Source organism: Lemur catta, chromosome 25 (assembly GCF_020740605.2).
Source record: "Lemur catta isolate mLemCat1 chromosome 25, mLemCat1.pri, whole genome shotgun sequence".
NCBI classification, from domain to species: domain Eukaryota; kingdom Metazoa; phylum Chordata; class Mammalia; order Primates; family Lemuridae; genus Lemur; species Lemur catta.
The window spans coordinates 2,877,990-3,006,181 of record NC_059152.1 but is presented as its reverse complement, the minus strand read 5'-3'; the positions used below and the strand labels follow the sequence as shown (position 1 = coordinate 3,006,181).

At 39.5% G+C, this 128,192-nt stretch overlaps 3 protein-coding genes across 5 annotated transcripts in view; 1 reads left to right on the top strand and 2 right to left on the bottom strand.

Annotated features, from left to right (window-relative positions):
• SCCPDH (saccharopine dehydrogenase (putative)) overlaps positions 1-4,096 on the top strand; it is a 21,488-nt gene extending 17,392 nt beyond the window's left edge. The window contains exons 10-12 of the mRNA XM_045537171.1: positions 851-962; positions 2,317-2,398; positions 3,438-4,096. Coding sequence (XP_045393127.1) covers positions 851-962; positions 2,317-2,398; positions 3,438-3,543 — 300 coding nt within the window. The 3' untranslated portion in view covers positions 3,544-4,096. The remainder of the gene's footprint in view (positions 1-850; positions 963-2,316; positions 2,399-3,437) is intronic.
• Positions 4,097-6,786: 2,690 nt separating this feature from the next.
• LOC123627416 (kinesin-like protein KIF28P) lies at positions 6,787-43,968 on the bottom strand. Its single transcript, XM_045536953.1, has 23 exons — positions 43,094-43,968; positions 41,188-41,382; positions 36,366-36,569; positions 32,633-32,668; positions 31,555-31,779; positions 29,725-29,879; positions 28,954-29,065; positions 26,426-26,493; positions 24,388-24,488; positions 22,683-22,804; positions 21,017-21,107; positions 19,600-19,654; positions 18,006-18,129; positions 17,729-17,873; positions 16,282-16,400; positions 15,639-15,746; positions 11,632-11,906; positions 10,022-10,156; positions 9,156-9,322; positions 8,803-8,909; positions 8,437-8,584; positions 7,959-8,149; positions 6,787-6,939 (listed from the first exon to the last, which is right to left on the bottom strand). Exons 1-23 carry the CDS (start codon positions 43,175-43,177, stop codon positions 6,787-6,789), a joined length of 3,120 nt encoding a protein of 1,039 aa, XP_045392909.1. The 5' UTR covers positions 43,178-43,968.
• A 97-nt stretch (positions 43,969-44,065) lies between these two features.
• AHCTF1 (AT-hook containing transcription factor 1) lies at positions 44,066-113,385 on the bottom strand. 3 transcript variants are annotated; one of them, XM_045537152.1, is made up of 36 exons: positions 113,296-113,385; positions 105,784-105,911; positions 104,323-104,576; positions 100,705-100,885; positions 96,054-96,261; positions 94,208-94,324; positions 90,080-90,164; positions 88,502-88,652; positions 86,307-86,439; positions 86,035-86,216; positions 85,540-85,601; positions 84,536-84,664; positions 82,112-82,202; positions 80,991-81,080; positions 79,210-79,350; positions 78,396-78,500; positions 77,419-77,512; positions 75,536-75,659; positions 75,306-75,362; positions 74,278-74,424; positions 72,604-72,791; positions 72,104-72,248; positions 71,895-72,026; positions 71,046-71,196; positions 68,390-68,540; positions 67,729-67,836; positions 64,126-64,318; positions 62,230-62,433; positions 61,152-61,569; positions 59,495-59,615; positions 57,525-57,622; positions 54,826-55,034; positions 51,348-53,181; positions 46,841-46,974; positions 45,527-45,609; positions 44,066-44,530 (listed from the first exon to the last, which is right to left on the bottom strand). In XM_045537152.1, the coding sequence occupies exons 2-36, from the start codon at positions 105,902-105,904 to the stop codon at positions 44,338-44,340; spliced, it is 6,834 nt and encodes a 2,277-aa protein (XP_045393108.1). In that variant the 5' UTR covers positions 105,905-105,911; positions 113,296-113,385; the 3' UTR covers positions 44,066-44,337. The 3 variants fall into 3 exon arrangements, with proteins under 3 accessions (XP_045393108.1, XP_045393109.1, XP_045393107.1); XM_045537153.1 differs by lacking the exon at positions 113,296-113,385 and adding an exon at positions 112,828-112,898; XM_045537151.1 differs by lacking the exon at positions 113,296-113,385 and having other exon boundaries at positions 105,784-105,971.
• Between the last annotated feature and the right edge of the window lie 14,807 nt (positions 113,386-128,192).

Genomic DNA, 128,192 nt, shown 5'->3' with positions numbered 1-128,192 from the left:
GTCTCGTACTGTTATGTATTTCTCTCCCCCACTAAATTATATTAATAAGCACTGGGAAAGACAGGGACAATATATTTATGTCTCATACTTATGTCTCTTAAATGAATATGAGACACATACTCATTTAAAGTATAAAATGAGAAAATACACAGTTTGGACCAAGGACATTTTCTGGAAAAAAATCCATTTTACAAAAATTCTATCTATATTAAGGGAAGCAATCTTGGAGTGTCTGCATCATCGTTGTATAATTAGCACCCCAGGTTATATTTACTTAATCTGTTGAAAGTCTGAAGAAGCACAGCCCTATCTGGCAATGCTGTGATGAATAACTCTTTGTCGATACTTAATAAAAATTTGATGATCATGATTAAATTCTTTGTTACCTTATTACTAAATTTAGTGATTATGAAAGATGCTAAAATAAGTCCTCTAGAATTTAACTTCTTGAATTGAATTTTTATATCTCTAAGTAGGAACAATTATGTATCTGTGCCCCAGGCCCATATTTCTGTTACTTGCTGGCTATTTTTGTCTTGTCACATAAAACAAATATCTAAAACCAGATTTCCATATTCCAACCCACACCCCAATAAAAACTACCTTCAAGAATCATTATCTCTTCCCTGTTTCTCACTACCTCTCTCCCCTACATCACACCAGTCATCAAAACTTATAGCTTCAGAGAATTAATTTTTCCTCCATGTTTAAAGGATAAGATATTCTGGGAAAACATCAGTGTTCTTAATCTACTGAAAGTGTCTCATATGAAGTAGAATAGTAGGTTTTATTATGTTCCAGGAGGAAATGACATATTTATTAAATAAGCCCTTTGCTTTCTCTTTCATAGATGGATGCCGCCTCATTTACGGTCACGTTCTTCGGTCAAGGATATAGCCAAGGCCTTAGTACTGATAAGAACAAACCAAATATCAGAATTTGTACTCAGGTGAAAGGACCAGGTATTCACATATGACTTAAGAATGCTTGGGAGTTTTACGTTGTCTTAAGCTATAAAGTCAGATGCTATTACAATATATTCTTTTTGAAGCTTGATTTTTTAGAAATACATTTGCACAAATTATTTAAGTAATTTAAAATTATTCTGTCAAAGGAAGGATTGAAATCATTTATATAATCCAATTTTATTAGCGCATTCTTCCCTCTGGTTTTCTTTATCAGTATAATGCAATAATTCAGAATGGCAAATTTTAATTAGTATTAGTAAGAAAAGGGGCTGGTTGATACTTACCTATTTCAGACTCATACACAAGCAGTATAATTGTAACATCAGTCAAATCTGTGATCTGCATCAGGTTTCTTGGGAGTCTCTGAACACTCTGACATTGTTTAGAAAATGGGTGTACACACATGCATTTTTCAGGAGAGGGTAATGGCTTTTGATAGATGGTTAAAAGGATACATTGCCCAAACAAGTTTAAGAGCTCTTACTATAAATTTTAGAGAACTATACAGAGACAGGCCCACTTGAGAATTACAGTAAAATTGTAAGATAAATTATAGTCATCTCTGATAGGTCACAGGGAGTTTAATCTTGCCTTTTTTTTTTTTTTTTTCAAATTCCCACCTGACTTTTAAAGATACATTGACTATATTTTTATTATTTGACAGGAATATAAATGTTAAGGTCCTACTTGGTTATAGACTTTTTAAAAGTTACTAATGTTTATAGTCACTTGTTTTTCTTTAATAAATTGAGAGGTTTTTTAAGTATGTGAGTGCAGATAGGGATCAGCTTAGTGTATTAATAGAGAAACAAAAAACCTACAATCATTAGCTTCAGTTATTATCAAGAAGCTGCCTACAGTATTCAGTACAGTAACATGTTGTACAGGTAAAAAAAAGAAATTTATAAAAAGAAATAAATTTTAAAAATTAAAAAAAAATAAAAAAGGCAGCAGTGCAGTGTGGTGGGTAAGAGGATGCACTCTGGAGACAGCTGCCTGGATGGGATTCTGGCTCAGCCACTGCCTGACTTTGTGAGTTTAGACAAGTCAGTCACTTAAGCTTTCTATGCTTCAGTTTTCTCATCGATAAAATAGAGATAAAAATATTATACTAACCTCAATAATTGTTAAGAAAATTGAATTTAATAGACTTAAAGCACTTAGTATGGTACCTGACACTTAATAAGTACTGTATAAATATTGCTGTTTTTGTTATTAAGTGACCAGAGTATCTATTGAAAAAATTCTATATGTCTAGAGTTAGATATGAAATCTACCATTTGATTTTTGGGTGTTGTTGAAAGCACACTTCATGAATACTTTTTCCTTGATCACCTGTTTCCTGCAGAGGCTAGCTATGTGGCTACACCCATAGCTATGGTTCAGGCAGCCATGACGCTTCTAAATGATGTCTCGGATCTTCCTAAGGGGTAAGTTTGGTTCTCTTCTAATTAGAAGACATCTTTTTTATCTATGTTACATTTTAGCTGATCTTGATTTGATTTTCAGGTTTTGAGACTGCTTGTAAGTTTCTAGGTCAGCTCCTTTGATCTAAAGATACAGGTAAATTAAAACTGTGAGGACAGTTTCTTACCAGCCTTTGGGAACAACTGTGGAGGTAAATGAGGGGAGACAGAAAAGTTTGGGAGCCATGTTAAGTTAGCTCCAGTTCTTTAGAAAAATAGCTCAAGTCCAGAATCAGCCAATCAAAACAAGTCCCTGTTGTTAAATAGTATTAACAGGAGCTGCTCATCAGTGCTGAACTATACCAGCTGGTAGTGGGAGCCTGGACTGACACCAAGCGTAAATTGAATCACGGGATTCTGGCTATGTGATCATCAAACGTACTCTTATTGGAACATTTAGCTGTTGCCCTAAAACTAGGCCAACTTTACAAATGAAGATATCCCTGCACCGGGGAAGTAAATCAGGCATAACCTAAAATAATATGTAACAAAAATAAAATTTGTATATAGTAAAACATAATTAAATTTTTTCAAATACTTATGTACCCTTTGAAAATATTTAACATTTTACAAATGTTAGCTATTGTGTTTAAAAAGCTTTTCATCCAGTTTAAGTCCTGTTTACACTTTAATAATAATTGATTACCTAAATTTATCCTATTCAGGTCTTTTTTTAATCCTCCTGAGTCTGAGGACTGTCTTCATAAACAGCAGCAGTTACGCAGGTTGATGACGCTCAGTGTGCTCCTTGAACACACGGTAGCATGGAAACAGTCTGAGCAGGAGCTGAGCCAACCTAGATGGGATTGGTTGTGGTACTACTTTCTCCTGAATGACAGCTACTTGCTCATTTGGCTGATTTTAGGAATGGAGCCCAAAGTAGCCATGATAGTATCAAGACTCATGTTTTCGTGAGTTCTGCGGTGATTTGGTAGCTAGTACTGCAGAACAGAGGGCTGGAGAGGACCTGTGTGAACTGTTTTCTCTTGTTACTGTTTTACAGGGGTGGGGTCTTCACGCCTGGAGCAGCTTTCTCCAAAACAAAGTTGATTGACAGACTCAACAAACATGGCATTGAATTTAGTGTCATTAGCAGCTCTGAAGTCTAAATATTTGAAGAATTAACTGAAGTCATAAAGTGCATGAATTAACAGCTTCTGTATTTGATATCTGAAATTCTTCTATAAGCCTGTCTGACTATATATGGAAAAGATTGTCAAATATAAAATATCTACACATTAAAAGCAGGAAATTATACTACCTTATCCTAAATTTCACATCTCAGCTGATTTTGTGATTTTATTGCTTGTAAGAGAGAACTAATATTTGACTTACTTTTCCACCGAAATGTTCCTGGGAAATTTTTATGAACGAGCTGGCAGGTCTGATGGGGGAGGCAGTGTCCCTGTCTTTGTTGTTAACAGCTTTCCTCGGTGAAGGTGCCCGGACTGGCATTCATTTAGGACAGTAACTGCTGCTTTCCTTGCCAGGGTATGAATGGGATCTCACCTTCTGGTGAGTTTGTCTACGTATTGTGTGAGCCTTTGCTAAATGAAACAGCACTTTTTGCTATTTTAGCCTAGTTTTTCACCCATCTACCCTGACTGATTTTGGACTGTTACCTGAGTTGTATAGTTGTGTAATAAAGAGTTGTCAGTTGAATGGTGGTTTTGTGTTTAGACCTGCCTAGGTATTTGTGTCGTGGTAGAAATGTGCTGCTTAAGTGGTGTGACCTGTTTGCTACAAATAATTGGGCTTGTCATTCTTTCTTTCCCTGGTTCTATACCTGTGATTAGTTTTAAGGATAGAGTTTGTAAGATTCTATTGATTTTTCATTGCCTACACAGAATTTTTCTCTAATTTACTTTTTGTATTTTAAATAGGTTTTCCACAGAAGCCCTAAAATAAAGCAAAGGACTTTTCCTTTTGTAATAAGCACATAATAAACATAGTGTTCGTGTTGTTCATTACCTAAAGAAGACACCCCTTTATGGAATTTCTACTTAAAGATGAGAAGCATAACATATTTAAGAATATTATTTGTGTTGGGAGACCATTCTGCGCTGCCTGTACAGGAGAAGGAGAGTATCTAACTTGAAGAGGGAGATTCCTGGTGGTAGTACCGCCCTCCCTAACTTTGCCTACTCTGCCGTGGCCTGGTCATCACAAGACAGGGATTTTAGTCTCAGCTCTGCCCTAACTTGTGGGACATTAGAAAAGGTTTTATCAGCTCTAAAATTAGAAAGCTGTACAGGAGGCCAGGCATGGTGGCTCATGCCTATAATCCTAGCACTCTGGGAGGCTGAGGCAGGAGGATTGCTTGAACTCAGGAGTTTGAGACCCTATCTCTACTAAAAATAGAAAAAAAAATTAGCCAGGTGTTGTGGCGCATGCCTGTAGTCCTAGCTACTCGGGAGGCTGAGGCAAGAGGATCACTTGAGCCCAGGAGTTCGAGGTTGCTGTGAGCCACTGCACTGTACTCAGGGTGACAGAGTAAAACTCTGTCTCCAAAAAAGAAAAGCTGTATAGGAGCAATAGATGCCAGAACTGGCTGCCTATCAGAATCTCAAAACAACAGTAGGTTCCGAACTACCTCCAGCAGTTTGTATTCGGGAGGTCTGTGGCCAGTGACTAGGAGTCTGTGTTTGAGATCTGCATTTGGGAACCACTGGATGCAGTTTCATGTTCTGTGTTCTTTCCGGCTTTGCAGTGTATGCTCAAGCTTGACACTCATCTATGAAGGTAGCAGTGTGACCCCATCCTCCAGCTTGAAGTACAAGTGGGTCTCATCCTGATTTTCCTTTTAATCCCCTAAGGTTCCACCTGTTCTCATTTGCCGAAAGTCTATGACTCATCTCAGGTGAGTAAACTGCACATTGTCCAAGAACTCTGAGGCTCAGTCCGAGAGGTAGAAGCCATCCCTATTTTCGGTGGCCAGACAGACCTGGAAAGTCTGCTCAGCCTCGGTTGTTACTGTGTCTCACGGATGGAGGCTCTCCAGGATTCTCTGATGCCTTTGCTGACCCTGCTCTGGCTGTTACCACATGGTGCTCCAGACTTGGGCTCCAGCATGACAGAGTTTTTGTGGTTGACGTGTGTGTACAGTCAGGACCTGAGCTGCAGGCAAGACCCAAATCTCACACCCTGATAAGCTAAAATTGCCAGATTCCCTGGCCTTCCCAGAGACTTTTTTGGAGCCCTTGTCAGCCTCTCCTGCCAGTAGAGGTTCAGTGTCATCCCATTTGATCTCCCTGAACTTCATATTTTAAGGAGCAATGTTTGGGGTTGTCACATCTTATTTCCTGCTTGTTGATTTCTTAGGCAAATCAGCTCAGCTTCTCCCAGGGACAGTCTGGCACAGGCCATCGCAGTGATGTCTGTAGGCTCTAATGTCAGCCTCTCTGCTTACAGTGGCCCGGACAAGTCATTCAACCTTTAAAGCCTCACAGTGGGGCAATAATGGTGCCATACTCACAGAATTATTGTGAGAATTAAATGAGCTGAACTGTTTACATTTAGATTAGTACCTGGCAGGTGGTGCCGTTATCATTACTATTGTTATTAGAAGTCTCTCTTTAGCCACAAAAAGTTTCTTTACAGCCCCTCCCAGAGCACTCAGTCCTTAGCTAAGACCCATTAGTCAATTTGTGGAATCAAGATTGGCTTCAAAATAGACTAACTCCTGGCAGATTTTCTCACTAACAATTGTAATCCCTGCACTGAAAAAAATCCCATAGTACAGGCGCTAATGCTGCTCAGCAAATTGAACGTACAGTATTTCAAATAAACCTATGAAAAAAGAAAGTAAGTAGAGGTAGAATTCAAACTTGTTCAGAACAAGAATACAAAATGAGGGGCATGAAGTCACCGTCATTGCTAGGTCTGACAGGAATAAGTTTATCAGAAGAGCTTCATTTGAAATTTTGAACCGTTTACCGTTAAAACATTAATGGCAAATGCTTATCAATCAATTCTGTGTACCAGGCACTGTTCTGAGTGCTTTATATTTGTTAACCATCTGTAAATACTGTTATCATTTCCCAGATAACAAATGGGGAAAGAGCAGCTTAGGGGAAGTCAGTTGCCCCAAATCACACAATTGATAAGTGATGGATTTAACCAGAATATAACCCTAGGCAGTCAGATTGCAGAGCTCAAAGTGCTAACCATTCACTTCAGATACCTCCTACCTCACCTTCACCCTGGATATGGATTCATTCTTACATGATTTAAAATCAAATTGAAGGAGAGTTTTGCTTAAAAATGGTAGAATAGGTTAAGCCCATTAGCTACACAAATAATCTTCACAACTCAAAGCTAAATGTTTTCAGTCTTCATTTGGTGTATCCTTACTATTTGATGTGCAGTAAATATTCTCTCTTCTTTTTTACTATAAGAGCAACATCATTTTTCAGTTTCCACAAGCTGGATTCAAGTAGGTCCCCAAAATCCTTAAACATCTGTGACTGTTGGTGTACAAATGGTCGAAGCATTTGATCATCTTCCTAAAAAATAAATGATAGTAGTAGATAGACCTCATGTCATTAGAGTAAAAAATCTTGCATGTATATGAGCAGAGTGCCCAGTAAGTTTTCCCTCTGGGCTAGAAAACTGCATTTGAAAGTTGCTAGCAGAGGCAGTAAGTCACATAGGACAACTTTGTTTCTGGAAGGCTGCCTGAATGCCTCTTTAGTTATTGCCAATAAGGAAAACTGGTGAGATAATCCAAATATTTCAGATTGGAATGTTATATAGTCTTCTAATATATATAGTCTTCTAATACTGGAGAGGTTCTGAGGTCTGCAAAGGAATCATGGGGTGTGGGGATTCCCTCCGCCGCATTGGTAGGGTTTTGCTGTTGCATCCCTGCCCCAAGGGAGCAGGTCCCTCTGAGAAGGGATTTGAGATGGCTTTGGGCCAGAGTGCCAGTGACAAATGGTGGAGGAGGTGGTGACAGTGTTGAGAATGGTGACAGCAGAGAGCAGATAGTGTGACATGGCATTTAGGGTCTCGCTATGTTGCCCAGGCTGGTCTTGAACTCCTGGGCTCAAGTGATGCTCCTGCCTCAACCTCCCAAAGTGCTGGGATTACAGGCATGAGCTACCATCCATCACCCAGCCCTCCAATCCTTATACTTTGTATTTCTTGCCTTACTGCACTGGCTATTACCTAAAGGACAGAAATGAAGACAGCTGGCATCCAATAATCTCCTAACGTGATGAGTTATGTTTGGTTTTATAATGATAAATCAAATTTGCATTTCTGGGATATTCTGTATATTGTATTAAAGTGAATGGATATCAATGCTGCAGTGGCCGTGGCTGCCTGGGACCGGCCAGATGTGCACTAAAATGAAAAGGCCCGAGCAGAGATGGTCGAGAGGGCAGTGGACTCCCACTTCTAAGGCTTCAGCTTGCTCTTCTGCTTAAACACATACGTCTCTAAGCTTAGGAAATGCACTGATATAAATATCTAAATTTAATGGAAAGATACTCCTTTTGCTCCCAGGATTCTGGTTACTTACGGGAGGTTTATACTGTCTCAGTGTGAGAAACTGTGCTCTTGCTGTGTTCATGCCTTGGTAGAACACCTTAAGGGCCTTGGCAAATTGTCTGTCGCAGCTGGCTTGCTGAGTGCACATCGGATTCATCTCCGTGGCTGGTGGCAGTCGTGCTGTCATCCCAGTTGTCTTCAGGGTACTGGAAGGCTTATGGGCTGAAGTGAAAAGAAAAGGTAACATTTATTTATTCATCTATTTCTTTATCCAGGCATCTCTGTTTATTTATTTAGGTGGCATTCTACTATATCAGCATTTATCAGGTACCACTTTGGACCCATCCAAAGAAATCTCAACTGGGCAGAAGAAAAAAAAATGTCCTACATTTTTTTGTTGATGATACAAGATATGAATTAACTCATTGTTTCTTAGAAAGACAAATACACATCCCAAATGTAGGAATTTGGGGATAAGCTAAACAACCAGGACTTGAGCGATCTCTCACCTTGTTGACCAGAACCAATTTTTGCAAGTGATTCTTTGAGAAACACGTTTTCCTTTCTTAGGGCTCTGTTAATGTTTCTGAGCAGTTCTGTCTCCTGCTCTAACTTGTGCAGCTTCAGATAAAGTTCTGATATCTGGTTTGATGTAGTCTACAAAAAACACATCCCGTTAAGCCTTTTGCTGGGTTATCTTTGAGACTGGCAATATTTACTACCATGTGAAAACAAAATTTAAGCCCCTCAGGGTACACAGGAGTATATCAAGAAAACTTTTGTTAGGGGGAAGGAACATTAATAATCCTCAGTCAGGTTTCTTCTGAGATTTTCTGGTCACCTGTGATACCCATTTTAATGTCACAAGAACACACCTGGCTTGTATCCTTCACGGTGGGAATCTTCCTGGTGTCCACCATGATGTGACCTTCACCTGTGACCGTGAGGTCTGGCTGAGAGCAGCTCAGCTCGGCGCAGCCGTCTGTAGTATGGGAGGGACACCATCAAGGAAAGAAAGGTCTCAGTTGTCCCGCCCCAGTGTTGTGTGAGGAGATGTTAAACCGTGTCATCACCTGCTGGGCTAGAAGGCAGGGGACAAGATGGCTCTTGCCCACTGCTGTCAGGGCCCTGGCCACCTCCTTCCTCTACCTGTCCCGCAGCCCCACCTGTACTGACGTTATATCTGATTGAAGAATGTACCGTGCGAAAGAATAAGTAAACAAGGTACCTTGAAGGCCCCATAAATCAACAATGAGAGCATTTGTCTGCAAATAATTCAGAAACTCCTGAGATGCATTTAAGGCTGTGAACTGGATAGTCTCTTCAATTTGGGGGTTCACAATTTTCCATACAGGTTTGGTATATATAGTGTTCGGAAGGTCATAGATTCTGTACCTGAGAAAAGGGCATAAAACAGTTTAAAACCAGAAAAGGATCAGATGAGCCAAAGATTTGCAGCACATGGATCGATTACATAAAAGATGACCTATAATTGATTCTACTGATTGCCACCTCTGTCGTCTCAGTTATTCAACACGGGTAGCATCACTGCATGGATAGCAGTAAATGTCTAACAAAAAGGGGGAAAGACCTTGGTAAATTCTTTCTCCATAGATAATCTAAAATTGCTGATTTTCCGTGTGAGGTGGTTGGTTGGTTTTTGTCCTTCAGTCTCCCCTCTCTTATTATTGCTTTATCTTTTAATGTCCTTTTAGCCTAATTAGTTTAAGCATAGCTGGCACTTCTGCCACGTCATAATACTGTCCTTTTGTTTCCAACTAAAACAAAAACTATTTCACTTAGATAAGACAGTTTTGCTGGATATTCTTTCTGATAATTAAAATGTCTTGAGTCTACTGCTTCAATGACATAAAAAGTTCAGTCCACGCTGACCCCACAGCCCAGTGACCTGGAGAGATGTGTGGCTTCCCTAGTAAATAGATGGGGGGAAATAGGCATTTTGGAGTTGAACAGAGAAACTTAAGAACATTTCCTGATGAACTAATTCTTAAAACTCGAGGGAAGACTGGACTGCCTCCCACCAGGGCTGCAGGGCAGGGGTGTGCAGAGCCGCTCTGCGGGGCAGGCTGGTACCCTATCTGAATGCCCCGCCTTGCTCCTTCCTTTAGCCACTTGACGCCAAGGCACTGGACAATGCGAATCTGGAAATCCATCCTCTCGCCCAGCATCTCCAGAGGGTCAATAACCATGTCCTCTTCCCCGTGTGCTCTGCAAACAGAAGAGGAGAACATTGACCTCCGGTTAGACTGGGTCCAAGCGAGTTAGGATTGTGATGTCAAGGGAGTTAGATAGAATCCTTTAGAGATGGCTAATTTCACTGAAGGAAGGACAGGTAGTACAACCAGCTGTGGAATTCACTCATTCAGGAGACACTTAACCTGAGAGCCCTGTCTACACTGGCACCTCAAGGTAAGATCTGGACCCTCTCAAGGAGCTCACAGCCTGGTGGAAAAGAATAGAAATAGCTCCACGTGATAAGTGCATGCGGATGTGGATACTAAACTCTCATGGAAGATGTTGACAGGTCCCCAGTGGGACAGAGGGGACAGCCAGGTGGCTGCCCAGATGCAGCCTCTCAAGTTGTCACTTTCCTTTGTGAATTATTTACAATCCAGAGTCAATCCCAGGCCTGCAAGCTCAGAAACGGATTTGGACAGCTTTCTAATAGGGGAACTCTCACATCAACCAAGCTCACACAGTCTGAAACTTAGAACTACACTGCTGCTTTATTAATCTGCAATGGGAGATATAACGTCAGGCAGCCTTAAAGCCCCCGGCAGCCAAATGACCAGCAAGTTGCTTAGAGGCCCAGTAAGGACAGTGAGTTGCCGGGCAGCTTGTTCTCTTGGTCACAGAAGCTTGGCCCTTCTCTTACTCCCTCTGGAGTTGGTTTCCTCTTTGGAAACACAAAAGGGTCACATTGGGAGCCTAGGAGGGCCCTGGCACCCAGACCAGGCCCCCTGCCAGCCTTTTCGCTTAGGATTGCTAAAAGACTTTAGCTTTTGTAAAAACTGCCCATGGCCTGAAGAGGAAAAACAGATGAGCTATCCTGAGAGGAGGCAAAAGGTGATGAGGCAGACTTGAGACAGGACTGATGGCTCAGAACAAAGCCTGTGCCCACAGAAAGGTCAGTGACAGCACAGAATGAGGCCAGACATCTCTGTCCCTCCCTTGAGAAAAGGCACAAAGAAATGGCCAGGCCTGTACAAAGGATGGAGAAGGGGTGAGCTGGAAAATCAGTGTTCTACTCCTGGCTCGTAGGAAAAGCATCATGCTTGTGACCAGGAGGGGCCTGGGGTGGGAAGCCCCTACAACGCCCTGGGCTTCTCTCCTCTGAGGCTTCATCGTTTGGAACTAACCTAGCTCTTTTGGCTCTTGTTCAAGGCTCTTTATACTGCACCTGCCTCTTTGTGGGATGTCCTCCTCATTCCTTGGGTCCCCCAGGGCAGTGCTGAGCTGTCTCGAATGCCGTTGGGCATTTCGGGTCAGCTGATTTGGCTTTCATGGCAAAAAATCAGATTTGATGAGGCCAAATCATGAATGAATGAGCTCATTAATTGGTCTTACGAATGACCACTTCAGGGCACCAAGTTGACCACCCCGTCCAGGGAACTCAGGCTTGCTCTGGATTTCCTATGTGTGACAGACCCAGAGCTGGGCAAGGGGGAGAAGGAGACACCCACCGTCCTGTCGGGGAGCAGGGGATGATGGAGACATGCAGCACGGCCTCCTCCAGCCCCTCACAGTCCAGAAACGCCACTTGCTCCTCAAGCTTCATGCAGTAGGCAAGTGGCTGGAGCCAGATGTGAGCTGAGCCCAAGTGGACGACCTCGACAGGATCCCAGAACGGGTCGTCATCTTGAGCCACGTGGCTGTCTTCGCCATCTAGAAAGCGCTGGTAAAGTTCCTCCATTAGGAATTTCCTATTGATAAACTTGGCTTTTGACCAAATCCACACCTGGAAACACAGAGAGGGCCACCAATGTTTGATTTCATCTGCTGCTCTAACAGTTTGATTCTTCCCAGCATGCTCCGTCTGTGGGTTTTGGGTACCCACAACCACACACCACTCTCACCAAACTTAGCTGGGGTCCTTCAAGAGCCCCATATTCATTCCTGGACCTGCTACTTCAGCACTGCTCGAGTTTCTTGAGCCAGAAATGACGTAGAGGAGATGATGCAGGAGTTAGAAACAGACCTTCCCAGGGGAAATGAAGGTTTGAAGCTTGCGGTATGCAGAATGGCCGTCAAAGATGTCCACGTCCTAATCCCCAAAATCTGTGAATATGTTACCTCACATGGCAAAGGGGAATTAAGGTTGCAGGTGGAATTAAATTTGCTCATCAGCTGACCTTAAAATGGGGAGAGTAGCCTGGGTTATCCAGGGGGGGCCCGATGTCATTACAAGGGCCTTAAATGTGAAAGAGGGAGGCAGAAGAAAGAAAGAGATGTGACGATGGAAGAAGGGTCAGAGAGGAGACAGGCGGCTGGCTTCGGGGATGACGGAAGGTGGCCTCTAGCAGCTGGAAAGGGCAAGGAAACAGATTGTCTTCTTGAGCCTCCAGAAAGCAGAACCGCTGTGTCGACACCTTGCTTTTAGCCCAGTGAGACCCATGTTGGATTTCCCACCTACAGAACTATAAGGTAGTAAGTTTGTGCCATTTAATAAGTGTGGTGATTTGTTACGGCAGCGATAGAAGACAGTACAGGGGCCATCGCCCTGGAGGAAAGCTGAGAAGCGGCTCCCCCACGATGATCAGACTGTGTGCATGTGCGGGAGACACTCCTCACAGCCCTGCCGGGCAGACACGGGGGCGCTCTCAGCTCCGCTTCGCAGAGACCCAAAGAGGTCCCGTTCCTTGTCCAGGGGCTCACTCCCAGCGGGCAGCAAACCTAGGACAAGAGCCTGCCGCTGTCTGCCTCTGTACTGGGCAAGCACGGGGCCTCTGTCAACACTGGCTGCCAGGAAGGGCCAAAACCTCAAGCTGCAGCATGAGAGTTTCCAGTTAGATAGAAAACTTCTTGACCATAAATGTCATAGCCTAAATGGTTACCAGCTAAAACTAGCAATTGCTTTTCTGGGTAACTTGGAAAACAAAAACCAACAGGTAAGTCATTCTCTCTCTGTGTTACGCATCTTCATAAAAAGGACATTCTCAAAACTCTAAAAACGGATGTCATTCTGTTTCTGTTGGCTTCGAGTAAAGTGAAGAAACGCAGTAGTCCTCTGCCAGAGGCGGTGTAACGGTTAACCGTGAACGTGGCCGTGGCACATACCGTGGTAGCACAGAACAAGAGGAATTCTAGCTGTCGTGGCTTTTCTTAAAGACCGAGGCTAGGCGTAGTGCCTGCAATCCCAGTGATTTAGGGGACTGCGGCAGGAGGGTCACTTGAGCCCAGGAGTTTGAGACCAGCCTGGGCATCACAGCAAGAACCCATCTCTAAAAAAACAAACGAAAACATTAGCCGGGCGTGGTGGCGCACGCCTGTTACCCCAGCTACTCGGGAGGCCGGGGCGGGAGGCTCGCTTGAGCCCAGGAGTTCGAGATTACACTGAGCTGTGATCACGCCACCGCACTCCAGCCTGGGTGACAGAGTGAGACACTGTCTCTAAAGAAGAGGGATAAAAAAAAAGACTTGAGGGAACTAAGATAATGGGAATCAAGATAACGAAATGAGTTCACTGTGGGTATCAGGCCACAGGCCCAGGGTGAGTTAAACTTGGATGCCGTCCTTGATCTGAGGGGGACACAAGCCAGTGAGGCTCAGGGACAGGCTGGGACACCTGTGCTGCGGGGACCCGTCCCAGGCGGGCCCTGCAAGCTGCCGGCGCTTCCAGTTCGGACGAGCCCGCCTGAGCCTCCCGGGCCTGGCTCGCTCCTGCACCTGTCCCCGACGTGACCAGCAGGTGCACAGGACTGCACGGGACGCCTGTCCCCCAGGGCTGCGGCAGCTCCCACGGTCCACGTGGCCGGGGGTGGAGGACGTCTACAAAATCAGCCGCCACACGGGCACCTGTCGCGTCCATACCCGGACCCGCTGCCGCCCTCTCATGCAGGCACGCGCTCACCCGCACGCCTCCCTCGCGTCCGCACACGACGCTGCGAGAAGCCACCAGAAGCTACTGCCGGCCGTCCAGAGGCCTCCTGAGGAGGGTGGGGCTCCGTCTGAGGAAAGGTCGCTGGGACTGAGCTTACTTTTTAAATGTATAAATGGGCAACCTTGAAGACGACAGACTGGTAAGACTCATCTCTCCGTGAGAAAAAAGAAAAATAGAAAAACACACCGTAAAACGGTCATATAATCCCCTCAGGAGAGAACCGCGTGCGGCTCACAGAGCGTTCCTGTCAGAGGGTACCGGGGCCCTGACAGCGCCTCAGCGCCCCCACGGCGCACACTCGACGACGAACGCGAAGGCGCCGCCTTGCGTCCTGTTGCCCGTCACGGCAGGTCGGTGCTAACTTCTGGCACTTTCTCGGGACGTGTGTGAGGCAGTGCGCGCGCGTTCCGGTAACCCTCCTGCGAGCAACACCATAAAAGGCTGACTAAAATGTTCCTCAAATCACCTTATAATAAAAAAATAAGACGGAATAACACGGAAAAAATTTTTCTAAATTACAAACTTTCTTAAACCAAGGCCTGGCGAGACGACGGGAAACTGCCGAACCACAATCTGAGGGAAAGCCGGGCGCGGGGGCGGCCGTGGCACGTGGCGCTCTGCCCCGCGGGCGCTGCCGGGACGAAAGGGGACGCACAGACGCACCGAGGGCCACCCCGCACCCCGCGCCTCCCCGGACGACTCCCCGGGGTCGCAGCACGCCGAGAGCCGGGGCTGCGCGGCGCGTGTGAGGCGACCCGGCTCCGGACGCCTCGGGGGCAGGAGCAGGTCTGGGGGCCGAACCTCGCTCGGGCTCCCTCCCCGGCGCCCACGGCGGGGTGTGGACCGGGCGGGCCACACAGGCGTTCGCAGCCTAACACGGGCTTCTCCCTGTTATACGCCACACTTTTCTTAAGTTTTAAAAACTGGTCTAGACTGAGAACATTCTGGCAACTTTCAGGCAAAGGGTAGAACAGGGAAGCCGCGAGGCGCCCGGGCCGCCGAGCCCCGAGCCCCGAGCCCACCGGGCCGCGAGCCGCAGCGCCCCCCGGCGGCCGGCGGAAGTTGGGCCTCGGCCGGAGCCGGAAGCCGAGGGTGACGTGCACGAGGGATGCGACAAGACAGGCCACCGATTTCCGTTTCCTCCTCTGAAGGCGGACGGAGGGGAAGCAGGGCCTTAAGTCCCTGGAAGGGACCTTCATGACAGCGAGCGAGGTCAGATGTGGGAGCTGGAGAAACGCCCTTCCCGGGCTTTGTCGCCGCTTCAGAGCGGCAGCGCTGTCCTATACGCATGCGCACACCGCACGTGGACGCCGCCACCGGGCGGATAACCCGCAGGGTCCCTCCCGGTGCGGAGGCCTCGAGTCGCGCCAAACACCAGTGGCAAAGGGGCCGCGCAGGCCATGGCGCCGTGTGGGAGGGACCCGGGGGAAGCGACACTGCGGAGGGTCCCCTCTCCTGCAGTGCGTCCCCCGGAGCCCCCGCGGGGACTCGCGCCGCGTGCAGCCCCTCCTGGGGGTCCAGAGGCCGCAGCTGCTAAAAATAACCCGTGTCCCCAGGAAAGCGCCTCGGAGACGCCCCGTGGAGCCCCACCTGCTGAGTCCTCCAGTCGGTCACCTTCACCATGACCTCTTTTTGCAGCTCACACCCCCTGGAGTCTGAGGACGCTAAGTTCTTCACCTTCAATTCCATTTTAAGTCCCTGGTGAAGGAAACACTTCTCACGACATAGCCCTACATTTATCAGCCCACGCCTCCTTTGCATTTCTCCTCCATCCTCCCATCACCCAGGCTTTCTGTCAGATGACAGGCCAACTCTTGCCCCTTGGATTTCCCACCGTGGGAAATGACAGCACCAGAATGTCTCCATTGTAGCCCGGAACTAACACGTGTCCTACGAGGTTCCTACCGACTGGGCGCCCGTGTTGCAGGGAGCTGAGCCCAGCCCAGGCCTCCATGGTGTAGCAGCCATCATGGTGCCTGGACCTGGGGCGGCCCCAGGACAAGCTGGGGTGGGGTGGCGTGGCTGTGGCCAGCAAGCACTGGCCTGGGGTCCCGGTGGCCCTGGTGGGCCAGCGGTGGGAGGAACGGTGCTCGGGCTGGCTGGGTGGGCCAGGCATCAGTCTAGGCCTGTTACCAGCTTGCTGTGGGATCTTGGGAAAGGACCTCACCCCTCCATGCCACGCTGTCCTTTCTGTACCTGCCACTGTACCCTTTTCTGCCTCTAGATAAACTACCTTCTTCAGCTCTTCACTCATTTGATTCGCTTCTGCAACCAGGGGCATCAGTTTGATGTAGTCCTGGAACACGGCCAGGACGCCAGGGTCTGCCTGGCCCTCTCCACTGTTGGTGGCGCCTGGAGACAATCAGAATGGAAGTGAAAGTCAGTCACGTGTGCTGCCATGAAGACATGTGTATGCTCCTTCATTCCTTCATCAGATGTCTACATTTTAAAATTGCAAGCATGTAATTAAATAAGTGGCTTGAGGGAAAGATACTTCCTGGCTTCTCCTTAAGTGTTTGCTCCTCTCAACCCTGGAACCGTGCGCATCACGCTCCCTGCCTCTGGTTCCTGTTCCTGGTTTCAGAGTCCTCGAGCCAAGGTGGCTCCAAGCTGTCCAGGCAAGGCAAGATCTGCTTGGCCAGAAGGACGGGCTGGGGGCGTATCCCGAAGCCGCCGCTGGCTCAGCAAGCTGCCTGTTCTTACTTCTAGCGTATCTGGTGGGGCTCAGAGGAGGGATCATGGAGATCCGGAGAGGACCAGTCCCCCTCGCAGACCCAGGCTGGCACCGCCTCTTGTCAGGAACTCTCAACTCCTTAGGAACCCCTGGTGCCCTTGGCCCCAAAGTCTGACCCCAAACCGCCCACACAGCTGCTGCCTTGTTGTGGACCCAAGTCTTCACCAGGACTTGAGCCAGGGTCTGGGGTCTTCACTAGGATCTGGCCCCACTGCTGTGAGTTAGTGAATGAACAGATGGGGTCGCCGCGTTTGGTGCTACAGAGTCTAGGTGGTTTGTCTTTGGTCAAGAACTGCAGCAGATGAAGAGCAAGAAGGTGAATTTCAAGTCAATCTATCTTGCTAAAATTCTGAGAAACACACTTTGGCCAAGGGAAAAGGATGTATCTCACTGCTCTCTCTGCACCTGCGGTTTCATTAAGGCCAGTTCAGGTGGGGTCCACATGCCGAGCAAGGCGGGGATGCCCCCCCAGGAAGCCAGGGCGTGGAGAACTCCCCTGGTTCTGGGGGAGACCCCCCTGGCGAGGGCAGGTGCTCAAGAGCTTCTGAAAGCTCTTGCCTACGAGGAGTCCTGGATTATTGCTGGGGTGGAAAGTGGGTTGAGGGGAGAAGGGGGCGACCTTTGACTCAGACACCTGGGGCCATTAGTTACCCGGGGCAGGGCCTGGATTTTGCTCCTCGCCTGACCCCCCACCCAGAGCAGGTTCCCAGTTGGGGCCACAGGCTCTTCAAACCACCTTCACCATCATGTGTGCAGGAAGCCGTTTAATGAGTTAAGTCTTTGATGTACTCACTATATTTGTATGGAAACCATATTTTGACTATCTAAACATGGTACTTTGACACCGTGAAAGAGGATTTTCTTAAGGAAAGCGGAGAGCACACAGGAGAGGCTGTTACTTTCAGACGAGCCCAGGAAGGTGCCGGAATCGGCCGGGGCCACTCACCGAGCTTGTCGACGTTCACTCCCTCCGCGGCCGCCCTCTCCAGCTGGAAGAAATCGTAGTCAAACCTGCTCAAGTCCTCACCGCCTCGCTCTGAAGGAAACCCCACGTAGAGGTAGGCACTGTTGGATCCCAAAATAATGCGGTCCTGGGGGAGGCATCAGTGTGACCAGAGGACAGAGAGATCAGTGGAGGCTGCTGGACACGTACCTCACGTGACCCTCCCTTCCTGTCTCTGGGGTGGGACCTGGGAAATCCTGGGCCCGGCAGGGGAGCTCACCAAATGCTGCAGCTTTGTCCTGGTCGCAATGGGCACCCCGTTAACGACCACCTTGCATTTGCTGTGTGGAGCGACCGTCACTTTACCATCCGAATTTGTGAAGGAAGCATGTTTGTCTGAAATTCTAAGAAGACAAGAGTTTGTCTAAGTCACCCAATGCATTACGATCTTAGTGACCAACTCAGGTTGCTGTTTCTCATTTGCACGAGAAGACGGATCGCTGCTGCAGAACGGCAGGAGGCATCTGCCGGGGGCCACCCACGTGCTGTGGCTCTCGGAGAGGAGACAGCAGCGGGTGCAGAAGTGACCTGCCCTTAAGGAGCACAGGGAATTGGGAGACGGCAAAGCCACTGTTTTCTCACTAGAACTAACGCCCGCTGGGTTGGCCACAGCTGCAGACGCAGACACCGTAGCTGGAGTCCTCAAAAGGCCAGTGGGACAGGAAGATGACAACGAAGATGCTTCAGAAGAGACACCTGGGAGGTGGCTCCATAACGAGCTTTGCACACTACAGGTGAGTTTAGGTGTCTTTCTGGGTCTTTATCTACACACATCCAGGCTTTATGTGTTGCAAGATTTGGAGCTGGCTGTCAGAGGTGTCAGGTTGTCTGCCACCCAGGTGTCATCTGTGTGCCCTGAATGCCCAGCCTCCTGTTTTAGAATATTCCTATACTCCTTGGCCATCATGGAAGGTTCTGGATGTTGAGACCCATGTTCATCCATATCCTTTATTTTCATGGGACCCTCATATCCTTTGTTTGCCTGGGACCCAGGGATCCTGGGGGAAAGGTTTTGGCCTCAGCTCATCATTGCAGTTCAGCCATTTATAGACCCGTGTGTTGGGCTAAGGAAGGGGTCTGGAAGGGGAGATGAGGGGAATTGCCAGGAGGACGTCCAGAAGAGGCTGGCAGTGCCAACCGGCCCCTCGGTCAGCATGTCCCCCACCCCGTGTGCTTTGGCTCAAGAGGACTGGTCTTTCTGAAAGGGCCGATCACACCTGCTGGCTGGAGACCCGAGATGAGAGGCCACAGAGCTGGGGGACAGCTCTGGTTATATGAAACCTGCGTAGAGTTTCATAAGGGCTCCTGCAGGGGACTCCTGGGGAGCCCTTGGGGGGGATGTCACCCCCAAAGTCTAAGCTTTCTGTTAGTCCATTTGGCGAGGGCTCCAAGCACCGAGACCTGAGGATCCATTTGTCTTTGGAGATGAGACCATGAAGGGCAGGGGCCCCTCCGGGTGGGCTTGTCCTTTCAATTCTCTTCAGTTCCTGGCCAGATCTGCTCGTATCTGTTAGCCAAGAATTATCTACAGAATCTAGAAACTGACCTCCCCTTTCTCTCGAGGTTACAGCCAAGGAAACAAATCAAGCTCAGCTCAGTGGGCTTCAGCCAGAGGATCGAAGCCCTCCCACAGCTCTGGGCTTAGCCCTGGCGCGGGTGGCGGGGGACGGTCTGGGAAGTTCTCCGCTCTGGCTTGTCCGGCAGGCCCTGTGGCCCGGCCTGCCCACGGCCAGGTGACTTTTGCGAATCTCCTCTGGATTCAGTGGTCACAAATCTCTAATGCTGGACAAAGATGACCATTCATAGAAACTTACCCCAAACCTTGAATAGTGATGGCATTGGAGGCGGCCTGACCAATGTCACACGAACCTGAAAAGAATTAGGATAACTTATTCTCAAAAAGTTTCAGGATTTGACCTTAATAAGTTAACATGTCTGATGTTTGGGAAGTGACATTGTGTCTCCCATGGATCATGTGAAGGGAGTTTCCAACTGGGACTTTTATTTTTAGAGACAGAGTCTTGCTCTGTCACCCAGGCTGGAGTCCAGTGGCCTAATGACAACTCCCTGCATCCTGGGTTCAAGCAATCCTCCTGGCTCAATCTCCTGAGTGGCTGGAACTACCGGTGTGCACCACCATGGCCAACTAATTAAAAAATTTTTTTGCTTAGAAATGGGGTCTTGCTATGTTGCCAGGCTGGTCTTGACCTCCTAGGCTCAAGTGATTCTCCCATCTTAGCCTCCCAAAGTGCTGGGATGACAGGTGTGAGCCACTGCACCCAGCCCCACCTGGGATTTCCAGTCTTAATGGTACTTGGACCCGAGCTTGCTTTATGGATAATTTGTTTTACTTTCTGCTTTTCTGTGCATGGGATTCCTAACTTTTAAAAATTCTACCTTCCTCATAGGCATTCTGGAGGTAGAAACCATCGGGCCTGGACATCAGGGGACATGCTGAAGACTGGCCACAGGACAGGTTGTGTGTCCGGTGTGCGAACCCACGGAGTTCAGAGCACGTCACTGCCGGCCCCTGGGCGCCTCCCCACCCCCACTGCCATCCAGCAAGAGCCCTCGCCTGTCCCGGGGGTGCATAGCGGCTTCGGAGGGGAAAGCCAGGGGCTCCCGCCACGCTGGCTGCTGTGTCCCAGCACGTTCGATGTTCCTTTAGGTCAAGAAGACATTTCAAGGGCTCATTCGTGCCTTAGAAACCACTAAACAATAATGTGCTACTAAGAACCGTGCCTGGAAAATGAATAAACAAAGCGTGGTGTGGCCATGCAAGGGGGTATTTTTTAGCCTGAAGAAGGAAGGACATTCTGGCACATCTGCCACATGGATGAACCTTGAACGCTTCACGCTACGTGACATAAGTCAGACACGGAAAGACAAATGCTGTATGTTTCACTTCCATGAAGTCCCCAGAGCCATCGCATTCATAGCGACAGAAAGTAGAGCCGTGGTTGTGAGAGGCTGGGGGAGGGGAGGTGGGCGGTTAGTGTTAAGGGGGGCAGAGTTTCAGTCTGGGGAGATGAGAAAGTTCCGGAGATGGAAGGTGTGGATGGTTGCACGACAGTGTGAATGTACTAACACTGGCACTGAGCCCTGCACTCAAAAATGGTTAAAACGGTGAATTTTGTTATGCATATTTTACCACGATAAAAAAATTAAAAGAAACAGGCCCACGGGGCAGGAAGCGTGAGCAGGACCAGGGCCAGTCAGGGGGGCGAGTACCAGGTGGAATGAAGTACTTGAGCACCCCAGTGAGCTGCGGGTCCTCGTTGACGTTGAGGAGGTGAGGAAGGGTCTTCACCATCTGCCGCTCCTGCGGGAGAGATGGGGACGTTCCCGTCACCAGACAGGGCCACCAAGGAGCGGAGCAGTGCTCCCTTCTACCTGCTGCTCAGCACAGCCAGGTCTCTGTGCCCTCGTCACATGACTGGAGCGTCACTGACAGTGGGGTGGCGTCCTCGGGCAGGCCGGGGGGACCTCTGGCCGGGACTGTTCCAGGGCACTGCCAGTCTCCAGCCCTGTCCTCCCCAGCTGTCCCCTGTCCTCCCCAGCTGTCCGCCTGCCCCACTGTGGTCCCCCCACCCCCGTGGCCCCGCCCCAGGTCTTCATTAAAGGTCTCGTCCTCCCCGTGTCCTGCTGGCCAAGCTACTCGAGGGTCAGATGCTGATGGCTTATGTTGCATTAACCCTCTCCTGGTCACCTCAACGTGTCTCATTCTTTAACGCAAAGATTGGTTGGGACTGTGCTTATAGAGAATGGACGGTCACACAAAACTGGAATACATTATTGCAGGCATGAGAAAACTTAAATCTTGAAATCCTTTTTTATTTTGGAGACAGGGTGTTGCTCTGTTGCCCAGGTTAGAATTCAGTGGTGTCATCGTAGCTCACTGCAACCTCAGACTCCTAGGCTCAAGCGATCCTCCTGCCTCAGCCCCTTGAGTAGCTGGGACCACAGGCATGTGCCACCACACTTGGGTAATTTTTGTTTTTTTTGTTTTTTATGGTAGAAATGGGATCTCAATCTTGCCCAGGCTGGTCTCAAACTCCTGGCCTCGAGAGATCCTTCTGCCTCGGTCTCCCAAAGTGCTGGGATTACAGGTGTGAGCCACTGTGCCTGGCCTTGAAATCCTTTCTAATAAAGAGCAGAGAGGACAAAAATCCTAAATCCTGTCTTTCTGCACTGTGACCCTACTGGACCCTTGCAGCTGAGAGTCGCAAACCCAGGACCCCTTAGAGACGATGTGACTTAATAGCACTTCTAGCTGCATCCCGTCATACCCACACCCTTAGAACCTCCACCCCTCGTGCCACCGGCCAGCCGTCCTGAAGCCCCTGAACCACCCAGCTCCACCCCCACTGCCCGAGGCTGCACGAGCCTTCCAGGATCCCAAACTCCCGGGAACTGCAGGTCTGCACCCCACTGGGATCCGCCCAGGGCCTGTGGTTGTGGGGGGTAAGGGTGAGGAGGGGCTGGGGTGTGGCGAGGGGAGGTAGAGAGAGCCCCCTCATCCCCAAATTCTCATCCCAGCCCACGTGTGACCTGATATTGGCAGTGAGTGCCAGGATAGATACTGTCCCCACAGTCCCCAGGAGATAACTCAGGCCCCTCCCATACTCCCCGAACTCTAATTACCAACAGCCTTGACTTCCGCCCACGGTCTCCCTCATCAATCTGCACGGAGGCCTCTCTGCCTCCCTTTCACACCCTGCCATTCTCTCCCCCAGCCCTGCCAATAACATTATTGCAAGTCCTTTGTCACATGTCACATATTACACATTCACCGAAACAACCGCATCCCGATCCGGGACGGGGCAGCAGTGTGATCAGGTGTGGAGGAAGGTGCCCTGCCCGGGCGGTCGCCCCAGGTGCAGGGAGCTGAGCTCACCTGGGCCGCGGCCTCGTACTGCTGCTCCCACGCTGCCCAGGCCTGCTGCAGCAGGTGTGCCCAGGGCACCTGAGTGGCACGAGTCCCGAGCTGCTGTTCTGCCGGGAGCCAGGCTGGCTGCTCTGGAAGGAGGGAGGATTTAAGCAACAGGGCTGCAGCCTCAAAGGTCGGGCGCAGAGCGACCGCAGCGAGTCTCGTCTTGGTTCTCAGTGGAAAGGTGGGACTCCCAGCAGGAGCGGGACGTGGAGGTGCACTTACGTGTGGAGGAGACATCTTTCGGTGAGTCGCACAGAAAGCAGCATCACCTGCTAATTCATGAGACGCTATAGCACGAGAAGCTCCGTTACAGGGGGAGGCATGAAGCTCAGTGGTGTGTTTTTTATTTTTTCAAGGTGTGTGAGAGTGTTTCGATTTATACCATCATTGCAGGCCATTCCCACAAGGCCAGGGGATTCGGGAAGAATCGTGGATTCCTCTAGCGTTTTCGCGTTGTTTGTGTCTGTGCTCATGAACAGTGGGAATTAGATGCTATGTGTAAGTGAACGTCACGCGTGTGGCACTTTTTGGTGTGAGAGATTTGTGACAACCGGGGTCATGTCTGGGCCAGTCGCGTGCTGACTCTAGGAAGTGCTTTGTTGGGGCTGAAGCGTCAGCGGGGCCGTCCTTGTCCTTCTGGGTGGGCTGGGGTGCAGGAAGTGCTGCTGTCACCTGAGAGCCCCCCAGAGCCAGGGCCACCAGCCTAGGGTGAGTCATCTAATGATTTTCTTATATGTTACAATGTAATAATAATAGAAATAACGTGCACAGTAAATGTAATGCGCTTGAATCTTCCTGAAACCATCCTCGCCCGCCCCCACCCCACCCCCGGTCCGTGGAAAAACTGTCTTCCGTGAAAATGGTCTCTGGTGCCAAAAGGGTTGAGGACCGCTGCCCTAGCACGAGGGCGCCCGCTGGGGCAGGGAATTGGTGCCAAGGGCAGGGCGGGAACTGCTGCTGGACCTTTCGATGTCGCTGTCTTGACACTGAACACTCTTCCCGATTTCACTTCGACAGTTTTGTATTTTCCCTTTCTCGTCAATCCCATTTTAAATCATTAATGGAAATAAAACGGGATGTATCTTTATGCTGCCAGAGTGAAACCTGAGAGGCCTTAGCTGAAAGCCGTGGCTCGTGGTCAGCGAGCATTGGAGTCACCTGGGCCACGTCCATGACTGAGGCCCCAGGTGCTGATTCGTTGGGTCTGGGTGGAGCCCAGTCACCAGGTGACTCCAATGCACGGGTGGTGGAGTTGGGCTCACAGTCCCAGCGCCACTCAGCTGCATGACGCCCTCAGCAGGGCAAACATCAGATGGCATCGTCCAAATCCAGCAGGAAAAATTAATCCTGGTAGAAATGGCGTCCTCAAAATAAAAATGGCAATAAAAAATGAGACTGAACGATCTTTTTAAAAGGACAGGGCCAATATTTCTTCACTGCAAGCGAGTCTACATTTATCTCAAAATTTTGTTTTTTTTTATTTAAAGGACGGGGCCAGGTATCCTGAACAAAGCCCCAGCCATGCACCCCCCCCACCCCCGACCCCCACCTGCCCTGGGCTCCCGTCACTGACCCAGCCCCTCCCCCGGCCCAGCCTGGGCTTTGGCCAGATCAGACCCTTCTCCCTGCTCCAGCCTTGGACTCAGCACTGACTCCTGACTCGGTTTACCTGCCATTCCAGAGTCTCTGCATCTGAGCTTGTTCTCTGCCCTCCACTGTCTCAGCAGCGTCCAGGTGTTGACCACGGCTCTGTTCCGGATCTTTTTAGCCCTTTGAGGTGCAGAGACGGACACGCTGTCAGGCCTGGCCCCGTGCAGTTGGAGCAGCAGCAACGGGGCACGCCCAGATCCCAAACAGCCCGGGGGGGGGCCTTTCACCGCCCCATGGGGGACTCGCACCCACCACGCCCGGTTCCACTAAACCACTAAGACCAAAGTGACTTCAGCAACCTGCACAGTTCAGATAAATGGGTGCCGCTCAGCCAGGGGCAGTACTCCATCTCTGATGTGCCCTGGGGCCTGATGACACTCAGCCAGTCGGGCTGACTTTGGTTCATTCAGGCATCTGTGCGGTCGCTGCCATTGCAATAGCTCAAATCCTGGTGCCGGCAGTGACTGCCCCACCCTGTGCACCAGGCTGGGAGGGTCTAGAGATTGTCTAGGTCGCTCCTGGGGTCACCAGAGGAAACACAGGAACCTCCCAATGTGGCACAGGACATACTCACCCTAAAACATCACTTGTTTTTTACCTGAAATTCAGACTAACTGAGCACCTTGCCTTTTTATTTGCTAAATCTGGTTACCTTACTCCTTCCACTTTACGTAGGGGACATTGACTCACAGTCTACAAGCCTGGCCCGTGGCATCATTTTTTCTCTTTCCTACACATCTCATGGTTTCTCTTGTGGAAAAACCACTAGCCACAGGTTTGCATCTGGCAAGCAGGGAGAAAACAAACATTCTAGATACTGCTAAAGGTAAAATACGCCCTAAAGATCTTAGCCTGTGTCACGGATGTTGGAGGAAAATGTCAAATGATACGAAATGATCCTGAAGCCATGCAGTGAGGAATGAGAAGGGAAGTATCTGTCACAGGCATACGAGGGCTCCCTCGCTGGGGACAGGGCCGAGGGGAGGGCGGAAGGGGACGCAGTTACGTCATAGCCATGGCTTCCAAGCACCTCCGTCTGCCAGGCAGAGCTTTGCCAAGGCTGTGAATGAGGATCCCTGTTCGGTTAACGAGGTGACAGCGTTAGAGGTGCAGTGTCTTGCCCAGGGTCACGCAGTTTCTAGGGCCACACTCTGCCTGGCTAGCGAGTCCACAGATCTGACAAGTGGCACATCACGGCTGGCAAGTAAGTTTCATTTCACGTGCCAACTCCAGCTCCCAGAACGCAGCGCTGAGAATCCAAGCTCCCATCTGGGCCCAGTGGGACAGCGGCGGTGATTCTGTCTGGGAAGTGGGAGTGGAGGCCGCAGCATGTGGGACAATCCAACCCGGGGCCAGAGACTGTCCCCCGACCCACTCCTTTCTTAAAAGGTCGGGAGCAGCAGGCCGGGAATGAGCTCCAGGGACCTGCCTGGAGAAGCAGGAAGGTGGCTCGGCGACAGCCTCCTGCCAGGGCCGGCTGCAGGCGGGCTCCTTTCCCGGCCGGGTGGACAGGAAGGAAACTGGCGGTGACAGCCCCGCCCTGGTGAAGGGATACCTATGACACTCGGGCCACCCCGCAGAGTCTGTTGGACAGTCTGCTGGACAGGCCCCGGGGAAACTAGACAAGCCACAAACGGAGCGCTGGTGTGACACGACTCGCAGGGCTGGCAAGCGGCTCTGACCCGAGGAGTGGCCTCTCAGGTAGCTCAGCTTCATTCACTGTTAGCACAAAAGTCCCCCACCTGGCACTGCGCTGTACCTGTGCCCCGCGTGACAAAAGGAGAAATCTGCGAATAGCCTTGCTGTTTGGCAGGAAAGCACAGGCAGATGGATAAGCGACCCTGGCAAGATTGGCCTCGACGCCTCTCCTGTCCATTTGAGCCCATGGCCCCGCTGCCCTGTGGGTCTGAGTGACAGGGTCACATTCGACACTTTGAGGTCCCCGTTCTCTCTCCCTTTCTCCCAAAATGCCAAACCCTCAGGTGTGAGAGCACTGGAAGAGTCTGCCAGACCTAGAACTTAGAACCGCTATGGATGATAAATATTCATAAACTTACCTCTCGGCGTATCTTAATGTTGATAAAGTCTCCTCGTAGCAGATGTCAGCTGGACTTATGGCGGCGATCTGCAAAAACACCCCTTTCAAATTATGTGAATTACGTAGGGGTCTATGGTTGTAATTAAACAGCTAATGTTCATAGAGCAGCCTCACATCTTAAACAGTCACGGTATCGTTCAAACTTTACAACTTAGAAAACTAGGCTTAGAGAAGAGGAATATGCCCAAGTTGACCCAGATAATAACCTACAGAGCTGGGGCTTGAACCCAGCCCTGCCTAACTCTAATACCTGTGCTGCCACCCTCAGCGTGACCCGCCCTCGGGATTATGTCCTCAGCAGGTTTTTGCAGGGACAGGAATGACAGCAGAGTGTTAGCATCGCAGAGACCAGTGTGACTTGCTCGTTCCCAGGCGGCCACTCGTGTGGCTTCAAGTCTGCCTACTGGCTTTGGACCAGTTGCTCCAGAACCCAGAAAGCAAACTTTTCAAATCAGAAACAGACTTTTGGATGACTTGGAGGTGGGCAGGGTCCCTGAGGGTGATGGGGGAGGTGACGTGGCAACTGCCCATACAAAACCCGTGGACCAGGAGGCTCAGGGGCCAGGACATTGATAGCTTAGGGAATAATTATGTGTAGTTTAGATTTTCAGCTTTTAAAGCTCGTTTGTTTATGTCGCCTCATTTAATCATCACAGAAATATTTTCAAGTGGATATTGTCTTTAGAAATGAAGAAAATGAGGTTTTAAGGTATCTGTGCTGAACCTGGGATTGGCCCATAGAGACTGTAGCACGTGGCTGTCGGCCTGGAGGAGTCTCTGTTCCATTTGTTTTCTGAGCTGGTTGATAACCTCCTTCCTCTTACCCTCCGTGTCTGTTTTTGTTAACACGCTGTGGTGCCTTCAGTCGGCCCCTGTCAAGTCTTACAGATCTGGGTGTCACCCTGTGATCTCGGGTGACTGCACACGTCTGCTAGGACCCCTTAGATTGCTCTGTGCAGTGTGCAATCCAGAGGGCATCTTTTGCCTCCTTTTATTCCGGGTTCTTGGGGGATGTTCCATTGAGGCCCACAGGTAACTGACAACCAGAGAACTTTAAAATGAAGTATTTAAAAATAGGCAAGATTAAATGATTAAGAGCAAGGATGTGTTTTGCTGTGAATTTGGGAGAGAGGTGCACGTGACAGGGCCCTGCAGGGGGCATTGCCCTCCTACCCAGGACAGTAGACTGGAGGCCAGGCCAGGGCTGGGGGCAGAGTTCGCCCAGTTTTGTCCCTTCCTGCGCTCAGTTAGAGCTGAAGTGCAGAGAGTCCTGATCTTTTTTTTTTTTTTTTTTTTTTTTTTTTTTTTTTTTTTGAGACAGAGTCTCACTTTGTTGCCCAGGCTAGAGTGAGTGCCGTGGCATCAGCCTAGCTCACAGCAACCTCAGACTCCTGGGCTTAAGCGATCCTACTGCCTCAGCCTCCCGAGTAGCTGGGACTACAGGCATGAGCCACCATGCCCGGCTAATTTTTTTTTTGTATATATATTTTTAGTTGGCCAGATAATTTCTTTCTATTTTTGGTAGAGACGGGGTCTCACTCTTGCTCAGGCTGGTCTCGAACTCCTGACCTCGAGCGATCCACCCGCCTCGGCCTCCCAGAGCTAGGATTACAGGCGTGAGCCACCGCGCCCGGCCGAGAGTCCTGATCTTAACACAGCTGGTGTTGCACCCACTTGGCAAACATTTAAAATAAGAGTCCAAGGTCTTTGCCAAGAGGACATGATTCGGCTGCTCTCCAGGTTGAACGTCTGCCTGCACCTGACACAGTCCCACCGATTTCCTGCCTCACCATGGTGTGACTGCTGATTTATAATGAGGTGACATTGTGAGTGTTATTTTTCAAATGGTACTAGTTTTTTCTTTTTCTTTTCTTTTCTTTTCTTTTTTTTTTTGAGACAGAGTCTCACTGTGTTGCCCAGGCTAGAGTGCCGTGGTGTCAGCCTAGCTCACAGCAACCTCAGACTCCTGGGCTCAAGCGATCCTCCTGCCTCAGCCTCCTGAGTAGCTGGGACTACAGGCATGTGGCACCATGCCCGGATAATTTTTTCTGTATATTTTTAGTTGTCCAGTTAATTTCTTTCTATTTTTTAGTAGAGACAGGGTCTCGCTCTTGCTCAGGCTGGTCTTGGACTCCTGACCTTGAGCGATCCTCTCGCCTCGGCCTCCCAGAGTGCTAGGATGACAGGCGTGAGCCACCGCGGCTGGCCTGGTACTAGTTTTTTTCTGATAATAAAAGTAATATATGTTCCTTGCAGAGAATCTGAAAACTACAGAAAAGAATAAATAAAAAATTAGAAATATAGAAACGTTATTTGAACATTTGAACAGAAAGAGCACCAGGAATCAGGAGATAATACGTAAGAATGTGTTATGTCCAAGCAAAGCGCTGTATTATGGGTGTATTGAGAATAATTGTAATCATAACAACAATAACAGTGATACTAATAGCTAGGCCGGTCTGAAATGTTGTAAGAAAGTCATTTTACCAGGGCGGTTCTGCTGTTCCCACCCAGAGCTGACTGGAGCAGCTTGGTCAGGACAGAATCTCTGTAGGGAACGTGCAGGACTCTCTTCCCCATGGCTGCGTCAGCCAAAGCGCTGGAGGAAAAAGAAAATATGAAACAACAAATTAAAAGAATGTATCAGGGCCAGGCACGGTGGCTCATGCCTGTAATCCTAGCACTCTGGGAGGCCGAGGCGGGAGGATCGTTTGAGCTCAGGAGTTCGACACCAGCCTGAGCAAGAGCAAGACCCCATCTCTACTAAAAATAGAAAGAAATTATATGAACATCTAAAAAGATATACAGAAAAAATTAGCCAGGCATGGTGGCACATGCCTGTAGTCCCAGCTACTCGGGAGGCTGAGGCAGGAGGCTAGCTTGAGCCCATGAGTTTGAGGTTTCTGTGTGCTAGGCTGATGCCACAGCACTCAGTCTAGCCCGGGCAACAGAGTGAGACTCTGTCTCAACAACAAAAAAAAAAAAAAGGGAGGAAGGAGGAGGAGGAGGTGGGTAGAGAGAACATAAAATTCAAGGTGGTGGTTAGGTGAAGACAGGTGAGCAATATCCACTAGTTCTTGGGTTGGGTGGTGGTTTTATTAGTGTTAATTAAAAAACTAATTAATTAGTTTAAAATATATAGTAGGGCCAGGCATGAGCCAAGGATGGCACGGACCATAAACTAAAGGTTATAATTAATCCAATTGTTTACACTGAGGTCACTTTTATGGCACAAATACCTGACTGTGGATTATTTACCTGATAACGTTTCCCAAATTGGTCAAACTTAAGTTAACTCGTGATCCTTCCCTCAATCTGTCTCCTTCGGATCCTGACGATTTCTGCCTTTCACTTCCTGCTAGGTCCACCAAATTAATACTGGATTGTTTGGTGAGGTCTCTGTCTGGGAAAACCTGCAGAAAACACCGCAGGTCACTCTGTGCGATTAGGGAGGTGGCAGGCTGCACGTCAAGTCACTCTAGTTTGCTCGTTTCAATGGTTCTTCTAATTATATTTCAGTCTCAGAAAAGACAATAACGTCTACAGTGTAAAATACCATCCTCTTTACAATGACGTTTTGCAACAATGTATTGCCAGACCCATCAAGCTTCCCCTTCCCGATTCTGCAAAGCTCTTTTTCAGTGAAATAAGAAATACCAGTTATTGCTCCTGTATTTCTGTGGCCAATCAACTTTTTAAATATAAAATACTGTGAAATCTGCAAAATAAGTAACTGTTCAGGATTGTGTGGTCCTATAGTGGAAAGAACATGAGTCTTAGAATCTTATGGATTCCCCTGCTGGCTACACGACTATGAGCAAATGACTTTAGAGAGTTTCAGCTTTCTCTGTTGTACATGGTGATAGGAACACATTGCTGAGATGTGATGAAGGTTAAAGATAAAAGATGTAATGATTCTAACACATGCCTGGCACACAGTATAAGGTGTTAACATTACCGCTGACCCCAGTAAATGGAGCATGGTACTAAATCTCTTCACTCCAGCTGATTTCCTCTCTGCCCCTAAAATGTCAAGTTAAAAAAATAGAAGGGCAAACCATATATAACGTTTCCGAATTTTACTAACAATGTAAAGCCAAGTGAATGGCACTTAAAAGTTTAAAAAGTTCTTTAAAATGCAGCATCTTAAAAAAAAATAAGATGAAATGCAGTGTCTTAGTCAAGCCTCCTTTTACAGATGAGGAAGCTGAGACTCAGATAAAGTTATTTCCCAAAGTTTTAGACCTGGCGAACCAAGGCATCAGACTTAAACCGGGTCCGATGTTTTCCCACTATTCTTGATTGGAGTGGGATCATTTTCATTGATTACTATTCTATTACTAGTTATATGACTTAGGGGACAGAGGCAGTAAGATCACAGCTAACTATAACATTACTCAGGACTTGGGAACAAGCATTAGCATTTCTAGATCATACTGGTGATGTTGTATAGATCACTCTCTGGTATCCACCAAAGAGCATGGAGGAAAAACTGTGTTCTAGTTGATCAAAGATTCTAGTTAGTGGAATTTTACCTGGATTACTGGTTTCAAAGAATTTATCTTGGTACTTCCAAGTGTCAAAAAGGTATTTCAGTATCTGGTGGTCCCCTGGGCTCACGGATCTGAAAGGTGGTCACCATCTTGGTGATACTCAGACCTGCTACTGATCTAATTCTCCGTGAGAAACCATGGAGTCACTCTCACACCTTCACAGTTTGCTCCTTGATCAATGTGGGGTCCACATCCACTCCTCAGAGCATGGAATTTGAGGGAGAAGAGCCGTTAGTCCTGTGGGCACTTTGGGGACATGGTAGCCCATACTGCCACTCTACCATTAGCAATGGGCTCATTCGGCCAGGTGGGGCATGGATGTTGAGGTGGGAAGGGGGGCAGGAAAAGTACAGGTACTTCACTTTTTCTTGCGTCTGACCCTATAAGCTATGGTTGGAAGAGCCACCCGAATCCATAGGTCAAGTCTGCAAGGATTCCATAATCCCCACCAGCCCATTATGCCATTATGCAGAAGGAACCTTCTGCAGACTAGCCTGTCGGGAGGTCAGGACGGTGGCATTCACCTGAACCTCACCTGCTTGAACTGGATGGTGATGACCACATGGGACCGGCTGCTGCTGGCGTTCATGTTGGTGGAAGCTGTGGTCCTTATTTTTGTCCCTTGTTCCATCAGCCTTTCAATTTGCGCGTAGTTCTCGCAAGGCACTGACGTCAGACCTTCCACGTAAAAGCCCAGCTGCTGGTCTTCCCTTACTTTGAGCCCACCGGGTTTTTTGGTTCTAGACAGCAAGTCTCTTATCTGTGGAAAAAGGAGTAAATACTGTAAACTTCAGGAAGGCAGGGAATTTTCTTAACCTCATTGCTGTATCTCTGCCTACGATATGGCAGGTGTTCAATAACTATTGGATGAATGAATAAATAGTACATTTCTGTAGGGACTTCATAATTTAGCTAAGTAAGAAGTAAGGAAACGGCAAGAAAAAAGATAGAGAATCCTGGTGTAATTATTGACAGAAGCATATTTAAACATTTTTTAAACTTATTTTTAGAAACGCAGTTTTGTTGTTTTCAGGTATGTACCTAGAGCTCTCCAACAAGACTGAATTCCCCATGGGTGTGGTCCTGTCTTTTTGCCGTAGATTCTAATGCTGACACATGGCGTCTGATGAATGCTTGTTGAGTGCGCATTGTGACCAGCACTAGGCTAACAAATAATGTTTAACACACTGCGTGTTGGAGCCTGGGGAAACTGCTTTTGTACCATGATAAAACATTTGAGTAGTATCCACAGTCGTCTGCCTACAGATAGGTGCCTCTAAAGCTTTCATGCTTGAACACATTGTTCTCTTATTAACAAATATTCTCCTGGCCATCTTGTTAACTCTTATTTCATTAGCAACTCTTTTGTGGATAATATGAAAATAAACCATCCTAGCTTCTTTCTGAATTATCACAAATTTTGTATTGCAAAATAATGAAGTGGCCAAAGCATAGAGTGTGGAGATAGAGGGACGTAAGACGAAGCTGGAGAGGTAGGCAGGGCTGATGGCCAAGGCCAGGGCAAAGTAGGGGAGGTGAATGGGAGTCCGTGATGTTTATTAAGCTGCAGAGTCACTCAGCTTTGTGTGTCAGAAAAATATAATCTCTGTTACCTGTTCATTGTAAATTTCCAGCATACTGAATGTAACCTGTACAGAGAAGAGCACAAAGTGAATATTCTCTTTAAACAGTCACCTTTGAACAAACAGTGATATGGAAACAACAGAAATGTCAATAAAGGGAAAAGCTAATATTAAATATAGTAAAGCTCTATTTTAACGTGCAATTTGAGGTTCTCAAATAATTTTAATAATGTGGGGGAAGTTCTTAATATAAATTAGATACAAAAAGTGTGTGTGTGTTTTAGTCTTGATGGGCAACAGATAAAGGTGATTCTTTAATGCTCATACTCCAATCTGAACATATGTAGAAGAAAAGAGTGGTCTTTACTGTGCTTTTGGAATATTGCTAGCCAAGCTAGCACCTCCTACGCAGGATTGGGGGGATCTGAATGGCTTTATTCTGCATAAAAGGCTTTAAGATACTACGTTTTGCCACCCTCCACCCATAAAAAAGCTGGCTTTTCTGTGATGAGTCTTGCCAGTTGAGCCTTGAGCCTAGAATTTCCCACTAGTTTCAGAGTGTTGTCCCGTGTTCAAAAATGAACAGACAAGGATTAGCAGACAAGGAAGGCCTGCAATATAAATGAGAGATCAAAACAAACAAGTAGAAAAAAGGAACTCAACTCAGACAAAACTGACCATGCAGAGAGTAAAAGAAAACATTTTTAAAAGCCCTATAATTAATAGCCCCAGAGAGAGAAATAATTATATCTATTTAAAAACAGGTTGCCATTAAAAAGGAACGAAGAATAAGTTTTTGTAAATCAAATTTATCAATGATGGCCAAAATAAAAATGTAGAAGAGTTATAAAATACAGTTGAGAGAATCCTCTAAAATGCAGAATAAAAAGAACAAGAAATAGAAACTAGGTGGTAAAAGATAATAAAATTAAAACATATTTGCATAAGAGGTTCAAAATCCAATTAGTAGACGTTCTAGAAAGGGAAAGCAGATAAAACAGAGGGAAGAAAATTATAAAAGAAATAATTAAAGTTTCCCAGAATGGAGAAAAGACTCATATTAAGATACATCAGAACATCAGGGATAAGAGAAGATCCCAAAAGCTGTGAGTGGGAAACTGACCATCCAAAAAGATCACATGCAAAGAACCGGGAAGCAGAATGGCAGTTGACTTCTCAGCTGCGACATTGAAACTTAAAAGATAATGGAATAATGTCTTCAATATTCTCAGAGGTCTAGAGTTTTATTCTGAGTAAATGTCAGTTGAGTGTGGAGGTAGGAAAAGATGTTTTCAGCTGTGCAAAGGACGCAAAAAATGCATCCTTGATGTACCTTTTCTGAGGAGGTTGCAGCAAAATAAGAGAGTAAACCAAGAAAGAGGAAAACGTTGGATGTAGGAGCCAGGGGAGCCTTCAAAGAAGGTTGCAGTAAAGTTCCAGAACGACGGTTTTGTAGTAGAGCTGGAGAAGCACCGCTCCAACTGTGGCAGGAGAATAGAAGACTGAAGGAGACCCCAAAAAAATAATGGAACCAAAAGGCTTGAGTATATGGAAAAATAATGTCCATAGGCATGTGACAGTGATTTGGAGCATTTAGAAAGATTCATAGAAAAGTAAATGTAATATAAAAAGACAATTAAAAATTCCGAGGAAAAAGTGTAGAAGGGAAATATGAACTAATCGTTGGATCAGCAGTGAACTATATATTTGTACAACTGAAATGCTAGTAACTATTGATTCAGCCAAGTTTTATAATGTGCATGATCCTAAATGCAGGGTGTATGTAGGAGAAAAAACATCGTTGTTGGGGGTGTTAGTGTGGCAGAGTGAAATTCTCTTCTACCATGGTGGAAAGATAGCAGATAATGTCCGAAATTGCTTTTTAAGACGAGAAAAACAAACATTATTTTAAAATATGGAGACAGATACCAGGGCAAACAGCTAACTAGTCGAGGATGGTAACTGTGGGCCGTCACAGGGAGGGGGAGGAGGATGTTCCAGAGACTGGTGGTTTCCATTATAAGCCTTTTTCTGTGCTATTTGAAGGTTTTTTTTTTTTTTTGAAAACAGCTTTATTGAGATGTAATTCACATACAGAATAGTTCGGCCATTTAAAGTGGTTTTGAGTATATTCACAGAGCTGTACAGCCATCCCCATACAGCCCCTACATCCTAAATCCAGAACATTCCATCCCCCCTCCAAAAATACACATTGGCAGTCATTCCCTCTTCTCTGCCTTCTCCCTTCTTCCTTGCCCCCCAGGCCGGGAAGCTCGAAGCAACCACTAATCTGCTTTCTGCCTCTATAGATTTGCCTATCCTGGAAATTTCATATAAGTGGGATCATACAACATTGTGTGTATGCTGGGCGGAGATTCTTTCTTTTTTATTCTTTTTTAGAAATGAGATCTAGCTTTGTCGCCTAGGCTAGAGTACAGTGGTACAATCACAGCTTACTGTAACCTCCAATTTGTGGGCTCAAGCAATCCTCCTGCCTTAGCCTCCCCAGTAGCGGGATTACAGGCATGGGCCACTGCACCCACCTCTAGCTTCTTTCACTTGGTGTAGTGGGTTCAAAGCTTATCCGTGTTGTAGCATGTGTCAGAATTTCATTCCTTTTTAAGGCTGAATAGTAGTCCATTGTATGGATATACCACATTTTTTCATCAGTTCGTGGATACTTGGGTTATTTCCACTTTTTGGCTATTGCGAACACACTGCCACGGAATATTCATGTACAAGTTTTTGTGTGGACCCATGCTTGCCTTTCTCTTGAGTATTTGAGTTTTCAGTCTATGCTTGTGTCCGGGTGTGGTGGCTCACGCCTGCAGTCCCCGCTTTGGGGGCCTGAGGAGGGAAAATCACTTGAGCCCAGGAGTTCGAGGCTGCAGTGGGCTGTGATCACACCAGGGCTCTCCAGCCTGGGTGACAGAGTGAGACCCTGTCTCTAAAAAAATAAATTAAAAAAACTATACTTGTATTCCTTTGAAAATACTTTAATTAAAAAATTAGAACTATTTTAATTGAAAATTAGAATGTTGATGGTATATAGATGATGAGACTGAATAAATCCTATTCTCTAACTTGAACACATTACCTTTAAAATCTGAAAAACAATTAAGATAAAAAATGCGCTGTTGAATTTTCATAACACCAGTTTAAACTATTCTGCCATTTGAGAAAGCAGAAACCTAGACTGTGCTTATAGGTATTTGTTGACATTTTGCTGTCATGTTTTAAAGCTAATTATGTTGTTACACTGTGTCTTGAAAATGTCACCAACCTTCAGCAAATTTATAATTGTCTTGGGCCTTCTATGCTAGGGCAAGTAAGAAGCTATCCCCTATATAAGAAAAAAGTAAGAAACAAAGTAACATTCTTTATTTAGAAATAAAAACAAATTAAGATGAGAACACACCCACAACCTTGGTAGAAGAGGGCAGCAGAGAAGACCATGAACTTGAGTCAGCTAAAGTTTTGTTTTATAAACCTCAATAATGATCCCTCGTGAGAGTTGGCAATTAAAATGTCTGCTTCCATGATACCTGCAGTGCTTGTAAAAATATTTCCTTGGATTTGTCTCCACAGAACCAGAGAAATTCAACATCTTATTTAGCTACGACATGATCTTGTAATCATACGAACATTTTGGTATGGAAAACTAACATTCTCCTAAAATAGAGTTGCTAATAACTTCCATTTGGAGAAGGGGTCCCGAATGAAAAAGTACGGCTCCTCCAAGAAGGGACTCGAGAGCACATACCTGGTATTCTTGATGTTTCTCCTGCTTCTCGATTGCTTGAAAGAGCTCCTCGCACACATTTGGAATAATGCCCTTGTTGGCACCAAACCCAATCATGGAATAGCTTTTCCCAGAGCCAGTTTGGCCATAGGCCAGGAGAGTAGCGTTATAGCCTTGCCAAGCGCTGTCCAGAATGCCCCTGCCAAGGTCATGGAAAACATCTCTCTGGAAAGAAGATCCGCAGGTGTCACGTTCGGCCCAGGCCAGTGGCATGTACAGTTACGCTTCCTGACTTTTCTCAGAACTCTTAAAATCTAATGTCCTGGTTTCGGTAAGTTCCACCTTCCTATCACAAGTTTGAAACACAACTCAGCTGCTCGCTTAGAAACAGTTGGGGAAACTGGAAAGCAAAAATGGGTTTGTCAGTGTGGAAAATACTGACCCTTTACATGCATGGATCCTATTACCAGATATATTTTGAACTGGCTAGTATCCATCCATAATGAATTTGTGTATTATACAGCCCTGCCAAAAACATGGGTTAGGTCTTTAAAATTACGCACCTAGACAAAAAAGTTATTGGCACCAAGGTACAGAGACCAAAGTGCTCTCTACTTCTTTATTCCTTAAACCAAATATAAAAGCATCACAAAATCCCCACACTAAGTTTAGCTAGTGAGGGCTGGTGAGCTCTCTTCCTTTTGTCATGAGACCTAGTGGTTCTGAAGCGTTTCTTCAACACACACAGACACATAGAATCGCACCCCCCCCTCTTTTTTTTTTTAAAGTGGAAGAAAGAGATGCTCATGCCCATAGTTGCTTGAAAGAGAGGGCACGTGACCCGGCTCCTTTTATTATCCAGGGCCATGGCCAAGTTTCAGTTTCACTGATTGTTCACTATTGTTTTAGTGTTGTACATTTCATTAGTTACTTTTTCTTTTTCTTATTTTTTTTAATTGTTTCAGCATATTGTGGGAGTACAAAAGTTTAGGTTATGTATGTTGCCCTTACTCCCCCCCCCATTTTTCTTTTTTCTTCTTCTGCTTGTTTTGTATTCCATTGGCTCTTGTTTTTCTAAATTCTTAGGTAGAAGCTTAGAATATTGATTTGAGATTGTTCTTCTCTGATAAAAACTTTAATGCTATAAAATTTCCTCTAAGCCCGATTTTAGGTGCATCCCACACAGATTTTGATAGGTCTTTGGATTTTCGTTCAGTTCAAAATATTTTCTAATTTCCCTTAGGGTTTCTTCCTTGACCAATGGATTATTTAGAAGTCTGTTATTTTCCAAATACTTGTGAATTTTCTAAGTATCTTTGTTATTCCTTTCTAGTTTAATTCCATTGTGGTCAGAGAACATACTTTGTACGACCTCAGTCATTTTATATTTATTGAGACGAGTTTTATGATCTGGAATATGATATGATCTATTGTGATGAAAGTTCCACGTCTGCCTGAAAAGGACATGCAGTGTCAGGGTCGGGTGTGGAATGGTGGGTGTGTTCTGTGATAGGACCGTCAATTAGGTTGATAGTGTTTGTTCTGGTCTTCTATAATCTTACTGATTGTTATTTATTTGTTTTATCAACTACTGAGATAGGAGTGTTAAAATCACTAAACACAATTACAGATTTGTCTAATTCTCTTGCCATTTCTATCAGTTTTTGCTACGTGTTCTTTAAAATTCAGTTATTAGGTGCATACCCATTTAGGCTGATTATGTCTTAACGAAGTGATACCTTTACCGTCATGTAATGTTCCTTGTGCTGAGGCCTACTCCATGTGGTGTGAATATAGCTTCTCTGGTTTCCTATTTCTTAGTATGCACAAGATATCTATTTATTTATTTTTAAAACTTTTTTTTGGTAGACAGAGATAGTTGGATCCTGGTTTTCTTTTTTCCTATCTAATCTGATAATCTTTGCCTTTTAATGGGCATGTTCAGACTATTTATATTTAATGTAATAATTGATATGGTTGGCATTAAATCTACTATGTTGCTATGTGTATTCTACTTATTCCATGTCCTCTTTGTTTCTTTTCCTGCTCTTTTCCTGCCATGCTGGGGATTGAGAATGTTTCCTAATTCCACTTCCTTACAATTGACTCATTAGTTAGCTATATTTATTTTGTTGATTTATTTATTTTTGACTGCTGTGGGGCAGCAGTTCTTTAAGTGCATTCCAGGGTTCCTGAGATACTTTCAGGGGGGTTGTAAAGTGAGCATTACTTTTGTGATAATATTAATGTTTGTCTTTTTCACTCTCACTCTCTCACGAGTAGAGCTGGCCAGGGGCTACATGACGTGTGATTTTCTAAGAGATTATACGCAGGGCAGAGAATCCAGCTGTCGTTTATGAAGCCAGACAAGACAGAGATTTGGAAATATGTTAAACAATGCCATTCTCTTCAGTATTGGATAACAAAATCATTTTTTTCATAAAAATGTTACATTATGTATGTTAACTAGTAATGGACATTTAATATGCTTTGATTAATATATATTTAAAATCCCTCAGTGTACTGGTATCCCAGGGACTGCAGTAACAAAGTACCACAAATTGTGTGGCTTAGAACAACAGAAATTTATTCTCTCAATTGGTGTTGGGAGAGTTGGTTCCTCCTGGAGGCTCTCAGGGAAAATCTGTTCCATGTCTCTCTCGTGGCTTGTGGCAGCTGTTGGCATTGCTGGACTTCGCAACTGCATCACTCCGATCTCTGCCTTCACGTGGGGCTCTGCTTACATGTCTCTGTCACTTAGTTCTGCGTTGACGGACACCAGTCATATTGGCTTAAAGGCCTATCGCATGCCAGGATGTTCTCACTTTTATTAATTACATGTGCAAGGACACTCTGCAAATAAGGTCACGTTGTGAGGTTCTGGGAAGGACATGAATTTGGGGGAACAATATTTGACCCAATACACTCTGTTTTAATTCCTAACACAGTGAATAATGATAGATATAACCTATATAACCCTCTTTTGGGGCCCTCAAGCATTTAAAAATTTTATAAAGAAGGCTTGGACCAAAAAGGTTGAGAACCTATGTTTTAGGGTTACAGTGTAGCTCTTTCATTTAAAAGATTTATCTTCATCTGGGAGGCTGAGGCGGGTGGGTCGCTCAAGGTCAGGAGTTCGAGACCAGCCTGAGCAAGAGCGAGACCCCCGTCTCTACTAAAAAAAGTAGAAAGAAATTATCTGGCCAACTAAAATATATATAGAAAAAATTAGCCGGGCATGGTGGCGCATGCCTGTAGTCTCAGCTACTTGGGAGGCTGAGGCAGGAGGATCGCTTAAGCCCAGGAGTTTGAGGTTGCTGTGAGCTAGGCGGATGCCACGGCACTCACTCTAGCCAGGGCAACAAAGCAACACTGTGTCTCAAAAAAAAAAAAAAAAAAATTTATCTTCAAATGATATCACTTTTCATATAGTATAAAATTTTAATTTTTTTCTACAATCCACACACCATGAAATAGTGTTTAAGACTTTAAAACAATGTACTTCCTTCACTGCTCTTTTTTTGGTGTTATTTCTATATGTTATAAACCCTAAAACACATTATTTTTGCTTTGACAATCAATGACATTTTAAAGAGATTCAAAATTAGAAAAATATCATTGGTTTGGTTTGGAATTCTAGGTTGAGAATTTCTTTCAGTTTTTACAGATATCTCTCCATTGTCTTACGGTTTGCATTGTTCCAACAGTATATGTGCTGCTGTCCTTGTTGTTCCTCAGTCTTTTCTCTTTTGTTGTTTTTAAGATTTTTCAGTTTATCACTGGCCTACAGCTAATTTGTTTCCTTTTAATAGAATTAGGGCATACGAGTTGAATTCTGTTACATGATATATTATATAGTGGTGAAGTCTGGGCTTTTGTACCCATCACCTGCATAGTGTAGATTGTACCCCATAGGTGACTTTTTACCCCTCCCCCCCACTGCCTTCCTCTGCTTTGAGTCTCCAATGTAGCAATTTAATTAAAATGGGACTTACTGTGATTTTCCTCATCTTTATCCATTACATTACTCTTTACTTAGGACTCATTATGCTGCTTGGATCTGTGCGTTTCTAGTTTCTACCAAATTTGGAAAAATTTTAGCCATCATTTATTTCTTCGTGTATTTTATGCCCCTCCTTACTCTTTCTGTGACTTAATTACATGTATGCTTGAGATTGTGCCACAGGTCACTGAGGCTCTGTTCGTAACCTCCCCCAGCTTTTTCTGACTGTTTCTCTTTTCTCCCTACTTGTCGTTCAACACTCAGCCTAAGCACCATAGCCTTTATAAAAGCACTCCCCAAATACCCTCTGTCCAGACTGAAGTATCTGTCTCACCTTTGTACCTTATTGTATCCCACACGTATTCTTATCATAGAACATGTGACATTTGAATGAGCTTATTTGCTTGTTTTCTCAAACCAAATTGAAAGCAACTTTAAGGCAGAACAGCGCATGGCATATGATAAATGTTCAGTAAAACAGAAGTTCTCAAATGCTAGGTGCCTAACAAGATTTGCTTATTATGCTTAGCGCAAAGAGGCCAAAAAAAAAAAAAAAAAAAAAAAAAAAACGGACTTGACTGCCCTTCTTTTTTAAAGTACGTCAATACATTGGCGAGTCAACTGATTTGAGTGTCCAAAAATTACTTAACAGCTGCATTTTTTTGGACCTTGTGTTCAGCATGAAAAAGGAATAAATGTAAAGTCAAACTCATATTGAAGCATATATTTATCCTTGCATAAAAAATTATTGTATCATTATACTATGAACATGTCATCAAACAAAAACAAAACCAAACCCCCAAAAATCTGGCATTGAAATTGTGTTTTGAAACAGTTTACCTGGCCTGCAAATTTACTACTAGGATCAGCGGAAATAAGGACACCATCTTTATCCTTTTGAAATCCACTGTGAGACCAGTATGCCAGGTCAAATGTAAACGTCTTCACATGCTCTGGGTTCTTAGGGTCCTGAATAGTGGTGGTAGTTCTGGAATGCATGGAAATCACACATTTGCTCCCAGAATTCTTCTCTCTCTATGGTCAAATTACAAATTCGGAGTCAATCATTACAGTTTTTCTTTGTTACTCGAGTTGTCTTGCATGTCTTTACATGTAAGAAATTAAGCCAGGAACAGTTTGTTCTGTAATTGTCGTTTCTCTCAGCAGCTGTTACAACAAGTTGTTCCTACACTCCTCAGAATGTGTGAAAGCCTTGTCTCTAGTCATTAATTTTCTGAGAATATCTGGCTCTCTAACACACAGCTATGCTATTAGCAGTAACTACAGCAGTGGAGAGAACTGACTTGCAGCATAACTATCCTATTCTCCAGTGAAACTAGTGAAAAATTATCAATGAGAATAAAAACAACCATTTAAAAGCTCGGCAAATGGACCCAAGGGCAAATATCAAGGGAAGAAACATCTATGTAAGAAAATACACCAGCATTTGGTCCTAAAAGGAAGAGCCCGTGGTATTTGAAGCAAGACTATTCCCTTTCTATCCACTGCCAGGCGCTGTGGCCCATTCAAGGGCAGTTGGCCATTGCATTTTGCTCTGTCCCGCATGTCCTTATCCAAATTTTACTGATCGCTTACAGTCATCTCAAACGCTTCTATCTAGATCTAGGAAGCCTTCAAGATCTATCCGGGCAGAATTAATTATACCTGATCTTTCTCTGGGTATATTATTTACCTTACAGCTATGACGGTAACTAGCTTACTCAATAGAAGATTATTTAGTAAACTGAATTGTGCAAGACACTGTATGCTGGCCGGGCGCGGTGGCTCACGCCTGTAATCCTAGCTCTGGGAGGCTGAGGCGGGTGGATCGCTCGAGGTCAGGAGTTCGAGACCAGCCTGAGCAAGAGTGAGACCCCGTCTCTACTAAAAAAATAGAAAGAAATTATCTGGCCAACTAAAAATATATATACAAAAAAATTAGCCGGGCATGGTGGTTCATGCCTGTAGTCCCAGCTACTCGGGAGGCTGAGGCAGTAGGATCGCTTAAGCCCAGGAGTTTGAGGTTGCTGTGAGCTAGGCTGATGCCACGGCACTCACTCTAGCCCGGGTAACAAAGTGAGACTCTGTCTCAAAAAAAAAAAAAAAAAAAAAAAAAAAAAAGACACTGTATGCTGCCAGAGAACGAAGGCTTTTCTGCTGTGTTCTCAGTATCTAGTGCAGTGTCTGCAGTAGACGGTTAAGAGTTTGCACTGTTCAGAATGACCTTAAAATTTAACCAATGCATCGATAAAGTTACACAGCTGCTAACAAGGTCCAAGAATGAGTACAATTCATGTGTTATCCTAAAATGTTGTAGCAACACATTTTAATGAGCAGTGGTTTTCTTTAAAGCTATATAAATAATTTATACATAAGTACATACATTCACTTAAAATATATAAAGTTCATTTAAAGCTGTCAACTTGTTTGCTTATGAGCTGCTTTTATGGGGGAAAATACATCTATTAAGAACAGGCACCACATATCTGTATGCACCAAATTGCATCGGTTCAAAAAATTATTAACGTGACAGTACATTTCTCATCAATTTTTTTATTGTGCTACTTGTGCAAAGGAATGAAATTGTTCACTAAATTATGTTTAGAGCTTTAAATTATTCATGTAACAAGTTCATATAAATAAGTTTAATATTCCATAAATGACAAGCAGCTTAAATACAAGTTCGATAACTATCATTAAAAAATCAAAGTCCAATTCAACAAGGCAACGTGACATCATCACTAACCTGACTAAAAGGCCGCACTCGCACTGCTACCTTCACACCGTCGATACTTGGCATAGGCATTTTCATCACTTTCCCGTTATCCATATTGTTATTTAGTAGAAAAATAATGCAGAAAAAGCCCACTGCTTATACTTCACATTAAAACATTAAAAGCTTAGCCAACAGAAGCAGCTTGATTCTAGATGATCAATTATTGAGGGTCCATTCATTACACACTATCAATTACCTGTTATAAATTATTTTACAACACTTATTTATTGATGAACGTTACAGCCCACATCAAGTAGCATCACTTAATTGCGCAGTTGTACTGCAGAGAACAGGGTGTTTTTGTTTTTCTTTTGCCACATCTACTCACACTCTCCCCATCCTCAATAATCTGTGCCTGAGGTCCTGTGATTGCTTGTCAGTTTTAAAACCTGAATATTAAGGTATCTCTGTGATTCAGTAGCAAGCTCTTTCAAGCAATGTTATAATAAAATTTGTACAGATTCCCATCCTATGAATATTAAGCACACACAAGGTGCACTGAATAGCCATAAAACAGATTTATTTAACATTTCCCTTCCTTCTAAAACCCATTTATGAGGTTGCTAGTGAGCAGTGAACCGGTCAATCTAACCTGGATAATTAGTCTCTGAATAATTAAGAGACTTTAGAGATAAATCCCCTTTAAGATTGCTGAACAAGAAATGCCAACGTTATAGTTAACCGATGCATTACTTCAAAAATTACTCATTTGAGGTAGATTACACAAAATTTGTGAAACTACATGTCAATAATTCAATTTCAACATAGCAACAGCTCAAAACAAAAAAATACATTTTATGATTAGAAATCTTAATCACAGAATGAAAGTGCATAAATTATAAAATGGCAATTTTAGAGAAAGAAAATGGGATCAATGCCTACCAGCATATAAAAACCATTAAAACAGAAATCCCCTTTCAAAAATCTAACAGACACAAACTATTGTGGAGTATACACTTTATTTAACATTGCAATAATAAGCCATATTTACATATTATATAAATGTATGAAGTCTTAATATAAAATAGAAAAAACTGCCTGCACTAAAAGAATCACACTCCATATGGAGTTACTTTACTTATTTAAGACCTCCTGTTTACAAAAATTTACAATAATTTATATAAATTATTTTCTTCCAAATTCAATGACTTTTAATAATCCACACTATTCTGATGACTTTACAAATAGGGGTACATTAAAAACTTTAAAAACAATTACAGCATTTTTCTGCGCAAAACTTGCTTTGGAAAGGAAGACAGTTTCTTTCTGTTCCTTCCAAGAGCCTTTCCTGTTACTTCTGCAGTTTTTCTTGGTTTGCTCTTCACGGCCTCAACTGGGCTTGCCAAGGGAGAAATCAGTTTAATTTCTATCGGAGGAGGTGACCAAGAACTTTCTTTTTCTATGTTTCTGAAAAAAAGATATAATCAAGTAAGAACAAACACATTATAAAATATAACTGACTTCCCCACATTTTCCAAGAAACCTTAGGCATTACCTGGCTTAATGCTTTGATTTTATAAAAGAGGTAATGGTTTCGAGAGAAGTCAAGCTTTAAGTCATATAAGCTAATGAGAGGCAGAGTTAAGGTTTCACTTAAGGGAATTTGTCCTTATTGATTTGGATATTTAAAAACAATAATCGTTGAATTTTCCTTTAAGTGTTTTGTGTGTATTACTCTTGTTGGACTATAAGGATGGGTCGAGCACTAGCAGGCAATCCAGGGCACGAGAGCTCAGCAGGCTCAGGCTGCATATCAGAAATGGCAATTCTCAAAAACCAGCAATTATCAAATACGTATAATTTCACAAACATGAGTTTTCCAAATATATGCAAAGCCAATTTATATGTAAACAGTGATATTAATTATGGTCAATAGTGTCTTTAAAATAAGGTAACAAGGATTCACTTGTACTTTTATTAAATTCAACCATGCCTAAGCGCACAGCATGAACAAAAAATATTGTGTAACAAATATATCTGAAATGGAGTAATTTTCCCATGGATACAGTTTTATTACTGCATAGTAATTTATTACTGCATATAGTAAAATAACAGCAAGATTTCTAAGTATTTTTTTTTTATGACTAGTTACCTATCTTTACCAATAAAATGGTGAACCATCCCACTTCCCCCCCCCACCCACTGCAAGATGAGAAAGATGCGCTGGATAGGGTAAACTGCCCCCACCCAACCACCCTTCTTTAAAAAGGATGAATGGGCTTTCATGCTGTATGGAGAAATCCACCTTCAGCAGTAAAATCTAACAGTGTGCCCTGCCAGTGCTTGTAAATGTCCCTAAGAATTACCCTTTTCTGATGAGCTTAATTTCCCTTTTAAAAGTAAGTCTTCTCAAATCTAATTTTGAGGAACAGACGGATAAAAACTATATAGAAAAGGTCATACCTGCTTGCTTCTTTTGTTTTTGCAGTCCTCATTCTTTTTGCTTTTTGCTTTCCCTCAGTTTCTACTGCTTTAGAATCATCTTCCTATGGGTTAAAATTTTAAAAAGATGTATCTTAAGTAATTAAACATTTAAGTCTAAACTTAAAGGCTCTATCCTGAGTCAAGGAAGACAATAGCCAAACACTGCTAATGAATTCAAACTAAGTCTGAAATTGACTCCTTTTCTTATATTTTTTAGTAAAAACCTTAGTCATGTTGGACTGCTCTTGATTCCTCATTTTTACAATTCGGCTGATCGCCAAATCGTAGTCAGTTTTATTTTTGAATGTTTCCACTGTCCACCGCCCTTCTGTTCTCAGTGTCCGTGTGCAGACGCCACTCGGCGGGGGGGGGGGACCTGAAGCCTTCTGATTTTAAGATTGTTCTTTTTTATGCCCCAAAGGAGGCAAGAAAAGCTTGATCTTTCTCTGCTGCACCCCTTTTAATAAAAGGACTTGTGCTGTAAAATTTGGATTCAGTCAGGACCTAGAAGGCCACAGGTCCCACACCCCTGTGACTTTGTGAACATCCCCCTCCACCCACCATTGCTGTGCTTCCGGGCCTTTGCATCTGGTGTTTTCTCTGCCAGGAATGCCTGTCTCCTCTACCTTCTGCCTATGGCAGTATTTGGGTGTAAATAATTCTTATCATGATGTGAAACAATCATTGGTTTTTGTTCAATTAAACTATTAGTGCCTAAAAGACAAGGAATTTGCCTGAATTATTTTTGTGCAAGCCTTTGTCCTTGCACAGTAATTGACTCATGGCAGATAATTCAATACACGTTTATGAATTAATGTTTATAAATACAAGGGACTCATAACCCCTGACCTGTTCTTATTTTAGGGTTATGTGCAATTAGGGGACAGAATCTGAAATACAGTCTTTCCAAGGGTGTTCTGTGAACAACACCCAGAGGTTCGAGGACCTACATCTCAAATAAACTCATCCAGGTAATTCTGATGGGTACTGGAATTTAAAACTCTTCCCTTAACAGATAATTTAAACTGTAACTGCCAGTAATATGTCATCAGTAACATACCACAGATCTTTCTGAAAGATAGGGTCATTCAAAGGTGTAGCCAAGATAATTTTGAGCTTTTGGTATAAAGGGTTATCTTTAAAGAAATTTATTTAGGAAATACTTGCTTGAAAAAGTAAATAGGATTTAAAATTATTAAAAATTTAGATAAAATTGATTTTATTTAGCAAAACATTTGTTGAAATAAAAAGCATGTTTTAACAAACATACAAATAAAATCACGCATTCCTTACCAGTTCATCCACAAGCTTGGATGTACTAGATGTTTTTTTCCGCCTGGTCCTCAAAGCAGGAGGTGAGGAGACAAACTGAGAACATGGATCTGAAACGAATTCTTTCAGCTGTGCAGGAGTCTCTATTTTTTTAGCTAAAGTTGACAAAAACAAAACAAAATGCTGTACCAATATATTTATATACATATCAAAACAAAAACTCGGAACAAATGATGTACTTTAGAAAGATGCAAACATCCCCAAACATGGAAACCATTAGTATCCCAACCTAATTATCCACGTTAGGACAGAAATGAGAGGAAAAATCCCAGCATCATTTGGGTAAACCAAATGTTCAGGAATATTTAATCTTTCAAACTAAAATGTGCTACAATATAAAGACAGACCTTGAAAGTAAGTACAAAACTGTATTAGTCCATTAGTTTTAATCCTTACTGTTCTTCATTCTGCAGAGAGAAGAGCATTAATCCCTTATGTCATATAACCTGAGTTAGTCTGCAGCATAATTCCTACTATCCCAGAGACAATGTTTTTATTTACAAAGTAAATTTTTATTTTCAAAGAAGAGACTCAACCCTTCTTTCCACCCAGGTCATTCTGAGCTACTTATTCCAGTCAAGCGGAACAACAGAAAAATTCATTTTACAAAAGGGAAAAGTAAACATAGAAAGTAATAATATAGAAAAAAGGCTGATAGGAAGATATTCCGTAAATAAATAAAAATGGTTTAATTAAGAATTGGCTTAAAATATGCAATTAATGCTGGGTGGTGGCTCATGCCTGTAATCCTACCACGTGTTGGAGGATTGCTTGAGGCCTGCAGTTTGAGACCAGCCTGGGCAACATAAGGAGACCCTGTCTCTACAAAAAATGAAGGAAGGAAAAAAAAAAAAAAAAAAAAGGCTGGGTGTGGTGGTATGCACACGTAGTCCCAGCTACTTGGCAGGCTGGGAAGACTGCTGGGGCCCAGGAGTTCAAGGCTACAGTGGGCAACGATTATACCACTGTACTCTAGCCTGGGTGACAGAGCAAGACCTTGTCTCTAAAAAATGAAAAAATAAAAATAAATAGATTAAATTGCAGGTATGTGACTTAACTAGCTGTGAGACCAAAGGTGAGTTACTTAAATCTCTCAGTTCAATAAATAGGATTAGTAATGGCACCCATCTGAAAGTGCTTTATAGATGTTTGCAACCACTATTATTTCAATAATTTAGAAACCTTTGAAAGAAAATTCTCAAATTGTAGTTCAATGTTATTTCACCTATCAAAATAGTCAAGAGTCCTATCAAATGTCAAATTCTGCTTTTAAAGCACATGATTCCTAACAAAAGAAAAAAAAATAGGGGTGAGGTCAGAAATACAAGTCACCTCTGCTCCCAACTTGTAAATGGCAGAAAAAGCAATGACTATTGATAGTAATGGTCCCCACCATTTTGGTGTTAAAAAAAATGCACAAAACTATATTCTATGAAAATACATTTCATACCTCTTTCTAGGCTACCCAGAGGAACAGCTTCTTTGGCTTTTCATAGAGCAGTTCATAATCTTCACCTAAGCTTTTCCCCTCCATTTCAAAGGGATAAAGAAGGAATATACTATCATATGCAAAAATGTTTAGCCTCTACCATTTCTTCCATATGCTTCTATTACAGCACAGATGAGACTTACTCCTCACCCATCCCTCTAAGTTTCCTGAGGGTAAGTTTTGATGGCCAGTGTGGGTTAAGGATCATGGAGTTCAAAAGGCCTAGGTTAAAACCCAGTACTGGGCTGATAAATCGCTCTCTGGAAAAAGCAGCTCTGTTTTATAGCATTTGCCGATTTCTGAGTTCTAAATGTTCCTATTGTGGCCAAACTCAAACCTTGGCTGGCTCACAAGATTCTTGAATATTTAACAATTGGCTCTTAACAGCTAGCAGGAGTTGGCTCCATGACAACACTCACTACGACCTGGGTGATGTGAGTGCTCAGCCTCACTTACCTTCAATTGCCTCAATATGGAAAGAAGGAAGTAATAATACCTACACGTCACTGGGTTGTATAATAGTAGGAATCAAATTTATTGACTATATCTGGCATAACTTCAGACATATAGCAAGGCTCTCGTTCATAAATATTTGCTGTTGTATAATAGAAATTGGACAAAATTCCATGAAGTGTAAAGCTTCACGTTCATTTAGTGAGTAAAATACAACTAAATAAAATTCTAAGATACCTGTTTCTTTGACAGGTTTCAATAAAATAGAAAACCACCTTTAGCCTTCCAATCACATAACAGTATTTCTGAATCCACTCTTCTCTGTACCTCCCATCCCTACCTAAAGAAGTTCCAAAAATACAATTTAAATAGGCACAAAGTACAGAAAGTATTCAGAGTATAGAAACCACAATCTAAGGGCAAAGGAAGAAAGAAAACTGCATCCTGTCGTGGTAACTGCTATTAAAGTACTGGGTACCACACTGACAAGAACCCCGTGAGGTGCCATCACCACCTTCATTCTAAGGATGAGGAAACCAGGCTCGGAAAAGCTAAATGATTCCTGCCCAGCAGTTAAGTGGAAGGAACGAGATACGATTCCCAAGTTTCTTATCAGCCCCAGTCCCGTCATCTAATACTAGAGAAGGTGCCTATTTCTAATACCAGAAAAACCTGAAAACCAGTCAAATATCTAACAGGACAATGTTTAAGCAACCTGTGGCACATTATCGAGATGAAATGCTACACGTGGACTCTATCAATATGAAAAAATAACAGAAACAAGAACTACAAAATCATTACACTTATGTTTTGAAGAATAAGGGTATCTGAAAATGCTCATGAAGTGGGAGAAAAATGTAGGATATATACATAAACCACAGGGTATTGTTTTTTATTAAAAAAAAAACTACATACATGACTAGAAGGATATGCAAGAAAATGTGAATAGCGATTAGTGGTTCCTAGATGGCTAGATTATATATTTCTGTTTTCTAAGGCAAGTATTTTTTTAATAAAAATTGTACATAAATGACAACTATGTTAAGATGACAAAGATCAGAATTACTGAGCTATATGCTGTATCAAAATAACCCTCAATTTTTGTGTTTACTACACTTCTCCAGGTACTAAAGAAAGTATAAAAGTTATGTTAATGATATTCTTCTTCTGTCACTCACTGCTGTGTTTTTCATTTTAACTTTAATATAGCAGCTTAATAAAGGTAACATAAAAAAGTTAGCTAAAATCTCACATATTTTGTCATTTCATTATCCTCCATGCGAAATACAGGTGTTAACTTTGCTAACAACATGAAGAGACTGAATTAGACAATACTACCAAAATCAAAGACCTAATAAAAAAATTCTTGTCGGGAGGATCTCGTACAACTATAAATCATTTTTAGGACAAGTGAAAATTGTACAGGGAGGGTTGCTTTTCTGCACTTAGGCTGCAGCAATGTAACAAAAGATTCCATAAGCAGGATATTTTAAGCGGTTTCGGCATAGTGAATGCTAATAGAAAACGTCACAGATTTTTCAACAGCTTCTCTTTCTTTTGGCTTATGTCAAGTCAGGAAGCAACTATATAGGGGGTTCACTAATGCATTAAAAATTCATGACAGTTTTTAAAAGTTTAAATAAACAAAATAACAAAGTCCTTTATTTACAAGGCCCTGAATTGCTTTGCTGAAATTCAAATTTTAAACTGTAACTTATCTTTACAAAGAGTTTCTCTAATGGGATGTATTCAGCTATACCAGTGTCTTAACCTTTTTTTCATTATTGACTTTTTAGACATTTTTAAAGCACTCCCCCATTGCAATTGTTTTTTCCCATGAAATTTTACTGTCACAGATACACTGTTACCTGTGTACTATATGTATATATGTGCTTTACATTGATACATAAAAAGAGTAAGATATTTTCACCTTTTGGGAGAGAGATCACTCCCATTGGGAAGGTATAATTTATACCAACAAAACAATACAATCATTAGCCCATCAGTGACAATGAGGGATGAGGACATGCAGTCGTGCCAGTTTGTGGGCAATGGTGAATGTGGATTTAAATAATTTCTGTATCCTAATCAATAAAAAGCCACTGATGTTTCCGTCTAAAACAATTTGGGGTTGTGGAAGTCACTAGGGTGTGAGCCAAACAGTAGTAGTACTTAGGAGATTAAAAATGCCGATTCTATTTGGGGAGAAATCAAAATTAAAAGTCACTTACGATACAAAGGCAGAAGAGAAACTGTACTATTTAAAAAAATAAAATCCATATCAAGTGAATTATAGAATTTACAAAGTCATATTGAACCATATTAGATTCTTAAATCTCAAACTTTGAAACATGAAATCTTTAATTTTACTACTAAAAGACCAAGTTTAGTTTTCTGGGATTTTGTTTTGGAGGGGAAAAATCCCCTGTAATTACAAATCATTTTTAGGACAAATAATCAATTAGTGCTTTCAAACAATTAAATTTTAGCTAGACTCTGAATGAGATAGAAGAGAAGGAAAAGTACCTTTTTCTTTCCTTGGAATTTTTGAGACAGGAGGAGAAAGTAGAAATGGCTCATTTGTTGGCTCGGAAAGGTCTGGCAACATGATGGCCTTGCTAGATCTAGTCCTTGTGCTACGGGATGACTTACTAAAAGCAGGTGTAGCAAGCAAACTTTCTCCTTGGTAATTTGGTTCTTCGGGTGTCACTTCACCTACGCGTTCTTCTGATACCGGGTGTAATGAATGTTTTTGGCTTTGATTTTCAGTCCGTTTTGTAAGCTTTTTCTTAGAACTCCTCACCACAGCAAGTTCCTCATTTGGCACTAAAACAGATTTTTCTAAAGCTGGTTTTCCAACATCAATATTCTTACTTTTAGCTGGGGTGTTTCTTGTAGATCTCCTCTGGATGCTGAGAGCTTCTCTCTTCTTAGGACTTCTCTCTCCCTTAACAGCCTCAGATCCTACATCTTCAGATGGATTTATTTTTCTTGGTCTACCACGTTTCTTAGGCGTGGCAGGTGTACCAAATTCTGCTTGAAGAGTTAACTGGGATGAATCAAGTTTGCAGTCTTTCGTCACATCTGATGGGCTAACCTCTCTCTTTCTGCCCCTACTCCTACATTGAATAGGCAGTTGCTGGTCACTGGATTTTGCATCTTGTTTATATCCTTTATTTTCAGATGCATCTAAATTAGCACTTCTCAGTTTTCTGATGGTTCTGCTAGGACTTGCTACTTTACTAACTTTCAGATCATTTATAATATCAATGCTTTCCTCATTTTCTACAGATTTTTTAATTCTTTTAGGAGTCTTTTTTGTAACAGATGAGAGCTTAACTTCTTTTTTAAAAGAAGTTTCTTCAGTTGTTGGTTCCAACTGCTGAGATGATTTTAACTTTTTAAATTCTCTACCTGTAGTGACCTGTAATTCTTGTTCCACAGAATTAATACTTTCTAACGTATCTTGATTAATTTCTCTCTTTCTTCGTCCTCTTCTAGGAGTAATAGAATTTTGAGGTATTTGCTGGTTCTGAGATACTCCTTCAACATCAGGGCAGGGGCTCTCGGAAGCCTCAGAAACTTTTGTTTTCCTACTTTTCTTCGTAACCGATAGCCGCAGCATCTTAGGAGTAGCAACATCTGCTGACTCTTCCTGTTGTGCTGATTTGATACTCAGATTCTGGACACGCCGTCCTCTTGTGCGAGTTCTGGAAGAAACCATGTCATCCACCTGGCTGACATTCATTGTCATTGTATTTGTTTCTTGAACAGTTTTAGGTGTAGATCTGACTACCTTGGTGGAACTCATTACCTTTTGGCTAATTAAAGGTATATTTTCATGAATGGTCTGTTCCATTGTATCTGAAGTAATCTCTTTACTTCTTGTGTCTTTAATTACATCTAATAAATTTTCCGCAATTGCTACTTTAATTGGTTCAGGCACATACGGTAAAGTCTCTACCTTTTGGGACTCTTGGTCACTGGTTGTGATAGATGGCAAATTTGCAACATGTCCATGATTATCATTTTCCCCACAGGACACAAGTTTTTCCTCAGTTGCTGTGTTAACTGCTTTAGGTAACACATCAGATGATGCAGAATCACCTGGCTCAACTTCTCCTTCTTCACCTTCCAATATCAAGGTAAAGTTGCTCTGAGCCACAAAAAGTTCCCCATCCACTTCAGCAATGTCACATTCAGCAGAGTCTTTATTTTCAGGCAAGTCACAAAACTGTTGCTCAATAGTATCAAGATTACATTGAAGCTTAAGAGTTCCTGAGGGATATAATTCATTAAATGAAAGATTCCTAGCCTCTTCTCCTGAATCTTGAGCTTCAAGCTTTTCAAGTCCAATCACCTAAAAATAAAGAGACTGGTTAAAGAATTTTAATATATATTTTAACAAATCACATAGGTTTTTAATGACCATCTCACCCTTGGTGTGTGCATTTTTAAACATAAACTACATTTAATATGGCATATACTTATGGGTTTACGTTATAAAATATTCACTTAGGCAATCAGACTTTCCCATTCAGTCAAAATAATTAGATAGAAAAAGATTTTGAGATTATGACTAAAATTAAACTAGAAATTCCACATTTCCCTGGCTAAAAAGACAATCTTAACAAAATCTTAAAAATTATTATGATGCTAATAGTTGTGAGAAGCATTAAGGACTTATTCTATTCTCACCCAAGAAAAAAAATTAACCGGAGAAAAAGAAACAACCCCCATACTGTGTTGTAATGTTAATCCCCAAATTACCTAACTATCCACACTTTTCTAAACAGCATGATCCCCAGAAGGTTGAAGAACAAGTCACCTACATAAGCTCCCTTGGGCTAGACTCAATCCTCTTCCCTTTGCTGGGGCTGCATAAACCATGAAATTCCTAAGGCTTTCAAGTTCAGTACCTCTCCTGCAAGGGTTTGGTGGAAGAAGGAATGGTCCTTGCATTTACCTTTTGGTAAGGGAAGGGGAGAAAAAGGAGGAGGTAGAAAGTAACAGAGAGATCTCCTGACCAAGAAGGTAGAACATTACCACCCACCTAGACAATGACATTTTCCCACTCCCCAAACATTTAGTGAGATGACAGATTGGAAATAACCTAGACATGAGGATTCCCACTTACACCACACCCACAATTTTTATTAGCTTCCCAAGTGAAGAAATAGGAACTTTATCCATCTATTTCGCAGTGAGAATACTCATTAAGATGAATATGGATAACTATGACATTTTTATGAGTTAAGAAACTTCCCAAATTCTATACAATCAGATTTCTATAAATAATTGCAAGAGTTGTTTTTTCATTTTAAATTTATTTATCATATAAAAGTTGCCTGTTGATAATAAGCTATTTGATGAAATTTTTTAAAAAGTCACATTAAGTACTAAAAAAAATTAAATCCTTTCTAGAGTGTATAGAAGTTCAATACTAGCCAGTTCAATATCTTTCTCCCATGAGGACACATGGGGGAAAGTCCTGTTTAACTGTATCCACATATTTAACATACACTCTGAAGAGTCTAAATGTTACACTTGTCTCTGGAGTGGTCATTATCTGTTTTCATATGACTAAAACCACCCTTTCATTTGAGTGAGATTGTAAGCAAAAATTAAACAGTTAAAACTATGGCTTTGCTCACACAGCCTTTTGGCTTTCATAAAAACTAATTTCTTTCCTTTCCTTTTCTGAGATGGGGCTATTGCTATATTGCCCAGCCTGGTCTCAAACTCTGGGCTGAAGCAATCTTGCCGCCTCGGCCTCCCCAGCAGGGGGGACTAAAGGTGCGTGCCACGACACCTGTCATGAAACCCACTGCTTAAAGATGTGTTCTTTTACATTTCACAAAATATTTATACGCTTGTTTTTTGAGTCTAGATTTTTATAAAGAGGTTTTTATATAGCAGTCAAATAATACATCAGCTTTGAACTATCATCTTGACTAAACCAAAACTAAAGACTGACAAAGAAGTAAAAAATTAATTTTTTTACATGAATTTCTCGAGTATCAGGAGGACTGTCAGAAATTGGAGGCTTTTCTTCTGGTAAGTCAACACTTTCTTTTAGTACATCGACTTCTATTTCATGATCTTCTTTTAAGTTCAGTGCTAGTTCCTGGTCAAGCCTGTGTTCTGAGATAATAGGACCTTCGGAGATAGTGAGCCCAGAGCTTCCACTACCGCCAAGGACATCGGCCATAGCTGAAAGAAAAATGAGAGTTAATCTTTTACGTTTTAAACTGAAAAATAGACCTATATACAATTAAAGAAGCAAACAGGAAGGAAAAGGCTACATTGCACTTGAGACTATTATCTTAATAAACTGTCATGTTGCCAGAATGTCTTAAAGGGAAAAAAAGCCTGTGAAGATTTACATACTAATCCTCTTTTCTTCAGTACCCTTTCAGTTTAAACAATACATACTTGTTTTCTGCAAAGGTAAGACACAGAAGATAAATTTCACATTGACAACATTGGTTTTTCTCAATTGGGATATAAATCCTGCCCTTATCATGACACTTACATGATAACAAACTGCTTTAAGGAGGTTCAGATTTTGTTCATCCGAAAATTTTATTTACCTAGTGACTATTAGACAACCAATCGGCTATCCTTGTTGAGCCATTATAGAATTACATAACGGCCAGGCAATCTGGGATTTGATTTGATGAAAAAGAATGGATATCTCTCTTCTGGAAGAAAGTACAGAAATGGGTGAAAATGTACTCTATCACTTAAAAAAAAAAAAGTTCTTTTTCTTCCTCTTTGCCAACGTTTTATATGTTATTTAGCAATCGCATTTGGGTTTAGAGTCTGTAAATGACACAAAATACTTCAAGGGGAGAAAAAGGACTAATAATCAAAAATCTTTTAGTATTTACCAAAAATTGATTTTAAAAAGGTTAAAAAAAACCAAACTATGAAAGAATATTTTCAAACTTTTAGCAGATAATGGGGCTATTATCCCTAACATGCAAACACTAGTAAGATGAAAAATGTTTTCCATCTGTCAGTCTGGCAAAGAGGAATGGGAAAACAGGTATTTTACCTTCTACTCATCAGTCACGAAAGTAAGTATACAACCTTTACTGGACAAAACAACAAAATATTAAAAATTTGTGCATACTCTTTGACCCAGCAAGCTCATGTGGCTATCCAACAGAAATACCGACACAGAATGAACAAAGACACAAGACTATTCACTGCAGAAATGAAATAGCAAAACAAAAATGGTGAGGAGCCCCTATGTTCACCAGTAAGCAACCAGGTAAGCAAACCACACAACATCCACACTATGCAATACTGTTAGAGCCATTAAAAACAGCAGGATCAATCTATATTACTGACATGGAAAAATATCTTAAGAAAGCTGCTTTTTTGATGATAAATGTACTAATAATGTAATCATAGTTATTTATAATAGCTAGTATTTATTAACCTTTAAGTGCCAAGCACTACTCTAAACACTTTACATGCAACTGGCTTAATCCTGACTACTGTATGAAATGATACTATTAATATTCCTATTGAAAACTACCAATATTTTACAGACAAAAAACAGACGTATAGCTCATAGTCTTATAGTAAGTGCAGAACTGTTACAAACCCTTTAGCCACTAAATTATCTCCTCCTTGACTCCTCTAGTGGAAGTCTTAGAATGGTTTTTGTGGACATATTTTTCTTTGTAACATGAAAGAAGAACACAGTAAATTACCAGTCTATAGCCAGACTGCATACCTGCTACTTGATCTTCCTAGACTCAGATATCTATATGGGCAACTTTCATTTTTACTCTGTGTTATTCACAGATGAGGGAAAATATGCACAGAAAAAAAATTCAGCAAAAAGATACTTTAAACTGTTAATTATGGATCCTAAAACGGGTAACCAGGTTTTTACTTTACATGTTAGACAATTCTCTCTGGATTATCTTATATTACGCTGCTAATCAGGGGGCAAAAACAGGTCTGCTCAAGCTTACTCGAAGCCCGGTTCATAATGTGACAGGCAGAACTGTTGAGAGCCTGGGCTCTAGAGTTGGTAACTATGTCATAGTGTAGTGTTGTGAGGATTAAATGAGTTAATATACGTGAAATGCACCGACCAGTTCCAGACATACACATTCAAGGCTTCTGTTGCCCCTAAACCCAACTGTAAGCTCACTAAAGAAAATGGATCTTCCTCATCTCTTTATAGCCAGGGTCCAAGCAATAGCACTCAAAAAAAAGTCCATTCGATAAAAAAAATTAAATGAATGCCATATATTTATTAATTTCCCTGAAGTAAATTCAGTCATCTGTGATTATTTTCTAACAAAAAGCCAACCTTGCTTGGTCTTATCACAAACACAGAATAAAAATGTAGATATCTGAGTCTAGGAAGATCAAGTAGCAGGTATGCAGTCTGGCTATAGACTGGTAATTTACTGTGTTCTTCTTTCATGTTACAAAGAAAAATATGTCCACAAAAACCATTCTAAGACTTCCACTATAAGAGCCACAGAATGCCTTATAGGCAATCCACTGTTTTATAGCTGATACATCACAGAACGCTTTTATGCCAGGAAAGCTGACCAGAGAGGAAGGACTGAGGGAAAAAAAAAAACCTGAATAGATTTTTTTCTAAGAACAGAATACTTTTTACTCAAAACACTAAAATGCAATAATCCTTAAAGTCAAAATAATACATACATTTATTGTTATCTGCTCTAACTGCAGAGGTGCAGGTTTCAACAGGTATTAATCCTTCATCCAAAACTGGTTCCTTAGACTTCAGGGTGAGAATTTTCCTTCAGAAATAGAAATACATGCTTTAGTGTATAAGAAGATCCATCTCCTCTAACCTGCTTTAGTCCTACTGCCTTACCTATCTGTCATTTTGTTGATGAAAACTGAGGGTGAGAGAAACAGTATTATCCAAGCTCATTTTGAACACTATAAAATTTACAAGTGAATTTAGAAACAAATAATGCGGTACTTGTTTTTCCTATTCTCTAATATTTTACTTTTTTGGCAACAGTGACATGGCCTTCAAGTACAAATGAAATGATAATCTGTGGCCACAGTCTTCAAATAAGTCTGCCAAGTATTACAGAACATTTCCTATGTACTCAGTAGAAGGAGGTTCAGCATTTTGTTGCTAACTGGAAACAGTATGACTCAGAATGGGAAACCAATGGGACCTGTGTTAATCCATGTGATGAAAATAAATTCTAGAATATGCTGACAGGGGTCCTTTACTATTCTGAGCTAGCCTTTCCCCAAAACCCCACTAAAGCATGCTGATTTTAAAATAGGACAGATAATACTATAAAGTAAATTCAAGGAAAAGCAGGTAATTGGAATATACACACATTTATATTAGATTTTTCTAAAGATTTATCTTGGTCATACTGTTTATAGTAAGGGTAATAGAACCAATGATAAATCTGCACAAAATATCAAATAAACTTACATTTACAAAGGAACTAGTTTGCCAAGATAGTGAATATTGACCTAGATTCTCACTGGTTACCACCAAGTTTCGTCTCACGTGATTGCTGCAATCACCCATCAAACCCATCATAATAAATAACATTAATTTTCATTAAAATTCAAAAACACTAGAACAAGAAAATAATTGGTAATCCTTTCATATTAGTTTCTCCCACATCTTCCATGAAGGACTGGCAAAAATTCCAGCTAATCTGGATTTCTCTTCTTAGAAGTAAAGCATGTGATTAATTTCAAAAGGTGACTGTTATACAGACACTGAATTTTGTGGGTGGTTTGTGAAGTCACTTTCATTATTTATAAAGTAATGAACCACTCAAAATGTCCTAAGTTGTTTTATGTGGGTTAATTTCACTAAATTACCCTTACAAAATTGAAGCTGTCACTTTTTGTGTCTTCTACAACAGTGCTACTCCAAGTGCTTATATGCAAATCTGTGTCCAGTGTTGCAATGAGACAAGGAGCTTTTTTGCCAGGTCAATCAATTACTTCACACTTCATTAATCACACTGATTAGCTCAGCTGACTTCCACTAAAGGAAGCAGTACACAGATTTATATTCCAATGCAAGCTGCTTATCTTGTTGCAGACCATAAACTGTTTGAAGCAGTCACCACTTAACTAGACAATGCTTTGAATAGCACTGCCCTACTATGCCTTTCCTGGTACAAAGTGTCCGTGAAATTATTTGGGAGCATAATACTTCAATTACTCACTAAAAAAGAAATAAAAACTTAGCTAGAGTCTCGTATGGAAAAAATGGTAGGGCATAAAATTATCTCTGAGTCATCTTCCTTATGTTCCACTTTGATCCTATAGAGTCCTGTGCCTGACATCCTGAAACCACTGGCAGGGAGAGGGCACGGAGGAATGCATAGCTGTGAGTGAAACTTTTGCTCTTTAACAAAAACAGAATCACCAAAGAATACTAAGAGTTCTGCTTCGACTCATCATGTCTCTGTATACTCCAGAAATATCTAGAAGCACTATAAGATTTCATGGTAACTAACAAATGACACACAATTGTACAACTAAACTTCTTTTAAAACAGACATTACCAAAATGGAAATGTCAAAGATTTAAATAAGATCTAATATGTATAGAATATTTTACTGCTGGTTCACAATTCTAAGCTTTAAAAGTGCCTGAATTTTTCTCCATAAACTTACCCTTCATGGGTAGATGGTTCGCAAGCAGCTTCAAGTCCTTGACTAGGGCTTAAGTGATTTACTTCTGAAAATGCATCCTCTGCCACTGAGAGATCCTTTGTCTCTGCATCTTCTAAAGTGCCTATAAACCATACAGATAAGAATATTACTTATGCTAAATGTTCAGTAATTACTAGTGGTCTTGGACTATTATTTTTTAAAAAGTTGTTGGGTCTGTTTTTTTTCTCTTTTAGTTTTACTCCCATGTTACCAGACCACCGGTACTTCAAATTTCTAATTCTCTGTGCCTAAATCAAGAGCCCCGCCCCCCCCCCCCAGCCTCCCACTTCTTACTTTTGGCTTAACAGGCATTTAAATATGCAAGTGTTTTACATGTATTAACTCACTGCTCAACATCCAACCAGGCACATGAGAAAAGTGAAGCATAAACATACACTGCTGTCACAAAGTTTGCTGCTTTACTTAGTAAGTAGCTAAGCTAGGATTCAAATTTAGCCTGTTTCACACTAGAGTTAGTGTTATATTCCCCCTCACAAAAACAATAAAGATTACTACTTGAGACTGCCTAACACTGTAAGAATAATCAGTGAAGACACTGCTATGAACATTATCACTTAAATATTTAAGTAGAACATGGCTCATCAAAAGAGCAATGTAAACTTCTAGACATATGCTAATTAGGATTGTCTTAAAGTTCTTAGAACAATTAATAATGCTTATGTTTACTAAGTAAAGATACCACAGTACAAATTTCACTGGACTCGCATCTTAAGATAACTTAGTTCAGCCTAGGCAGAAAATATTTCCCAAAAGAAACTACTTATGACACAGATTTTTATTTTAAGTATGTGGTTTTACAGATTTAAAGTTAGGAGTTACTTTAAATAAACTTGTTAGAACTGTGTGAGGTATAAGAAACATAAAAACAAGCTTAGGTTTCTGATTCATCAATTCTAGACCAAGTCTCTCTTTTTCCTGGTGTTCCTCTGGCCCCTCCTATGCCTCCCAGCATGGCATTAACCAAACTGCATCATTCATTACAAATGCTTGTTTGTCAACAGAGTCCACCACTCTCTACGTGACACATGGACAGTTATGCACATTCATTAAGGACTCAAAAAAAATTTTTTTGATAAGTAATTGAATATAAAGACAATAAATTCATGGGTCTTTGGACATTTATTTTGATGGTCCAGTGACTGTTTTGGAGGGGGGGATGGAGAATAGAATGAAATTCCTCATTTCTGAGAATTCTAGAAAGTTGGGGCAGCTGGATAAATAAAAATTGCAGTAATAATGTAGCCTGTAAAGTTAATGTTGTTATTTCTCATACCTATGAGAAGGCATTTCAAGTCAGACTATAGGGCATCTTATGTTTCCTTCCTTTAACACTGCTGCTGTTTTCCAAATTTCATGGCCAAATAAAGAAAATACACATAAGGTCTCCTCCTATCAAATCTTATACTTACTTATGAAATAATGTAAGCCATATTTATAAGCTAAAAGAATAGATTTGTGCATTAGGTCTAGGACCTAGCACACTGTGAGCATAAAATAATTTAATCCTGATGTTTTTCTCATGGTAGAAAAAATTCTATTACAAATTTTATTGGGGAATATCAATAGCAATCTTGACTATTTGGAAATGAGTTCTTACCCATTTGTTTCTCCAGGTCTGAAGGAGTTACTTTTGACTCAAACATATCTTTCTGACTGTCCTTTTCAGTTTGTTCAGTTAAATTCGTAATTAGTTCAGAAGAAGAGCTTGTTGGCTTAGAGGCCATGAAAACACCATTTTCAAAGTCTTCTGGTGATGGTGCATCCTGATACTCTAAGGTAGTTTCGTCTGATCTGGCTGAAGTATTGCTGTTTTCTTTGCTCGTGTCCAGTGTGTCCAAACTTTGTGAGGGTTCATCCTGTGACCTCACATGCATTTCTTGATGGTCGTCCTCAGGGCTATGCAGGGAAAAAGATGTGGCCTTATCTTTGCTCTTCAGCCATTCAGTTTCTATTGCAGCTTCACATTTTTGAAAAGGTGCAGTAACAAACACTTTTGTTTTGTTGTCATCTGCAGCCTGTAATGTAAGATTTTGAAAAGAAAAAAAATTAGTAAGTATCAGTCTAGTTCAAAGCCACCCATCCCAATCATACCCACCCTTTCCATGCCCTGTATTTCTCCAAACTCTTCTTAATCAAAATTCACTTATTCCAAATCTGTCCTCTTCAGATACATAAATAGAAGGTGGTTAAGGGTTATTTATTAGGTAGTAATGGCTCCCTAATTGGTAATATATTGGAATTTTCAGAAGACTAAAACATAGCATAGGCTAGTCACCAAATGGGTTCCTCTTAACCTACAGTGGAGCTCTGAAGACACACCCTCCTACATAGACAGCCAGTTAGCAACTTAATAAGAGAAGCAACACAGTATGAGGAAAAAACAGACTCAGAATTAAGAGGTCTGGATTCTAGGCCTCTTTCTGCTACCAAATAGTTGACTACAGGCAACTTATTGGTGCTTCTGAGCCCTGTTTTTTTTAACCTGTAAAATGGTGAGTTTCCCTTAGCCAGTGCCCTAATATTTCTTTCAGGACTTATCTTTCTTGATTTCATGACTATCTGCATGATTGTGTACAAATATCTACGGTGATATTATTTAAATTGATTAAATTAACTTTGTGCTCATGGAAGCTAATATATTATTAGTCTTTTTTCCCAGTTATTAGCAAACTTACTCCAGCAGTCCACTTTGTGTTCATGTCTTCTTCCATGAATGAAATTCTAGTTTCTTTAAGTCGTAAAGGAGGAGTAAGAGACCTTCCAGGTGATAAAGAGGGCGACGCTAAAGGTGTCGTTCGAAGACCAGACCTTAGGATGGACTGAGGAGTGAACTCAGCAAATCCGGAAGAAGTAACTGACATGGCCAAAGTTTTAGCTTTCTATGACAAAGAGCAAAGAGAACTACATTAGTGTCCGTAAAAGGCAATTCTATAAGAACAGACGGGGTCATTGGAGTCACAATAGTGGTTCTCACCTCCAATAAACACGTGAATAGAAGTTTTTATTCCAGATAACTGAAAAGAAAATATAAAATTCTACCAGAGCTTTCTACACCAAAGGCTACAAAACATAAAATCGTATTCATAATCTAAAGGCCTTGGTTCTTTCCAATTTAAACTCAGCTAAAAAATTGCCAATTAGTAAGATAAATTATTTAATGCTTATAAAATCTTAGTTAAAACAGATATGTGAGGAACAGAATGTAGATTAATTCATTATAGGAACCTAATCTAAATTAATAAGACTGACTTCAGTGTTTTTAGAAAAAAACAGAATTTTGTCACTTGAATCCAATAATAACCAAATTACTTATTAGAATCCTCTTAAGATTTAGTATAGTTAATAAAAATAATTTGAAAATAGCATGTAAATTATTTAGTAGAAATAATTCCTTCACACATCCTCTAAAGGCCTAGTAAACAGATTACTGAATCCCATTAGATTACTGACTTCTACTAGACATTTTACAAGATTACACTGATACTTTTTCTAGACTATTTTGGCAGCATTTATTCCTCAATTTCATTCTATATGAAGCTAGTTGTAGAGAATTCAAAATGTGATTGTTTTTTCATAGATTAAAAAAAAGAAATACTGAAGTTTGAGGAACTTAATAATCCTGTCAACCTATTTTAGGAACAGCATTTATTGAGGGATCTTTTATTTAACTTGGAAAACAAGGATTCCCTGGCTTCAATATAAATGCTGGAGACCCAGGAAAAAAATTTTAAGTTAAAGAAAAAAATGAAGAAAACTTCTGGGGTTCAATCCACAATATTGGACAAGGAGCTAGGGGAATAACATGTATTAATAAAAACACTTTGAAAATGAGAAGGTAGGACAGGCATAGTGGCTTACGCCTGTAATCCCAGCACTTTGGGAGGCCAAGCTAGGAGGATCGCTTGACGCCAGGAGTTCAAGACCACCCTGTACAACACAGCAAGACCCCCATTTCTGCAAAAACAAACACACACCATAAATACATATATCACTGACTGACTGACTGAATGAAAAGGTGTAAGATCACTGCTACCAGTCGTCACAAGTTTAGTTTTGTGGTTTCTCAGCAAATAACTTACAGGGGAGTGGGCGTGAAAAGGCAATTTAAAGGCAGATAAACTAACAGTAGGAAGGAATACAGTTTATAGTTTCATCACAGGGGTCAAAAAATTTAAATAAAAATAAACCTAAGAACTAAAAGGTGTTTGACAGAAGGAAGACATAACAGCATAATGGTATCAGCAATGGAGTTTATGTAAAAATAAAAAACAAACCCAAGAACTTGAAAACATTTTACAAAGGACAAAGACCTATTCATAATTACTATATAGAGCCTTGTACTATATCCAAGACAGCGACATGGTTGTTAACTTTAACCAGGAAAGGGTAAATTTAATCCATTATGAAAATACAGTAAGTATTTGCAAATATCTATAAAAAGTAAAAATTAAATAAAAAAAATTAAAGTATTGATTACGCAAAGATATCAGTTATAAGTAACTTATTTTCTCCTTGCCACTTGAAAAAGAAGTCCCTAGCTTCATTACGAATGCCTGATATGCAATACTAACCTTAACTACAAGAGGAGTTTCAAGTAAATGTAATTCTGAAGTCCTGGAGTTTTGACGTGATTGTTTTAATTGTGAACCTGCAGGCAATGAATTGGATTCTAGACACAAAGGAGAACTTGTAGGGGGGAGTTGCTGAATAACTCCGAAACACTGGGAAGGCTGAGCGACAGGATGAACAACCAAATTCAGCAGTCTGTAACCAGAATATACATATGAATAGAAAAATCCTGGTAACTTATTATTGAATTATACTACAAAATAAAAGAATTTAGTATCCCATTTAGTTATTCTATTCAGACTTCTACATTCACTGGTAAATATGGTATAACCACATGAAAATATAAATTTAGTCAAGTATAGTAATGTAATCCAAACTGCCACCATTAGTGCAAAAAATCAGATAATTATTAATTCAGTAGCAAAAGAAAATTAGAAATTACAGATAATAAATTTAAAAAAGAGTTCTAGTCATCCTTACTCCCTTTTATCAATATTTACTGAGTTCTCACTATGTGCCAGGCATTTATTTTCAAATGAAGATGCTAATGATTGAAAAATACTAAAGAAAACATGGCAAGCTTCCCTAGCAATCCATTTACTAAAATTCACTTTCATCAACGCATAAAATATCCTTTTACCTACATGTGATATACATAATGAATATTGGTTTATTTGACCTTTATGGTTCCAACTGCAACAAAGACCAGACTAACAAAAAGAGTTATTTTTTTTTTCAACTTAATGAGTTTGTTGACAAAATGGAATCTCAAGATTCTACTAAGTGGTTTTCCACAATATCCTGGTCCCAGTTCATATGAAATGATAAAACTGACCTCACTGATGACTTGTATTAAGTAAGCATGCATAGTCCAAATAATCTTTAAGACTTAATTTACAGGTAAATAATTTAAGTGAAATTTCCTGGTTACAATTTCTAGTGGATCATTTGCACAAGTCACTTCTTTTTCAATTTCCTAATAAACAGTCTATTTTATGGTTATATTTTCTAGTGATAAAAATAATACCTTTTTATTTCCCCCAAATGCCAATGTTGCTCAGCTGAGAATAACCAGAAAAGTGCAGCACGCTTTGGAACTCAGAAATAAAAACTGCAGTTGCTGTGCCTTCCTTGTCATTCTATCCCTTGTTCAGTCAAGGTTTTTGTTATTAGGGGTGGCAGACCAACAGAGATCATAGTTGCTTTAAGACCCAACCTATTACCCAGTGGGTAATATTTACAGGAAGCATTTTCTCTTCTCTTTTTTTTTTTTTTTTTTTTTTTGCGACAGTCTCACTTGTCAGCCGAGCTCACAGCAACCTCAAACTCCTGGGCTCAAGCAATCCTCCTGCCTCAGCCTCCGAATAGCTTGGACTACAGGCAGCACCACCACGCCCAGATCATTTTTTTTTTTTTTTTCTGTTTTTAGTTGCCCAGCTAATTTCTTTCTATTTTTAGCACAGACGGGGTCTCACTCTTGCTCAGGCTGGTCTCAAACTCCTGATCTCAAGCGATCCTCCCGCCTCAGCATCCCATAGTGGGAGGCATGAACCACCTCACCCAACAAACAAGCATTTTCTTATACAGAGTTTTCCCATTTGTTATTCTGTACCAAGCACAGCTTTAAGATTTCCATTAAACAAAGAATATTCATTCACGCTGCTAGACATTTCTATTTTCTGTTCCAACTCTTCCTTTTTTTTCTTAACTCATTTGAACTCAAATTCTGTACTTATAAACGGTTTGCTCACTTTTACACTGAGCTGTCCCACGTGGTATTTTGTTCATTGCTTTGTACTGTGTTAATTTACGTCTAAGGTGCCTATTTGTGAATGACTGCTTCTCAGAAGCAGGGCCTGTGCAACAAATGGAACCTACTGAGTCAAACCAAAATTCTTATACTAACAAGACTTAATTTAGGATCACTTAATTATACTTAAAAATTTATACTATAAAAAGTATCAAGAAAAAAATTTTAAAAGATATTTTTGAAAGGAAATGTTACATATTACACTAGGTTTTAGGATTTCCTCAACAACTTTTAGGACCATGATATAAATAAGAAAGGTATTTTATATGACACACAAAAACAAAACATAAATTAGCACTTAACTTTTACTATATGCAGTACCCACAGATTTTATCTATTCTACTCTTTCATTAAAAGATATATTAGTCAGAACTCATTATATTTACTTACTACCCAGTAATGCAAACCAAAAATTAAAAAATACAGAATTAGGAAAAGAAATTATACTTATAGAAGATAAATATTCATATCTCAATGGGCTCTCTTCCACCTGAGTTAATACTGGATACAAAAGGTCCTCAGGCTGAGTGCAGTGGCTCATGCCTGTAATCCCAGCACTTTGGGAGGCCCAACCAAGTAGGAGGATCACTTGAGCCCAGGAGTTCTGAGATCAGCCCAGGCAACAAAGAAAGACCTCATCTCTACAAAAAATTAAAAAAGCAGGTGGGCATGGTGGTGCATGACTATAGTCCTAGATATTTAGGAGGCTGAGCCAGGAGGATTGGTAGAGACCAGCAGTTTGAGGTTGCAGTGAGCTACCACATGCGACTGCACTCTATAGCCGGGTGTGTCACCTTCTCGACAAACACAAAGCATTCTCCTGATACTTCTTTAGGCCCTGAGGCCATTACTGAAAGGTCTTAAAAGCTTTATTACTGCTCCCCTGCTAAACCTCACATCTATTAAAGTATAAAAGGACCAAGAAAAAGAGACTTGAGGAAAACAATGAGAACTACCAGTAGAAAAAAAAGAATGTCAGTAGTAATTATTTTTATTTAAAATATCTTCTTACCATTTTATGAGACTAAAGGGAAACAATCTAACTAAATCTAATCCAAAAAATTGGAAAATCTTTTCAAGCTTTGAAATTATGTCCATCATTACACAATTTATAAACATCTTTGGCCTCAACTGTTTGTATGAACTTTTCTCGATTATTTTATTCTTTGTATCAAAAAGTCAGATTAATTTTATTCCCACAAAATGTAATTTTGCCTTTGATAAAACTTAATACAAAATTTGGAATGATCATAGGCCTATTAAGGACAAAGAATCAATACATCAAGAGACACTTTGTTCTTTGCTACTGATACTCTAATACTTAAATTTCATCTTAGGTACAAAACTACTCTTCTAACAGCATAGGTGAGATGTAAAAGTATTACTGCATCTGAAGCTACAAAGACTGAAATTTCAGTAGGCTGCATTGAACAGAAGAAAGCTTTAATATGAGCCAACCAAGATTAATTAGTAATTAATTATAAAAACAATCTTCAGAGATCAACTAATAAGGAGATAATGTTAAAGTCAATGGTTTATTTTGCTCATGGTTTTAATAAAACAAACTTTACTCCTTTTCACTGAGCATTCTGAAATTATTAAGCAGAAATTTTAAGTATCCTACTGATGTAAAATTTCCTAAAATTACTATATTGCCCAAATTATAATAAAAAGCATTAAAAGATTCATTTAAGAATTTAAAATAGTATCTCTAGAATTTTAAAGACAATTAAAAATTACAGTTGTAATTATTATCTAACACTGTGTCATTAAGAATACTTTAATAAACTCTTACCTAGAAATTTTTTGTGATGCTTTCGAAACTGGTGTCCCAAAAAATGCCTCAGATAGTCCTGGATCTGGGAGCGAATACATTATACGAGATGGCTCTTCTATTTTAGGACTACAAAGAAAATAAAAATTTGATTTTGATTATATATCCATCACAAGGAGCACTGATAAAAATGCCACAAGATGTATTAGATGGGAGAGGAAGGGGTTTTCATTTTTCACTTTGTATATTTCTGCATTATTTACACATCACAATGAACATATGTCACTTTTAAATGTAAAGATAAAAAGACACTCTACTTACAAGAAATGTAGCCAACAAAAAGAGTTTTTTTCCAGCCTGGGCAACAGCGAGACCCTGTCTATACAAAAAATTTAATAAGGCTAGCCAGGTGTCATGGCACACACCTATAGTCCCAGCTGTTTTGAAGGGTGAGGCAGGAAGATCGCCTGAGCCCAGGAGGTTGAGGTTTCAGTGAGCTATCATTGTGCCATTGCACTCTAGCTGGGGTGACAGAGCAAAACCCTGTCTCAAACAAAAAAAAGTTTTTCCTTTTTACATATTTACATACACTAATAAACTAAGTCAATTGTTTATGAATACTGCTGATATCCAAAGAAAATTATTAAGTAGAATGACCAGAAAAGGTGTAAGAAAAACATACCTATCATAAAGTGAGATTCTATTGTTAGGCTCATTGTTTGCCCAAACTTCTCCAATTTTAGATAACACATTATAGATGAAAGCAGATCTTGATAATACAGTTCCTCTTACAGCTTGCTTTGGAACTGCTGACAATGGTTTGGGTCTAGAAACTGTAAAATGAAGAATGTGGGATTTAATTGCATTTCTAATAAACAGAATTTTAATAAAAGAATATGAAAGAATGGTTAGAAAACACAGATCACATGGTGTTCAAATTATATTTAGTTTAGATACAGCACAAAGAAATATAACAATTTAGACTTTTAGGAAATGATAAAACAGTACAACTGTGACAAATCTGAGTACAGGCATGCCTCATTTGATTGGGCTTTGCTTTATTGTGTTTTTTGTTTGTTTGACAAATTGAAGGCCTGTGGCAACCTTGCAGTGAGCAAGTCTATCAGCACCATCTTTCCAATAGCATGTGCTCACTTTGTACCTGTGTCACCTTTTGGTAAGTCTCATAGTATTTCAAACTTTTTCATTATTATTGTATCTGTTATGGTGACCTGTGATGCTACTACTGTAATTGTTTTGGAGCACCATGAACCACGTCCACATAAGATGGAAACTTAATTGATAAATGTGTGTTTTCTGACTACTCCCCCGATTGGCTGTTCCGCTGTCCCCTGCCCTCTCCTCAGGCTTCCCTACTGACCTGAGTCAAAGCAATATTGAAATAAGGCCAATTAATAACTGTACAATGGCCTCTAAGTGTTCAAGTAAAAGGAAGATTTGTACATCTCACTTTAAATCAAAAGCTAGAAATGATTAAGCTTAGTGAGTAAGGTGTATCAAAAATCAAGACAGTCCAAAAGCTAGGCCAGACGGTTAGCCAGGTTGTAAATGCAAAGGAAAAGAAAGATCCTGAAGGAAATGAAAAGTGCTACTCCACTGAATACATGAATGATGAGAAAACAGCCTTACTGCTGACATAGAAAAAGTTTAGTGGTCTGGATAGAAGATCAAATCAGCCACAATATTCCCTTAAGCCAAAGCCTAATCCAGAGCAAGAACTTAATCCTCTTCAATTCTATGAAGGCTGAGAGAGGTGAAGAAGGTGCAGAAGAAAAGATGGAAGTAGACACAGGTTGGCTCATGAGGCTTAAGGAAAGAAGTGGTCTCCATAACATAAAAGTACCAGGTGAAGGAGCAAGTGCTGATGTAGAAACTGCAGCAAGTTATCCAGAAAGTCTAGCTAATATGACTGATCAAGGTGGCTACACTAAACAGATTTTTGACAGAGATCAAACAGCCTTGTATTGGAATGAGATGCCATCTTTCACAGCTAGAGAGAAGTCAATGCCTGGCTTCAAAGGACAGGCTGACTCTCTTATTTGGGGCTAATGTAGTTTGTGACTTTTAAATTGAAGCAAGTGCTTATTCACTATTCTGAAACTCCTAGGGCCCTGACAAATTATGCTAAACCTACTCTGCCTTTCCTCTGTCAATGAAACAACAAAGCCTGGATGACAGCACAACTGTTTAAAACATGGCTTACTGAATATTTTAAGCCCATTGTTGAAACCTACTGCTCAGAAAAAAAGATTTCCTTCAAAAAATATTAATGCTCACTGACAATGCACCTAAGTCACCCAAGAGCTCTGATGGAGATGTACAGGAGATGAATCTTGTTTTCATGCCTGCTGACACAGCATCCATTCTGTAGCCCATGGATCAAGAAGTAATTTCAACTTTCAAGGCTTATCATTTAAGAAATACATTTCATAAGGCCATAGCTGCCATACATAGTGATTCCTCTGACGGATCTGGGCAAAAGAGATTGCCTTCTGGAAAGGCATTCTGGATGCCATTAAGAACATTTGTGAGTCGTGGGAAGGGTCAAAATACCAACAGTAACATGAGTTTGGAATAAGACACCCTTATGGATGACTGAGGTTTTGATACTTCAGTGTAGGAAGTAACTGCAGATGCGGTGGAAACAGAAGTGGAGCCTGAAAACTTGAACGGATAAGAAGTTGCTAGTTACGGATGAATAAAGAAAGTTGGTTTTTAAGATGCAATCTATTCCTGGGGAAGATGTTATGAACATTATTGAAATGACAACAAACGATTTAGAATATTACATAAACATATTTCATAAAGCAGCAACAGAGTCTGAGAGGACTGACTCCAATTTTGAAAGAAGCTGTATATGCTACAGAGACATATTTCGTGAAATGAAGAGTTAATCAACGTGGCAAACGTCACTGTTAATTGCAACGGCTACTACAACCTTCAGTAACAGTGAGCAGCCATCAATATCGAGGCAAGATGACGAATCACTGAAGGCTCAAATGATCGTTAGCATTCTTTAGCAATAAAGAATTTTTAAAGTATTTTTTTAAAGAAGGGTATTGCACACTTAATAGACTACAATATAGTATAAACATAACTTTTATATGCACTGGGACAGCAAAAAATCAGAAGACTTGCTTTATTGTGACATTCACTTCATTGTGGTGGTCTGGAAATGAACTCACAATATCTCCAAGGGATCCCTGTATATATCAGCAAAAGTGAGCTACATTTAAGACAATGGTGGTTTCAGAAAAGTAATCATTCAGTATCTTTTCTAGGCTAGTAGTTTATGATGTCCTTCAATGAAATCTTACCTTCTCGAAAAACTGATGATATTTTAAGATGGTAAGGCTTAGCCCGTTCAATGGCTAATTTTCGGTGGACTCTAGGAAGGATTTTTCCATATTGGTCTAATATAGAATTTCGAGCCATTGATCTCTCCCGCAAACGAGGATCACGATCATTCTATTGAACATAACATAATTTGTAAAAATTTAATCTTCAAAATGTTAGGTGCTATAGTTAGATATTTACCATTTAAGGTAAAATTATAAATATCCAAAAACATCTTCCTCCTATCTACATACCCATTTTTCCAATCCAAGGACTACATCCAAATACCTAATTGCTTTATCAATCTTTTACCCATCAATAAATTCCAAATCTCTGCTACCATGCCTTGATTCTTTACAGCTAATATAAACAATGGATATCATTTACTAAGCATCCACATGTGTGAGGCAACATGCTACTTCACATACACCCCTGCGTTCATTCTCATAATGAGATATTAACCATTTTACAGGTGGGGAGACCAATGCTCAGAGTATGTCCCAAGCACACAGAGCAACTTAAGAATCTGACCCTTGATGTCCGATGCTCTTTGTACTATTTAACTCTTACTGCTGTTTTCCCTGAGTGAAATGGTTAGTCTGGCAAGATTACAGGCAGACATCAGAATATAAATGGCATATATAAAAGAATTAGATAAGTAATAATACCGTTCCCAATTCTGTTACAAAGATTGAGTAGAGGATTCTCCAAGTTCAAGGTAATGTAAGACACAGTGGTTACCAAACTGCAAGCTGTTACATAATAAACCAAAAAAGTCTGCAGTTTTCCTTATTCTCTTGTCCCCCACAAATAAACAACTTGAATCATACCATAAGATTAATCTTCAGAGTTTGGTTCAGCTTCAAAGCAGGGACATAACTGGCACGCTGCAAATGATGAACTAAAAGGAATTCATGATTCTGAACACTGGCACTGGACTGCAAAAACTTCACTAAACATTCCTAAAAACAACAATATAGATTTAGAAACTATTGATTTATCCTGAATTTCTGACAACTTTACATTGGTAAGTAATTACCTGCTCAGTGTCTGTAAATGGTAACTTCAGTAAATCCTCCATTAAGCCCATTTCCTGACAGACTTCATATGTGTACTTTAGTAACTCCTCTATATTCAACCGATTAGAATGTTGCCGCAATAAACTCCAAGCCTCAATCATGCACCTGAAATCATTATCAAAGTTTAGTTTTAGAAAAGATATTCAAATGTTTACAAGTAATCTACCTATAGAATCTCAAGGATACTTTATACATGTAATTTAAAAGTACTTGAAACGCTTATTGAATACTAACTGCTGCGTAACGAATCTTGTTAATAATGTCAATAAGACATCTTTAAAGAATTTTATGCTGCTCTTTAAGTGTAACATAATAATATGTAAGTATTAAGCGGATCCTCACACTCCAAACCAGTATTGTTCAAAGGTCAACCAACCGCATATTGCTACTGTCTATTTCGTCAATTCCATTTTATTAACATATATGATTAACAGTATATACTTTCAAAGGACATACTTACCTATTAAAAAGCAAAACACTGAGGTGAAGAATAACATCATTACTACTGGACACTGTTGGCTTCATTGTCTGAATATATCTGAGGGCTTGTCTGTGCTCGCCCTGACTCATGAAGGCCTGAATAATCTTTGAATGTTGCCATGACACAGGTTTTGCAGTAGCTGGATGACACAGAAGATCCAAACCACTCTGCAAAAATGACATGAAAAGTGCTAAATATAAATATAATCCTTTGCATTTAGACATAGTAGCTACACCTTTAAAAAGACAGGTGAAGTTTAGGCACAGTGGCTCATGCCTGTAACTCCAGCATTTTGGGAGGCTGAAGCAGGAGGATTGTCTGAGGCCAGGAGTTGGAGACCAGCCTGGGAAACATAGTGAGACCCCTGCCTCTATAAAAAATAAGAAAAATTAGTTGTGTGTGGTGGCATGTGCCTGTAATCCCAGCTAAGAGGATCACTTGAGCCTAGGGACTCAAGGCTTGCAGTGGGCTACCACAACAAGAGCGAGACTCTATCTTTGGGGGTAGGGAGTGGTGGGAGGCAATACTGAAAACCACAAAAATCCAGATAAAACCAATTTAAATGTAAGCTGAAAGGATCTACTTTTATCTATGGTATATAGCTGGCTCTCTGTATCAACAGGTTCTGTATTCAGATTCAACCAACTGCAGATGGGTAAATATTTAAAAAATAAAAATTAAAAATGACACAACAATGAAATATAATAAAAAAATACAGTATAACAACTATTACATGGCTTTTAAATTGTATTAGGAGTAATCTAGAGATGATTTCAAGTACAGCTATCCCTCAGTATCCATAAAGGACTGGCTTTCAGAACCTCCCATGGATACTAAAATGCATGGATACTCAAGTCTGTGATATAAAATGGCACAGTATTTGCAAATAACACACATATATCCTTCCATATACTTTAAATCATCTCTAGCTAACTTAAAATACCCAATAAAACGTAAATACCATGTAAATAGTTGTTATACTGTAATGTTTAGAGAATAATGATAGGAAAAAATCTGCACCTGTTCAGTACGGATGTAATTCTTTCCCCTCATGTCTGATCTGTGGTTGGTTGAATCCATGGATGCAGAACCATGGATACGGAGGGCCGAACACACACAGGAGGACGTGCATAGGGTATGTACAAATACTGTGCCATTTTACATAAGGAACTTGAGCATCCATAGATTTTGGTATGATTTGGGATCTGAATCCAATCCCCTGCAGATACCAAGGGATGACTATATTTTATTTTAAATAATAAAAGCTTTATCAAAAGCCTCATACCTTTGAGACCTAGTTATGTTATTATATAAAATCTTTCCATTACCAATTTCATACATCAATGCCAAATTCTGCCTTCTATGGTTCACCTAATATAACAATCACCCTATTTGGAGTATTCATGATTGTTTACTTGTTCATTTCCTTTTTCAGACAGTGAAGAACCTGGGGTTCTGAACCATTTGTTATCTTTGTATTCTTGCTGCCTATGATAGTTTGGTGAAGGTACTAATTAAACTGAGTCCTTCTTAAATTACCTCTAGAAGTAGATTATATCCTATCTTTAGTAACAACTTAACCTAGCTATGTATATTTTCTAAAATTCTATTAATTTACAAAAGCTTACACTCTAGGTGAACTAACAGACTTACCTCATAGTCATTATGATCTATCAGCCAAAACCCTTGAATAAGTTTAACCTGGCCCCAAGAAATGGCAAAAGCGGTTGGAAAAGATTCAATGGAAGAATCTGTTTTGTTTGGAAAGGAATACATAATATCAAGTAGCAAATAAATGGTCTTTAAAAAAGAGGATTAAGGATCATAAACAACAATTTAAAAAATCCTACATATATATTTAGAATAAGTTACAACAGAATGTAGCATTAAAAAAGGCTTGAAAGACTTTAGTGTTCAGAAAGCCATCATGGATATCCAGCATAGTTTTACTAATGTAGGCACAGCCAGCTCCACACCAACTTTATTCATTCCCCATATTACCACCACCACAAAGAAGACGAAATAAGGCATACTTTCTTTATGAACCTAGCAGCTTAGCAAATTTAAGAAACAAAGCTATAAGCAAAATTCAAGTTATCCAACAAAATCTGGCAGCTTAAGAAACACATCATCTATCTTATAAATTATGAATGGAACTATTCATTTTTAGAATAGGAAACTAACATTACAGCAAAAATATTATCACAAAGACTAGAGAATTCAAACAATGCCTAAGGTAATACAAAGCTAACTCATGGTGCATTCATTTTCAACATGTAGGTTGACCCACTGAGAATGACCATTTGCCAGCAATATTTTAGAGCAGTTGTTTGCAACTTTTTGAGTGTCTCCGATAGATTCAAGAATCTGATAAAAGCCAAGAACCCTATGCCTACAAAAACAAACATAAAACAAAGTTTTGCTTTTAGGTTGGTTAATCATAGTTTATATAGACACAAAACTTTATATTCTGGAGTATTATATTTTATATAAATATAGTTTTAGTTTAATCACAGGCCACCAGAACCCAATCAACAGATCCTGGGTCAAGAACTCTTCTTTTAAAACAAACTTCAACCTTAAAATTAAGATTGGATTAGATACGTGAGATTTCTACTATTCTGAAATTTTATGATTTTGATAATATATATGTATTTGATGAAATTTTATTTAAAGGATACAAGAGAATGCTTGCTTGTTTCAGAGATGTTGTCTAATAGGTATATGTCAAGTAGTGCCTATAAAAGGAAAAGACAAAAACTTCAGTGTATTTTACATAGTCATTCATTCGTTCATGTTCTTTGTTTTCCCAAGCCTGTGCCACATGTGAAAAATACAGCTAAGCATGTCTCCTCCCACCCCAACTTCGTAAACTCTTTCTTTAAGTGACAGCACGTCACTGCAAACCTACATGTAGACTAGGAGGAGGATATTTTCCTGTGCCTCCTTCATCCCGTTTCCACAGCTTCTCAACTCGATCTCCAAACAGAGAAACCATTCCATCAATCATCAAGCAATCAGGGTTCCACTTCCCTCTGCAATAAGGGAAAAATAAAGAATTATTTAATATTAGTGTTAATTACTATGAAAACAAGTACTAGACTCTTAAAATACTCCCAACCACCAAAGACGGAAGACAGTTGACAATTAGACCCCATTTAGCATCATGAGAACTCCAGACATCAAGGACAGTTATTCAGATAAACCCTGAAGTTGCCTCAAGTTCAGTCATCAGCAAGCCAGAAAGTCAAGGTCAGGTCTCAGGGCAGAATGTGGTTTAGCCAGCCCAATGCCTGAGACTATTCTGTTTTTCACCACCTCCAGCAAATTACCATAGAGTATGGCAGCCCAGTGTAGCATAAATACTGTAGTCCAAAGTCACAGAGATACAATTTCTGTTTCATCACTTGGGCTAATCTCAGTGATTCCTTTTTTTTTTTTTTGAGACAGTCTCACTTTGTCGCCGGGGCTAGAGTGAGTGCTGTGGCATCAGCCTAGCTCACAGCAACCTCAAACTCCTGGGCTCAAACGATCCTCCTGCCTCAGCCTCCCGAGTAGCTGGAACTACAGGCATGCGCCACCATGCCCGGCTAATTTTTTCTATATAGATTTTTAGCTGTCCAAATCATTTCTTTCTATTTTTGGTAGAGACGGGGTCTCACTCTTGCTCAGGCTGGTCTCGAACTCCTGACCTCGAGCAATCCACCCGCCTCGGCCTCCCAGAGTGCTAGGATTACAGGCGTGAGCCACCACGCCCGGCCTCAGTGATTCCTTCATTCAAAAACTATTATTGAGTACCTACAATGTGACAAGCACATACAGTTCCTGTCTATCTCCTTACTTAATATTATTAAAAGCAGTTACTACTTACTGAGGTTTTCCTGAGGCAGGCATTATTGGAGGTGCCCTGTACATACTATTTTATTTTTACACTGACTGTATAATTTATATAACAAATAGGAATAGAAAGTATAACAAACCTGCCCAAGGACATACACTTAGGAAATAACAGATCTAGGATATCAAAATGTGCCTAATCAATCTCCCAAATTCCTGTTTACTATCCTAGTTATCATAAAACACTGGTTTCCAAAATTTGCTATGCATTAGAATTACAGGTGGCACAGCCTCTGAAGTACTGATTCCCAGGTGACTCTGATGTAAGAAACCTGGAATCAAGGTCTGTGACTCATTGTTTTAAATGTCTGCTGCTCTACAATTTTGTCATTACAACTTGAGGAAAAAGGCTATTTAACTATAGAAGTAGGGGCCAAGGATCTAAATACTACTCTTTGTTCTTCTATTACTTTCACTTCATTTCAAAGGAACCAATCAGGCTATTTTTTCTTTTTAAAGAGAGAAATAAAATAAGAACAACAACAAAAGGAATGGGGCTGAAGTGTTGAAAAGTTATATGTAATGGAATGAATGTAAAATAACTTTGGTGATGTATTTATGCTTTTTTGATGAACAGTAGCTTCTAGTCTTTTTCTCAATAAGAATTCTCAGAAGAAATACGCTTAAGTTACAGACTCTCCCCTAATAAATCACTCATAGTAAACAGCTTTATTCAGGAAATAACGCACACCTACACCCAAGTTCTAAAATAAAGGTGTAGTAGGTCAAGGCAAATAATACAACTAAAATAGTAATGCTAGTAACAAATTCTGATACTTCACTGAGAATTCCACCCATTTAATCATTTTGTAACATGATGAATTCTGTTCTGAGAAAGTTTGACTTCTTACAGAAATAATCTCTAAAATGTGTTTTGAAGGTTTGGATGTACTATACCTTGACAAACGCTCACACTTCTGTCGACGACTGGTGTAGTAGTTCTGAATTACAGGATAGCTGTAGCATAACCTTGACAACTGCATAGCATCATCTAGATTGTTTAAGAGTAGGAAAAGCAGCTAGTAACATTTCCAAAATATCTTAAGAATACTTAAGATTACACACATTGATATTTTACTGTAATTTTCTAATGCCATTTAATCTGCAGGCTTGCTAAACTGAAGTAACAAAAATACTACACATCCTTTTATTTACAGATGCACAAGTGAGAAAACAGTCTCTCACAAAAGTCTTTAACAACAAGGATGCTGGCTTAAAACCCTAGAAACTATTCCAAATAATTTTATTTCATAGGCACAAATGATTTGAAAGCAAGCACTGTTCACTATTTGTTCAAATCAAAATCTATGAGAATTATGAAAAAATAAGATCAACAACAATTTGTGCAGTGGCAAAAGCAGCTCTAAATAAAATTGAATGTGCTTCCCGGAAACGTAAGAAGTTGAAGGATTTAGAAGTGTGTTCTTAACAAATATAGAAGTCAATATCAAGAATTCTCTGATTCTTGGTGCTCGAATTATTAGATAAAAGGAGTGCTTAATTGATGACAAATAATATTAGTAACTGTAATAAAAAGACTCTTAACAAGAAAGAGATCAGCAAATTGGGTTATAAAAACCACAGTTCCATGATCTATAATGATATTGCTGAACTCACTTCAGAAACCATGTTTGCTCAAATTTGCTTTCCTGCTAAATGTTACTCAATCCAACAAACATGTATGCAATACCTGTGTAACAGGCACTGGGTGAGGCACTGAAGACACAAAGTAAGGAAGAACATAAGAAAAGAAGGCAGGCATGGAAGAAACCATAAGTGTGTGGAAAAAAAGAAACCTAAAGCATCAGAACACAACAAAAAAATTATATTTGAGAATGTTTCAATTAATATTATAAATTAAGTAAATACTATACCTAAGCCTTCTGGTAGAAGTCCAGAATGAGAGAACCAAAGAACCACTTGTGCATATTGACAGATGAGCTGGGTAATGGTATACTTATTGTTTAAGTCCATCAGTCCTGTAAAGAGTTAACATCAATTGTTTAACTATTAATTTTTCGACTACAAATGAAAAATCAAGATTCTCAACAGTTTTCAAAAACTAATTCCTTGGTGACTTTTATATTTCTTTAAAAAATTTAGCTTGTATCTATTTTATTTTGGTCCAAAATGTGAACCAACCCTCCAAAATGCTAAAATAAAATAAATCACTAACTAAAGTACGTACACATTTTAGGTAAATATGCTTCCATTTTAGCTACACTTTCATTTAGCCAATTTCAGAAGTCAAATTTACACATCAATACAAACTAGTATAATATCATTAATACAGGTTATTCAAACCAAGCCTTTAAATGAAATTGGCTTTTGTTTTGTTGAAATTGTAAAACAGAAAGAAAAAATTATAATGACTTCTTTGAATAAAAATATATACACAATTTAACAATTTGAAATTTCTGCTGGAAGTACACAAATCTTAATCATTAACTCTGTTTAACTCTAGAATTTCTCAAACTTATTTAAGCATGGGTTCATGGCAAATCCAACATTCTGTAGCTTTCCATTAAAAACAAACAAACAAACAAACAAACAAACAAACAACTCTAGCATTTGAGATAATGTCCTCTTTACATAATGACCCATCTAGGACACAGGAACTTTATTCCTTTCATTAAGGCAAAAGTAAAATTTAATAAAACACCCATTTGTATAAAACAAAGAACACACCTCTCTCAGTTATCTCTTGGGCCTCTGCTGTAAAACAGCTTAAGACTGTATTGAGGTTGCTAAGAAGCAAGTAGCACTGCTGGATAGACTGTATAGTTTGTGGATCAATGAAACGACATGAACCATCAAATAACGGTGTACCTTTCAGAAATAAAATAAAAGATCAGTTTCCACATTGCAAACCTGAAATAAATTAGAATCACAAATGTAAAATTTCTCAAATTCCATTACTCAAAAGAATTATTCCATACATTATGACATTTACAAAGACAAGTTAAAAATGGCAAATACCCTCAATAAACCTGAAAAGTGCTTTCAGTATAAAACTAGCAAGAGTCAAGCGTGAAAATTTGAACTCAGTCTAGATCTAGAGCCTATCCTCATAACCGCTACACATCAAAAGACAGAGATTTACTTTAATGAATGATTTAATTAATATATTAATACTTAATGTATAATTGGTCTAGAAAAAATTGTTAATTCTAAAATCCGTCTTTAAATCAAATTCTAATTTGCTTTACTCCTAAAACGTTTAAAACATTTATTTTTGCTCTGTATTTTAATTATTCTTAGAGATTTAAAAAAACATTCCATTAACTAGCAACAAAGCTCAAGGCAGCTACCAAGTTCAACTCTGAAATACCACATCATGCTCAAAACATACTAACAGTCATACAATTTATGAACTGAGCTGAATTAACTTTCTTTTTTAACATATATAATCAGCTCCCACTAACATTTTTCTTAAAAAATAATTTTTAAAACATTTTTATCCTGATCCTGAATTATCATCTTCTAGACTTCAACTGTACTAAGCGATTACTGAAATATTTAAAATAAATTATTTCACATTTAGTTTCATAAATACTATAGGCCTAAAAATGCTATAACTCCATGTCTTCCTATCAAATTCTGTTGGTGTAAAAATCTGCTAAGAATAACTTAAGCGTTAAAAGCTATTTATAGTCAAATGTCTTCAAAAGTCCATTTGTTCATTCATTATGACAAAAGAAATAACTAAAACACATACACCTAAATAAGCTTAAATTTTACAGTATCATTTACAGTATCATCGTGTATCTCGAATTAACAGTACTATTAACATCATTTTTGGATTAACTGGACATATTGGGTTAGTATAATATTCACCACACCTCAAAAATCGAAGTGTACAACAGATTAACAAGAAAGTCAAGAAGAAAAAGGATTTGCCATGACGATAATAACATCTGTTGGTGGAAGACAGGGTGATGTATTTTTACCCTGCCATTCAACTTCATCATTTCAATCAATATTTTATTTTATTTTAATTTTTTGTAGAGATAGGGTCTCACTATATTCCCCAGGCTGGTCTTGAACTTGGTTTGCCAAAGTGCTAGGATTACAGGTGTGAGCCACCGCGCTCACCTTCTATCAGTATTTTAAACAGAAAGTTAGTAAGTAGAAGAGCTTCTGAGGTTTACTAGCACATTGCCCTTACTATGTCATCAGCACATTTTGCAGATTAAACTCATAAAACCAAAAGATAAGGCTTAATTCTAAAACCTCCTATTTTGGGTATATCAGCATGTTGCCAGTTTTAACAATCTATTGCAAAATCTTGGTCAAAAATTACTTTTGTCACTTTCATGTAAAAAGAAGTAGTTTTCTTCTGAGACTTCTTCAAATTTTTAGAGTTTACAGCTTCAAAATGATTAAAAATTACTGTGTATTTAAAACATAAACCAAGTTTAGTTTTTCAATATTAAATTATGCCTTAAATCTAGACTTATAATACTTACATAGTCTGTCAAATTCCTCTTTTGTGAGAACCACTTTATTCCATGTCCATTCAAGAACAAAGCGCAAATTGGCAGCAGAATTTGGTTGTTCTTATTTGTTAATACAAAAGAAAAAATGATTATTAACTACAAACAGAAGACTAGCAACTTTTCAGTAAAGAAACATAGCAGACAGCACCGATGCCAACAGAACAAAGTTAACATCAATATTTAATGGAGACAAACTGATGTATCCTTCTCAACACATCAAGGACCGTATCACTTTAGGTAGTACTGCTATCAAAAATGTAAAACCTGGATCTAATCATGAGGAAAGAGCAGTAATACAAATTCAAAAGCAGTGTGCAAAATAACATGCCTATATTATTTAGAAATAAAAAAGTCAATTTCTTGAAAGATAAAAGTTTAGAAATTGTACAAGATTAAGAAAGATTAAAAAGACAATACAAAGCACAATTCTGAATTCTCCTCAAAAAAATGCTAGAAAGGATATTACTGGGACAATTGGCAAGATTTCAATAAAGTCTTTAGGTTAGATAACAGCATGTATCAGTGTTAACTTTCTTGATTTTTTTATGATTACCAAGTGGTTTTGTAAGTGAATGTCCTTATTCTTAGAAGAAAACAATCCTGAAATACTTATGGGTAAGGAAGTCTGATGTCTTATTCTCAACTGGTGCACAACAAAACGTAACGTGTGTAATGAGCGAGAGTGATCCACACAGCAATGTGGATAAATTCCTGGGCAATTTTGCTAACTAAAAAAAGTTAATTCCAAAAGGTTACATACCGTATGATTTCATTTATAAACATATTTAAAATGATAAAATTATAGAAATAGTAGTTGCCAGAGGTTAGGGATGGGGGGGTAGGTATGGCTATAAAAGGGCAACATGAGGGACCCCGCTGTGATATTATACTGAAGGCTTGTCAGACTGTACCACTGGGGGAAAATATGGAGAAGAGCACACAGCATCTCTCTGTATTATGCCTTAAAACTACATGTAAATCTACAAATACCTCAAAATAAAAAGTTTTGCTAAAAACACCCAACCAACAGTGAATTGATAATTTTCAATATGCAAAACAAACATTTTAATTGTTAAAAATCAGAATCTTACCTTCTGTTATCCACCTTTTGATACAACCAGTCAAAAGTCCCAGGGAACTTGTCTGAATTGCTGCTGACAATATAGCTTCTAACTGTTCCTCCTAAACCATGCATTAAAAAATTGAGAGAAATGTAAAGAAAGAGGATATGAAATTACAGGCAGCAAGTTCTAATTCAGAATAAAAAATATTAAAGACTAAAAATCATTATGACCATTAGGATGGCTATAATCAATAAGACAGATAATAACAAGCAAGCATTGGTGAAAACGTGGAAAAACTGCACCCTTCATACACCACTGTTTGGAATATAAAATGCTACAGCCACTTGGCAAAACATTCTGGCAGTTTCTCTACATGTTAAACACAGAGTTACCATATGACCCTGCAATTCCACACCCAAATACATATCCGAGAAAAATGAAAATACCATGTCCACATAAAAACTTTGCATGAAGGTTCACAGAAGCATTATTCATAATAGCCAAAATGTAGAGACAACCCAAATGCCCACCAACTGTACACAAACAAAACATGGTATAGGCATACAAAAGAATATTACAAAGCCATAAAATGGGATGAAGTACTGACATTTGCTATAATAGACGAACCTTTAAAACATTATGGTAAATGAAAGAAGCCAGTCACATAAGACTACATATTATTTGATTTTATTTATATGAAATTTCTAGACTAGATCAGTCTGTAACGACAGAAAGTAGGTAAGTGGTTTTCTATCCTCCCGCCTCAGCCTCCTGAGTAGCTGGGACTACAGGCACACACCACCACACCTATGTAATTTTTCTATCTTTAGTAGAGATGAGGTCTCACTCTTACTCAGGCTGGTGTCAAACTCCTCACCTCAAGCTATCCTCCCACCATGGCCTCCCAGAGTGCTAAGATTGCAGGTGTGAAGCACCACACCCAGCCAAGATACAAATTATTAATCTGTTACTGACTCACTTCACATATGAGCAGACAAAGTCCACCAAACATTTGCAGGTAGCCAGCAGCAGCAAAAAGACCAAAATAATATAAGAAAAATGACTCCAGAGAAAAGAGACATAATGCCGAAAACAAAATAAAACTGTAAACATATATAGAAGACATTTCATCCATAAAAACAATAATGAAACTCTATGAAAAGAGAATCATCAAATAAGAGGTCAATTTTTAAAAAATCTAATGGAAAAAAGGGAAGATGATAATAAAGAAATGTCACAGATGTAGAACCACAGGCAAGAAATAAACAGCTGGAAAGAAAAGATAAGCTATTAGAAGATCAACTCTAGTTAGACAACACTTGCCTAATGAGGTTCCATGAAAAGAAAAATCAAAATGAGGGGAAGTACAATAAATAAAAGGAGGGGAGGAAAGGGAAGGGAAAAAAAACTCCTGATGTTAATAGTATTCAATGTTCCTCTTTACTTCCATGAAATTAAGTATTAAATTCCAACTGTGAGTGCTGAACTATCAGCAACATTTACATTTCACCTGATATTTAAAAGTATTACTAGCAACTCATTATATTATGTATCTATAATTATATAAATAACCTAAACACTACCTTGGGGAGAAACAGTTACTAAAACTTTCCCTTTCTCCATGGGAAAATGACCTGGGTTTTACTTTCTTCTAACACATTTAGGTAGCAAATATTGAGTTAAAATAAAGATGAATTTAGCTGTATCAATAGGCAACTCTGCTTTTTCTAAGAATGTCTCCTGATTGGGACTAGTAGAACCATGAATGGACATCAACTTCCATTAGGAAGTTAAGATTGTTGGCTTCCATGACTGAGTCTAACTCCTGTAACTGACCATGTCTTCAATTGAAGGCACTTGGAATGTTACTAATAAGCTTTCACAAGACACCTGTTTCTACAGAACAATCACAATCAAACTACATCCCACAGAGGGCATGTTAAAACATAGATTGTTGGGCTCTACCCCCAGAGTTTCTGATTTAGTAGCTCTAGGGTAGGAACCAAGACCTTGCACTTCTAACAAGTTCCCAGGTGAAGCTGATGCCAGGGACCACACTTTGTTGCTCTAAACCACAAAATTCACCTAAGCCAAGAGGGTTTCCACTAATGTGGTCTCATTCTCTTGCACCTGTGCTATTCTCTCTGAGGGCCTGAAAATGGCCCCTATACGGCAATAAGGACTTCTGTTCATGACATGCCTACTGTAGTCATGATGTATTTCCTGTCCCATACCCTTCTAAGTGAACCTGCTGCCAAGTTAAGACCTACTGGGTCTTAGGAGTATGAATCTTAAGCCAAACCCAAGGCCACAGCTACCGATCATCCAGAGTGGGTGTTACACTACTTCACCTACATTTACAGAAATTATCTAATAGATTTTTTTATATAATAGAAAGCTAATAATATGTGATCCAACAGAAAGAAACAACATAGTTAAAAATCATCTCACTTGACTTAAACTGGAAGGCTGAATATCAATAAGTCTTGGTGAGAGAAGGCCAGCTATGAGACATCGATTATAACCATCAGGAATGACTTCATTGAGAGATGGCCCTGATTTCTTTAAAAAAGTCAACGTCTGTAATAGATAAATTAATAAGACATCAAACAATATTCAATTCAAACCATCAAATTTAAGAATTAACAAATTACACTTTAAATCTGAACAAAACTAAGACACCAAATGGAAATTATGAAAGACTACATTTTCTTGCAAGGAAAAGGGATTGGTTCTTGTACTAACCAATGCCTACTAGTTATGAATGACAATACTATTAATAAGGGTATTTTAGGTAGCATGTTTTTATGAATGGTAACCCTGTTGTGTTCTCTAAAGCTGACAGACTTGGTAACATCTTGACAAACTTGATACACACACACACACACACATACAAAAACCTCCTGCAACTGATTGATTCCTCTTTGTCTAATGTAAAAGAGATTTGACGTGAAGTATAAATATGGCATTCATCCACATCTGACTGATTACCAATTAAAAGGTCTGCCACGTCATCTTCCCCTAGAAAAGTATTTTTCAACATACTTTTTTTCTTTTTTCCTGTGCCAAGCAATGTGCCGCTGTGCTAGGTACCTTCTTTGTATTACCTAATTTCTTCATAGGCTTTCTGAGGAGACTTAAGAGGCAGGATAAACAAGATTGTGATAAATCACTAACCTACTTCACTCTTTTCCTTGGGGTTCAAGTAGCTAAAATCCATATAAAGCTATTAAAAAAAACCCACTATCCCAATGCCTCTTCTGGCACGTTTCATTAGTAACTGATGCTACTAGCTGCCAATCTCATGAACCTAGCAGAAGCTACCATTTAAGATGAAACAATTATCTATATAATTAACACTAAATAAAGTTTAGATCCATGAATCAACTGTATTCCAAAATCTATGTTCAGTTCAATAAAGAAATATTCAGTCCACATTGCTACTTGTTACCTACCTCCTTCTGAAAGCCAGTACAAGTTATGTGAACAACTCCTGAGTTTAACAAACAACTGGCATCTAAAAAAAAGATTTAAAAAATTCACTTACATATAATGCTTAAAATGGTATTAATGCAACAAAATTTATCCAAATAATAGACCGCAAGGCAAATTATCCAATTATTACATATAATAAATTTTAAAATAAACCTTTCCATGTATTTTCATTCTTAGAATAGATAATAAACCTTATTATTAAAATAGAAATGTACTAATTGTGAAATAGTATCCTTTCTAGCGAATTCAAAATAGTGATAATTTCTTTATAAAACATAAATATTAAATTTCTCAGGTACATATATCAAATTAATTTCCTAAGTTATCTATATGTCAATTAACAAGAGCTAGATAGGAACAGATAACAGGAAATGTATAAACTATACACAAATATACACATCTACACACTTCTGCACAATATTTTTCTCAAAAGATAATGTTAAGGAAATACATACCAAAATTATAAGTGCTTGGGTTAAAATACTGCTCAGGAGGTGGATATGAAGGAGGAACTCCTCGACTTAAACTTCTCTCGTGTATTAATATATCTAAGATGTAATGTGGAGAAGTCCCATTTACAACAGAATCCAGGGACCACAGAGCAAAATAAGAGCAATTATGTAGATATTCTCCAGATCTAAAAGAAAATTTAAAATGATACTAAGTTTTGATTAGCAACACATACAAATACCAAAAAGAGAGAAAGAAGAAAAAAGAAGAATCATACCTTAATGAATCTGGCATTTGTGCATGATACCAACGATTTATGTCAAAAAGTCCCAAATATATTGAAGGCTTTCCCTGTCCATATATATTCACTTGCCAGGTAAACACTGAAACACTAGTATCAGGAGACAGAGCTAGGAAAAAAAAAAAAGATATAAGAAGATATACAAAATGGCCAATAAACATATGAAAAAATGCTCAGCATCACAAATCACCAGGGAAACGCCAATTAAAACCACAATGAGATGCCATCTTACTCCAATTAGAATGGTCATTATTAAAAGGTTAAAAACCAATAGATGTGGTGAAAAAGGAGCTTATACAATGTTGGTAGGAATGTAAATTAGCATTAATGCAACCTCTATGGAGATCAGTATGGAGATTTCTCAAAGAACTAATAGTAGATCTACCAATCCATCCTGCAATCCCACTAGTGGGTATCTAGCCAAAGGGAAAGAAATCATTATATCAAAAAGATACCACCATTCCTATGTTTGTCGCAGCACAATTCACAATCGCAAACATGGAATTAACCCAAGTGCTCATCAACCAATAGAGCAGATAAAGAAAATGTGGTATGTATATTCAGCAATAAGAAAGAATTAAAAAATGTCTTTTGCAGCACCTTGGATAGAACTGGAGGCCATTATCCAATGTATAGTAACTCAGGAACAGAAAAATAAATGTCACATGTTCTCACTTATAAGTGGGAGCTAAACTATGGCTACGCAAGGACACACAGAGCAGTATAATGGACATTGGAGATTCTAAAGGGGGAGGATGAGAGTGAGGTAAGGGATAAAAAACTACCTATAGCGTACAATGTACACTAGAGTGAGGTGATGGGTACACTAAAAGCCCAGACTTCACCACGATACAACATACACATGTAATAGAATTCAATTTGTACCCCATAAATCTATTACAATTTTTAAAAAGAAAGGAAACCTATTTCTATCATTTGTATGAAAGAAGAGATTCATTCACTTGTACCTTGAACACTTCTCTATCTTAAGACATTATTAAAAAGTAATTATCAAAAAAGTTTTAATCCTGGCTTGTTTTTAGTTAACGCCTGAGCAACTCTGACGTATTGGAGGCAGGAAGTAGGAAATGAATTAAATGAAGAGTCTTCCAAGGATGGTACATAACTAGTACTACACAAGTTAATTTACTACCTAAAATGGATGCCTTTGGGCGTTTAAGGCTTAATTCTTTAGACGAATTTCAGCTGGGAAGGACTGATCTAGTTATAAGGTAAAGGAAAAAAAAAAAGACAAGTAACTTGGATTGTAGGTGTGGAATGGAAAACAGGAACAGATTAAGAGATATCAAGAGGTAAAGACAGTAAAAATCTGAGACACTACTAATTGGAAATAGAAAAGGGAAGATTGTGAATGGGGAATAAAAAGAGAGCTCATGACAAGTTCTGTTTTTGACATGTTTAACTGGATCACAACCACAGATGTGGGAACTAGAACAGAGAACATTTCTGGGCTAGATAAGAAATTCTTATGAATTAATTCATAAGAAAGAATTCCAACAAGAACACAAATACAAACAGGGCCCTGGTGAGCATTCCCAGAACTGAGTGAGCCTACCATGTTATCTCATTTAATCCTCACAGCCAGCCTCTGCAAAAGGTATAACTGTATTATTCCACTTACAGAGGGGAAACTGCACTCCGAAATATTAAATAATTTGTCAAAGGTCACAACTAGTGACAGGGCTGGAGTTTGAATCAATGCTGGATCCAAAAATCTATGCAACTTTTACTATGCTAGGATGTTTTATCAGGAAGAAGGGATGACAGTAATGGAGACAGAAAAAAATTCAAGGCAACCAAGGCATTTTTTGCCATATATGCTCAAAAAATACACAAAGGGAAACATTATTCAAAGACTAGTCATACTAGTTAAGACTAGGGACCATCTTTCTTTGTCTGTTTTGAGAGCTATATTAAAGTAAAAGGGTCATTCATTACCCTAATTTATTCAGTTCTTGAGTTCTATATAGCAATCTGAACGGCAAGAATACAAGTATCTCATACAGACCTAAATAAATTCCTTAATTAGTTTTCTAATTTTTTTTTAACTGCCAGGAGTATGAACTCTAGAAACCAACACCTATCATGAACCGTAAGATAAATCTTAAATCAAGCTTTCACAAGACATAATTAGAGTACTTTTAACCAACCTTCATTCATGCCTTCCTCCCTGTCACCATGAGATCGAAATTTCTCTATACTCTGGCACCCCAACAATTTGGTATTACTAGTCTGTCCCCTCAGAGGAAACATGCCATCCGTCAGGTCCAGTGTGTACCTTTCTTCACAGTACTCTAACCCCTGTAACACAAAATGTACGCAAACCTTAATGGGGTTCAAAGCAAAAGGTCATTTTAAAACTAAATATCTGGAGCAGGTACCATCAGTAAAAAATAAAAATAAAAAATATAAAAATTAAATGTTCTCCAAATTTAAAGATTTTTTCACACATTATGATGAAAATATAGATTGAAGAGAAAAAAACCACTGAAAAAGGCTGTAAAATGTTACATACTATAAAGCACAAATTAAGAAGCCAGGTTTAGTCTTTCAAAAATAATTACCAACAAACCTTCTCAAGTTGTTATCAAACACAGGACCCCTCATGTGCAACAGGCTGGAATATAATCTGGAATAACCATCAAATTTATATATGCATACACCAAATTTATATATGCATACACCACAGGCCAACAAACCTATTCCTGTGTTCTTACTGAAATTCTTTCTTTCTTTTTTTTTTTTTTTTTTTTGAGACAGAGTCTCACTTTGTTGCCCGGGCTAGAGTGAGTGCCGCGGCGTCAGCCTAGCTCACAGCAACCTCAAACTCCTGGGCTTAAGTGATCGTACTGCCTCAGCCTCCCAAGTAGCTGGGACTACAGGCATGCGCCACCATGCCCGGCTAATTTTTTCTGTATATATTTTTAGTTGACCAGATAATTTGTTTCTATTTTTTAGTAGAGACGGGGTCTCGTTCTTGCTTAGGCTGGTCTTGAACTCCTGACCTAAAGCGATCCACCCGCCTCGGCCTCCCAGAGTGCTAGGATTACAGGCGTGAGCCACCGCGCCTGGCCTGAAATTCTTGTTCTAGAATAGTTCTTAAACTTTTTTTTGCTTATTGATCCCTTTAAGAATTTGACAAAAGGCTATGAGACTTTCCCCAGAAAAATGCATGATCACAAAAATGTCATACATAATTCAGGGACTTTACGTATTGCCCGAAACCCATGAATATACTGCTCAAACACTGGATTAAGAAAACCTGTTTTTGGAGACAGGTATGTGAGATTTGGCAAATACAGCTATTAGCAGCACCCCTACTGCTTCCTTAGGAATTCAGGAAAAAAGGCAGTCATCTGAAGTCGAGATGCATATACCCTCTTATAATGTCTCCCCACGGCTGACTGTTCAATATATTAGATCAACAAAGCGGGACAGTTTTTCCTTGGTATCAATTCAGCCACAAGCTTGAGTCTAGTTCACTCCCCTCACTGGAGGAAAATGTTACCTGGAGAAGAGTGCTACCTTGGTAAAATAGTTAAAACAGACTTCTATCACATATTCTGATCTCGAAATTAGAAGATCTCTAATGTACAATAATACTTCTACTATATTATGAATACAGTATTAACTTGAATGTAAGAATAGCTTTTCCATTACCTGAAAAACATTTAAAATTAGGAAATAATGAAAAACAAAATGGTAACATAAACCCATAATGCAATTACCTCATATAAGATTTGTCCTGATGCCAAACACTTTCTATCACCAAAGGCCAGCTGAAGTAGATGCAAACTCAAAACATCCCCTTCACTGAAAGAAATGGAAATTAACTGAGGAAATACACTGTCATATTAATACATTAAACATCTATTACTGTCTAAAACTAAGATCATTGTGAAGAATTTAGATTTGGTTGTTTTCTTTTTCTTTCTTTTTTTTTTGGAAAAAAAGTCTCACTGTGTCACCAGGGCTAGAGTGCCATGGCGTCAGCCTAGCTCACAGCAACCTCAAACTCCTGAGCTCAAGGGATCCTCCAGCCTCCTGAGTAGCTGGGTCCACAGGTATGCACCACCATACCTGGCTAATTTTTTCTATTTTTAGTAGAGACAGGGTCTCGGCTCTTGTTCAGGCTAGCTCTGAAATCCGGAGCTCAAGCAATCCTCCTGCCTCAGCCTCCCAGAGTGCTAGGATCACAGGAGTGAGACACCACGCCCAGTCGGTTGTTTTCATAAAATATAATCCTTTTACACAATAACTGATTTTTACTTTTCACTGGATCTAATTAACTAAACTGATGCCATTTACATACTCTAGGTGATATCTTATGTGGCAGAGACTGTAACTGTTTACTCAATATTCTTTCTCAAATAGGTATGTTTTAGTTAGACACATGGCTGCCTAAAATATCCACTACATTTCCCAGTTTCCTTTGCAGCTAGGTGCAGTAGCCCTGTGGCCAAGTTCTGGCCAATGGGACATAAACAGAATTATCCCATGCCAACTACAGAGAACCTTGCTTAATTGGCAACATGTCCTTTGTTCCTTCTTTCTGGTCTCTTTCTCCATCTTGCTACTCTACTTAAAATGAAGATGTCCCCTAGACCATGAGGATGGGAGCTATATAATAAAGGCACAAAGCAAAGGTATCAAATCAACCCCTACTACTCAAGTAGACAGTACGCAAGTGTTAACAGCACAGATTTCAGAGCCACATCATATGAATTTGAATTTTTATTACTAGTTGATTCTTATTAAAATATTTCTTTTACTTGGCTTCTAGCATACCATACACTCTCCTAATGTTCCTCATACCAGGGTATCTATTCCTTAGTCCTTTGCTGGCTACCTTGCCCTCTTTATTCTCAATATCCAAGTATCTCTAAGTATTAGAGGATTCCAAGGCTCAATTCACAGATCTTTTCTTTTCTGTATTTCTTATTCCCTCTAGGCCATTGGTTCTCAACCCTGGTTGTTTATTATTAGAATCACCAGAGGAGCTTTGAAAAGATACTAACGCTTAATTAGGCCTTATCACCACAAATCGATTTAACTGGCATGAGATAGCCAGACGAATTCAAACACTTTCTTTATTCTGGCCTACATATTACCATGTGTAAATGAGTTCTATTTTCTGGCCTCATCTACAATTACACTATGCTCCACCCTTATTGGTCTTGCTTTTCCTTGAGACATTTTATTTTACTAAGACTTGTGTGTGCATCCTTCCCTCCCAGATTTTTCCATAGCTCTTCCAGTTCCCTGCCTCAACTTCATTCAAACCTTTCAGATTACACTATCTAAAGTAGGAGGAACCTCTACTCTACTCCACCATACTCTATATCCCCTTTCCCAGTTTTATTTTTCTGCATTTAACATCGCTACCTGAAATTACATTAAATATATGTACTATTCTTATTTATTTACTATCTTTCTTCCTCACTGGAATATAAGCTCAAGAAGAACAGAAATTTTATCTGTCTTATGCATTGCTATATTCCCTAGAACAGTTACTGGTGCACAATAGCTGTTCAATAATTGTGTTAAATGCATAAATACATGACCATAAAGCAAAGACAAATAGCCTCTAAAACCCAGTAACAGGATAGATTGCATAAACCAACATTAAAGGGAATACCAATCAGTTTTTCCATTCACTTTTCCATATTATAAAACTAAATGTGGCTTTTATTATAACTGATAAGCACTATGGCAATAATTTAAGATCTATACCCATGTAATTTTATGCTCACACATTTACTCTACAATCATTCTTTTTCCTCTTTTATTTTGTTCAAATGATCACTCTGATGGGGGGGGGGAAAGACCATACCACCTGTCTTTCTGATTTAGACTTATAAATGAGATATATATATAATATTTATATTTTAATCTACTTATAATACCAATAAGATGCTGGAAGATTCAATGAGCAGGGGTGAGTGTAAGGGAGAACAGATGTGGTATCATTAAACACCTTTGGAAAATAAGAGATTAGTCTAAGAATGATTCAAAGCAGGATTCCTAACCTGTGGATAGACTTAGGGCAGCCTGTCAGCTTCCTTAAATTGTATACAATGTTATTTACATTTGTTTATATATATGTACATATATATGTGTGTATATATATTACATACACATACACACACACCCCAATATATATTATAGCCTTCACCAGATTCTCAACAAGGTGCATGATGCATTAATTTAAGCGTTTCAATCAAAGACCAGATCTCAAAAGAAATCTCATATCAATAGTACTCACAAATGCAAAGTAAATAATTTAGGAATAAACAATTCAAATTACAAATCAAACTAAACCTATCCTATTAAAAAATATAAACCACTAGAAAGTGGTATAAAAATCATTACAGAATTGTTCCTGTGTATTAATTACTCAATGCGTTATGGATAATAAAGATAAATGGGTAATGGGCATCACCACAAGCAAAACAGAAAACACTACCCTGTCTATGTTTAAAACTATAATTCATCTGTGCTTAGAATACATATATGCTTCTGAAGACAAACTCAAAAAAGGCTTACAGGAACTGCATATGGTTCACAATGATTTTAGAAAAAAATAAGTAGAGAAAGTTCAGACAACTTAATAATTACTAAGAGTGGGCATCACTTACGTGACTAAAAAGATTAACGCTCTACAAAATCCAGAAAATCAAGAGTGGCATGGTAAAAGTGAATGCAGACTTATTCACCAAGTTACAAAATAACATAAGAGGGAACCCCTTTAGGCTTTAGAGTGGGAATCTAGAAAAAGTACAAAAGAACAAAATTCCACCACAAAGAATAATAAATTCATAGAACTTATCCCAAGGGACAGTACTAGAAGGAAAAATAAATAAAATGCAAAAATTGTTTCACTAAAAGTTATCACTCATTCCCCACCATATGAAGCCTTCGTGAATCATATTCCTTAAGCTACCGCTGGCCCACATTACACCAAGGGATGGAATATGGATGTGACTCAATCAGGTGAGTCCCAATAGCTGTTTCTATATTTTCATTTCAGTTTTCTCCAGGATTGATAAGTTTCACAAGTGGCAAAGCAATTCTTTTCATTCATTGATTCACTATAGTATAGGATAAGACAAAACCTAAAAGTAGAGAATATCCAATACAAAACCAAAACTGACTACAGTTCAGGTACCTATAATAGAATCTGTAAGGTAGGATGGACTTAGAAAATGAAAGTATTAGGAAGAGTAAGTTATCAAGATCATAGCATTTACACCACAAACATAATTGTTTCATCATCAAAGAATTAAATACCAAAGAACAAGAGATTATCAATACTTGTATTTTCTAGCACTGGAAATGGACAACCTTAACCAGTTAGAAATGAAAGTGAAAGGAGAGATTTCTCATTACTCACAGGTGGAACAAAATTAGAGCTTTGACAGGTTAAGATTAACCAAATTAATCCAAGGCATATACTGTAAAAGGCAAGTAGAAGGACTAGAGAACAAAGCAGAAGTAAACAAAAACGAAACAGAGGCATACACAATGGAGAGGAAAAAAAAGGAATGAGATTATAAATGGGAAAAGACGATGAGTATAAGGCCATAAAAACTGCCGAAGGTACAAAGAAGTTGCCTACCCATCTGTGTTGGCTTACTCTTTGAAATAATATGCAAACATGTAAGCACAATTGCTTCTTACTGTATCTCAGAATTACTCAAACATGCGGAAACAATCATTTAACTTTTGAAATTTCCACTACCAATCACTAATTCACCAAAAGAATTATTTCGCTTTCATTAACAGAGTACAAACGAAATGAACTATTTTATCAGTTTTGACAAATATATTTCCAAAACTACAGGTATCACACTTACCTGTCTTGTGTAGACTGAACAGCCCACAAATAACAGCAATTACGAGGATCATTCTCAGGTTCTTGAAAAGTAACAGCATATACAGGAACTCTTCCACCTTCCAATTGTGTGTAATATCTGAAACACACAAAAATTAGTACATTTCATATCTGTATGTTATAATTTTATGGAAAAGGAAGAAGGTATCTCATGTAAGAATTTGGGTTAAGCAAGCACTGTTCAATACAATTTCCCAAATTAAGTGATTTAAGGGGCCAAGTCACCTTATCTTCCAAAATACGCAGGACATAAGACATCAAGAATCAAGACTATGGCCACGGCACCCATCTGTCAGGTGAAACCGGGAAGAATTAGAATTGCTAAAGTACATGCATACATGTATGTGTAAACTGGTTCTTAGAGAGTCTTATCAATGTACACTACCATGTATTTCTCTCCCATGAGCGATACTCTACAAAGATATAAAGTACTACCACAATACTGCATTTATCCGCTTGGGTTTACAGTCAATTTTCCCACTAATAAAAGAGAAGATGAGTTAGAAACTGAAGTTTCTATAAATCCCCATAATTAGTCAAGAGATGACAGTGTTACAGAAAACACTGCTATAGAAGCCAGGTTCTCCAGGTATTTCTTTAGGAGCAATTCAAAAGACGGGAGCTGATAAAAGAATAACAGCTTGAGAGTTGTGATGAACCTCCCGTAAAATAAATTACTCAAGAAAATATACCAATATGCCTGGGGAAAAAAGGAGAAACAAATAAATTGACAACTTATGTGCCAAATGGGCAACCTAATTCTTAACAGAAACTAAAAAAATCTACAATGCCTATTTGCTAATATTGCTCTAATATTCCTTGATATTAGAGGTAATTTTGTCCATAGATCAAAAGTATTAATATATTTTAGGGATATTTTTGATAGCATAAAATTTTAAAACACAAGTATTTTATAACTTTGATTTAAAATTTTAAAAGTCCCGTTCTTCTATCAACTGAGAACTTTATTAAACTGCTACTTTACGCAAATGATTATGGGGAAGAGTATTTCTGAAAGAACTCATACTATAAAACTACAGTCATATGTCACTTAATGACAGGGATTCCTTCTGAGAAATGCATCATTAGGTGACTCTGTTGTTGTGTGAACATCACAGAGTACACTTGTACAAACCAAGATGGTATAGTCTGTTGTTCCTAGGCTACAAAACTACACAGCATGTTACTGTACTAAATACTGTAGGCAACTGTAACACAATACTAAGTATCTGAGTATCTAAATATAGAAAAAGTATAGTAAAAACATGTTATTATACTCTTAAGGGCTACTTGGGAGGCTGAGGTAGGAGGATCAGAGGATCACTTAAAGCCCAAGAGTTCAAGGCTGCAGTGAACTATGATTGTGCCACTATACTCCAGCCTGGGTGACAGGGCAAGACCCTGTCTCTTAAAAACAAAAGACCCAAAAAACAAAAACAAAAAAACCCAATAATCTTATCGGACCACCTTCGTATGTGTGGTCCATCACTGACTGAAACATTATTATGTGGTACATGACTATATGGTTTGTCTTTATAGAGTCATGCTTTATTAGTAAATGAAACAGTAACTGCAATGCCTTTTAAATAAATACTGAAAAGAATCAACCTAAATTCATGTGCTAAGTCATTCCTTCATCATATCAAATGATTTAATGCCATGAAAAATTATTCATACTCAACCATTCAATCACTAATCCACCCTACTCTTTTCTCATCATGCTAATTTTCAAATATTAGTAACTGAGTACAGGCTATATTAAAAAAGAAACCACCAATAATCAAATAAGAGAAAAAAGGTATACTTACTCTCTTTTCATGGTTTTCATGTTCCAAAGTGCTAGATAGCCATCAGAAAAACCGACAGCAAGCTGATTTGTCCTGTGTATGTAACTAAGAGTTGAAACAGCTGTTCCTGATGGACTCACTAACTGGAAACACAGATGGCGTCCTTCTCTCATCACACTTTCTCTGATGTGTGGTACTTCAGCTGGGATACCAGTTATAACTTCAAGATCTAAAAACAAAAATTCGACAAATAAAGTTAACAAACTATGAACAGTATAAAAGCAAATGTGTCATCACATTTTCAAGCCCCAAATGAAATCAACTAGTCAATTAAAATAAAAAGATTAATGACAACATAGCACACTAAACTAGAAAATAGTCATCTTTATCTATTTAAATGCTATAATTTGAAAAGTAAATTGTGTAATTTTTTAAAAATTCAGTACATCTCAAATAATATATAAGGTAGAATCTTTTAAAGGGTTAAACAATTTCTTTAACAATTATAAATAAAGCTGATTATTTCTTTATTGAAATTTAGAACTACAACCTAAATACTTTCCTTGGAGGAATGGTTGATTCCAGGTCTGGGAAAGAAAATATACAAAGATGAGCCTCGTACATCTCATGCCAGTAATCTAGCAAGCTACTAAAGACTAAACGGAATGTGTCAGACAACATGAAGGGGCTCTCATTAGCAAAGACAGGACATTTTGGGCATCAAAACCAATGAAAATAAATGAAGCACATTAAGTATGTTAAACCTCATGAACTCATGATACTCAAAAAGGCGGGGGCTGAAGGGGACATTCACCCTCTTCATCTACAAAAGACCTTACACTGAACCACTAAAAGTAACTTGGTACCACCTTCTTCGTATTATTTCTTTTAGTAAATATTTATCTTGTCTTTTCTGCACATACTGTACTTCAGGGTAACATAACAGCTCTAGTTAATGAGAAAGTTCTTCAGGTTGACAGAACTTAAAAATCATCATTTTGCAGTCCTTAATGAAATAAGAGCTTCATGTAACAATCTCAATGAATGAAACAATTAAAGTAGGTTGTTCAATCTTGGCACTACAGTAGTCCCCCCTCCTGAGCAGTTTTGCCTTCCAGTTTCATTTACCCGTGGACAACCACAATTCAAAAACATTAAATGAAAAACTCCAGAAATAATTCATAAATTTTAAAGTGCATTTGAGTAGCATGACGAAATCTCCCACTGTCTGTGGGACACGAATCATCCCTTTGTCCAGGGTATATATGCTATATATGTTACCTGCCCTTAGTCATTTAGTGTTCATCTCAGTTATCAGATTGACTATCATGGTATTGTAGTACTTGTGTTCAAGTAACCTTTATTTGACTTAATAATGGCCCCAAACCACAATAGTAATGAAACTGGCAATTTGGATATGCCAAAGAGAAGCCATAATGTGCTTCCTTTAAGTAAAAAAGTGAAAGTTCCTGACTTTATAAGGAAAAAAAACACAGTATATAGGGTTCCGTACTAGCTGAGGTTGTCCAGTAGGGGTCTTGGAACATACCCCTCAATGACAAAAGGGGACTACTCTACTGACATTTTGGGTCAGATAATTCTTTCCTGTGGAGGATTATCCTGTACACTGTAGGATGCTAAGCAGAATGCCTGGTCTCTACCATCAGCCAGTACCACCATCTCCCTCAGTAGGAACAACAAAAATGCCGTCTGCCATTACCAAACATCTCCTAAAGAACAAAATCCACCACTGGTTGAGAACCACTAGTTTAAAGGCTGATGAGAAACTTTAAAAACAGAAGGATCATACTGTCACCATCAGAACCCACCGATCACTAACTGAAACAACTAGTCACCCTGTGCCTCCTGATGTGATACTATATAAAGTTCCCAGCACCTCCAAAGTAAACTTGCCAAAATGTTAAACCTTAATTTATAATCAAAGCTAATTTACATTTGCAGAAAACAGAAAATATGAATTATACCACATGAAACCACACAATTAATTCCAAAATGTGGGGCATTCTACCAGATAACTACCTTCTTCAGCAAGTCAGTGGCACTAAAAAAACAAATAAATAAATAAAAAAACAGAGAGGACAGAAAGAGGATTACTGTACATTCAAGGAGACTTGAGACACAACTGTAAAATGTAATTAATGTGGGGACCTTGTTTGAATTCCAATTCAAATAATCCAAATGTATAAAGATGCTTTAGATAATCACAATTTGATTATGGACTGGATATTAGACTATACCAAAGTACTATTACGAATGTTGTTATGAATTAATGGCATTATGATTATGTAGTAAAACAGCCTCCATATTTGCTTTAAACTAACAGGGAAAGAGGGAAAGGGAGAAATAGAAAAATGAAAGAAAACAGACACATGTGGTAAATCTTGAAAATTAACCTGAATTTGGGTGACAGGTATGTGGGAATTCTTATATTCTTCTATCTACTTGAAGATGTCTGAAATTTCTGATAAAAGGAATAAAATTCAGACCCATGTATTAACAGTTGTGCAAAAGCAGATTCCCACATTGTGAAGAGGGAAAAAAATCACATCATATTGTACTTGAATGGCTACCCTTCGAATCCCTTCTGCTTCTGATTACTTATTTAGAGAACAAGTGATTAAATTTTGCCAAAATAAAAGGTTAATATTATAAATTTATTCAAAAGAGTAAGGTAGACTCTATATGTACTGACGTGGAAAGATGAATAAGAAAAACTGTTAAAGTTTAAACTTCATTTTCTGTGTTAGTGTACTTCAGTGAAATCTGAACATTTATAATCATAAATTACTTTTGTCAACAAAAAAATAAGGTTTGCATTAAACCACAAAGCTTAATTTTTTGTGCTATAAAGTTTTCAATTGCTTTCTAATTCTCAAAATTGAGAACTGGTTCTGATCACAATCCAGAGACTTTCATTTTAAAATTATCCGTATGCACTTGACTTCCAAAATAAAGGATGTTTTAAACTCTATCATATTGATCTGAAGAGAGTTTTCATAATGAATATAAGCATTTTAATTAGCCTTACACCTATAATGATGTCCACAAAACATACTGTGAAACAAAAGCCAATCAAGCCTACTTAATTCTTTGATCGATTTTCTATAAAGAACGGTCAAGCCATTTCTAATATTCAAAATGATTTTGTTATTGTTTTTGCTAATTCTTTTCATTTAAACTGTACTCAGAATTTTATTAATCAATCAGGTTGATTACCAAATTTTAAAATATACCTTTTATCACTATAAGGATTTTTTTAAAGTACATGTATGGTCATTATTTCTGCCAAATCAAATTTATGCAAGTCATATTTTGCATATTTAAATTTTGTTCAGATGATTTGATTCCTCAACGAATTTCTCGTCAAATATACTTTTTATCACTTGCAGTTTTTTTTTAATTTCAAAATATTAAGGGTGTACAAATGTTTTTGCTACATGGATAGCTTTTATAATGCTTAAGTCAGGGCTATTAGTGTGCCCATCACCTCAATAGTGTTTACTGTACCTGCTAGTTTGCAGTTTTAATCAATCAGTTTTATTATATACTGATAATTTTTTTTGAGACAGGGTCGAGCTCGGCTACCCAGGCTGGGGTGCGGTGGTGTAATCATAGCTCACTGCAGCCTCAGAATCAAAATCCTATGCTCGGGTGATTCTCCTGCCTCAGCCTCCCAAGTAGCTAGGACTGCAGGTACATATCACCATGACCACTAATTTTTAATTTTTTTGCAAAGATGAGGTTATGCTACCTTGCCAAGGCTGGTCTTGAACTTCTGGCCTCAAGCAATCGTCCTACCTTGGCCTCCCAAAATGCTGGGAATACAGGGATGAGCCACATGCCCGGCCAGTACTGACAATTTTTATTAGTTATGTTCATTATAAACTGGATAAAATGCAGATAGTTTGTATCTATTTCTTAGCTGATCCGTAAATGAAAAGATATACACTGATATTTTAGGCTTTCTTTAAACATCAAGAATGTCCTCAAAGTCAAAACTTTTCTCAGGTCAAATGGTCCTTTACTGAAAACTTAGAAGTAAAAGATACATTTTTTAGTTTTTAGGTTAGCTCTTCCACTCTACATAAACCTATCAGAGTCTCATAATTTTAGAAAACTGAAAACACTTGAAAAAGATTAATAATAAGTATAAGCATTTAAAGGGGACAAATTATCTCTCTTCAATTTTTTAAAATTCTGAATAGCACTAGTTGTATCTTAGGATGTTACTTCGTGAGGAATGACTTTCAATTACTCTGTCATCTTTACCACAAGAACATAAACAATATGCGAAAAACACCATGTTAAAACCTACATGGCTGGATAATTTTAAACCGGCTTATAAAGATAAAAATTTTTTATATTTAGCACTTGTTCTGGCACTCACTTATGACTAGATCTTATTCAAGTATATATATGGAAACAAATCAGCGTCGCCACCTTTCTCAAGGCCTGCTTTAGTGTATTAACACTTCATCAACAAAACTGCATCTCATGCAAGAAGCATCCACAGTGCCCAGGTCCAGATAATAAAAGTAATGAAGATACATGAAGAAGATTTTATATCTAAAAAAAAAATTGACTACTTTTTAAAAACAATGTATCAGAATATTCAGGCGCTCAATTTATGGTTTCAAGAATTACTAATTACCTGATGCCTCTACTTCATTCTGACTACACGACAAGTCATCCAAACATAGGTCAATAAGGAGGATCTGTCCAACATCAGTTACCACAGCTGCCACACCAAAAAGCCACCGCAGACTCGGGTGTAAATGCTGAGTGCTTGCACTTGCTCCGCCATGATTAATTATAGGTTCAATAGCTGTTACCTAGAAAGCAGAATATATGATTTGCTTTTCTTCTACAAAATGAGAAAATACAACTAACAACACAACAAATTTTGAAGTTACAGTAAGTTATCCATTATAAGATATAAACATAATCAAATAGAGTCACAAATTTAAATTTGATACTTGTGAATCTGAATAATAAAACCTTAAAATATATTAAGAATTACACCATTAAAAACATATAAAATCATGCATTTGGAATAATAACTGGTGTTTATTAATAGCCTACTATGTGCCAGGCACTGTACTAATAATTGGTTCATTTAATGTTCACAATAACCCTTTGATATTTCACTATATGTAATTATCTCCATTTTAAGATGAAATAAAGCCAGGTATGGTGGCTCATGACTGTAATTTCAGCACTGTGGGAGACCAAGGTGGAAGGATCACTTGAGGTTAGGAGGTAGAGACCAGCCTGGGCAACATAGTGAGATCTCGTCTTTATAAAAAATTTTTAAAAATTAGCTGGCATGATGGTATGCACCTGTAGTCCTAGCTACTTGGGAGGCTGACGAGAGAGGACTGCTTGAGCCCAGGGGTTCGAGGTTCTAGTGAGCTATGACTGGGCCACTATACTCCAGCTTGGGCAACACAGTGAGACCCTGTCTCTAAAAGAAAATAATAAATAATTAAATAACGATGAAATAACCTGAAGCTTAGAAAGTTAGCCAAGAATTATGGAAGCCATGAAATCATTAAGTGTAAAACTCAAACCTGAACTGTTCTCACTTTAAAGCTCTTAACCAGCCACTCTAGGATTATATAGCTGCTTCTCCTAAGAGTTAAAATAAATCATTCCAGAAAATTTTACTGTTTACTCTTTAAGAAACAAAAAACAAGACGTCTGTGGCTGGGCACCATGGCTCATGCCTGTAATCTTAGCACTCTGGGAGGCTGAGGCAGGAGAATCGCTTGAGTTTAGTTCAAGACCAACTTGAGCAAGAGCAAGACCCCCATCTCTACAAAAATAATTAGCTGGTGTCATGGCACACGCCTATAGTCTCAGCTACTCAGCAGGCTGAGGCAGGAGGATTGCTGGAGCCCAGGAGTTTGAGGTTGCAGTGAGCCATGGTGATGCCACTATACTCTACCCAGGGTGAGAGAGCGAGACTCTGTCTTTAAAAAAAAAAAAAAAAAACCACCACCAAGATGTTTCAAGTGCTATTTATGCCTTAAAGACTGAAGAGGTCAAACCTTCTTTAAATGGATGGTATTCAAATGGACTTCACATAAGCTTTGGCAGTGAGTGGATCACTGATCAAAGAATTTGAATTATGGAAAGTATGATTACTTTAGCTACTTTATGGAGTCATATTTTTCCTTCATCTCATGTGATAAATATTAAGTGTGTGTACCTTATCATCCATATTTTATCTTATACTTAGCTTTCTTCTGTTTCTTATTAGTTAACAAAAATTGATTAGGTATCATATGTAATGATGAAATGTTTGGTGGTTTCTACTACAATACAGGCTGAGCATCCCAAACCCAAAAATCCAAAATCTGAAACATTTCTGGTCCCACGCATTTCAGATAAGGGATTCTGAACCTGTACTAATGAATGTCCTGGAAAGAAAAGAGGAAATTTGGTATCAATGGCTTATACATTAATAAAGTTAAAAGGTTTTTTTAGGCTATAATTTACTGTTATAGACAAAAGAATAGCTCTTTCTCTATATCCTCAGTAAGCAAAACACTACACAGTGTTTCTAATTCTGAAAGCTGTAACTTCATGCACTTTTTTCCTTTTCAATTATTGTAATAATGTCTATGAATACTAAAGCATATTCTCTTCAATCCCCCAGTAAAGGGTATGGAAGTCTATCTCAGTTTGCATTCCTCATACAAACACTATATGAAGTGATTGATAATGTTACCTTAATTTTAGAAGAAGGCAGTTAAAAACAAACGTATTTAGGAGGGGATACTGTATTCCAGCCAAAAAACCTAGCTAGTTGGCTGAACTTCTTTTGAAATTATGTATCCGTACTCCCCCAATCTTTCCTTATTCTATATTGCCAATTCCATATGATACCAACCATCCAATCAACTGAGCAACCAGTTTAGGAACATTGTTTCTTCTCAATTACTCAGCCAAATGATCCACAAATCCTGACCGTGTTCCCTTCCAAATATATTTTGAGTATGTCCCATCATTACCATTTCTCTGTTGATTCACTTCCTCCTCATTCTTTACCTGAACTACAACAGTCTCCTTTCTTCTATTCTCACAATACCCTCTCTGACCCAATCCAAGGGAGCTGTTTACATGAGTTCTGCTTAAAACTCAAAATTACTTCACCATAGACTTTAGAAGGCCCCTAATTACAAACAAGATCATTCACAATCTGAATCATCACCATTTCTGACCCCCACATCCCCCCAGTCATTCTAAACTAAGTTTCCCAAATACTCCATATACTATTACTTTTTCATGATCTTTTTAGCTAAAGTGTCCAATTCTTTTGAGTAGAAATCATCCAGACTGTTCCAAATTCTTAAATGTTCCAAGTGCTTAAATTTATCAAAGTATTAATTATATATATACTATAATCTTATTTGTCATCTTCTTCCACTAGACTATAAGCTTTTTAAAAGCATGGACCAAGTTCAATTAATCTATTTATTCCCAGAATCTAGCACATAGCTTAATTCTATTCTTCTATGATTATATACCTTACATAAATGCATACACACATATATTTGTGTGTAAGTGCACACTTTTCCACACCATGTAAAGAAGGTGTTCTATTCTTCTACAATTTTGTGTTTGTAAGCATATGCTTTTTTCTCATGATGTATGGAAAAGCAGCAATAAATCTGCTGAAGAAACAACCAGAAATCAAAGTACTTCTATGATTGCTATTAGATAAGATGTCTGGCATATAGAAGGCACATATATATTAGAATTAATAAATGGTGATTATAAATGAACCCATTATTTAAAAATATTTTTAAATATAAAAACATTTAATAGTGACATGTTTTCCATATAGCTCCAAGACTACAGGCTCAAATTAAAAGAGGAAAAACATCTTAAAAATTCCATAGTAATGAATATATTTTTATAAACTTTGAGTGTCCCCATAGAACACAACTGGAGATAAGAACAAGACTCATGATATTTTTCACAAAAACGAGTATTAGAACACTAGATGTCATTGCTATTTTTACCTTGGAATTTTCTAACAATAAAGAAAGTGACATTTAAAAGGTCAAGTACCTTGGATAATGTATCATCTTTAACTTCTTTTTTATTTTGAATTTTTTACTGAAGAGTAATACATTCACATAAAAGTACACTAATTATAAATGTATAATTCAGTGAATTTTCACAAAGTAAACCACCTGTGTAACCAGCAGGGGGTTCAGTTTTGAAAGGAGAATGTCCAGATATCTTAAACGGTACCTACCCTTCCAGGAAGAACAACTGCTTTAACCACCCTCGATACACCAAGGTCATAAAGACAGAGGACGCTTCCTTCTGCTTCTTCCAATCCTATTAACAATCCAGCTCTCTTTTGCCAAGAGAATTCTTTCACCGCTAGAATTATAGGAGGCTGGTCATTTACTCCACTGAATCTATATGCAGACAACCGCTCTCCTGTTACAGAGTTTACTACCTCAAGTTGTGGACCACAAGCCAAGCAGGCAAGTCCATTTTTTCCTAGAAGAAATTAGAAAAGCAAAAATATTGCTTATTTTAATACTGTATGAACACAACAAAATCAATAGCAGTTAGCTCTTTTACATATAAATATATAATATATAGTTCATTACAAAGAACTTTACATATTATCCCCAAATTGAAATCTAAGCATTTATAGAACACAGTGATCTTCAAATTAGTAAAATATTGAGCAACTACTATTGCAATAATAAAGTAATCATTTGGTAAAGGTACCGCACTATGTGCTTAAATAATTATCTCATGTATTCCTTATCACATCAATATAGAAATAAGGCAGCTAAAGCGTAATAGAGTTTAATTTGCCCAAAGTTACAGTTACAAAGTTAACAGAGCCAGAAGCAGATCCCAAGTCTAACTCCAAAGCATACTTTTACTACATCATTCATACCCTAAAAGATTTAAATTAGGAGACAGGGCAGTTATAGAACCCCTTCTGAGCTTACAACTCTTATCTGGATTTCACTCTGCCTATAATGTAAAGTCACTGGAAGGTTTAAAGCAGGTCAATGACAATCTCATTTATGTTTTTAAATGTTCCTACAGCTGCTAAGCAAAGAATGGACAACAAGGGGGTAGAAGTAGACAGAATATGATACCTAGTTGGTGGCTGTGGATAGAGAACAGTGGATTGACTAGAGATTCATCTTAGAAGTAGCACTAACAGGATGTGCTAGCTGATGAATTAGATACAGAGAGGTGAATAAAACACAAGAATCAAGAGCAGACCCTGAATTTTTACTTGACCAACCAGATGAGTGGTGGTAACTTTTACTACTAAATTTGAGATGTCCATCATGCATCCAAGTAGATAGCTGGATATACTAGTTTACAGGTGAGGGAAGCTACAAAATTTAAGTAGCATGGCACAGTGGAGACCCAGAATGCCAGGGTTCAAAGCTCCTTCCTGCCACTCACTATCTGTGTAATTGAAATCAAGTTACTTAACCTATTTGATTCTCAGCTACACAGAACAGTGCCTGTTTAGAAGTTTTATACCTACCGCAATGAAAAGTCATTATAGTACCTGAAATATAGTAAGGACTATTGCTACTTTTAACATTTAAGGGAATAGCACTGTAAATAGCTAAATGACTGATACATGTATATGCTTTGCTGCCTTTCTGCTGGGAAGATGGCTATAAAATCAATCATATTAGTAAATGTTCAGCAACATTATTTTTACCTGCAGCAAACTTCCCACGAAGCACAGAATCTAATGTTATTTCGTCTTCTCCAAGGGCCTGAATAGTCACTTCTGGGAACTGCAGGAGACCACTAGTCACTTGAGCTATTAAGTGTCGCATACTTCCACTGTAAATATTTTTAAAAGATAACATTATTATTCTATGTTTGTACTGTAACACATTTGCTTATCGCCAGCCAGGAAAAAAAAAAAAAAAAAGAAAAAGCCACCACACAAAAGTAAATAAAGTAAAACTAAAATCCGGTTATAGAACACATATCGTGTGCACCGGGGTCTGAGGTAGTCTCTCTTAAGTACATATTTCCCAAAGAGCCTAAGGAAAGTGAAGATTCCTTAAGCCAGATGTCCTAAGGATATACAGTATTTCTTACAATCTCTGAAAACTGGTTCAGTGCAATTCATCTTACTGTCTAACCTACTTTCAAAGAATATTTTACTCCCCCGAAAAGGAAAAACTGTTATATTTTAGAAGAATTACCTCTTCAATAAAAGGGGAGGAAAGTCCATGAAAAATGTTCAAATCCACAGAAACCTCAGAAATTGAGTTTCATATATGGCTTTCACTGGATAGAAAAAAAATCTAAAAATTTCTTTCAGTTCTAATATATAAAAGACTGGATTCCCTGAATGACCCCTTCCATTGTTAACAACCAAAAATGTTGGTTAAAATACACAAGTATCTTTCTGAATTATTGAGTTGGCAAAACCAAAAGTGATAAGAAGGTAGGAATTCTAAGAGACATGTAAGTTGGCTTTGGTCTTGAGGGTTAGCCATCAAATCCAATCCTGGTGACCCTAATCTTGTTTTGGGCACTCTGAAATCCACAAAAGATAATAAAGCCTAGGGTTAACAGAACTAGTAAGAGCCTCCCCTCACTCCCATTAATTTCCAGAGGGCTATATATCATCAGCCTAAATAAAGGTAAGCAAGAGAAACACCCATGGCGCAGGATGGGAAGTAATAAAGCCATCCACTTTGACAACCATGGCTCTGAGTCTCAGAAAAAAAATTCACAATGTCTGGCACCCAATTAAAACCTGTCAGGCATGCAAAGAAGCAGGAAAATATGAATCACAATATGGAAAAAATCCATTGTTAGAAATAGATCTAGAAATGGCACAAAAGTTAGAATTACTATATAAGGATATTAGATCTGTTATTCTACCTAAAGGCCCTAAGTTCAAGAAGGTCAAGGAAAGCATAAGCATGTTAAGAAAAGATTTGGAAGAAATAAAAAGACTAAAGCAAATTTCTACAGATAAGAAATATATTAGGTGGCTAGTGAACTTGAGGACCCACAACAGAAACTAAAATGAAACACAGAAGAAAAAAAAGACTCTGGGGGCAAGGACTGGAGAACAGAGCATCAGTTCTATGGGACAACCTCAAATGGCCTAATATGTGTAACTGGAGCCTCCAAAAGAAGAGAGGGACAGAAAAACCAATGATCTAATATTTGAAAAACCTAATGGCCGAAAATTTCCCAAACTTGATGAAAACTATAAACCCACAAATCTAAAAGGGCAACAAACCTCAAGCACAAGAAACATGAAGAAACTACACCAAGACACATCATAATCAAGAGACAAAGAGAAAATCTTAAAAGTAGCCAGGGAAAAAAGGCACAATACAGAGAAGAATGAAGGTAAGAATGTCAGGAGACTTCTCATTGAAAACGATGTAAGCCAGAAGACAGTGGAACAGTATATTTAAAGTTCTGAAAGAAAAAACAAAAACTGTCAACCTAATATTCTACCTACAGTGAAAATATCTTTTAACAAGGAAGGCAAAATAAAGATTTTTCAGACATACAAAAGCTGAAAAGACAATCACCAGCAGAGCTGCACTACAAAGAATATTAAAGGAAATTCTTCCGGAAGAAGGTAAATTATCCCAGATGAAAATCTAGATCTACATAAAATAAGGACCTCCCCAAATGGGAAATCTGTGAGTAAATACAAAAAAACTTTTTTTTACTATTTTTAATCTCTTTAAAAGACAAATTGTCTACTTGAAGCAAAAATGATAGCAATATATTGAGGAGTTTATCACATACTTACAAATAAAATGTATGACAATAGCACAGAGGCCTAGAGAGGAGAGATGGAAAGACATCATTATGAGGTTCCTCTTCTATACGTGAAATGCTACAGTATTATATGAAGATAGAATGTAATAATTTAAAGACTTGTACTATAAACACGCACATACAACACATGAAGACATAGTTAACAAGCTAATGAAAGAGACCAAATATCATCACAAAAAAAGGTAAATCCAAAAGTTGGCCCCCCAAAAAGAGGAAAAGAAATAGAACAAATAACAAAAATGAAGATGATAGATTTAAACCCAATATTACATTAAATTATCATGTTAAATTATCTAAACGTTCCAATTAAAAAGCAGAGGCTGTCAGACTGGATAAAAAAAGCAAGACCTAGTTCAAATAAAAACACTAGACAGGTTGGAAGTAAAATAATGGAAGATATACCATGCTAACACTAATTTAAAACGCTGGAGCAGCTATATTATTATTCTGTCATATACTATTATATCAAAGTAGAATTCAGAGCAAAGAACATTACTGTCTAATTCAAAGTATGTATGATTTGTATGATCAGTAACAGAAAAACATCTAAGTTTTTGGACACTAAACAATACACTTCTAAATGACCCACAGATCAAAAAAGAAATAAAAAGTAAAATGAGAAAGTACTTTGAACTGAATGAAAATGGCGTATCAAAATCTGTGAGACGCAGCTAAAGCAGTGCTTAGAAAGAAATATATAGCGCTAATCACATCTATAAGATCTCATATCAGTAACCTAAAGTTCCACCTTAAAAAGCTAGAAAAAGAACAGCAAATGAAATCCAACATGAGCAAAAGGAATAGAGTTGAAATAGAAAAAAAAAAAAAAAAGAGGGAAAAAAAAAAATCAATGAAATCAATAGCTGATTTTTTGAGATTAAAATAATACTGTATTGACATAGAGAAACAGATCAACAAAAGCAAGGGACCAGAAACTGAACTATTTTACTTACAAAAAGATAAACAATTCAAATCATTGTGAAAATTACAAACTTTTAATAATATCCTGAGACGATTTAGCTACCCCTTCTGAAAAACAAAATAAATCCCTTCCTCAATATTATCAGAGATAGAAAATTATAGATGGATGAGAGTCCCCTCTACCACAAAAAAAAGGGGAGTTATAATCTATGAAGATGATGCCTATGTACTAGGCATTAATCAGACTAAAATCTTCAGCTAGGACGGACATCATGTCTGTCTGGTTGTTTCGGGTACCTCACCTCATTTTTCTATCATTGGTGCCACCATTCTGAGAAGTATAGCCACACCATACTACTTTTTGAGGAAAAAATTGCTTCAGCATCTACCCTCCAAAATACAAATGCTATTAGAGGTAAAAACTGATATATGGAAATAAAAGTTTTTTGGAGGCACGGGGAGAGGGGGAACAATGGTCTGGAAAGAAAAAATCAAGGGAAAAAATATAACCTAAGTTAGAGAGTGGGAGACGGCACTTTGACTTGTTCATCAAATCCCAAGATATAAGAACTTTTAAATCATAAATGAGAAAAAAAGTGGGGAGGGGAGGATTTAAAATTGAATTTCTATAAACCCATAGTTAATAAAAAATAAAAGGAACTAGAACGTTTTGTGAAACATTTGCAATCCTGAATTTACCAGTGTGTAGGTTTATCATAATATTCTTTGGTACATTATGCCAAAATAAATTCACAAATAAATATTTATTGCATTAATCCATCAGAAATAGAACTCAGATCTGTACGCACCATGGGCTAAACCAATTTTATGTTTTAAAATTTTAAAAGTTATTTCCCAAAAGGTTAACATTGTAACAATGTATCAAGTGCCATCCTTAGGAACTCAGAAATTAAAGACCATAAGGTTGACTTCTTAAAGCTGCTCAAATTTCTTAGTGATCCCCTTCTCTTGCCTCCCACATTCAATGGACAAGGAGTTTATCATTCTATTTCTGAATTCATTTAACCAACACTAAAATGCTTACTATATCCTAAAATTGCTAGACACACAAAACGCTGAAGCCATAGCTTCCACTCTACCCTCCATGTACACTGCTCCTAACTGTTCCCCTAGCTTCACGTCACTGTCCCCCATTTATTAAATTGTTTCTTAGGATTAGGATAACAATTTTAATTCACTTCTGGGTCCCGCAATTTAAACGGATTTGACTTCTCTTAGCCAAAGAAATTTAGTTCCAATGGAATTAGAGCAGTGTTCTCAAACTTCCATGATATATCAATGCCTATTTTAATGAGCAAAAAAACTTCTCAAAGCCCTTAGTGTCTGAGAAATACCAAGCTGTACAATAATCACAGGCTCCATCCAGAGTACTAGAAAGGGCACAAACTTTGAATCAAGACAGAAATGGCACTGACTCCAAGTTCTACCACTTACTAGTACCTGTAATCTTGTACTTCTATATTCTATCTTCCTTCCTTCTACACCCAAGCTTCTAGAAAACGGCAGTACTTATCTCTTCAAACTTTAGTTCCTGGTACAAAGAGGTTTAAAAAAGTGTTCAGGGAATGAACAAAAAGCTTTTCAAATTGAGAAGTTAGCCTTTGAATCTATAGGGCAAAAAAATTCAAATTTAAGCACACTGAAAAGAACTTCTAATAACTATATTAAAAGAATAGCTCATATAAAGACATATAAAACAAACACACATTAAGCATCTATGTTCAGTATTATACAAAATTAAGTGGAGTCCTAGCCTTTTATAATACGCTAACATTGGGAACCTCTAAAAAGTAATTTACAAAGTTTCAACTCCTTTCCAAGGTCTAGATAGGCAGAGCAGGAACATTCTACTAGCTGTAAATGAAAATACTGTTCATCTTCTAGATAAAGCACAAACGGATTATGTCACTCTCCTCCTCAAAAACCTTCAGTAACTCCCTGCTATACATATTGACACCTTAACCACAGGCAATCAAAGTCCTCCACAATCTGACAGGCCCAGGCTACCTTTATACTTCTGTCTCCCCAAATCCCTTCCTTCACCAGCTTGCCATTGCCTAGCACTTTCATCCTTTTATTTATGCTGTTCCCTCATCCATCAAAGTCCCACCCATAGTCAAGGACTAACTTCCTGGTGTGTAATTGCATCTCTAAGCTCACTACTTTTCACCTTCATGTAACCAATCTTAAACGTGATTTTTAAAAAATCATGACTCATGTTTGTCTGTCTTCTCTACTACACTATGCATTCCAAAAAGCCAAAAATCATCAAATCTTATTCCTGGTCATTCCACAAGTTCACAACGTCTTGCAACTAATAGGTTCTAAACGCGTGGTAAATTAAGATAGCAGGATACTGTATTGCAGGATACTAACAGGGACATGGAATACAGATGTTAAAACATTAAAGTAGATTTTTAAAAACTCAATATTGGGCCCAACTTATTTTCAAATATACACTGTTTCAGTATTAAGCAAAACAAAATTCAAAAAATCACTAGGGCAGATATTAAAACAGAATACTATAAATCAGTTTTCTGTGTCAATTACACATTCCCAAAGTAAATGAATTCCACTACAGAAAACAGAACTCTAATCTAATTGTTCAATAATTATATTGCAACATACACTGAGTAAACATTTCTACAAACCATATGCAATTTTACTTTTTTCTTTTTGACTGAAAAAAAAAACAATATTTAAATGTAAACTACTAGTTTACATGTGGACTCAGAAACTTCCAGCCTTTTAGCAGTGTTCTTTCAAACTTAATTCAAACATTTATTTATCAACTATTAAATACTTCTAAAACATTGTGTTGGGAAGGGCAGAAAGATGGCCTACTTCCTGACCTCAAGGAGTTTACAATCTAGAAGAGACACATAATCAATCATTAGACTATCAGACACAAAGAATAAAGTATGCCATACAGGTACACATGCTATGAGAGCTCTGGGAAAAAGCAGGATAAAGGGATGGGAAGGAGTACAGAGAAAAGATGGCAGTTAGCAGCAGGATTTGAAATTTGCGAATTTGAAAAAGGTTAAGATAGCATCTGAGCTTAACATGAGCAAAGAAACATTAAAGTTATTTCTTCAAGAGAATGGGGTCCAGGATTGGTGATGGTTCTGGAATAGCTGAAGCATAAAATTTGTGAACAGATGAGGCTAGACAGGATAGACTTATTGTAGAGACCTTTGAGCTCACCTACAGAAATACTACTCCATTTCTGATAAAGAAAACAACAAAAAACCAAGGAGTCCCTGAAAATGTTCATGATCATGTTTCCTTAAATCGTGCTGTCTTTCCCAAAATTGCTGTATAACAATCTTTTAAATTAAAAAAAAAATTAATTGTTGTTTGTGAATTGGTGACACTTGGGTACTACGTTATTGAAAAATCACAGTACAGAGAGAATGCAGGCGTCCCATAGCACTTAGCACACTTAAAGCATCCCTTAAAGCGTTAAATTTAACTGAGCTTATCATCCTTGGTGAAATCCTCCGAAATAAGTAAACCCGCTCTACCCGCCCTGTTTTCTTCTCTCCTCACTGAACCTATCAGTGAAGCTCACAAAAGACGGTTCTTATAATCCATAAGCTCTTTAGGATATTTTGGATAAAGTGAAGTTGAGAGTTTCCAAAAGACCTGTGTCTTGTTCTAAAGAACGCGGTTCTTCAAAAAATGTCTCCAACTTATTATTTATAAAAATAAGAATAGCGCTCATTTAACCATACGCAGCCAGTCTGAACCTCGCTGGCTTTAACAACAGAATTAACCTAGCCCTCAAATATTAAAAAAAAAAAAAATTAAAAAAAAGTCAACCAGGGGCAAAAGTAATTACCCCCAACTTCCCAGGTGGGTACAAACGAGGCAAAGGAACCCCCACTCCAAGACGTATTGTCATTTTCAATCTCCTTTATCCGCGCCATTCACTGAAACCGCGCCGCTCGCTGGGAACCGGGGGCCGCACCTCCCCGCCCGGACTCACCCCGGCCAGGCCCAGGCGCACGCGGCACCCGTGAGAACGCCAGACGGGCTCGGTGCGCCCCAGGGACAGGCCCCGGACGCTTTCAGCCGCCTCGCACAACACCCAAGGGGAAGAGCCGAGGTCCTAGGCGGGAGGGCACCCGGCTCCTCGCTCGGGCGGTGGGCGCCGGCGCGCTTCTCGCTCGCCATGTGCAGACGCTCCGCCGCGAACGCGGTTACATAACGCTGCCCGGAGCCCGGAGCGTGCCTAACCGGCGGCGCCCGCGCTCGCCCCCTCGAGCCCGATCCGCCGGCCCGGCGCTCGCCGTTCCCTCCGCAGCCAAACGCGCGGCCTAGGCCCCGAGCCGGGAGGGCCCGGAGCGCGAGGCGCCGCGGGAGACGCTGGGCCGCCGCCCGGGGCCCAGGCCGCACCGCCCTGCCCTCCGCCCGCGCCGCGCGGGCCCAACCGCCCTCGCTCCCTTCCCCCTACCTGACGACGGCGGTGACGGCGCCGCCGCGGGCCGAGTCCTGGGGGGCGCGAGGCGAGGCACGAGCTCCTCCCGCGCGGGGCCGTCACGGCATCTCCCGGGAGACGCTCAGCCCGCCCCCGCCGCGCCGCAGCCGCTTCTCCGCTCGCCGGCCCCCGCCCGCGACCTCCCTCCCGGGCCGCCTCGGACGCACACCGCCGCCCGCCCTCGGGGGTGTCTTCGCCGGCTGCGGACCGCTCAGCGGTTAAACCGCCGCCTCCGCCCCCGCCGCGGTACCGGGCCCTCCCCCTGGCGACACCGCCCGCTGGCCTCGGACAGCGCCGCCTCCCCCGTGCGCATCACCCCGGGCACACGGACCGAGCCCCACACGCCCCGGAGGGGAGGGGAGAGGGCGGAGACTGAGGGGAGGAGGAAGGGAAATCGCGGCTGCGGGGACCTGAGTTCTCGCGAGGGCTCCGGGCTCGGGCGCCGGCTCCGCGGGAATTTTCAAACTCTCCGTGAAAGAAGGTGGGGGGAGGGAAAGGGAGCCGTGGGAAGCCAGGCTGGGAAGGGCAGATCATTTGCATAAAATAGGGTTTCCCCCAATCATGAGCTGAGAGGGAGAAAGACTACGAATCCCACAGTGCCTTGCGCGTGAACCCCCTGCGGCGGCCCAGCCCGCGCGCCCGGTGTGGAGTCGGGAGCTGTAGTCCTCTCTCGAGGTCGCGCTGGGCGTGACTAGCCGCCTCGTCTCCTGGCCCTGCCCACTGGCGGCCGAGTGATGATCTTTCCCCATTGGCAGATACATTGTCCTCTGGGTTTTTTGTTCTGTGCTCCGACTTTTCAAGCCAAAAGTGGGGCCCCCACACTTCTTTCTGGGGGAACCCTTACCCCCCCTCCCCATCCTATATTTTTTCAATATCCTTGAGCGCTTTCGTGGCCAGAGATGCTCACGCGGCCTAGGCTAATCTTTTTTTGTCAAAATTTTACCCCAAATCAATGTTACCTTTTTGATCATCCTTGGAATGATCCGTGGAATTTATTTTATTTATTGTTACTGTCCTCCTTTAAAGCTAGTCCCAGCACCAAACACGTTTCAAACAGATAGGGAGTGTGCCCCTAAGTATTAATAGTAAATAAAAGGATTATTATAACGTGAGGGACAGTGGGGATTCTAACAGGACGGACGCTCTTTTATAAGGAAAGTCCTTCTGTTACTCTTTCCCATATGCTTTTTAAAAACTTTTTTATTGTTTTTTTAGAGACAGGATCTCTATATTGCCCAGGCTGGCCTCAAACTCCTGGTCTCAAGAGATCCTCCCACCTTAGCCTCCCCAAGTGTTAGGATTACGTAGGTGCTGCTAGTGAGTTGTGTGACATTAGGAAAATCAAGTGACCCTTGTGGGCCTCAGTTGTCAAGTGTGTAGAGCAAGGGGTACTGGATTAGAGGATTGACTGTTTCATTCGACAGACATTATTACCTTTGCTCCAAGAGTCCTTCCGGTTGTAAAATTCAAAAATCTTCCCAATCACACTTATTATCCAAATTAATTGACCTTCTACATGATTTTTTTAACCCTTTCTTCCCTCATGATTTCTGTATGACTGTCTATAATCTAGACCAACCTTACCTGTCCTATTTTATTTCCCTACATAGTGCCTAAGAATCATTCTTTACTCTCCTCCAAACATGTTTTGCCTTTCAATGTCTCCTGGCCTCTTCTCTCTCTAAATCTTCACATCCCTCAGGAGCCAACTCATGCCTCTTTTCTCTCCCAAATCTTCCCTTCAACTTCAGCCCACAGGAATCACTTAAAATTTGTGCTGAAAATATGCTGTCTGTATTATTTCATGTCTATTTCACTTTCTGCCTCTGACTCTCCATCCACCCACCATCCCCATCTCTCAGCTACACTGGGAGCACAGACTGTATCTGTCTAAAATGCTTCCCTCATACCTGCTGGGTTGTTTTTTTTTTTTTTATTATTTTAGTTGCTTTGCAAACTGAATTTCTAATTTAAAGCTCTTGTTTAACCCTTTTTCCTTTCAGTCATTTAACTAAGCATATGCCAAATTATTTTAATTCATTTCAAGAGATATCGACAAGAATTAAATGAAAAAACATCTGGGTTTAGTAGTCAAATGAGTTTGGGGAAAAGCTGGTTAAATAAAATTAAGTAGTTTTTTAATGTAATATTTCACTGCCTTTAAAATGCTTGGCATTTCCGAAAGTTATTTGACCATGGCATTCATTTATGCTTGTGGAACATCTTGCCTCATTAGTGTTCCACAGAATAGGCTTTGGTAAACACAGCTTCAAAGCTTTCTCTTACTGGAAGAAGCATAGTGTAGTGAAAAGAATGTGATCATTTGACGCAGCCAATCTAGAGTTTTAATGCTTTTCACCACTTTCTAGCAGCATGACTTTCTTCAAATTACTTCACTTTCTGAGCCTATTTTCTCAGGGAAGAAGAAAAGATAATGTTACTTTCTTTGCAAAGTTGTTGCAGAAATTAAAGGGAGGTATATGCCTAGCTCAGAACCTCATTCCCTTTTCGCCTATATTGTCACAAGTTATATTGATAAAAGGCCTAGAAAATGATAATAACTATTAATAGTACAGCCCCTCATACTTCCATTTGAAATGTTTTACTCAACGCAATATTTTAATACCATCCCAGCATCCTGAGACTTACTGACAGCTATCTGATTTTCACAAAATTTAGAGCCTCATTGAGATGTTCTGAATTAGATCTCCATTTATTTTACAAAGTAATGAGAAAAGCTTTATTAATTTTCTTTAACAACAACAACAAAAATGGAGCTAGTCTGTCTCACAGAGACAATTCTCTTTGTCCTAACAGCTACATTTTCATCATTTTTGTAGAGATTATTGGTTATAGCAAGAGTTCCCCTTGCTGATTTCTCCAATTGACAATAAGCTAGGTGAACAAAGAGTCATATTTTTCTTGTTCCCACTACATTTCCAATAATGGCATAGTGGCTAGCACATGAATAATTACTAAAATAATTGTTTAGTGAATGAGTAAATACTTATCAATTTCACTATTCAAAGTAAAATATACAATATTAGATTAAAAGGGACTGTGGAGATATTCTAAGCCAAACACCTCATTTTATAGGTAGGGAAACGAATTGTCCAATGATTTGCCACAAATATTTTGGGATAGATTTTGTTTGTTTTGTTTAAAAAACAGACATTGTAGGGGAGGCAAAACTTTACCTCTATCCTCTTAGGGTCTCTGGCTGGGTTTGAGAATTAAATTGACATAAGTGAGATTAATAGGAGAAAAGTGTACAGATTTTTACAGGCCCATGGGAGCCCCCATAGGAACATGAAGACCCAAAGAAGTGGCAAAACCTAAATGCTTATATAGTAGATTGAACAAAGAGTGCTGATTGTGGAAAAGTCACTAAAGTATATGGGAAGGCTAAAGGAAGATAAGAGTTATTTTAACAAGGTCTGTACAGATTTTTCTCAGCCTTGACTCTCCATCTCTGGTGACAAGAATGTCACCTCTCCTGGTACAGGGAGGACAGATTGACCCTTTTGTATTTGCTGTTTCTCAAGTGACTTTAGCTCAAAATAATCTTCATGCCAAAGTGGCATATTTTGGCGTGGCATATTCTGCTACCGTTCAACATTAAATCAAATCTATAGTTTTTAAAGAAGAAAAATAATAACATTTTTATTTAAAATTTTAAATCTATTTCTGTCATTAAAGTATAGTCTTTATTCACTTGAAATATTGTTTGTCATGCTTTTTGTTACTCCCCAAAAGACAAAAATTTTTTCTTTTTCCAAATATTGGTAATATTTGTCATACACATAGTACCACAATTAATCTCTTCTTAAAATTTTTTCCTCTCCCTTTCTTTCATATCTTCTTCTCTCAAAGAGAGACAAAAAGAATGTTATATGCTTTTTTGTTGTTGTTATATGCCTTTAAAAAAAAAAGTCTCACTCTGTTGCCCAGGCTGGAGTGTGTGATCATAGCTCACTGCAGCCTTGAACTTTAGGACTCAAGAGATCTTCCCACCTCAGCCTCCCAAGTACCTAGGACTACAGGCGTTCACTGCCGTACTGGGCTAATTTTTTTATTTTTATTTTTTTGTAGAGATGGGAGTCTCACTTTGTTGCCCAGGCTGGTCTCTAACTCCTAGCCTCAAGCCATCCTCCCACCTTGGCCTCCCAAAGTGCTGGGATTATAGGCATGAGCCCCCACACCCAGCCTCCCAGAGTTACTTTTAAAAATCTGTGTATTTTAGCTAAAACCATCCAGTTCTGATTTCTCTGTTTCTTAACCCCAAAGAACACCACTAATGACAGATACTGAAATACAGACATGTGTTGCTTAACGATGTGGATATATTATAAGAAATGAGTCATCAGACAATTTCATTGAGTGCATTCACACAAACCTAGATGGAATAGCCTACTATACACCTAGGCTATATGCTATAGCCTATTGCTCTTGGGCTACAAAGCTGTACATCGTGTTACTGTACTGAATAGTGTAGGCAATTGTAACACAATGGTAACTACTCATGCATCTAGACATATATAAACATAGAAAAAGTACATTAAAACCAGGATATAAAAGAAAAAATTGTATACCTATATAGGGCACTTACCATGAATGGGACTCACAGGACTGGAAGTGACTCTGGGTGAGTCAGTGAGTGAGTGGTGGGTGACTATGAAGTTCTGGCACATTGCTGTGCCCTACTGTAGACTTTATAAACACTGTATACTTAGGCTACACTAAATTTCTAAAGAAATAAAGTAATTGTGCTATGGCATTACAACAGCTACATCACTGACCACCATTGTATTTGTGGTCTGTTGGTGACCGAAACATAGTTAACAGGGCAGATGACTGTACCGCGCTCGCTATTGGCAGGCTGTGTCCTTACATATCATTGCATTTTATTGTCAACCTTTACCTCAAGACTCATGCTTGCCTTAGAGGATTGTTATGTTAGATTCCGGAGGGCACATAATAGTTATAGGCTTCTTTTTGTCAATGGTATTGCAAATACTGCTCATGAGTTGCAAATCTTTCGCTTGTCTGAAGCCCCCTGCCTCTAAGGAAACCCAGGTAAGAAAAGTTGCTCTGCAGTAGAAAGTGATGGAAATGAGAACAGTCAAGTTTGATGTCTTGTTGTGGGCATAGATCACATATTTCAGCAAATGCTTTGTGCCAAGTTTATTAGGTGGATTCTCAGCCTTATTTTGTTTAGTGAACATATAATCTCATTGAGCTTGCACATCCTGTGTTGACTTTGGTGTTTTAGGTTTTCAAAGCATTTAAAATTGTTAATCAAAACAGCATCTCTGTATGGTTTAAACTGTAAGCCGTGTGTGCAGAGTTTGTTTTGTTTTGGTTTGGGTTTGCCTCTGATCTATATTTGTTTTTGGGCCCTCTATGTGGTTCTTTAATAAACTTCAGCTAGATTTGTTGGATTTGATTAAAGTGTGAGTGATGTAGTATCAATTTTTCACCGTGTGATCTTTGTGAAAATTAAAACAAGATGTTAACTAGGATGCCCTAAATGGAGAGCCAGCAATGGAATATACAGAATACAATTCAGTATATTTTAAAGCACTCTTCTCCTGAAAATAAGTTTAAATGTAGAGGATCTTTAGGGTTTAGAAGTATTAATAAATTATTTATTAGTAGACAACATAATTATGGTGAAGAAAGCAATAAAGAACTTTAATTAAACCACAATTATATGTTTAAAATTCTAAATCATGATTCTCAGGTAGTATTTTTTACTATAATTTTATTTTGTTTCATTTTCCTATCATTCATTCATTTGTTCATTTATCAAATGCTTATTGAATGCTTTCAATGGGTTTGGCATTATTCAAGTCACTGGGATACAAAGCTTAATAAGACTAATATCTGTGTCCCTCATCAATGCAATCATGACAAAATAATTAAGTGAAAAAATTACTTTTTGTTTGAAATATTTTTTAAAAGATGACCTTTAAAATCAAAGGAGGCTGAGGTGGGAGGTTTGTTTGAGCTCAAGAGTTCAACTAGCCTGAGCAAGAGTGAGACCCCGTCTCTACCGGAAAAAAAAAAAGAAAAAACCCAGCCAGGTATTGCAGCTCACGCCTGTAGTCCCAGCTACCCAGGAGGCTGAGGCTGGAGGATTGCTTGGAGTCCAGCAGTTGGAGGTTGCAGCGAGCTACAGTGACACCACTGCACTCTACCCAAGGCGGCAGAGTGAGACTATCTTAACAAAAACAGACAAGGAAATTGAGTACCCCTCATCACAACCCTCACAACTCCCCACCCCTTCATTAAGAAAAAAAAAAAGAATAAAATCATTTCTTTCTTAAGTGTCTTACTGGTAATTACAATGAACACTTGGTAAGTCATAGGAATGTTCTAGTCTCACATTCTAATTTTAGTTAAGCCATTTATTTATTTACTAGAATTGGCTGGGTCACAAACTCACTTCCCATCAGTTGGACAAAAGTTGCTTTTAAAGAAGCCCTGCCACCTTGATGTTTGGAGTGTTTTCAAATGACAGGTCTGTAATCATCTCTCAGATTTCTGTTGTTCATTTGATTCTGAATTCTCTTAATTTAAGGGGTCTAATTTAAAGTTAGGGAACTACCCTTCAATACCTTTGTCACAGATTATGACCCTGAAAGTTTAAAACACTTGGCATATTTCAATATTAACTACACAATATGGTGCTTTGGTTAAAAGAGTAAATAACAAAACATACCCTTGCTACACACATTCCCACAGCACTTACATTTTTGTATCCACCTATGTTTTGTATCATAGGGAGGTTTGTACATAACTCTGCATGCTTGACACAACAATTCAATTATGCCATCATTTAATTCTGTCTCAGACAAGTGTAAGTTGCCTCTTCAGTGGAGCCACTTTTGGAAAATAGACACTTGATAAATCTGCAGGTGATAAGGCTGGAGAGTTCAGCCCAGCAGAGTAGAGAATAGAAAACCTTAATCTCCAAAAAGGGGGAATGGAGATGGACACACCAGAACCATAGTGTAAGAATTATTCCCTTTGAGTTACAGTATTCAAAGATTAGAAAAGAAGATCAAGAGTCTTTTAATTTGATGATCATGAAGGCTTCAAAGAGTCCCGCTAACTCTATAAGACTTAGAGTCTTAGATGGAGTCATGTTGCAGGAACGTTAAAGCAGCAGTCCCCAGCCTTTTTGGCACTAGGAATTGGTTTCATGGAAGACAATTTTTCCATAGATGGGGGTGGGGAGTGGGGGTTCAGACCGATTCAAGCACTTTACAGTTATTATGCACTTTATTTTTATGTTATTACATTATAATGTGTAATCAAATAACTATACAATTCACCATGATGCAAGAATCTAATGTCGCTGCTGATCTGAAAGGAGGAGGAGCTTATGCAGGGGATGCCAGCAATGGGGAGTGGCTGTAAGTACAGATGAAGCTTCGCTTGCTTCCTACTGCTCACCTCCTGCTGAGCAGCTGGGTTCCTAACAGGCCACCAACTGGTACCAGTCCGAAGCCCTGGGGTTGGGGACCGCAGCATTAAAGGACAAAATGATGTGTGAAAAACAGTTTTGGCAGATTTGGGTACAGTTCCAGCTGATGTGGAAACCATTTGTCATATAGAATCAATCTCGATAAGCCATTCATTGGCAGTTGCAAGACAGTCCCTAAAAACTAAGTGCCTTTGTTAACATTATTGAATTAGAATCATTTCTCTCCTTTGGTATTTTTTGGGGCACACTTCAAACCTGCACAGTGGAGCTCCTAGAGAGGAGGAGATCTGGAACGGTATCTCCCCATTTCATGTTGACCTTCAACTCCCTCCAGACCATCAAGGGCAGATAGGCCAGGAACAGCTGGAGTGAACTATGTCCTATTCTAGACCAGACTCATAACACAAATGCAACAGAGTCGACCCCTTCAGCACATGATTTAAAAGCAGTATTCTCCTGAGATTTACCTCGAATATATGAAACACTTTGGGAAGCAGAGTACTGAAACATGAAAAGCACTGAATTTGGACAAAAAAGATATAACTTAATTCTGATCTCTGATGCTACCCTTTGCTTTCTGTGAATCCATGGATAAAGACCTTAAAGTGTCCGAGCCTCAGTTTCCTCATCTGTTGTGGATATTATGTGTGAAAACACATAGTAAATTTTGAACTGCTATCAAATATTTGCTATTGCCAACTCTTTGTTGGACATCAGATGACTTATTTAAGCTGTATAAATAAGAACAATATGTGACAGCATGGAATATATTTCTCCCTTATTTTCGATGAAATTTTCTACATAAATGGCAGGCTATAGTCCATCACTGTATTACGATTTTCCTTTTAAGTTTCTGGTCATTGATTTTGACTGTTAGTCCACCTAATGTAGATTATGAGAGCAAAAAGAGCCCTTAAAATTACGTAATCCAACTTGTTTCAGTGAGAAGATTTTTGCTCAGTCATATTTAGTTTTTGGCAAACCTAGACAGACAGCCACCAGGGTTCCTAAGTCCCATCTCTCATATTCTTCTCTAGAAGAAAAGAAATTACCCTTATGACACAATTGCAAACAAAATAAATAAAATCTATTCTTCTGCCCGCTTGAAAACATCAACATGGATAATTAGACAGGAAACAAAACACAATTTAGATGTGAAAGAGAAACAAAACATTTCCAGCTTAATGAACAAGAAAAAAATATCTTACACTATAATTGCTGCCATTATCTGATGTGTTGGCACCGAGTTAATAGAAGGGGCACTCCAGACAAAGAAAGTTAATGAACGATGTACTGTTTGCACATAGTCAAAAAGCCTGATGCCGTGAAACGGGAAAGGGGGAAAGGATTCGTTACAGCGTCTATCACACTGTATTCTAATTACCTTTTATAAATTATCTCCCTGACTACACTATGAGTTTTGTTAGGACAAAAAAACAATGCCTTTGCCATCTTCTTTTCCTCAACACTCAGCAAAATAGCTAGCATATAGTAGGTATTCATTTTTTTTCTTCTTTTTTCCCTTTTTGTTTTTTTTCTTTTTTGTTTTTTATTTGGTTTCTTTTTTTCCTACATTTTTTTAAAATAAATGAATACACTTCCTCTTCTACTCATGGAGTTAGGACAACAAAACAGAAGGAAAAAAGATAAAGAGATATCAATAAAAATGAACATAGGGGAATTTCCCTTAAATGCCCATTAGAAATAGATTCCATGAGAGGTGTGTTTTCATTTGGAACTCACGCTGTTTCAGCGAGGTTGGAGCTGGCGGAGATTCACCTCTCAGAGCACAAAATCCAGGCACTGTGTTCAAGCAGCGGCAGAACCTCTGCTGGACTCTGTTCAAAGCAGCTCAAGGTTCTCACTCAGTAGCTCTTTGGGATATGGTTTGTGCTGGAGTATAAACAGTTTCTGATCAGAGACTTGTTTCAGTCTTCCCATCTGTTGCCATTTCAAATTCTTGGTGCCCTGAGAAGTTTATGATGGCAAAAAGATGACAGCAATCTAAAGCTGTAAAATAGTTTCGTAAATATGGGAGGTTTTAGCTTTTTTTAAAAAATTGTTCAGCTCATTATCTTTCCCCTGAAAGAGCGAGCAATGAAAATGCTAAACCCTCCATACCTGTAAGGCCATCGTACTCCTGTCACTGCATTTTAGCCTTTTGTCCTTCCTAATCCCCACTCCCCAGCCTAGGTTTTGTTCACACTGACCACGCTGATTGCTTCTTGATTTTTCCTGGGCCCACCTATCACTATGTGACAGGGTGCCTCCCATTTGCATCATGAAAATTTCCCTCTCTCTCCCTACAGCGTAGTTTTACTTTCATTCTGGTCCAAAGCCTTTGCTTGTTCTTGCCTTTTGCCACTTTTCTGGAGCATATACAGTCCTTATTATTTTCTCAGTTCTTTCTGGAGACAGGGACTTGCTCTGTTGCCCAGGCTAAAGCTCAGTGGTGTCATCACAGCTCACTGCAGCCTTGAACTCCTGGGCTCAAGCCATCCTCTCGCCCCAGCCTCAGGAATGGCTGGGACCACAGGCATGCGCCACTGTGCCTGGCTTGAGGGGATAGTTTTGAGAGATATTTCTTCCAGGTCTGGAAAGCCTGATGACTCACAGTTGCCTCTCCACAGAGAACAATCTGTGCTGGATAAACACAGCCAAGGCTGGTGTCTGACTTCCTTTCCCACCCTAGGCTTGACGCTGCCATTCTGAGCGCAGTCAGTCCACACAGGGCCCGGTACAGCAAACCGGGGTTTTGCTGATGAAATTACAGTCAGGCTTGTCTCCCTGTGATTGTTGCCAGGTCATTGTGGGTAGGATATTGGGTGTTTCCACACTTCTCCCGCACACATTTACTCATGCAGTCCCCTGAGTCACTCCCACAGATGGTCAAGTCCATCCATGATATGCGCAGACTTCATTTGTTTTATTTTTTAGAGGGCAATATTTTAATTTCTCACTTTCACCTCAATGAATTGCCATGCACCGAGATCACACTCTCCTAGAATTTTAATAGAACACTTACGATAGTCATTGTTTTTCTAATGTAACGTATATACTGTGAAATTATTGCAAAGAACTGTGGAGGGAGAAGATTTTGCAGTCGTTTGCTGAGGACATCGCCTCATTCCTTGAATCCTGGGAAGATTGTGTGACGCTGGGAAAGAGCAGTCTGACCTGGGTTGGAATTCTACCTCAATCCAGCCATGCTGGGTGTAGTGAGACTGACGTCTCCTAAAGAGCTCTGTCTTTTGAACCCTGGGCTTTCTTTCCTGACTGAGCTGAATGTTCTCATTCTTACAAGTTGCCTAGAATAACTGATCCTTTCCTCCTCCTCAGAAGTCCCTTACTTCCCTGTGTCTTCTTGCTACTGAGTTTGTGGTTGGTGTGAATTTTTGATATATTACTTTTTTCACATTGCAAACCAATGGAAAAGACTAATTACTACTCTGTTATATACTATAACCATCAATTCCCACTAGCAATTGTGTGTGTGTCTTTAAATATGTATCTAGAAAAGTGTCATTTTATAGCAGTGAAATGTATGGGGAATTAATTCAGCTTCAGAATTTACTGCTTAAGTAATATTTCTTACTTTATCTTATGCCACAAAAGAGATGGTATTTTATTATTTTTAAAGTGGCTGTGTTCCCCATTTTACAAAATAAAAGCTTGCTGTACTAAAGTCATACACTAGGTTTCACTTACCAAAAGCCAAATGGGTGAATTGATGTAACTCATGAAATGTTCTCTGGATTAAAAGGAGAATCTGGCTCTCCACTTTTATCTGACCACCTCCTGCTTTTGCTTAATTTTATTATCCGGGCTGCTTTAGGAGAAGGCAAAGTTGGTGTGTGCATATTACCGTGGACAATGCTTGAATATATAATTAACATGGGCTCTTGACTGGTTTAGAAATAATTGCTGAAGAGATTCAGATTTGCCATCCTTTGTGATTACGCATAATCCTTTAAAAGTAACATACCCAGTAGAGAAACACGTAAATTAAAGGGATTTGTAAAGCTTATCAACATTTTATTGCTCTTCCTAGTCAAGTAGCTTTGGGCAATTCACTCACCCACTCTGTGTCTCAGTTTCCTCATTTGCAAAATGCAAAAAGACAATAGTTTTATCCTGCTAGGATTATTGTGAGAATGAAATGAGTTAACGTGTGTATTACACTTAAAACAGCACTTGGCACTGAGCAAATACTCAAGAAGACATAGCTATTCTATCATCACTCCAAATTGAAAAAGACTAAACAGGTATACCTATTTCTCCAAATCCATGTCCCCTTGTTTACTACCAAACAATATATAGTTAGTAATAAATCAAGGATTTGACCTAATTACCCTCCTCCTACAGAATGGGCGCAGTTCATATTGTAGGAATATTGTGCTTTTTATGCAATCGAAATATTGTCATACAGTTGGCTTCAAATGGAGGCACTAAGACATCCTCAGTATGTGTGCTCATTTAGTCATCATTATCAATCACCCCAAGCCCTTGGTCTTCGACTCTGGGTCTCTGTGGTGGATTGAATTGCAACTTATAAAGTAGCTTATATACTCGGGGAAAATGGGAAGCCATTCAGTGATGTAGAAATTGTGAAAGAATGCATTGTCGAAGGTGTAGGATGCTTAGACCCCAATAATGTTTCAAAGTACAAACAACTGTCTCTTTCAAGGAGAACCATAACTGATCAGCAGGATGAATTAGCCTTCAGCTTAACAGAACAACTTCATGCAATACTTCAAAAGGAAAATATATATAATGCAATTGCTTTGGATGAATCAAATGATACTACTGACTTGGCACAGTTTTATACTTCATTCCGGTCATAAAAAAAGATTTTCTTTGCTACAAAGAGTTACTCACTTTGGGCACTCTTGTGAACAGAACACAAGGAATAGATATTTTCAAAAACTTTCAAGATAGGCCGGGCGTGGTGGCTCACGCCTGTAATCCTAGCACTCTGGGAGGCCGAGGTGGGTGGATCGCTCGAGGTCAGGAGTTTGAGACCAACCTGAGCAAGAGCGAGACCCCGTCTCTACTAAAAATAGCAAGAAAATTATATGGACAACTAAAAATAGCTACAGAAAAAATTAGCTGGGCATGGTGGCGCATGCCTGTAGTTCCAGCTACTCGGGAGGCTGAGGCAGTAGGATCGCTTAAGCCCAGGAGTTTGAGGTTGCTGTGAGCTAGGCTGATGCCACAGCACTCACTCTAGCCCAGGCAACAGAGAGAGACTCTGTCTCAAAAAAAAAAAAAAAAAAAAAAAACCTTTCAAGATAAATGTTGTGAAGTTGGACTAAATTTGGTAAATTTAGTGAGTGTATGTACAGATGGTGCACCTTCCATGACAGGAAAACATGAAGGGTTTATTGCACAGATAAAAAAAGTATTATATTAACAGGTCCAGATTCTCTTATTTCTTTTCACTGTATCTTGCATCAACAAAATCTCTGTGCGGATAGACTTGACCATCTAGAGGATCAGCTGAAACTGTTGGACCTCCATGCTGCAACCAAATGTTCAAATGCTTTCCAACAAAAAGCAGACAGAACAAAGTCATTAAAAGGTGAGTTAACTTTAAAATTAACAAATAGTTTTCATTTTTTGAAATTATTAAGTACATAATAGATTTTTACGAAATAATGTACATTTTTAAGTATATCTAATTGAAGTTTCTTGAATTAGGCCTTATTTGATTACAGCTAAATTCATGTGGCCTTCCAACATGAAACGGTTCCCCACCCCTGGATGTGACCATGCTTGAGCCACACCTTAGAAGGGCATGTCCCCGCCACCATTCTACAAGGGCTCCCAATGGCCAGGTTGTGTTATATTCCTAGAATCTTGGTTCAGTCCTAAGCGCGCTCTACTGTATTAAATATTTCCTTATCGTATTCTCAACCTCAGGCCACCTTTGGAGAGAGCCTTAAGGGGACATTGGCAGATTCTAATATATTTAGATAGTTAATGTGACATTCCTAGCTACGGTTTTATTCATTGATGAGTTCTGGATGGTCATCAAAAATTATACATTTTCTGATTGTTTATTTTGAGAAAACCTGCAGAATATCCTCAGCAATAAAAATAAAGAAACCCAAAACTCAGCCTAAGTGTAGCACATGGGACTCTGTTAAGGCTCTAAGGACTCCTTATAGGACAGCCATTCAGTATTAGCATAAACCCTGAAGTCCTCCGTTTTGCCATCCTTAAAACAACTGTTCCCGAGTACAGGGACACTGGCACATGAATGAACAAATGACTTCAGTTTGTCCTCAGCTGGACAAACCCCTCTTGCCATTCAGACCAACCCTAAAGTAAGAGAAGGAGCTTGTCCTGAATTTCCCTTAACACTAAGCACTGTTAAGCCAGAAGAATAAAACCCTAAGTTTTGGCACGTGCTCCCCAACCCCATTGCCCAGCAGCTTAAAGCCCAGGGCAGGAACAGGCAACGCCTGCCACCTGTTCCCGGGGAAAGGGTCCAAGCAGATCTTAGCTTTGGCTTTGCTTAAGTTCAGCCTGTATCTCGGGAGAAGATTCTTTACCCTTCCAGCAGCACACGATTGCTCCGCCAACCGACAGGTACCACGACACAGAGGCTGTACTGTTATTTCAGCGCTCACAAGACAATCAAGAAAATGCATGTGACTGGAAGATGAGGAATAGAGATCAGAGTAACACGAATTTCCAACCATCTTATCTGACCCGCAGGATTTTGAAACTGGGCTTCTACATGTGGATACTATGTGTCTAGAGCTAAAGGCAGAGAGGTGTCGGGGAAAGGTCAAGAAGTTTCGGGAAGAGGCTGGTCCCAGTGCTGCAGTGGTGTTTAGAACTAGTTGGTCACAACCAGTTACTAGAGTCCTTTGTTCCCTCTCCACCCCCACTGCTTCCCTTGACTGGCGTTGAAAAAAAAGTTCCATGAAGAATGTACACATATTTGCTCTCTTTTCCTGTCAGACTTCACACATTTGCGCCATGTCATTATTTAAGGAAATTTTATCATACTATAATACTTCCTCTTTTCTGTTCAAAGAAACCACAAACATATCAGCAAAAAGGGAACTATAACTTTATCTGAAACACTAACACATTTAGGGAGTGAACAACACTGCCACCCTAAGTTTTCCCGGTAACCTAGATGCGTTTTGCTATACTCAAGCAGGGTGTTACGACTGGAAAATATATATATGATATACAGTGTTTTGTTTTGTTTGCAGCGGACTACTCATTTCCCCAGTGCTATTTGTCATACATGCTGTGCAACAGCATGGGATACTGCAACACCCGTGAACCATTTACCCATTCGTTTCCACATGGGGTGAGAAGACTATACAAGATCTACTTGGCCGTACAGGACAAGTTCTTC

Excerpts from the sequence above, each read along its gene's own strand:
- AHCTF1 (XM_045537151.1), bottom strand. The coding sequence starts at position 105,937 with ATGTTATCTTTTAAAAATATTTACAGTGGAAGTATGCGACACTTAATA. Across the intron at positions 86,440-88,501 it reads GGAGGAAGGCATGAATGAAG|CTCTGTCTCCTGATACTAGT; the intron begins GTTGGTTAAAAG and ends TTTTTTTCCTAG. Across the intron at positions 82,203-84,535 it reads AGCCTTCCAGTTTAAGTCAA|GAGGAACAGTTAGAAGCTAT; the intron begins GTGAGATGATTT and ends TGCATGGTTTAG.
- LOC123627416 (XM_045536953.1), bottom strand. The coding sequence starts at position 43,177 with ATGGATAACGGGAAAGTGATGAAAATGCCTATGCCAAGTATCGACGGT. Across the intron at positions 41,383-43,093 it reads GAGTGCGGCCTTTTAGTCAG|AGAGAGAAGAATTCTGGGAG; the intron begins GTTAGTGATGAT and ends ATTTGACCATAG. Across the intron at positions 18,130-19,599 it reads ATCACTATTCAAGGTTTGGG|AATTTCAGACAAACATGCTT; the intron begins GTAAGTTTCTAT and ends TTGTCTTCTTAG.